General features: G+C 30.5%; 1 long non-coding RNA gene across 1 annotated transcript; it reads right to left on the minus strand.

The window, feature by feature from the left end:
- Positions 1 to 16,046: 16,046 nt before the first annotated feature.
- On the minus strand, positions 16,047 to 109,041 carry LOC147807766 (uncharacterized). The gene is made up of 3 exons (XR_015434572.1): positions 108,836 to 109,041; positions 19,830 to 19,920; positions 16,047 to 18,505 (listed from the first exon to the last, which is right to left on the minus strand). It is a non-coding gene; the product is annotated as an uncharacterized LOC147807766 (long non-coding RNA).
- Between the last annotated feature and the right edge of the window lie 12,855 nt (positions 109,042 to 121,896).

The following is a 121,896-nucleotide window of genomic DNA, read 5'->3' on the forward strand; positions in this document are numbered from 1 at the left end:
TGAAAAAACATTTAGAGTAATGGCAAAATGTCTTCATTTATAATCAGTTTCGAGCAAAGGGCATACACAATATATTGCTAAATATATAACTTAAGTTTGAAATTCTTTCGTGATCGCATTTTAGAAATTGAAATAATTGGTAAAACGAGAAACTATTACTCTTTACTAGACTTGATCCCAAGTTTACTAAAACTGTTTAATTTTTTAATTTTGCTTTTTGTGGTTAACACTGTCTCACAACAAGGACGTAATTTTTTAAAAGAGTTTTGTGGGGATTATTTCTTTACAACTACAAATATTGCTCACAACTAAACTCAGTCAATCGATTCTGCAATATAATTTTGAGATAAAAAAGAATCAGAAGTTGAAGCACTTGATCAACAGTATTTGTGGAGTATTTTATCAGATTTTAGTTTGCAGTTTCTCTGAAGTCACGAGGGTAAAGCTTCAAAATTCTGATTGGAACTGAAACATTTGGTCTGTAATTTTTGTAAATCATTTTAGCAGTTTTTAGCTCGCATTTTTTTTTAAAATTATTAATATAGAATTCAGTATGAAGAAAAAAAGTTTAAGATTTTGAAAAATGATTTTCTGTAACTTTTTTTCAGCAATTATGTTTCATTTGCTGATATTTTTTATTCAGATGCCTCAAGATTGGCACCGACTGATTTACTTTCTAGATAAACTAGTACCATTACATAGTTGGTATATTGTCTCTGGGAATCGAACGCTGTCCTTCACATTGCTAGGCAATGCTTTAACCACTATGCCATTATAGCTACACGTTTGAAAATTTTTTTGTTTTTTCCTCCCAATGAACAAGTGCAGTTTTTTTAATTGCTACATTTTTAGTAACTTGCTTATTGGTCGAAGAAATCTTGCATTTGAAATTTCGTTACCTTTCCGACTAGCTAGAATGCTCAAATTTTAAATATTTGGATCTCTTCTCAATGACAGTGAAATCTTCAAATATTTTCTGGCTGACACAAGCAAATTCATTTTTATTTTATCACCGACTCAAATTTTTAGCATTCGTATCAGCAAAAGGAATTTATAGTCAATAAGATTTTCGATCCAACCATTTTAAGATTAGGCAAAGCTTTAAAATTTAAGTTAATCTTACCGCGTTAAGTTAATCGCGAATATCGCGATCGCAACGCTTGAGTACGCCGTCTAGCGGGAGCCTGTAAATATCAGACATTAATTTAACACGTTTTCATTTAGTTCCATCAAAATCGTTGACAGAATCAGACGCCATTTTTTAGCAGCAAATAAGAAACAAAATTTCCCTAAGGAAAAGGCCGAAGAACTTGAAAAAAATCTCCAGAATATTAGCAAATCTTTCAGGAACAGAACACGCCAAACATATGAAGAAAAATTCCTCAATAATTTTTAATTTCTATTATCAACAAACTTGCAACTGATGACTTCCGATTTCGGATACTGTTACAGATGTGTGTATTAAGGTAAAATGCATTTCTTCTGTCTTCAATTCATTACGAATTAAAGTGAAGTCAACATTGCTTTCGTCATTCCAGTGAATAAATATGAATTCAGAATATACAGAATTGTAATAGTTATAGCATATTCTTCTTCGTTATAGAATAGTATATATTTCTGTATCTATATAATTCGGAAAACAACAATAAAAAATTATCCAAGTTACTTGAAATAGTGCCATTTGTGGTGATTCTTAATTAATTTTAATCGTTTTCTTGGTAAGTATTTTTTAGTTTTGAAAGAATAAGTTCAACTAGAATTCAGCTATTCTGTTTTTAGCTACATATTCAAATTCATATCAATTATAAAATTTTGCTGTGTAGTATGTTATCTAAAAGTAATGAAGGGATAAACTATGTATCTATTATTTGAGAATAAAGTTTTCAAACAAGGAACTTATCATTTTGGAATTCTCCGGGAATTATAAATCAGGTAAGTGCAATGATTTTTACAATAAAAAATTTGCTTGTAAATATTTTTTTTTTTCATTTGATGATGGTTCTCTACAGAATGGTTTTTTACGTCTGATTAAGAACTATACGAATAGTAAAAAAAGAAACAATATGAAAGTTTTTATTTCAATGTAAAGAATTCTTAAAATCGTTTTTTTATCCTAAGAATTCTTTATTTTCCGTTTTTTAGTTTATAATTTTTTGATAAAAATTTTTCTCAAAATACTTTTCTTGAAAAACTAAATGTTATAACATTATGTATTTATGTATACTTCTTGTATATTCCAATGTTTGAAGTAATATGATTCAGAAAAGTATGGAATAAAAATTCGGTACTTACGTATTAACGCCACCGCCGCTACAGATTTGGCGGTTTTTAAGTGCCGCCAATCTACACTTAAAATTTTTGCGACGATTCATAAAATAAAACACTTTATTTAAAATCAAAATAGTCAATCGGATTTCGTTGGAAAATGAACCGAGATAGAGAGTTTACCATAGATTCAAAACAATCATATCGCCATATGAACTCTGATAAATAAGATTCCAAATGAAATAACATTTCCAAAACGTACGTTTACCAAGATAAAGTTTCATGTTGTGGGAATTGGTACATTTTCGTTTTTTCGGTAAAATATTTCCCTCCTGAAAAAATAAAATTGCATATTGTTTTGTTTTTGGCAAATCCCAAAGACGAGTTTTCGTAGCACTAAAAATGGCGACAAAAAAGAATTGTTTTTTTTTTGTTTTTGTTTCGTCAGCATTCTTTATTTTACGTTTCTTAGTTTCTAAATAATGATTTTTATTGAAACTTGAAATTTTTTGACAAAAATTGCTGTCAAAAAACTTTGTTTACAAAATTAAATTTCATAAAATTATGAGGCTTATGTATACTTTTTGTTCATTTTAATTTTTGAAGTAATATGTTTCTTAAAACTATGGAATGTAAAGTTTAAATAAGCCTTTCATGTTATATCATTAAATTTAGTAAAACTATTTCTCGGGCATTAGGTTTTTTACTCTTATAAGAATATACATATTTTTTTCTGTTAATGTACAAATATTTTTCCGATGTGTTTTGGATATTCCTTCTCTAATAAAAAGAGATACCATTTTGTTTTCGTTTGCATAAGAAAGAATATCAAGCATTTTTCTTTTTTAAATTTAATTAGCCACAATAAAGAAGGAACGTTGCAATGCTACGTGCTACATTAACGACGTCTCTAGAGTAACTGAATGACTGTTCATATAGAAATCGCAGGTATTAGTCTCATACAACGACGCCCCCTATAGTTCGTTGCGATCGCGAATACTGGATGAAATTGTGAGTTTCAATCATTTAATTAACTGGTAAAATTGAATTTATATCGTCATATTATTGTCAATTAGAATATATTGTCAATAAAAATTCTAAATACTTTTTGACTAGTTAAAGTGTTTAAACTGTAACTGCGCTTTTGTTCTTGATGACAATGTGAGTTTAATGGTTTCTTGAGTGAGAGCTATAAGCAGAAGTTATAGCCATATTATTATAGTGATTATTGCAGTATTGTCCATGTGATGTATATATATAACCATATTTGTAGAAATTTTTGCATAGTAAAAAGTATCGTCTATATGAATTTTCACTACTATTCAATTAGCTAAAAGGATCAAATTTCAAAGAGAGTCCTATTATGTCCGATAACATTGCATGTTAAAATGGTTTCTCGACCACTACAAACAGAATTTTCGCTGCATTACCGACAAACAGAATTATCATAAATCGAAATTACATCCAGCTCAAATTGTAATTGCCCCTCTGTGCTTAACTGCAATGTAAGTTTTAATCATATCTTGAGAGACGCAAGCACAATTTACCTCCATATCGCCCCATAGGAATTACTGTTCCGGTCAGCTGAATCACTTGACCACTTTTCAACCATTGAAGTGACTCAAATGCGTGTTTCGAAATTCATCTATCGTCTTTTAATTTTAAAATACAGGGATTTTTACAAAAACTGAAAAAACCGTATTAATATTTAACATGATAAAACTACAGAAAAACAATATGAATTAATGGAAAAGCGTAAATCAAGAGAGTCTAAATTGAGCATTGTGTGATTCAAAATTCGCGTATCATAATAATATCGTATAAAATAAATCGAAATTAATAGGTGAATCTATAAATGCACTCTTTTTAGAAGTGGTCTATATACAATATACATTATCACAAATTTTTGAGGCTATTACGAAATTTCAAGTGGTAGTAAACTTATTCAATTTTACATCAATTTTGCAGCTACCAAGAAAAGGATTTAATGAAACTATGGAATTTCCGTAATAATAGGAGGCTTTATATTTAAGATATATTTGTATGTACAAGAAAAAATGGTGGTACGTAGGGTTTTATGATAACCAAACGGATGTTTTTTTCTGTTATTTATCACTTTAGTTTCAAAAAGGCTCAATGTTCTGGTTTTATGTCAGATTACGATATTTATATTATTAACCCTTTCCACTCGAGAGGTGACTGTCAGTTAGCACTGTCGCCTGTAAATTACCCACCACTCTAATTGTGACATTTTTTTCATCTTAATGTTTAGTTACCACTTCATTCAGTGATCTCCGGGTATTATAAGGTAAGTTTGTAAAAAATCTTTCAAAATATTAGTGGTTGCGTCCATTTTTTTTAACTGTTGAAACGACTTCGAGTGCATACATATATATTATTCAAAATAGAAGTATGGGGATTGGACAAAATAATGGAAGTTAATAATTTTTTTCTATTTTTAATACCAACAATTTTGAAATCATTCTATTATAGATTGCAAGATTTAGATTAGAATGGTTTTTTAAATGTAGTGGTTCTGAAAAAGGAAAGAATCTTTTTACTTCTACGCTCATTTTGGTGGACGCAAATCTTAAATGGGTCAAAAGGATGCCATTTCTTAAAGCATCAAGCATGAGCTTTCAGATTAGGTCAATAGCTTTGCCATGTGAAATCTTCCAAAATATTTGTTGTTAAAAGACAAATTGTTTACATAGTAGGTATAGGTACTTTATTTAGGTCGAACTAGAGCTGCGCAATGGGCTATCGACGACGGTCTGGGAAGCATCCCTGAGGATCATCCGAAGACATGCCATCACAATTTTGATCTTCTACAGAGCGAATGGTTCCTCCGCTTTGGTAACCCGACGATATGCGCCGCTGAAGAACAGTTTAATGTGGACCGATACTGCGTACCCTCGGTCCTTACGTAGGCTAATCAAAGTGATCACCCACCCGCTAACTGATCGCATCTTATGATGCCTGACTTGACTTCGGTGTTCTGCTGGGAAACCGTGTCTTTACGATCGGTTCACTGCGGGACGCATAGAGTTAGTTTATAAGTGTTTCTTTATTTTTGCCCGACCCTTACCTCGATAAAATAAATCCCAATAATGAAACACTTGTGACCCTACTATTTTTCTTTGTGTGAAAAAAAAAACTGTACATTTTTTCTTCATTGAAGAGGTTAATTGCTAACCACAAATATGAGAAATAATTGGTGGGAAAAAATTATATTTCAATAATTCTGATTCACCAGTTTTTCTTCTTTTATGCAAATAAACTGGGATAATTTTTGTGCTTGTAAAACCTGACTAAAAATAGTCAACAGCGTAGAGAATATCTAGAAAGGTATATGTTCCCTTAAGTTTTGTATCATTTATATTTCTTAAATTAAAGACATGGATGTGAATTCAAGTCATCAAGAATTCTTTTGAGCGGCAAATGGGTAGTATAAAATAATTTATAGAGCAAATTTGAGAAAGGGAGGCTGCTTTGTAGATTGTATTAAAGGGTCTCCTATTCGTGGACAGTTAATACTTTTAATGCTTCCCTTTACGGTTAGAAACTTGATGACTAAAAGGTTAAAGTTATTGATTTATCCCAGAATTCCAAAGAGGAACTCATTTAATCCTATTCTGTAAGTTAATCTATGGAGGAAACTTCGTATACACATTCAATTAATTCTTATCTACAGATTTTAACAAAGGGAAGACAGATTGTGTAAAATAGTAGAGATTTTTTTTCTCGTTGTTCTGATGTTTAAATAATGGCATTTGTTCTCTTTTGTATTAGGGTAATAAAAAAGTCGCATTAATTTTGGAATAAATTAATCACTCTACATTTTAAGGTTTAGTCATTACAAGTTTGTAACAACTTAATAAGAGTAACTACTTAATAGAAAAAGGAGAGTTTGTTTTCTTTATTTTTAATGCAGCTGGGACTTTAATTTGAAATTAATAGCTTATCGCAGAGCATACATTAGTGAAGGGAAAAAAAAGTATTACATCTATATTTAATTATTAAGAATGAAGTAGGGGAAATAGAAGTAGTTGCATTTATTTTTAACTATGTTTGTTATTAATTGTGTTGCTGTAGCTGAAAGTTTAAGAGCTACCTTCTTTGTTTTTTTAAAACAAGGAAAAGTGATAAGTTACAATCTTTTTATCAATAAATACCGTGTTTTGAAATTTGTGTTCATCGGGAAATACTCAATGTACTAATTTTATCCTTTATATAATACGTAAAAGCTATGCAAAGAAAAAAAAAAGAAAAAAAAAAACTTAGTCTAGCGGTTCTTAAATGGTGTACCGTGGAAAACTATGGATCCATAAAAGAGTTTAAGGGATTCCGAAAGTTAGGATTTTTTTAAATTTTTTTAAACCTGTTATTACATTTAGACCCAGTTAAAAATTCATAATTAATTTAATATTGTGGTCGTCTTTGAGAAATTATTTAAATAAAAATGCTTATGAAAATTAAATGGCAATATTTTTTTTAAAAAGAATAATATAATAATTTTTATGACAGTATGATGATTAAATTATGGAAAGGTTATGCATTTATTAAAAATTACTTTAACATAACTTTACCATATTACTACCATAATTTTTTTACTGTTATAACACAAATATTTGCAAGTTAAATCTCTGACAGCCAAAAAGTTTTCTTTAAAACTCAAGGGAAAACTAAAATTATAAGGCTCTTACATTTCTTATATACCTAACTCTACGAACACGCGTCAATTTGACGCATGAACAAATACATATAACAGCACTTATAGAGATGCCAAATAGCTCCGCACAGCAAATATATATTTTAAAGTGGTAGTTTATCAATTGTGGTTCTTGATTTAATAACTTCAATTCAGTAGATTTTATACACCACTATTTCTAAATAATTTGTAGGCTTATATAATTCACCACTTCATATTTGCAGAAGTTACTTAGTAGTTATTTACCGTTTTTTAAATTATTTTGGCTTGTCCGGAGCAGTTGGCATCTCTGCACTTAGAAAGCAATGTAATTACATACTATATGGAAAAAAATGAAAATATGAGATTTATATTTATGAAATATTCTAGTATTTTATTTTTCAATGCACAAACCAAGCAACTGAAACCTTCAAAATCTGATATCAATTGACATTCTGCGTTTGTTCTTTCTATTATTGCTTATCGGCAACAGTTGTTTATCGCTTGTTTCATTTGAGATAACGAAATCGGATAACGGATTGAAGTATTGTCGGTACATTCCTACTGATTATTGATGTGATGGTTGCATGTTTACACAAAAATTTTGTCTAAATTACGATCGCGTCAAATTGACTCATATCCGTAGAGATAGGTATACCACAAAGAGAACTTCAATATTTCAACACTTTTGAAGAAAATTGACTTCAATATATATTTACCTCGATCAACGGATAAAAGTCATTACAAGAGATAAAATAAAAGTGCAAACGGGTTTTGTAATTTCCCTTATAAAATTCGAAGAGAGTCAAAATGACGCGTCCCGTAAACCTAGTGTTAATGATGATTTGAACTCCACTTGATTTCTTTCCATGCAAGGAACAATCCTGAATGCAATTTCATGTTAACTAATAAGATATGGTCGACATAAATATTTTAATTCTCCCAAAAACAAGTTAGAAAGAAGAATCTCTTTTCCAGTTAAGGCACCAAGAGAAAGTTTTTCTTTTCATGTACGTCAACATAAGAATTACCCTCATACGTTTCAAACTAAGTCAGCATTTCCTACTGTTACCTAACCGTTTCAGCTTTGCAGTGCCGGCGGAAGACGTTGTAGCCCCCCGTACGCATGTAAACTACCTTTACATCTACAGAAACTGAAGAGAAATTTTAAGCTCTCTGATCGGATTTCTCGGCATCGCCTCATATTACATCTATTTGTAGCTTCTCCCTAATATTATTTCTCCGTTGCTTGTGCACAAAATGTAAATCAATCATTAGTCAGCTCCAATATATTTCTCATACTAATTTTAAGATGATAAATGTTAAAGTTTTGTACAAAAAACTGACATTTCAAGTTTGAAAAACAAAAGCTGTAGTACAGAAATTGCTCTATGTTTAAAATAACAAGCATAGCAGCAGAATGAAATAACCATACATCACGGAAGGCGTTGCCGAGAAATGCAATCAGCGTTCTCAAAATCTCTCTTTAGTTTCTGTAGATGTAAGGGTAGTTTACCTGCGCCCCGGACAATACTGAAAACGGCACTCTTAACTCAATTTCGGAAAAGGAAATCTTTGAATTTCTAATTCAAAGAAAATCTTTGAATTTTTTTTGCTGGTGTTATCAAAAAGCTGTAGAGAAATGAATTTTGATTTTAAATTACAATCTTTTCATCAGAGAATTATAAAATGCATATCAATCCTAAATGTTGATTCGGAAAACATGTAGTCAAGATAAATTACAATTAATGCACTCAAGGCTAAAATAGAAAACCGTTAGTTTAATTAATGAGAACGCCACCTCAAGTATCGTAAAATTAATATTTTAGAATTAAGTATTATTTTCAATGAGCTTAATCTTTTATTACTTACAAATATATAAGGATAAAGATAAAAATCTTTCTTTTTTCTTGCTTTAGAAGTCGCAAACAGTTTTATAGACACTTCAAAACCAGTTGTTTTCGCGGTCGATTTACATTATTGTTGTAATTTACATTCAATATGTCGTCATTTTGTTAAAAATTATTTTGAAAACGAAGCATTTTTTGTCGTCGACTGCCGCAAGCGAGTGGTGATTCTACTGCACACTCTGCTTTCCATTTTTAGTAAAACTTTTACTTAGAGAAACTTATATATGACTTTTATAAAAAAACTTGATTTTGTCGACTTTAAACTTCTCCTAAATAAAATATTTCTTCACATAGCATTCAATAGTTCCAATAAATAGAGTGTAGATGGATTATTCTGATTAAGGAATGATATTGACGAGTGTTCAGTAAATGAAAGCAATTAAGCCGAAAAATGTGGCCTTAGTAAATGAAATATGATTCATCGCTAAGTTTGTCATCCGAAATGGTTTGTAAATAGTAAAGGGAAGTAAAAATTTTAACATTTAGTGTGGTTGCTATTTTATTTATAGCAATAGCAACTTATCCACTCAAGGGCAAAAAACATTTTTCATTGCATAAAAATTATGCAAATTTTTAAAATAAAACCGATACCTATCTGGAAGCGGTAACAAGGAAAAATTTTATGTTAAAATCATAGTTGTAGATAAAAATGTTGAAGATCCAACAGAACAGAAAGAGTATGAAAAATATTCTATAGTAGGTTCCTTTGCAATAAAACTGAAAATTTTTCTCACTCTTAATATTCCAAAAAAAACCAACTTTTTCACACTTTTTTTTTGTAGTTTTATCTAGTGCAAAAATTGTTCTGACACATTCAGAGAAAAAAATATAGTTCTATAAGCTTTCGTTCTAACAGAAAAAATTCAGATTTGCTTTCTGCCATTTTTGAGAATGGCAAGAACTCGCCAAAATTTACATTTTACATGCCTGCAACCATTGATTTTAATGCTTTCCCTTCAACGAAGTGTTATCCTGGCTAGATGGAAATTTGAATTTCTTTCCGCATATAAAATATAAGGAAAAAAAACCAATAGTGAAAACAATTTTTTTATATTTTTATTACTTTTTTGCGATCATTTCCTTTTATTCCTTATGAAAATAAAAAGTTTAGTATAAAAATCAGATAAAATGATAACGCATGGACAAGCAAGCATAGAAAAGCAAGTATTATGACCACGTTTTCAATAAACAATTTTTTTCTCTATAAATAACAAGGAATTAATAATGTTATCGTCATTACATTTACCTGCTGCAAGCTATTTATTATTTTTACTTCCTATAATTAACATATCTGCCACTACCATTACGTTTTGCGATTTTGCTTTAAAGTTATTATTAAAATCTTACCCCTTAAAATGACATTATTTGTATTTTTTAAGTGCACTTAAAATGATGCCCTTTTCAAAATTGAAGCCATCTTTTCATAAATCAAAATTTTCATAAATTAAAATTGCTAATCGAAATTTTGTAATTAGTATACTTAAATCGCCTTTTAAATCTTTTGCATAATAAGATTTATATAATTTATTATAATTAATTAATTATTGAAGTCCAAGTCATTTATAGATTGCTGGATAATAGTATTACAAGTTTTCAAGATTATTTTTTATTTTATTTAAAATTTGCACTTCTGATTTGGTGGCCTATGAATTGCTGGATTATAGTACTAAATGTTTTTAAGATTATTTTCTATTTTATTTCGAAATTCGCATTTCATATTTGGTAAACTACAAAATGATTATTACATGATTGAACTCATTAAATTTGTTAGGACAACAGAACTATATTGATTTTGAATCACCATTAAAAGATTGGTAGTCGAGAAAAGTAAGACATGTTTCCGAAAAATATTAAGTTAATAAAGGACATCAATCTATTATACTTTCTTATTGATCATAAAAGCACATCTAATATTTGTCTCGAATTCAAAGATATTTAACTGTAATGTTCATTTATCATTCTTTCTCTGTATTTTCTTGTTATTATTAGGTTTTTAATTAAGTATGTTATTCCAAATTAGAGACTTTAAAGTATAAGTGGTGATTAAGTAATCATGATATTACTTAATTACGCATAATTTTATGACGGCATATAAACTTAGTAACGAATAAACAATATTTACTTTTATTATATGCTTGATGTAAAAATGTGACCAGTCAGCAAATGTAATTAAAAGAATAAATAGAAACTGTAAAACATAAATAGGAATTAACTTTTCGCACTATTACTAATTAATCTCTTGGGTGAAAAAATATTTCAGGAATATTCATAGTAACTAAAGAGGAATTAGAAAAACAAAATTGTTGATGAAATGGTGATCGGGAAAAATGATTAGTTTTAAATTTTCCCAATAGAATCAGAAACTAAAATCGTTAAACCAAATCTGTATCAAAATAATAAAATATTTTGGGATCTTTAAACTGTATACTTTTAATATTTTTTTCACAATCTGTTTATCACCAAGGAACAGAAAAAAACGTTTCCATATAGATCTATTTTCTTTATAAAATGAATTAGAGTGGTATTAAACAATCAGCACGTGGTATTAAATGTATTAAGCAATCGTAGTTAGCCTTCTTTTTGTTACCACTTTTTAAAAATCGCAGCCGTGGGGGCGATGAATTGGTAACTTTAGTGTGATGAGCAAACCAGAAACGAGTGGTATTACCAGGACGCCTTGGTCATCAAGTCATCGCTATAGCAGAGTCACTGTTAACTTTTCCTTTGATAACCTTTCCTTTTTCAGTCTCTTTTTTTTTAATAACAGTCGTTGAACAGCCGACCCAAATTTATGGGTTTACGACTACTAATGTTCAGCTCCGTAGTCTTGTAATGTTGAACCTAATCCAGAAGACAAGGGAACTCCTGGATCGAGTATTGGGAGAAATTTGCCTTCGTGGAGGACTTTTTGATGGAACTAATCCGCATTTGCGTAACATGGAGAGGAAAGCCACGAAAACCTCCCAAGGTTAGTCTGACGATAAGGGGACTCTAACATTGAATCCGTCTATCTCTGAGGATATTTTACGTCAGCACTTTGGTCGATGCAGGCTGGATGCGGAATTCGTATAGACCGGCTGTTGCTGGGATTCGAACCCAGTAGTATAACTAAGTATACAACTGGGTATCTTTAGTATAACTAAGCATTGGATTTTGCCAACTAAATTACAATGTAAAATTCAGTTAATTTTCTTCTGGCTAAGCAACATAATTTTTGTTGCAATATTTGATAGGCCAGCTATAGATATTTAAATTTAATTTCGACGCTATATCAAACATTTCGCTAAGCGGGAAAAATTATTGATCACACTTATGAATTTTAAGCATGTTTCCACGCTCTTAAACACGTATTTTATTTAGTGAATATCACAACAATGCACTTGACTTAAGTTACAAATTACCTTTGATTGCGGAAATATTCAACAACCTAATAAATGATTAGCATAGTTTTAATATCACGCCATTAACGGAAATTCAATTTGTGGAATGAACACCTTCGAAGCAGCTTTTCATAAATTTATTTTAATAAATATTTCCGATTTTCATCATCAGAATTTCCTCCTCAAAGGTTTTCAGACACGTAACATAAATTGAATTAATACCCTGTCACACAAGACTCTTAATGGTCGATTTCCGGTTGATGGCTTTTGATTCCAAAACTTCATACTCTTATTAAAGTTAATTACAAGATTTCTTTTGATTTAGGCTGTTTAGTAAATTGAAGTTTATAATTAGCTTTAATAACGATATTTAATGTTGGAATAGTAAAGTTTATATTGCTGGTTATAGAGAATCCATTTTCAATAATGTTTTTATAGATTTATGAACTTTTGTTAATCTAGAGAGAGAAGATGTTGAATTTAGAGAATGTCATGGTATATTAGGCGAGGATCATTTATTTAGAGAACCTCATTTAACATTTTTTGTCAGTTTTTTTTTTAAATTTTATTTAGCAAATGATGATTATTTTATAATCGCCTTTAATATAGCGAGTGAGTAAGTGAGTGAATGGAACGAGGAGAAAAAAAAGCAACAGATCAGTAGATAATCTGATAAGAGAATCATTGAATTGGAGAACTGGCTAAAAAATAAATGAGTGAATCAGAGAATATGTGAATCAGTTTGTAGATAAAGATGACTCAGTGAAAAGGTAAATTAATTAAAAATTTAAAAAATAAAATCAATGAAAAGTTTTTAAGCCCGTTGTTTTAGACGTGTCAGACAACGGCAGCAAGCTAAGTCTTTTTAACATATATTTTATATTGCAAGATAGCCGGCCAGGTGGCCGAGCGGTCAGCGTGCCTGACTGTGAAGCCAATGGTTGCGGGTTCGAATCCCGCTCAGGGCATGGATGTTTCTCTGTGTGTGTGTTCTCTATTGTGTAATGTGTGAATGTGGCCCATCCTATAAACGGGTATGTGGTTGTGTGGCGTGGGTAATGTTGCTCGCCTCCGTGATTTAGGTTCACAGGTGCCCATTGGGTAACGTTAGATGAGTAACACCTCCGGCATCTTCCTAGGCAAAGAACGAAAGTTCAGTGCCTGCCGTTAAAAAAAATATTGCAAGATATCTGAATAATTTAAGATATCTGAATATCTTCTGACAGTTAATTTCGAAATATTTAGCAGAGAGTTTCTTTTTTACTTCGATTTATGTATGTAATATGTATAAAAACAGGATATTAATTCACTTAAACTTATAAGTTTATTTAAAATAATCAACTCCTTATATCGCAGCACATTTGGCAGAAACAGTAAAAAAACAAAATTATTTTTTTTTTTTTTTTTTTTTTTTTTTTTTTTTTTTAAATTTAGCTGTATAATATAAAGTAATAGTTTAATCAGTTAGTGCATATGCTGTCTTCAAGATCTATATATCTATAGAGCATTTATGTAAAATTTCAACTGATTTGATGATATCACTCTAAAAAACAAGGGAAATTGCGATATATATATATATATATATATATATATATATATATATATATATATATATATATATATATATATATATATATATATATATATATATATATATAATAACCTCATTTTCAATCAAAAAATATAACTCCTAAGAACTAGATATGAGCGCCAACCGTATCAAATTTAAAAAAATTCACATCAAAACGGGTTTTGCTACATTTGTGGTCAAGAAATGATCACGTGGTGTGAAAGAATAATTCACACGGGAGAATTAGTCTCTTACTGTCATATTAACTCATTTGTTTAGGCATGTATATTATATGACACACGGACATATGCGTATTTACAAGGAGATTTTGCAGTTGATAAAAATGAAGAATTAAAGACTCCCTGTGATGCCAAGAGCTCTGATCTTTTCAAAAAGTTTAAATTAAGTGATAGAGAATTAAAAAATAAAGCTTACTGAATTTGATTTACATTTACTAACACTTAAAAGTCACACCATGGAATGGCTGGAACAAAAACAAAATAACATTTTATGCATGCGACTGAATTATTTCATGGGTCGTGATTGTCGAATTCACGTTCTAATTTTCTAAATGATTAACCATATATTAAAACATAAATTTTGCTATTATCTCTAGAAAAATTTGTTTACAAAGTAGAGCAATTTTTCATTTCTTGATTCCGTTACTAAAGATTGAAAAAAGAATTAGCAACTAAAAGCTAAGTAATGGCAGAATGAAACAAATTAGATCAGAAATTTTATTACAAATATTTTACATACACATGTGTTATCAAAAGCTTTAAAATAATCGTTATATTTTTATCAGTCACATACTCTTAAATATACTAATATTTAATCGATAAAATTTTAGCATGTGAAAGGGAATGAAAAAAGGGAAAAAAGAGAACCAAAGAAGCCACTTAAAATTTTTTTTAACCTTTCAGGGGTTGTGGGATAAAATTAGGAATGCAACAGTCCGAAAATTGTTTTTAAGTGATGGAAGAGGTAAGACATTTTTTTTAAAAAATTTTAAGGAAGGATTCACATATGGGTGTAAAACTTAAACAAGTGTAGTGTATGTTGCTCAAGACGAAGTTAAATTTAAACTATTTTCAGTTGCTTTGAGAAAACTTGATTAATAGTTCGTGATTTTTTTCCAGATCGTAGCAATTCTGTTGGAAAACTTTACCACTTGCTTTTGACAACAATAGAAACTTCTAATCCCCTATTAGATTTTATCGTCTAAATTGCGCGGTTTTTAATCAACCATTTGACATTTTGAAAAATATAGAATCAATGCAAATCTCATTTTACTTTAGCCGAGCAGGTGATGGTTTATTGCTTTTCCTGATTAAAATTTAGGGTTAAATTTTTTTTGTGTCCCGTAAATGGTTTTAAAGATGTACAGTGCGCGAAATAAAAGGAAGGACCACTCTGAATAACTTTTGATCTAATGATCAGATCTTCGCGTTCTAGGACTCAATCTTGAGAGAGTGACCTCAAATATGCTAATTAGTTAGAGCATGCAAAATTTTAAGTAAGGAAATCAGGCACAAAAACGCACTTTCTCTGAATAAATATACTTTCTTTAATCCGACGGATTCGAATTTCAGAATCCCAAAATATAGGGTGTAACTGCAATCTGGAAATATAGTTCCTATAGTTTAATTAGGGGAGCTGTTCAAAGCTTGGACCCTTTAATGTTAATTTTGTTTTCCATATCTCAAAAATTTTTTAAGCGAAATACAAAATTTTTACACTCAATTATGAAATTTCCTTATACAAAGATAATTTTGTGCAAAATATTACTTTTAGTAAATATTTATTATTTTTTCTTATTTAATTTATTAATGGTTGAAAGAATTCTGAATTGTAAGGTATACACTTTTTTGCATTATTTTGAAGAAAGTAATTTTATACGGCTAAATACAAAATTTGAGTGAAGTCGGTCGAATAGTTCCTGAGAAATCGAATTTTAAAAAATCCATACATTTGAAATTCTATTTCTCGGAAACAATTCGATCTATTTCGCTTAAATTTTTTATTTTGTCATGTAAAATTACTTTATTTAAAATTGTATACCTTAAAAAATTGTATACCTTACAATTCAAAATTCTTTTAACCGCTATTAAATAAAATAAGATAAAGTAATAAATATTTGCAATAATAAATATTATAAATGAAAAATAATAAATATTATATTCAGAAATTCGAATTCGTCGAAAAAATAGTATGTTTGTACAGAGAAAGTATTTTTTTGTCTGATTTCCTAACTTTAAATATTGTATGCACTAATAAATTTATATTTGAGATCACTTTCTCAAATCATTAAGATTGAGTCGCAAAACGTGAAGATCCGATTGTTAGATCAAAAGCTTTTCAGGATGTTCCATTTTTAGTTTTGCGCATGCGCATTGTATATATTTTTAGTAACTAAAATTTTGTGTTGAACATGAAAGAATGATGGCATTCTCTTTTTATCCGGAGTTTTTTCCCCAAACAAATAATCAATTGAATCAGTTTCTTTTGTTGTAAATATATAAATTTAGTTTATAAGGAATCAATGTTAATCATTAAAAAAAAATTTAAAACTGAAAGGTGGTTTATTTAAAATTAATTGAAGAATTTTGTAAATTTGAATTTTTTTGTAAATTATTTACGAATAATTTATAAAAGGCATCTAATCTGTTCTTGAATTACAATTTGCATTTCGAGCGATATGCTGAATGGTAGAAATCACATAAATCTCGGTGTGCTGCAGCGAAACGGCATTAACCGATTCATCTGTAGTAATAAATCGTTGATGAGGAGGAATGGAGATGGGAGGAAGAGGGGGTGCTCAGCACCAAAAAATCGAGAGGGGGTTCGTGTGACATGGACAATCAAGAAATGTTGAGTGGCATGGAGTACAATTAATGGATAATATAATCATAAACAATATAAAATAAAATAATCATGAAGATTATGATGATCGATATTATTAAGGAAGGTCTGGGTTAAATATAATATATACATAATGTCTTTACAACGCACGATAATCAACCCAAATTGAATAAAAATAAGATAAAAATATAATAGATATATACAATTGGAAAATAATCAATAAGAACGATATGCTGAAATCATTATTATTTTAATAGAATTTTTTTTTAAATATTTAAAGTGGTTGTTCATTTAATGCTTCTAACATTAGTTTTTTAATTCATAACTCTATTATGTTTTAAATCTTAGTAGCAGTTACGAAAGATAACGTTATTTAAATGCGAGTAAGACAACTGTTAATCATACTATGTTTAAGTTCATGTTTTTACTTAACACAAGCACTTTAAATATTGTAGAAAGTAAGAACTTTGCAACTTTGATAATAAAAATGAGATGTCCTTTTATTTTTCAGGGATTATACTGATTTTTTATCGATTATACAAAGGTCTAATTTGCGGAATAAATACGAGAATCCTTTATATGATTCTCAGACTTCAATTAGGGTTTTAGAGAAGAGAAAAAAAAAGCAGAATGTATCCAATTTAAGAAAAAAAAGCAGGGATTGAAATTTTATCATTTGTACATTTAAATAACTATAAAAATTAAAAATTGTAAAATTCGAAAACTTTTACCCTGAACTTTACAAACATTAATATTTTTTGCCTTTTTATACGATTAACAAACTGGGGCATTTTGTTTTTGGACCAAATACCTCAATTTTTCTTGTTTTATAAATTTTGTCGGCACATTTTCGGACCATTTTAAGAATTTATGATCTTTTCAAATTAATATTTTATGGGAATTTTTTTATGGTATGTGGGGATATTTTTATGGTACATTAATTTTACAATTCAGAAATTGAGTTTCCTTTATAGATTATATCCTACATTAGAAACTAAATAATAATGTTTAAAATTGTTGCACGGAATTATCTTTTATACTAATTATACATTAGTACACTATTTTGTAATTCCAGTTAAATAATTTTCGTTTAATAATTTACAATACTTAAAAACTATTAAGAAAATTTAAAAAAAGTATCATCCCCTGTTTAACTTACTACTTATGTTTTATTGTAAAATTATTTATTAATGCCCTCAAACTTGCTTATAGATTTTTTGAGACACAAGTTATTGTTAACATTGTATTGTGAACATTATGCATACAAAAATCACTTTAAATATTTTATTTTCGAAATAGTTTTTGTTTTCTACATGTATAAATCAAATAAACGGCTGCTCGAAATAGATTTTTTTTTTTACAAAATCTTTACTAACTATAAGCTAATATCGATAGTAACGCTAAAAATTTTACAATATTTTCAGGCAAAGTAAAATGGTACATACGTGTTTGTTAAGTAGAGAAATCACAGTTTCATTTCTGCGATCGTACAAAAAGCATGACTTGACATGATTTGATATATATGATAAAATAACAAATGAATTGCATTATATTTAAAAAAGAAAATATAAAATAGCAATTAAATTACAGTATTTCTAATGATGATAAAATAAGATAACAGATGAGTCTTAATGTACTTAATGATGAAGAAGAAAAAAACAACATATGAACGATAGTATAATTCGAGAGTACTGTACATTTTAAATGCAAAAAAGAAAAATGAAAACATCATTATGCACTGTGTGAAGTTCTGTAGGCAGTACCAACTCTGGAGGTTGTCGCCCGAGACGCTATTTCCTGTTCACCCACTTGTCTGATGGCCGAATGACTGTAAAAGCAATAAAATAATATTAATTGAGGCTTATTTTATGGAAAATATTTTGCAAAAATGCTTCAATACACTATTTTATTGTATATAATAATTAAGTGCTATATCTTGAATTAATTAATGACTTTCGCAAAAGATGTAAGAAGTGATAAGAACTCAATTCATATTTTATTTATTAAATTATTCAATCGTAACTACCACTTTGATATACATTATAAATTATTCACACTCAAACCGACTTTTTTTGTTAATGAAGTTTTTTTAAAGTTCTTTACGTTATTCATTACGAATATTTGTTAACTCTTCCCAACTTTTGTAAATATTTTTCCTTCGTGTAATTTTCGTTTCCCTACTTGTAAAGATGTCTTGAACTTTTCTATACATTCAATTATTTGTTACTTTTTGCCATGGCAAAGTGCCATTCTTTTTCTCTACCGTAACATGTACCATTATTTGTTGCATTTTATGTAATCTGTCTATTGTTTTTGCTTATGTTCTCATCACAGGATGAATGGGAAAAGGGCCATTATTGGCCTCAGGAGCGCAGCTAGACCAAACAGACCAGATCAAATCTTTGCAAGTCTTTTAATAGCAAACTAAAAAAGTTGCTAGTATTGATCAAATTTAATAGATTTTTGCTGATCTCCATTTTTTACACTTGAAGTTTGTCAGTGGCATCATTGCCATCGATAATAGTAAATATAGTGATGTGGATCAATCGATTATAAATAGTAGCTTACGAATTTCACATTAAGTTTCATAGATTCTTTTTGCATGCTTGAATCAAAATAAAACGGGGGGGGGGGAAGTATCTATGCGTTTTTTCAGAAAAAAAACATAGCATTTTTGAGACACTTTGCAGAATAAAAATCTGACCAAAGTTATAATGGTTACCATTAAAACTTTTTATATCTTGTTGTGAGTAAGTAAGTTTTTTATTACTTCAAAACGTTGTGTGAGTGACTACCCAGTATTAAAATTTTAACGGAATTTTATTCACATAAATCCAAGATTAAAAAAAACTATTAAAAAAGAGCTTCACCTGAGTTACAAAGTGTGACATTTTTGTCAATATGGTACGAAACATTGAAAATGTTTCCCTATTGACTTAAATACGCTTCCCTACTGAATTCAAGCTTAGCAATTCTTTAAAATAGTATGTATCAAGTGCGAATTCGAATCAAATGATCCATAATAACTTTTAAACTATTTGTCAATTTCTGATTTTGTAAAATGCAATGATCACATTCATATGAAGAGTTTAAAATAATTTAATTTGAATTCATGATATTCTGTATTTTAGAAGGATTGATAACTCACTCACCACATGAGGTATAGGGTAATCACGACGAATACAACAAATACAGATCCTACGCTGATCATGGCGTACATCCACAGACTTGGTTCATTGTCGTCTGAAAATATTAAGAAACTACATTAACATTCTGGGAAGAGCAAATATATAGCTAAATTGTTTAAAGCTCTTTATTTGTTATTTTCATTTTGAGCAGTGATCAGACAACTGACAAATTGGAATATTAAAAGTATTTTGAAGACTTCTTATTTATACTTCTTATTTTAACACGGACGACAATTGTTTTTGTTTGTTGAATTTGTTTTGAATATGGATAAATTAAGTAATATTTGATAAATTTAAATACCATACTTTTAATTCATTTTTATAATTATAGACTATAAATAGTTATAGTATATTATTTGTATTTTTCTCGATGAAGCTTAAATTAATTTTTGATAAATTTAGGGTTAATTATGAGTTGGCATTAAAAATGGTCACAATTACCCCACTTTCGTAAAAAAGGAGAAAATTTTGACAATATGGTTTTAGATTATAATATTTAATACAGACAGAAAATAATAAACTAAAGAGGTAAAAAGCACAATAGGCTTAGTTATAGACTATAAACCATTTTGCCTTACCGCAAAAATTTTCTGAATGAAATCACTTTGAATCAACTTGGGCCCAAACTGTTTTTCAAACATTTGTGTAGTCTTTTGGAGTTATTTGAATATTAACTCAATATATTTATTTAACAACTATTGAAAGGTGCGTGAAATAAAATACACACATTAAAATTGACAAAACATATTTTTTTAAAATTTTTACTGAGGATGATTTTTTTTAAAATGGTGCTGGTCATAATTACCCCCACTTGATCTTAAGAGATTTTTATGAGCTGTAAGGTAGAAGAATCGCAAAAAAATATTGCATTGTGTTCAGAGAATCACAATTTACTGACCACTCAGCTACAAAAATTTTTTTTAGCCTCGTGCAATTATTTCAATAAAAGGACAAAAAAAAAAAAAAAAACGCAAAAAGGCTCAGCTATAAGGCACAAATTAAACGTTAAAAGCCATTAACTATCACAACGCTTTTTTGTAAGTTTCTTCTAACACAATGGGCTCTTGAGCCACCAAAGAAAACTTATGGACACTCTATGGTAATAATTTATTCCGTCAAATGTTTGCTTATTTCTTTACGATTGTATCAAGAACAATGATTGAATTTATAGCATTAATGAATTAAATACTTTTCTGAATGATTAGTTCTAAAGTTAGAATTATTTACTTGATTTCAATGAAAATTTATGAATAAAGCTTATAATTTCGAATAATTATAAAAGCGAATAATTGCTTGAATTCGTTAGATTTATGAAATTTTTTCATACTGTGCATTTATGTAGAATTAAATGTTCTAATAGTTTAAAATATTTTATTTTAGATTTTAGCTACATTATACGTAAAAAGTGTATACGTCATATTTTATTTACTTCTGTTTATTTAATTCAGTCATAAATTGAATTCGAATATAAACAGATAAAAGAAAAAAATATGCATTATTAACACTTTTACTATAGTTTAAAAGGATTAATGGTGCTATCATCAGTATAACTATGTATTTTATGAAACATTGAAATAAATTTAAGAACAATAAAAATGGTAAGAAATTTAAATATTTAAAATTATTCATAATTTACTTTGCAAAATGTACTTTTGTCTTCATTAACACACAATATCCTTAAAGAATTAACTTCTAAAATTGAACAAATAACAAAATGATTACAAAGAAATCAATTAAAATTAATAAAATTCAATTAAAATAAATAAAAGAAAACGAACTGATCAATCTAGTAGTTAAGCTTTTTGCTCTAACATGGAAGCTAAAACCATTTAGTGTTGCTATTTTGCTAAGCATTAAGAAAGAAAGAAAGAAAGAAAAAAAAAACACACCGCCTTCTTATATGCTCTAACATTATAGTGGAAACTTTATATATATATATATGTAATACAAAAATTAAATACTTTTGTATTAATAAAAGAATGAAAACTCTTTCGTTTTCATAAAATGTCTTTGTTAAGGAATAAGCGTAGAGAGATTCTATTTTGGGAATTCAAGGCTGAAAACATACCATTGAAATATAAATAAATTTATATTTCAAGGGAAGAGTTATTTTTAGAATCGTTCCCTTTTTCACTTCCATATAAGGAAGCAGTAAATGATTTTCCTTAATGCGTAAGGTTACAAGGAATGTACGAAGTGTGCCTTTTTACCTCAAATCTGTGTTGGTATAAAACGTGAGAACGCATAGTTTTGCGTGTCCTTTTCATCATGATTTGATCCTGATAAGCTGTTCCGGAATTGTCAGAAGTCTTGTTCACTCCCCCTCCTTTTCAGGAGTGGGGACGTGAACTGTTATCAATACCAGCCCACCTTTAAATAAACCTGTTTAGAACGTCTGATGGCTTAAGACTGCATTATTTCAAGCTAAATACAACACTGATAACAGGGTTGTAGCCCTGTTATTACAAGACGCCAGGATAAATACTTGCGGAGGAAGTTTACCCATTTTTATCTCGCAGAAACTAAGCGTAACGTAGTCCGGCTGACTGCTAAGTTGAAAAATGCCCATCCCATCAGGGGAGAAAAAAAATCGGCAGTGAAAAAAACGTTGAAGGAAGGAAGGGCGATTTTCCACCCGTACTATACTTGTACCTCGTCGTGCCTGAAATGCTGATGTAGATGGAAGGAAGGACGATGGCTGGAGATTGTCTCCTGAAACTAGTGAAAGTATCCCATCCGATGACCCTATAATTCCACAGTGCCTCTAAGTTGGAAGAAAAATCATCCATGGTATTGATTCGACACCGAGTGATCCTACAAGTCTTACTACTCAAGTTGCGAAGAGAAAAAGAAAAATGATATATTTTGTGTCTCTCATCAACGAAAAGTAGATGAAGGTCAAAAGAAAAGTGTGACAAATGGAAAGGATTGACTGTAGATATATATATATATATATTTTCTCTCTCATTTTTTTTTCTTTCTCAATGTTATGAATAAATATTTTAGTAATATTAGATATGAGTAGTAATCTAAATATTTTATTTTGAATAATGGAATAGAGTATTATTAAGAGTTAGATTGTATTTCTTGTGTTTATATATTTTTTTTATATAAAATTATGATATAGTATTGTATTTATCATGCATCTAAAATGTTTTTAAAGGAAATAAATGTGATTCACACGTCAATTAAATTAGTGACGGCAAACAAAATTAAGTTATTATTTAAACTTTTGTTTCCAAATGATTTTTCTAGATTAAACCGTAACAAAATTCTAAATTTTTCTGAATTTTCTTTTGAACCTAACGATGAAGAATTTTCAAACAAACTTAAAGAAATTTGTAATTCTTTTACTTTTCCCCTTAAAATAGGCGAAATTGTTAACTCAGCTAAGTTTTTTATGCTTGATACTGATTTACCATATGCTTTAGTAGGGTTGTAGACTTGCAGGGATTTTTGTTTGTTTATTGACTGTGTCGGGCCAGTTGTTAATCTATTTGGTAAGAGACTGATCATTTCTGCTAATTCTAAGAGTGACAACTTATCTTTGCACATTAAACAGCAGAATTCTCAAAATGTTAAGGTTAAAAATGGTGAAAAAGATGTTTAAAAAAAAGTAAACATCGAAAAAAGAAAAGAATGATGTTTCAAAAAAATAAGCATCGAAAAAATGAATGTTAAGGATGTTTCAGTAAAAGTAAACATCAAAAAATAGAAAGAAAGAATGTCCAAAAAGTTCAAATGATTCGAAGATAGATCTAGGTAATGGATGCGTTCATTATCAGGTGAATATCGACGAAAAAATATGTAAAGGGTAACAATAACAAAGACAAAAAATAAAAGGAAAAATAGGAAATAGAAAGAATGACCAAGAAACTGATTACAAAAACAAAAATAAAAAGAAATTTAAGTAAGCAAAATTTTGAAAAAGTACATGTATCAAAGCTTAGGAAATATCACAAACCACAAATGTTAAATATTTTTGTGTGAAAAATTTTTTGAAAATTTTAGTTGAAAAGTTATATTTCATCAAGTAACAAATCATTTAACGACACAGAATCTTAAATTTTGAATAAATGACGCTTGTTGTCTAGTTCGTTTCCATAAAAATTTTGTATATTTTTGTGTGAAAAATTTTTTGAAAATTTTAGTAGATTAGTTTTATGAATATGTTAAATTTTTCTTTCTGTTTAATTGACTAAACAGATAATTTGCATAATCATGTTTTTCATATTTTTGTCATTGTAAAAAATTGTTTTTTTCTTCATCACATAATTGAAAAAATGTTGTTTGTAGTGGGGGAAAAAGGAACAGTCGTACCAACCTAAAAATTTTAAATTTAAAGTATTCTAATTTTTTTTTTTGGCTTACCAAAAATTTTTTTTGGGGGGGATGTTATACAAAAATTAAATACTTTTGTATTAATAAAAAAATTAAAACTCTTTCGTTTTCATAAAATGTCTTTGTTAAGGAATAAGCGTAGAGAGATTCTATTTTGGGAATTCAAGGCTGAAAACATACCATTGAAATATAAATAGATTTATATTTCAAGGGAAGAGTTATTTTTAGAATCGTTCCCTTTTTCACTTCCATATAAGGAAGCAGTAAATGATTTTCCTTAATGCGTAAGGTTACAAGGAGTGCCTTTTTACCTCAAATCTGTGTTGGTATAAAACGTAAGAACGCATAGTTTTGCGTGTCCTTTTCATCATGATTTGATCCTGATAAGCTGTTCCGGAATTGTCAGAAGTCTTGTCCACTCCCCCTCCTTTGCAGGAGTGGGGACGTGAACTGTTATCAATGCCAGCCTACCTTTAAATAAACCTGTTTAGAACGTCTGATGGCTTAAGACTGCATTATTTCAAGCTAAATACAACACTGATAACAGGGTTGTAGCCCTGTTATTACATATATGTATATATATATATATATATATATATATATATATATGCCTTAAAAGTGAAGATGAAATGTTAAGGATTAGGGCCGGCCTTCTAGTTTATTAATGATATTCATAATTTATCTCTAACCATAAACTGTTTTTGAGTTCTTTTTGGAGTGGCTTAAAGTTTTAACTTCTACTTCTGTTCTTTCATTTATAACACATGGCACGCTGGAAACTTTTGAAATAATTACCAAAAAATGAAATTTTACTACTATACATTAAAATTGAAAAGAACGTTTTCACTATAGCAAAATTTTTTTAAAAAGAATTTTTTTTACGCCTTTGTGGATTACGATATTATACAAATACATACATTTTAAACTTTTGAACTGAATACTTTAAATGGCTATTAAAAATAATGTGAACATTGTAGTATGCAATATTATTATATAACGACTAATAATCATGAAAAAATGTGGTAAAAAATATCAAGATATAAAAATTTTAAATTTGGCCGGAATGGCTTGGTTGGTAGGAAGCGGGCTCGTGTTTCGGAGAAAAGAAAGATTGTTTTCATCAAGTCAGTATCGAAGTGTTTCCATATTTCTGTAAAACCCCTGGATTTGTTTGGATGTATTTACATCGTCTATCCTTGTTAATAAAATTCATAAATCAATTGATAAAGCGTTACGCTTGGTACTACTTTATACAATTAAGAAAAATCTGTCATTGCAACGAAGAAGTTGTTCATATGCATTAATTAGGATTTGATATAAACTAAATTAAACACTATTGAGATTATTTCCACAAGACTGAGTTTAGACTAAAATAGATAAATTGTAATTTTACTAACTTTTTTTTATTAGTAACAACAGATTAAATATTTAATTTTATTACCTGTTCACTCTTTCCCCCCTTTTCTAAACTCACCTGCTGTTTAAGAAACTTCAGTCATTATTACTTTTTTTTATGGTAGATACTATTAACTCGACATCAGAACTTTATTAAATTTAATTTACAACTGTCTTAATTACTCTTATATAGAGCTGCGATAAGTGAATTTATCATTTCGATTCAATGAACTCCATGATGGGAGTAAGCGAAGATTTTCGCCTAGTGACAGCTTTATCAAATTACAGTTGACATCAATGGGAAATTGAAGACCTAGAGATAAATGATATCAAGGCTAAATAATAGTTTGAACAAAATTTAACTCATAGAAAACTCAGTAAAACGAATTCCAAAATTGAATACATCACGTATTTCTAAATAGTTGGTATATAAAAGAGATAAAATATTTACTTAATTAATAATTGGGCAGTTATTTTCTCTGATAACTAGTAATAGATAAAATAGTTTTCGTTTTAGTTATGTCTGGTTTAAATTTATGTTTTAGTTATGCTAAGATTATAAAAATATCTGCATTAGAATTATAAAATTTGTATAATATGTACAGAAATGTATTATAATAATGTAAATATTACATATACTGTTTAAAAGTTAATAATATACTGTTTAAAAGTTTATTTGTAATGATTTTTACCTTTATTACTTATAAGTAATTTTAAAAAGTATATATGAAATTCCTAGCAATATTCTTTGAAACTACAAAATTGTTTATTGCATACATTTATAAAATCAATCGTTATATCATTACCATTAAAAAGATATGTTAAGAAGAAGTCAGAAAGTCCAAAAAACGGCAGCTATGCAAATTTATGTTTGTGTTCCCCAGTAGCACTGTGACACAGTTCCGTTAAACACTTCAAAGCGGCGGAGAAATTGCGGGCACGAATCCCACCATGATGTATCTTTGAGCTGTCCTTCTCTAAATTGTGCTATCTGTTCTTCAACGTGACAAGGGCTTGTATACCGTTCTTATTATTGAGATTATATAGATTTGAGTTCTCCAGCAGCGCTGTGACACCTTTCCAGTAAACGCTTCACAGCGGTGCGGTGTGGAGGTTTATAGGTCGTTCTTAAATATAGAGTTCAGATTTAGGTCTTCTCAGCAACGCTGTGACTTCGTTCCGATAAACGTTTCACAACTGCGTGGAGGTTGCGGGAACGCATCCCGCAACACACTGGATGTATCTTTGTGCTATCCTTCTCTAAATTGTGCTATCTGTATTTCAACGTGACAATGGCTTATATACCGTTCTTATTATTAAGTACACAAACCTGCTAATGCATATGGAACAATAAATAAATAAACATATTTATGTTATCAAAGATTATAGTGAAAATTAATTTCTTGTAACTCTAAGATAAATTTCAAGAGTTTAATATTTTAATTATTAGACTTTATTCCTCATAAAAAAAATTAGCGGGAATGTAGGCGCTTAATTGGTTAATCTTCGAGTTATAAAAATTTGTTTCTAAAGTAATTTTTTTAAATCGAAAATAAGGAAATTATGTTATTTTAAGAGCTGTGATGGCTCCCGATCTCCTTCCAGTGAGGCGAACTGTGTTCGAATCCTAGCAATAGCTGGTTCAGCAATAGCCGCATCCGGCTCGCACCGACCACAGTGCTGACATAAAATATTCTCAGTGGTTGAGGGATCATGGGTTAGAGTTCCCTTGCTGTCAGGCTAACCGTGGGAGGTTTTCCTCTCCATGTAACGCAAATGCGGGTTAGTTCCATAAAAACGTCCTCTCTTAAGGCAAATTTCTCCCGATACTTGATACAGGAGTGTCCTTGTCTTCTGGATCGGGTTAAAAATTACAAGGCTACGGAGTTGATCATTAGTAGTCGTAAACCCAAAAAATCTAGAAATCGTTTTCATAATAAAACAAAAATAATAACAGACTATCGTTAGCATTGAATTAAAAATGATAATTTTTATTTAATTTATTCATGTCAATAAAAACGGTAATTTCAGTTATTTTCACCTGTTTATATTTTATTTTTATGACAACATCAAAGCAAATATGATTTATACTTATTGTTGAATCAAAAACAATCTTTCGCTTCATCAATATTCTAGCTAAAAAAAAAGCTGTCATATTAGAAAAATAAATCAATTTTTTAAACTTGAAAATCTAATTAATTCGGAGAAAAAAAAAATTCTTTGTTTAATAGCAGTTGTGAATTAATGTCTTTGCACCTGATTTTGTTAGAAGTACCACGAAACTTGTCTCTTAAAAATAACAAATGCTTCAACGAATGAAAAATTTCTTTATTAAAAAAAAAGGTATTTATTTTAAAGAAGAAATTGATTTAGAGTAGGATTAAGATTAAAAATAAACGTATTATGTTAAAATTCTTTTCAATTTTATTGCTAACCCTTTTGACTAAAAACTAATAATTTGAATTAGTTCCGATTTTTAAAATCTTTATAAATAATCCTATTTTGTAAAGATGTAAGTTTAAATTTTTTTAGAAAAAATATAAGATTAATTGGAATTTAATTAATGTTTTGAATTTAAGTTTTCGTCTGCACTACATAAACTGCTGTTTGTAGAAAATGCAACACCATGAAAGAATCATCAGAATCAAATGAAATTTAATGCAGAAACGACTTGTACTGATACAAATAAATGATGAAATTTTCAAAACAAAAGAAACAAATTAAGCGTCCGAAATCAGTATTTGGTGCAGCCACCACGCGCTGCAATAAATGCTGCTATACGACGTGGCATGGAGTCAAACAGATGTTGAATATCTGCTTGAGGAAGAGAATTCCATATCGCTTGTATGTGCAACCAAAGTTCGTCTTTGGAAACTGCAGGACGCGGATCACGAGTGAGACGCCGACCAACCATATCCCACACGTGCTCAATAGGCGACATATCCGGCGAATAAGCAGGCCAAGGAAGAAGTTGCATGCGTTGTGCTGAACAGAAGTCTCTAACAGTCCGCGCAACATGTGGGCGTGCATTATCCTGCTGAAAGATAGCTCCAGGGATGCCTTGAAGGAAAGGAACGACTTCGGGCTGTAGCACTTCACGGACGTATCTGTTGCTATTGAGATTACCCTCAATTCGTATCAAATTGGATCGTCCATGATACGAAATCGCACCCCAGACCATAACTCCGGGTGTTCGACCACTATGTCGTTCAATAATACACTCAGGAAGGCAGCGTTGACCGGCATAACGTCTAACACGAACACGGCCATCATGGGTCCACAAATTGAAGCGTGATTCATCTGAAAAGACAACTTGGTGCCAATCAGCTCGCCAGTCTCTGTGCTCAAGAGCCCACTGTCGACGCAGCCGTCGATGATCCGCCGTGAGGGGAATCCTGTATAATGGCACCCTTGCACGCAATCCACGGCGCAGCAGACGACGACGAATTGACGAAGCCGACAATTGTACACCTGTAGCAGTAGACCAATGTGCTGCCAGCTGCCTGGAGGAAGCTGTGCGATCATTCACCGCGATGCGGAGCAGGTGTCGATCATCGCGCTCTGACGTCACCTTCTGTCGTCCCGTGCCTGTTTTTCGAGTTGTTCGGTGCTCGTCGGTCCACTGCTTCCAAACTCGCATCACTGTGGAACTGTTCCGCTGCATACGAGCTGCTATTGCGCGATAGGAAAATCCTCCTTCTCGAAGGCCGATTATCCTCCCTCGTTCAAACTCCGTAAGTTGCTTGAATTTCTTATTCTTCCGTCGTGGAGGCATACTCAGGTCTCACTAAACGTTTGCCACTAACAAATAATCATAGACTATTTTCAACGTCCCGCTACAGCACTTTATTTATACGCTTTCAGCATCAATTCAGAGGGCGCTGCGCGCGCCACGCACGCGCGATGGCTCTGAAACTTTATTAATTTGCATAATATCCTATAATTGACATTTGCTGCGAATTTCATTTGATTCTGATGATTCCTTCATGGTGTTGCATTTTCTACAAACAGCAGTTTACATTATAAAAATAGAAATTACTAACGATTTAAAAAAAATAAAAAATAAAGCATACTATTTAGAGTTCAAATTTGTTTTGCCAGGATATTGGGACTTTTGTTAGTAGTACTATTTATTTTAAGATTTTTTTAGCGTTTTTTTTTAATTAATATATGTTAGCAATTGCTGAATTCATCAATGATTCTTATATAACTATTGTTTATTTAAGTTTATGTGTTTAAATGTCAACTGCTGCTTCATATAATGGATCACTTAGGTGTCAAATTATAACTTATATGTAGTTAATAAAATAACCACCAAACGTCTTGTATTCTCACGGACAATTTTTACTCAAAGGTAAAAACAGTTATATCATTTTTTAAGTTATTTCGATGAAACAGAAATTCACCGAAATATGTTAAAATATAAGTTGCGATGTTTCGTCCTTAACCCTTTCGCACCGGACGGGACCATAGAGTTGAAATACTGGGTAGAGAGAGTAGAATAACCCCCGACCCGTGGACAAGATAAAGTCACGTGACTGTAGCCCAAACTTGCCGTTCACTGAGACCGCTTCGATTCCCGTCCATTCGTTTAGCATTGCGATCGTCTGATGCAATTAACTGTCTGTCTTTTGAATTCAGAAATAAGAATGGTACAAAAGTCCTGAGCATTTTGCTGCACGGAGAAGTTTTCTAGGGACTGTCCGATAACTTTTTACAAGAAAGGGCGACATTTTTTTTCACTTTTTCTATTTTAAAATAGATTTTAAAATTTTTAAGATACTCAATCATGCTCTGATAATCATGTTTTATTTGCTTTAATAATCAATTACGTACGTTTTTGCTCACTTTTTTTGCATTTAACATAAGTTTTTATTGTTTCTTAAACTTTAAATTTATAATGTTTAAGTATATTTCAATATATATTCTATTTTTAGCTGAAATAGCTGCAAAGCTTTGTTGGCTTCCTTGGCGAGATACTTTAGCGCCAAGGAACAGTTGAGTAAACTTTCGGTTTTGTTTTTGTTCTCTTTAAATGTCGATATCATTTCTGTATATTCTAAAGATTTTGTATATCTTTACCTCTTGATTACTAAAACCCAATATTTATCTTGCTCTAAAATGTTTCCTTTAAATATAATATATATATTTAAATAAAAAATATGGTACATAAGAAGTTGTGTTTTTTAAATTACATAGGAATGCTTAAAAACCAAATTATTTGTATATTCTTATATGTTTGATGAATAATTAAATTCTATGAAATATTTTTAGTATTTAAATATAAAATAGTGTATAGTAGTTTTAGTGTTAATTTTTAATAAAATTATATAATTCTGTTACTATACATAAAATGAATACAAATTATGTACTATTTAGAAAATAAATTAAGGTATATTTAATATAATCATTAAGTACTTGTTTATCTTCTTTTTATTTAAAAATAGTTGCTTTATTGGAAATACTTTATTTTACTAGTATATTAAAGCGTAGAATTAGTTTGATTTAGTGCAACAAATTTAGAAAACATAACATAGAAGTGGATAAGTTGTATAGGAGTAAATTAGTGCAGTAAATTAGCGCATGTTATGCATTGGTATGAAATAAACTGCTCAGACGGCCAAGGCTAACAGCTGGCTGTGGTGCAAAGATTTAGCATCGTGAACCTTTCTTGTAAAATTTCAACTGTTTTTACCTTTATCTAGATTGTATATATTTAATTTGCAGCAGGCTAAAAGATATAGTTTTAAATGCATTTACTATTTTTAAGAAAATTACATTTTTTATGGATGGGCATTGTAATTTTGTCAATGTCCATAAAATGATTATGGTTCTTTTATTTGTAAAGTAAAATATTTTTAACTGCTACTTTTTAAGATACTGGTTTTCTGTATAAAAATTATTAAATATACATTGACCTATAATAGTTGCATAAATTTACCTCATAAAAAGTTGCATAAATTGCAATTTCTATCACAAATAAAAGTAAGATATTTTAAATATAAGTTCGTCATTAGTTTCAATCTACGTTTAGTACAAAGTAAAAATTCTAATTGCTTTCTCTTTTATTTAAGTATTTTTTGTTTAAATTTCGAAAGCTTTTCTACTAGTCTCTTTGTGTGTACAATTTAAACTTCCTAGTAATTTATGGAACTAGATTGTACATGAAATACAAAGTAAAATTTCTAATTAAACTCTTTTATTATTTTCTTTGATTAGTTTAATGCTTTTAATCTTATATTTTTCTCTATTCGGAGCTGAAAACTTTTATATTAGAATAAAAATTTTATTTCATATTTAGACAAATTGTTGAGTATTAAGCTAAAATGCAACAGCAGTTTATTTTTGAAAATATCTATTTTAAGTGTCAGGAAGAAAAGAAGTCAAAATTCTAAATTAATAATGTAAATAATCTTTATTGTATAAATAATTTAATGTATTCAATATATAAATAAAATTCTAAACGTAATTAAATTTAATCAAAAATATGTTTTCTAACTAATCTGTTCTACTAAAAACGGGTTTTATTTTCCCCGAAGCTATTTTTCCCGAAATTTGATATTACCTCTCGAGCAGTCTCTTGGTGAGCATAAATAAAAATGATAAAAGTGTTGCAACATTAACGTTATTTCTAAGCATCGAACTTTTTTCAGACAATCTGTTTAATTTTACAATTTGTTTTATCTAACAGTGATAAAACTTTTAAAACGTAAAGATTAAATTAATTTTCTAAACGAACTTGTGTTTCATTAAAAAAGAAGGGCAACAATTTCAAATTCACATTTTAAGCCCTGGTAGATTTAAAAAAAATCCTGATTTTTGTACCGAAGTTATTATTTTTTTTAAAAAAAATAACAATAGTTATTACAATATATATTAGTAATTTTTTTTTTTAAAATAGGTCTTTGCAATAAAAACATTTAAAAAAAAAATTTCTGAATATAGTAATAAATATAAGTGATGCAGAATATCGTTTTTTATTTTTATATAATGAATAAATTTTAAGGAATAGTGTTAAGGGTACAGACGAGAACTACTGAATTTTTTTAAATAAAGGCAGTACTTTAATTAAAAATTATTTGTTAAGAGAAAAAAAACTCCTCATGTTTTAAAAACCCATTTAATAATATTAAAGAAATATGATTAACGAAAATATTTTTTTTCTCTCTTTCAAATGCTCCGATTATTTGCGCATCGGTAATATCGAAATAAAGCTGTTTAAAAACTTAGTGCGCCAACATTTGTGATACTGCGCCAAGTATTGCACTCTTTCCATCACGTGATTGTAACTCTTTGCTTGCTATCTGTGGCGTGTCTTTTCGGAAGGAATAAAGCGGACTTGGTTCCTCTACCTACTATATCAACTCTATGGACGGGACATGTGCTGTCCCAGTCCATGGGTGAAAGCCCTTATATAGCAAGACGGAAAAGAGAAAAACCTGGTACGTAAAACATTTCATTCCAGCATTTTTTTCGAAAAAAATGAAATATCTGTAACTATCAAGATTTCTTTTATAATTCTGGCATATATATAAAACTGCTTCTTTTCCAAGATAAAGTAGATATTGTTGAAAAATTTAAAAAAAGAATAAGTAAACTCCTCCTTAAAACTATCGATAACTGAAATGGTTTTACTATCAGCCTTTCCTCTTTTCTGTCTCGCTTTCACCCCTGCTGATTTTTCGCCGTATTGAAAGGATTAAATCATTCATTTGCAATACATCTTTAAAACTAATGTGATATTCAAATAAGAAATCATCTACAATCAGCTTAAGCACTAATGCTATATCTTTCCCCCCTTTTTTTTCCATAAAAAAGACATTTTTAAGGATTGCATGGTGATGAGAGTATGCAATGTTACCCGAAAATGAGTTTTGTGTGAGTTCATATAATACGTGTGAGTTCATATAAAAGGCTAATTTTATGTAATATATTTCATATAAAAAGCTACCACTACACTTCAAATAAAAAGCTACTTTTTTCCGATTTTTCCGCGGTGAGGCTTTTAAAATAGTCCAATATTCTGAAAGCTTTAGTTTTTGGTTTGTCTAAAACTCTATGAAATATTTTTCAAAAAGCGTAGTAGTTGGCAGCCCTGGAGAGCAGCCTTTGAGAGAAAAAGCTTAATATGCATATAGCATTAGAGTGTCAACAAAATGGAATAAAAATTCAGCTCGTCTTGAAATTCGCAAATCTGCAAGAAATTAGATTTTTAGAAAGTTGACATTTAATAACTAATTACAAAAATTTTTACTTTTCATACAATTATATCAATGATTTATAAATAAAATCACTTTGAAATAGGGTCTTATGAATAATTGATAATAGTAGGATATATGATGTAATAGTACCGTCAAATGGAGTTAGTTTACCCACTGGGGTAACTTTAACGCGATTTTCCAAAAAACAACAACATTTGGGCAGCTGAAAACAGTTACTCCTTGATTTGCGAATGCTTTGTAAATAACCTACATTGCTTTTAAGATTGGGACAGAAGTGTTTCACTTTAATGATGGTTTATGTGTGAAAATAATTCATTTGTAAAGTGACTGTAAAGTAAGCAATTTGAGTACCTTAGCAACTTTAAACCGTGAAGCCCAGAGTAGTATTTGCTACGTTTTTTATTTCTATTTGTGTTATATATAATAACAAAAGTAAGGATATGAGTATGGAGTTTTTCTCTCTTACTTATTAAGTATTTTTTGGGGTAATGACACCCATACTTCATAAAAAAATTTTTTTTTTTTAGCCTTCTCTTACCATGTGCCGGGGATCAAAACGATGGACCCAACAATTGACCAGTGCGATATTGACCTAAGCAGAAAAATGGATGCTAACATTTCTACTAATAATTCAAGCAGTTATCAAAAAGAAAGAAAAATGGAAACGAAACAAGGCATTCAAATGGATGAAAGACCAAGATGATGGATGCAAGGTTAATTGCAAGCGTAAAACAGTGTGCTTGAGAAATTTTTGGTAAAAAATTTTTTTAAAGCATTTTCTGAACATTTTGTTAAACATTTGTGACTATGGTGGCTTGAATGTTACCTTCCTGAGAACCAAAAGAAGGAAAAATCAGTAACTTTTTTTGTTGTTGAGAAAGTGGAATAAACAATAAGAAAATTATTTTCAGAAACTACGGAAATTACATGGTAGTTAGAGAGTATTCTCATAGATATCAGATTTCCATACATGTAATTGATTGTTTTGACCCTGTTACATAATAATTTTTGAGAAAGAAGAATCGCATTTTATGAAATAATTTTTGATACAGTTTTAATTATTTAAGTGGGCCTTTGAAAGCACAGTTACGTACACAGAGTTCATAAAAAATCTGAAATTAAGCAAGGGAAAAAGAATAAATTGTAAAAAAAAATGTCTTAGTGATTTTTCCGAGGATTTATTGTTTACCTGATATCAAAAAACTGTATCATCTGCTGATTTGGGAGAGGAAAAAAAATTGCATCCTTTTCATTAGAAAAAAAATAACATTTGCTTTTTTGGGGTGTTTCTTTTTCCTAATCAAGTATTCGGTTTCTTTTCCTCGAAGATTAATGAACTGAAAGAAATTCCTTTTGAAACGCATTTTGCTGAAGGAGACGAAATGTTTGTTACTGGATAACGAAAATAAAACATAATTTAATTGATCCCGTTATGAATATAAATAAGTACAAATTTTACAAAGTACATTTTGTTTACAAAATTACGCCACGTGAATATTTTAGGGAGAATACCGCACTATGAGAATTTTGTTTGTAATTTTTAAAACACAAAATACAGACAAACTTACAAACTTTTACAAAATACAGACAAAATACTACAAACTTTTGCGTTTTTAACTTACTTTTATTAGTTGTTGTAAAATGTATGTTTTGCAGGGATGCCACGGGCGGCTAAAAATGCAAAAAGGGGTAGAAATTCTATTAATTTTCATTTATTTATCATCTTTTTAATTATTCAGTTGTAACTACCACTTTTACTATTTAAGATATTTATATTTAAAAAAAAATAAAAACAAATACGTCCAATAATAAACTGAAAAAACTAAACTAGAAAAAGTTGTTAATTTTAATATCTTTTAATAAAATTTTGAGTTTTATTAGTCAGTAGCTTAGAGTAGGAATCACTTTTTCCATTTTCAGTCGCCGTGACAACCCTGGCTTCGATATTTGATTTAATGAATGCGATTTAAAACTAATTCAACCACCAAGACATACAAAGAAATAAGCACATATATAAATGACCCATAATAATCACGCGATAAAGTTTTTAACCGTTTACCCACCGAACTCATATTTGGTAATAATGAGAAAAGTACCGTTACGAAAAATAAGAATATTTTATACATTTAGCAATTTACAGGCTTAAAAAAATACACTGAAACTAAAAACTGTACTATAGTTAATAACCGGATTCATGAGACCGAAAACAGGCCTTTTTCCATAAATCATTAAGATTTCAACAAAGAAATAATACAAAAAATATCCGGTTTATAAGAGAAAAGGCTGATAATAGTGAGTGAATACTCCGAAACCAGGGATGCCACCGGCTACTGAAATGGAAGAAGTGTTAGAGAGTCAATTAATTTACATTGATTTAATTAATCAACATAAACTACCGTTTGACAATTCAATTGATATCAATTTGACAATTTCTCCTCAATAGTTAGACAAATGTTTCTCTAAATCTATTCTCTAAAAGTAGAAATGGTAAATGTTGGATTTTAAATGCATTGCTTGATTTTTATAATAATCCGTATGAGTTATTTTAATTATATATTTCTTTCTGTCATTGTTATTATTTCAAATCACACTTTAACAAGCCAAACTCGTCAGCCATTGACTTTTTGCGAATTAGGTCAGGAAGATACGCCTTTAGTTTGACAAGAGGACACCGCAAGGGTGAAAGTATGTCTTTGCTCAGAACCCCACTGATAGATGGCAGCACCACTCTTTCGAAAGACCACTTCTTTAATTTAGACATAGATCAGAACGGGAAGGAAATTGTTTCGAGATTTCTGTACTCATGGTACTGCTCAGCAACCGACCACGGGACTTTTGATTCCACAGATTTTGCAAGCAAGTATATCGCATGAAATCGGTGGGTCTCACAGAAATTGTAGATAACCCCTTCCCCTCCGGACCGGAGTTGATTCTCTAACCGCTAAGCTACCACGACCCCAAAATTTCTTTTTAGCTAACAAGTAATTCGACTTAATACTTAAATTTTTTTTGTTGAATACTTTCTTAAATTTTACAAGATAAAAGAGATGAGACTTAAAATCCATGAAGTGGAACGAAAGTGTAACATTAATTATGAAAGAAATATAGAATTAAAATTTACTAGACTATTTTAGAAAGAAATTGAGCTTAACCCCTTGGGGACGGGTGATTCAGAAAAGCATTCGTACAAAATCAGAATTAAGTTGCAATTAAATAAAAAACGGTAACTTAAATGTAGTCGTTACTAATTTGACAGACTTACTTTGCTTTTATTTTAATTATTGTTAGTTTAATCATATATATAATCAATGTTAATTCAAAGTATAATTAAATAGTTTTATTTTGAACAAAGTAATGGTGAATTAAATAAATCAAACGATTATAACTCCGCCTACAAATAAACTGCTAAAGAAATACTTTGATTACCAGTTTTATCTTCTTACCCTGATTGATACGGTTTTTTGCTGTCACGTATTTGTGACAGTCGGCGCGAAAGGGTTAATACACTAAGAGTAAACATAGCAGTACAAAAGCCACAATCAATTAACGCGTCTTAATTTCTCGATGACGTTGATATTGGTGAGTTTGCCGCTAGTTCTCTTGTCAATTACAATATGTGCTCTAAGGTATAGCGTAAATTAGACTACATGCACATAACTGGAACAAGTGTCTTAATTTCGTGCGTAATGTAGCTACACAGTAGGGAGAACCATTGATTGATGCTGATTAAGGCACGCAGTTGGCATTTGTAGTATAGATAGAAAATATATAGTTCTACTTCTGATTTTGAGTTACAATTATTTAAATTTAAAACTCTCGCAAAATGTTGAATTTAAGTTATAAGAAAAATTTAATTTAGTTACACCATGCACCATAGTAGCCACAATAAAAAAAAGGGTGGGGGTTGAAATATTTTTTTATCAGTTTATTTGTGGGCGGGAAATACTACTTCATTTATTTACCATTGCTTATATCTATCTATATAAAACATAATCGAGTTTAGGCTATAACTAGAATAGTTGTGGTTCAGTGCTCAAAATATAAAACGGACCATCCAGGACAACTTTTGATTCAATAATTGGATCATCGCGTTCTTATCACAATCTTAATGGTTCGAGGGATGACCTCAAATATGCTAATTAATCATTATAGATGATAATTTAAATTACGAAATCAGACGCAAAAACATACTTTTTCGAATAAATATACCGTTTTTTCGACGAATTCGGAACAGAACTAGCTTAGAGAGACAAACCGATTGCAAATTTGAAATCAGCGACTTGAAAATTTCAGGAGATCCGTTAAAAAAAATCTTACACAACAGTAAACAAAACAGAAAAATTGTTTCCCGGTGTAATCATTAAAAAACATAAATTATGATGACTTAAAGGAATAAAACATTATGAAAAGTCAGTCCAGAATGGAAAGGCGCTTTTAGCAACATATGATGACATTTGTTGGTCATGGGTGCTACGCATTTCTCAATCTTCATGATGTGAATTAGACACATTTTTGCGTTGTTTAAAATTGTTTTAATCAAGCATATTGAAACAACAATTCAATATCAAACCATGCTTTTTTCTATTGATGGGAATTATTTTTCAGAAAATTCCTAACAAGTCGGTATTTTTCGTTTAGATATTCATGAAATACATTCGAATTCATTTCTGGAGAGCACTTTCTTCGATAACAAAAACACATTTATTTTCTTTTAAAAAGCATTGTACTTAATAAACAAATTATTAGGTTCAGTATTTTCTTTTTAAAAAAATAAACGTATTTTTGTTTATCCTACCGAAAAGCGAAATATAGATAGAGCTTCTAAAAAATAATATATTTTCTCAAACTAATGCCGTCCTTGTTTTGCTCTCGATGTTTTTCAAGAGAGAATTTATTGACTAGGGAATTCGCAAAGCATTTCAAAGACGATTCGAAGTAAATAAACGAAAATGAATTGCGAAAACATCTAATGAAGTTATGATATAATGTTATTTCGAACATGACAAGAATTCGAACGATATCTATACTTTTAAAAGCAAAAATTATTTTTTTAAGTTCAGTATTTGTTCGGAAAATGGTGTTTTTTAAAGATTACTAAGACAGATTGAACTGCTAATTAAAACCTTACATTAATAATTGTTGCTGATGCCAATATAAATATAGTGCTTTTTATGTATGGTGTCAAATACTCAAAATAATTTCGCAAGAATAAAATGTTTATTATAGCCACTATTTGCACTTTTTGAGGAATGCTTACTTTGTGGCACCAAACATTACAATATCATTGAATATTGAGACTATTTTTTAAATGTTGCAAATTTTAAGATACAATTATGTGTGCATGATTTTAGCCTAAATCATTTAAAATCAAGCATACTGTATCAAGTACGAAACATCAAAGTACACATTTTGCAACCGAAAACCAAGAGAATCGCATGTATAGTTAAAACTTGTGATTGGAAATAAAGTCGTGGCATTTAACCCATGTAAAACAATTGTGGCGAATGAGCAGGTTTTGTAGTGATCTAAAAAGTACCTTTATGACTAGAATGCAAAGCATTTATAAATGAACTAATCTGATATTTACAAGTGTTTTTTTATTTTTTATTATTACTTTATTTATTATAACTGTCGTTGAACAGCTGACCCAATTTTTTTGGGTTTACGACTACTAATGTTCAACTACGTAGCCTAGTAATTTTGAACCCAACCCAGAAGACAAGGAAGCTCCTTTATCAAATATTGGGGGACATTTGCCTTCGTGGAGGACTTTTTGATGGAACTAACCCGCATTTGCGTTACATGGAGAGGAAGACCACGAGAACCTCCCACGGTTAGCCTGACGGAAAGGGGACTCTAACCTATGATCCGTCTACCACTGAGGATATTTCACGTCAGCACTGTGGTCAGTGGAATTCGTATCCACCAGCCATCTCCGGGATCGAACCCCGGTTCACCTCATTGGAACGCGAACGCTCTATCCCCTGAGCCATTGCGGCTCATTTACAAGTGTTGACTTTTTTAGTTTTAAAATGTCGTAGTCGCCTTATTTTGGATCAAATTGTGGATGTTTCTATTATTAATTCGCATCAATGATCACTAAAGTATCTTATTTGAAAAAATAAATTCCAAGACTACTAGGATGCATGCATATCTGGGCTTCTATAGAAACGCAAAGTGGCTTATACCATGAAGTTGTTGTATCATCACGGTGGAACCAATAGAGTAACTGATAAATACAGAGAGAAAAAAAGAAGGGGGACGAATCCTGGTAAATATCGCCAAAATAAATTCTACAAGTAAAATTCTTAAGTTATATGTATGCGTATATATATGGATTAACTTTCGCTATTTATAAATTTCTACAAATAGCACTTTTTTCACGTTATTACAACAGCATATTTCTTATTAAGTCAGTAGGAAATCAAATAAGTGATAAGTAGATTGAAAAAAAAAACTTTATGATCTTATATTGCATATTTACTACATTCATTAAAAATAATCAATTAAATTAAATTAAAAATACTTCATAACTTTGGAATTCTCTTTGCTTAAAATAAGTTTCATATTCTTATTTTTAAAATAACACTTATTGAAAATCATTTGCTTTTTAAATTAATGCAATTAAATGTGACGTTGGGGGTGTGAGATAAAATTTGTGATTAAAGAAAAAATGTTCAGTTATTAGGTTTTGCTATTTTTGTATTATACTATTGAGTAAAAAATTCATAATTCAGCTTATTTATCCATTATATTTATTTATTATTGCCTTTCTTTTTAAAAGAGAATAATGTCTTTATTGTTTTTTAATGCTTTATAACACATTTTAATATTCATTTAGGATGCAAAAATCAAAAAACAATTATATTATAGAATTGACAATAAATACAATTTTTTTTCTTCTATTTTAATGATGCTGCTAAGAACAGACTACAACATAAATGACAGCTTTAAACGTCCTTCATGGATGCTGGCCATAAAATATAATTTTCGCAGTTGATTACTTTGCTATCAATTCTTTTTTTTTTTTATCTGGAATTGATCAATGATGGTCTTTTATATTAAAAAATAATAATATATCATCTGTCTTTATAGTTTTAGCTTATTTTTTTCTCTTATAAGAAATTTATTTGATTTAAACACTCACATGTTAATGTGAGTTTATTAATGATCACGAATATTTCTGTCAATTTATTTTCTTGCGCGGATAGAACAAAATATTCCATAGTACCAAGAAAAAACTTGATTCATCATCATGTTGGTAGGCTAACTGTGATTCTAAGATAGAATTCCAGATACTCTACCAACAAGGAGATTATAAGCTATGACCTTTTATATCATTAGACCATTAAAGATATAACTAGATTAAAAACTTCATTCGCTTCAAAAATACCCAAATTAGAAATAAACAGTCGACTTGCTAAAAGCGCTCAAAAATTGGCGCCCGTTTTCAAGACTTTCTAGACGCGAATAAGAAGAAACAGAAGTGATTTGAAATATAAAGCAGCAGCGCGTGAAAATTCATTTTATTCTGATTTGCTTTCTTGTTCTGTTTTTCATTTTTATTCTCTCTCGGCTACAGTGGTTTTTCTAGTTTTGCTTCTCTGTTTTATTTTTCGTTGGCAACTCTTTCATATTTCATATATTTCCTCTATTCAATATTATATTTCAAATCACTTTTGTTTCTTCTCATTCACGTCTAACAAGTTTTGAAAATGGGAGCCCATTTTTGAGTGCTTGAAACATGCCGACTCTTTATTTCAATTAGTATATTTTTGTATTAAATCAAGTAATTTATTATAGTTTGAATCAAGTATTTAATCAAATAATTTATTACCGTTTTAGTATCTTGTGATTATTTATTAAATTAAGCATTAAAAATAGAGATTTTACATAAGTGCCTTTGATGGAGGGAATCCGAAAGAATATACGAATGGATTAGCCATCAGAGGCAGATGCTATAAATTTGGGTTTAACGAAACTTAAGTCGCCAGAAGGAATAAATTGTCGATTTAAAAGAATAGCAATATTGAAATTTTAGCTCCATATTTTCTTTATTCAGGAGTATAATTTCAACAGCTTGCGTTAATTCTTCGCTTTCCGTTGAAGAATTCTAAAACTAGTTCTTCTTCGGCTCGTAAGAAAACTTCTTCTCTGTAACCTATAAAGAGAGTTAAGAATTGAAGAAGAATTTTCCCCGATCAATAAACTCTAAGAGAAAATGTTGACATCTTTCTCTCTCTTCCAAAATTAAGTAATGATGGATTGCTTCATTAATAAAAATTAATTGTAGATGCGATTGCTTCCTTTTGCAGGTGACAGTTGCAAGTACTGAGTTTAGGTACTACAAAGAACTTTTTTTTTCATAAAATCCTTGAGGATGTTTGTTTTTCAAGTAATTTTGTGTTTAATTTTTCCTTTGTAAATCAATCATTAACCATATTTCGTACTCATTTACTATTTTAATAAAGAATGACACCAAGCATACATTAATGCTCAATTTATTGTAATTGTACGTTGTAAATTACCTGTAAAAGCGAAAATAAAAAGTAGACTGGTATTTTAAAAAAAATCATTACTAAATTTTATTGAGAAGGAGAAAACTGTGACTGCCTCTTCTATAGCATGAAATATCATTTAGAATGGTAGAAATCACATAAATCTCGGTACGCTGCCGCGAAGCGGCATTAACCGATTCATCTGTAGTCATAAATCGATGATGAGGAGTAGTGAGGAGGAATGGAGATGGAAGGAAGAGGGGGTGCTTAGCACCAAAAAAAATCGAGAGGGGTGAAATACCATTTTATTTAAAAAATCAAAATTAGAGGAAACAGTCAAATTAAAAACTGGTAGTAAGTTTTGGTTAAGGGTGATCTGGTTGGTTGCCCTCCAACACTTGAGAATTTTGATAAAAATTATTCGGTAGTGAACTAAAGTCGAATCTTTTTTTTAAATACATTTTTATAATACTATTGCCAGAACTTAAGAACATGACAATAAGTTATTCTGAATTTTGATTTATCTGCTTAAATTATTTATTTATAGTGGTGTTCAAGTTATCCTCATTCTAATTTATTAAAATGTTAATACATTACTTTTGCTGCCACTCGGAAAAATATTTTCTGACACTTCAGAAATGTTTTGCAATAGCTTTGTATGCTTGCTTATGCCGTAAATACCAGATGACATAACAGCCAACTTTTCTTTTTCCAAAAGTGGTTTTTTGAAGTGGTAGTAAAACGTCAGTTGAGAAATCAGTTATTTATAAGTGCATTTTATATTTTTCTGAAGCTTAACATACCAACCATTTAATTTGCCTGCAGTTCAATACTTGTTTAATCTACTCATCTATAGAAGTAGTTAAAAACATTTTTAATTACATCTATAAACCCACAGACGAAATAAAAAAGAAACTTAACTATCACTTAGAACAGGGCTGTCCAACTGCAATGAGCCCACGGGCCAGAATTCCGGTCACTGATCACCTGGTGGGCCGCAGTTTGAAAAAGTTGATCAATAACCTCTAACCTCTTATACAATAACAATTAATAGTTGAATTATAAATTATAAAATAATGGAGCAAAAGAATTATAAAACAATTTGCTTACATTTTAATGCGAAAACTGAGGCCGATCAGCCTTCTTTACAAGGGCAGGAATATCAACATCGATGTTTGTCGTTGCCAGCCGAAGAGAGTCCAACAATGAACTGTCGGAAAGAGAGCTCCTGTGACGATTCTTGATAAACTTCATCGCCGAAAAAGCACTTTCGCATAAATATGTGCTCCCAAACATGGAAGTTATTTTCAGTCCTAAGTCACGCAGATTTGGAAACCGTTCAGTTGGAAGCAACTTGAAGAAATGGGGCCCCCTTTCGGTTCTTGTTTGAAAGAACGGGTCAGCTTAAAGATCACAGAGCTCTAATTGTAGGTTGGCCGGTTGTTCTTCAATGCCTGCTGTGACTGGATTATTAAACAGAGCCACGTCGTTTTTGATGCTCTCAAAATCAGAAAATCTCGTGTTGAATTCATCAATAATTGTTTGCAACTCAGGGCAATATTCAGAAAAATCCAGCACTTCCTCACACTCGGATGCCAAACAACTGCAGCTGGCGAAGTGAGATAAGTTATTTTTTCCCAAAGTTGCATGGAAAATTTTCAGCTTGCTTCTAAACCCATTAATGTGTGCCATTAGATCAGACACCAGTTGGCCTCTTCCTTGTAGTTTTAAGTTCACATCGTTGAGGTGGCCAGTAATATCAGTTAGAAATGCCAGGTGACGTGAAAAATCCATGCTCAAAAGTTCTTGTTCAAGGTTTTCTGATGGAAAAAACTGGTGAAGGAAAAGAGGGATTTCTTTTCTCAACTCGAAAAATCTCTTGAGGCAGTTTCCGGCACTAAGCCACCTAACTTGATTGTACATAAGCAGGTCTCCGTATTCTGCTTCAATTTCTTCCAAAAAGTTACGAAACTGCCGATGCATAAGAGCCCTGTTGCCACCTCTGATCATGTTGATGACTTTCACAACTTTTTTGAGGGTTTCAGTTTGCTTCACCGATTTCCCACATAAATCATGCTGATGAATGATGCAATGAAGTGCAGGGCATTTCATTCCATTTTCTCTCAAACATCCAATCAATCCTATCTTTGGTCCTACCATTGCCTTTGCACCGTCTGTAGCTAGGACGGAACACTTTTCAAAACCTCCGACACTGTTGACCGCTTTCATCACTGCTTCAAATATGTCCCTACCCTTTGTTGTGGAGTGAAGAGAACACATGGTAAGGAGCTCCTCTTTGATCTCAAAGTCTTCTTTAGCACTGCGAATGAAAATCAAGAGTTGACTAACGTCCGACAGGTCTGTACTCTCGTCGATACACAAGGAGAAATAGCAGCATTTTTCAATCTCATAGGACAATTTTTTTTGTATTTGGTCACCCATTTCGGCAACTCTTCGTTGGACGGTCTGATGAGAAGCTGGAACTGAATCAAAATGCTTAGCCATTTTGCTATCACCAAATGCTTTTGCCATTTCTACAGCACACTTTTTAACAACGACGCCATCAGTGTAAGGTTTTTTCGCTTTAGCAAGCTCAAGTGAAATTGCATACGAAGCATGCAAAGCATTGTACTATTCAGATTTTACTTGAGTAAACATCCCAGTCTGTTTTTGCAGTTTTGATTTCAGTTCTGAAACTATCAGAGATCTTGCTTCTCCTTGATATTTACTGTGGCTCCCTTCGTGAAGACTCGCGTAATGTCTTTTGACATTATATTCTTTACACACAGCCACAACTTGCATACAAATCAAGCACTGGAGTTTGTCTTTTCTATTCGTGATGAAATACTGGGTTTCCCAGCGGTCCTGGAACACTCGATTCTCACCCTCTATCTTCCGTTTCTTACTCATCGTTGGAAGATAAAATATTTACAATCAGCAATAAAATTAGTTTTCACACGTTCCCAAAAAAATATAGCTACGGTACAAGAGAGGTTTACTTCATATCCAAAACCTGCAAGCTTATCTGAGAACCTAACATTCGTCGCATCCAGTCAGATCAAGATCATCAATGGAAAGGAGCGGAAAGTTGACGAACGCGCTCTCAATTTCTTTTTCGAAATCAACAAACGCAGCAGCGTCAGTGAGGGGGGTCTTTATTTTTCAGGTTTTGCTTATCTGAAATGTTCCTCTCTTCCCTCCCCGCGTTGGAGACAGGGAGACCGCGTTGGTTCTTATTTCGCTTTCTTTCACTCGTATCGCTTAATTGTTCTTTTGTTTTGTTTTCTATTAGTTATTAACTGTTAATAAATTGTTTTTACAATGTTAATCTGAAATTTCTTGTTTTTTACTAGTTATTTATTGTTAGCTCGTTTTTACAGTTATTAATTCTTTTTTTTTTTTTTTGCATTAATTGTTAATTTTTTGTTGTTTGATTTAGTTAGATTAGATTAGATTAGATTTTTTTCTTCTTTTTTTGTTGCTAATTACTAAAGCATGGTTTTTTGTTAGTTTGTATTATTTTGTTACATATTAATCGATAGCTTTTTTTCTTTTGTAAGTTATTAATCTTTAGCTTGCTCAAATATATTTCAGCAAGCAAATATATTTCAGAAAAAAATTACTTTTATAGTAAAAAAAAAAACTTTTCTGAAAAAAAATTTGAATTTTTTATTTATAAAAAAAAAGAACAGTAAATATTAAAAAACATAGGTAAGATATTTTTCATTATCAATGATTTCTTGCTTATGTTGACTTTTTTTCCCTCACAAAACACCGAAGTGGGATAAATTAATACACATTAATCTACAAAAAAAAGTTGCATATAAATATATAAAACAAAGCATTTACATCATCTTTGCATTTTTTTTAACTTAAAATCTTAATTAAGCTTAAAATCTTAAGCAAAGAAAAATTTTTTTTTTGTTGTTTAAAATTAGTTTCGTTTTGTTAAAAAATCATAAGAACACAAAAAAAAGAACATTAAATATTATAAATCATAAGTATAATCTTTTTAATGATCAATGACCTCTGCTTGACCAAGAATGGTAGTCTCGGATGCTTCTTGATACCATAAAATTTCGAAAAAAGAAATATGTTGAATAAGAAGTTGGCGGGCCGCCAGTTGGACAGCCCTGACTTAGAATATAAAAATGAAGAAGAATTGACAACTATGAGGTAAAATATTTCTTATTTTCACTTACAATACTTGACCCTTTCGCGCCGACTGTCACAAATACGTGTCAGCATAAAACCGGTAACCTAAGTAGTTCTTTAGCAGTTTATTTGTGGGCGATGTTATAATTGTTTGATTTATATAATTCACCATTACTTTAGTTCAAAATAAAATTACTTAGTTATACTTTGAACTAATGTTGATTATATATATGATTAAACTAACAATAATTAAAGTCAAAGCAAAGTAAGTCTGTAAAATTAGTAACGACTACATTTAAGCTACCGTTTTTTATTTATTTGCATCCTGAATCTGATTTTGTACGAGTGCTTGTATGAATCACCCGTCCCCAAGAGGTTAAGGAGATGCTAACTTGTTCCGGACAGCGGATAAAAATATTCGAGTGGTAGTCTTTAATGTAGGATTCTTGGTCTAATAAAGTTCAACTTATAAGGTTTTTACCCGCTTAAGTTTTTATGATAAGCAATTTTGCCACCGCTAAGCAATAAGTTGCGACACAGCAAACTTTAATCGTGTCTTAGAAATTTAACTTAATATCGATAATACCAATTACAGTCCCTCAACAAACTTCTTACTTTCCGACGCATTCTATAAAATTCCTTTGTAAATAGTGAGAATCGTTTTCTGTTTTTCTCGATTTAATATTTAATTCTCAATAGACAAGTCGTCCCTCTGTGCACCCGCGAAGAACAATATGGGGGGAGGCGAGGCAGAGTAATGTTGTAGTCTACTCCAATATTAGACATTGATTATTTGCGAACTCGTATTTCCTTGTACTATTTCATTCGGATCCGCACTTGTAAATATTTGATCCGCTACTAGTAAATATTTCTTTTTCGTTCTTGTAAATATTATATATTTCGGAATTTTTTTGTTGTATATAATTTACATTATTGCACTGTACCATTATTGTATTGCATAATTCACATTTTTGTATATAATTCACTTAATTCATTCATTGTCTATGGCAGTGGTGCGCAAACTTATTTCGACTGCGACCCCTTTTGTAGAGAGAAAATTTTTGACGACCCCTAGAGATAAATGTTCACAAATACGATGTATATTTCTCGCATTTCTTTCGTTTCATCGAATAAAAAACATCATCATATTTGATTCATATTAATTTTATTTATAATTTTAAAAAAATACTTTTTGTCTAACACAAAAATCAGTAATTGCCCTTTAATGAGATGTATGTGGCTGCAAGTTTCTAATTATCTCATCGATGTTTGGATGTATGTTGCTAATTGCAATCATCTTCAGGGTTTAAACGCGAGCGGTATTTAGTTTTTATTGAAACTAGTTTGCTAAATCCAGTTTCACATAAATACGTTGATGCAAATTGTATTAACACCCTGATGGCATTCTGGCATAAAACGGGATATTGTTTTTCCACGGATAGCCAGAGAGAATACATTACACATTACGGTCAAAGAAAGAGTGGACAGCATGAAATTGCAATTAAACAGTGAGTGACGGCACTTCACTCTTTATATGTACAGTATGCAGCATGCAGGGATAATGCATTTCATAAAAATTTGGCGACCCCCACAGGCGTCGCGACCCCTAGTTTGCGCACCACTGGTCTATGGCATAAAACTTACTTGAAGAGGCAGGTGCCGTAAGGTAGACAACTCGAAATTTACTTTCACATTAAAGCATCACCGCTAAACCATGTCGAGCATTTTAAAAACGTGGCAAAATTAATTAGTTCTCTAGTTTTTTTAAAAATATTTTGTTGAATCCAAAAATATTATTAGATAAAAGTATGGCGTGCACTTTTCACATTTATATAAATAACAGATCTTTTTATGTACTCCGGTTTAAGTTCATGACTCATTTTTCAAAATGCTTTTCTCATGAGCAAACATAGTTATTCAATTCATTCAACTTAACTCAAAGAAGACGTTTATAAAGTTTCTTGAAATAGTTTATTTGCAATAAAGGAGAACTCAAGCTTAAGTGTTTTAGAAAAATGAAGAAGTAGATCCGATTTCTTTCCAACAACGACAAAAAAATCTTATGTAAACTGAGTTCATAAAAAGATGAATTTAAGCGGAAAAAGCAATTTATCCGATAAAATTTACTCAAGTTTCTTCCTCTAAACAGATTGTTGACTCGATATCAAGAAACTGTTTCATCAGCTAATTCTGGAAGTTCTTTTTAAGCAAAAAATTTTTTTTCTCCCTACGCAAGGAAAAGTAATCACGTTTCGTGTTTTTTTTACGTAATCAAGTATTCGGTTACTTTTTATCGATGAGATAAATAAAAACTTTCTCTTTTGATATACTTAGTTAAAGGATGCAAACTATTTTTTGATAAGATAAAATAAGTTTAGTAAAAAAGAATTATCTTTTAAATATAAAAAAAGTATGTTAAAAAATACATTTTTTTATCATATTGTGCAACAGCAAATTTGTCGTTGTATTGTCATGTTTTCAACATAAATTTCATATCAAGCATTATTAATATTTTTAATTTTATTTTGCGTAAAACGTAATTAGAAATTAACATTCAATTATTTTATAATGAAGAAAAACCGTTCTCAGTTCTGCGCCTTTAATTTGGAATAAAAATAAAAATCAGAAAAGTGATAACAGCAGAGAATAATCACGCATCTGGATCACGCATTGGGACAAACTAGCCTTCGTGAGGACTTTTTGAAAGAACTAACCAGCATTTGAGTTACATGGAGGGGAAAACAACGAAAACTTCTACAATTAGCCAGACCGCAAGGGGACTCTAACCCATGAACTGTCTACCACTGAGGATATTTTACGTCATCACTGTGGTTAGTGCGAGCCGGGAGCAGAATTCGTACCAACCAGCCAACGTTGGGATTCAAACCTGGGTCATCTCATTGTGAATCAAACGCTCTATCTCCTAGGCCACAGTGGATCATACCAAAAAATTTGCAATTGATTGTGTTCATTTGGGGGGAGTTTAAAGCAACAGGGACTAAAACTTTGCACAACTTTCAAGATCATTAACTGCCTTCGCCACTATTACACAACTATGAAATTTACTGGAAAAGAAGCTTTGAGTGTAGCAGCAAAATCAATTCACAGATCTATGGTTACTGATTAAACTTTAATATGACCCTAAAAGTTGAGGCCCATACCTGAGTAATTGAATACAGAAGTAATTATGAAAAAGCTGTTCATTAATTTCGAAATAGAGAAATGGATAAACGACATCAAGGATATTCCACTATAGCCAAGGGACAGGTCTGTGGCCACCTTTCGCCTCGCTACTGGCCACGACTGCCTTTCCAAATATCTATTCCGTATAAATATATTACCAAGCTCTATTTGCACACTGTGTAATATCCAATAAGAAATGGACATAAGCCACATTAGGCACTGCCCCGCACTAAACTCGGGACACTCGTGGGAGAAGTATTGGAGAGCCCGTCACAAATTGAACGATCTATAGACTCACTGTAGTTTCGTTTTTGTTGTATTGTTCATCTTTTCTTATGTTATTGTCTGTTTTTTTTAACTACAGTTGTCATGTAATCTGCCATTGGAAATAAAAAAAACAAAAAAATTCGAAATAGTGGTTTAGGCTCAATATGAATATCTGAAGTAAATACTCACAAATTGGATGTCTCTGGCCAAGTGTAGAAGAGCCTGGAGTTCAACTCTGCGGAAGGCAAGGGCCCACCCTGGGCTGTCAGGCCAATGAAGAAGAAGAAGTAAATACTCTTCCCCAAAGTACCTCTAGTTAAACTTTAGTCTCCATCTAGAATTTACTGAAGATGCAGAGAGAGCCTAAAACTGGGCTAAACTTATTCTTCTAATAAATGGGGCTAAAAACTTATTCTTTACTATCTCGGCAAATGAATCAATGTCCATGATATAATTTGTTACGCTGAATTGAATGAAATCACTCCCAAGTCTAATAGTTAAGCCGTAACTTGACTAAATATTCATTCGCTTCAAAAATATACAAATTGGAAATAACAGTCGACGCGTTTCAAGCACCCAAAAGAAAAAGGCGTACATTTTCAAGACTTGCCGAACGTTAACGGCAAATATTGATAATCTACTTTGTAAGTAAATGTCAGTTTCATTCACGTCTGGCAAGTCTTGAAAATGGGCGCCTGTTTCTGAGAGCTTGAAACACTCTGTCGACTGTTATTTCCAATTTGTATATACTATATTTTTTAAAGCGGATGAAGTTTTAAATCAACTAATATCTTACCACTTCAGCTTCCTGGGATTACTTATATAGTTAAGAAGCTATTTATAAATCTATGGAATTGTAGAAACAGAATAATAGAAAGAGAGAGAATTCTGAATCAAATATATTTATACGCCTGACATTGCTATCCAGACAAACGACGTATTTATTATAAGGTATTTTAAAATCAAGCGATTGGAACACTTTAGTTGTCTGATAATTTAACAGTTATAAGATAATTGTGTATGAAGATATATATAGCTATGTACTTTTTTACAATTGCATGCTTAAATCTTTTATAACTTTTAAAACTGAAGTGTTCCCATCGATTGCTTAAAAATTCCCTGGAATCAATGCCTTACTTATCTGGATAGCAATGTCAGAAGCATAAATATATATCAGCCAGAATTTGTTCTATCCCCCTGAATTTGAAACTGCCCTTTTAGGCCTACTTATAATGTTTATCTTTTTTGCGTAGGCCGATATTTGCCAGGATCTGCTCTTTCATTTTAATCTGTTATCCCTAATGTTCTATACTGAGGATAAATTGAATAGGATCAAAAAAGAGAACCTCTCTGGCGTAGGCTTTTGTCTGTTATAAAAGATTCAAGTAGATGGAAAAAAATATTGTTTGAAATGGAATTTGCTTCATTATAGCCTTGGATACAGAGCTTTGAAGAATGTTGAAAACATATATTCAGTACCGTCTTTACGCATGGGCATACCCAGGCAGTGCCGGGGGCCTCAAGCACTCAGGGGGCCCTTGAGAATCTTACTCTTTATAAATTGTATTAAAAAAATAAGAATAAAAACATTGTCTTATATATTCTTTGAAATAAATATATTCTATTGTATAAAGTGTGTATTTGGTTTTTTCTACAAATAGTGATTGATTATCATGCAAAACAATAATTTGAATAGTTTATCGCCAGGAAAACTTAAAAAGGCAACCGATATCTGTGTGAAAAAAATTTTTAAATTTAAAATGGTAGTAAATTATATACTTTCTTTTTATTTTTTGCATTTATAAATTTAATTTAAAATTATTTTGATCAGCACCTAATTTAAACAAATGAAACATATCTATATAAATGCTTGAAGAAATCACATAAGTGGTTTACTTCCCCCATTTCAGATTACTGCGAGATTCAATCTATTCGCCTCATCTAACTGTTTAACCAATTTTTACTAACCTTTATTTTACATAGTTATTTTACATAATAATAAATTCTTTGTTATTTAACCTATTAAACCCATGCTTTAATTTATCCTTTGATTTTTGTTTGCGTTGTCCTTGCTTTCTTCTCTTTTCACTTTCCATATTTCCAATTAGCTACTAACCACTAATCTAATTAATTACTACTGTTTAATTAAACCTATTGTATCAGCAAATACCACATTATTACCAAGGTGGCCTCGTTGTACTGGTACTCGTAGGTAATATTTCTTAGTTTCCGCAGCTTCTCCACTCAAGTGTTTTTAAGTTGCTACGTAATACAGAGTATATTTCTGCCTATAATTGCAAATCTATTTTCATTATGCTGCAGCTGGGAAAAATCGTCCAAGAGAAGGTAAAAAGTTGGTAGGTATACAATAAGAAGTAACACCAATCGTTAAAAATTTGAATATTTTGCAAGCTATTGCAATAAGCTTTACGTATCAAAGTTGCTGAGGAGCTCAAATTGTATGCTCAACTTTACAAATTCATTTACTATCATTTAATGGATGCTCTCATTAAATCGAATATTCCATTTAATAGATAAACTATCATAAAAAGGAAGTTCTTTTTTTCCTATCCTGTTAATTTAACAACTAAAAGAGAAGACTTTTTACAAAGGTTCAAAATTTGATAGGTAACTGTTTTTTTTAATTTATTTTTTCTAATTTCTTTGAGGCACAAAGATTCTTTCGGAATGGGCAAGACTACAACATAGGCTTTGAAATCCCTAATTGACGGTAACAAAGATTCATTTGTCCCTGAAAACAAATAAATCATTTTTTTTTATTAAAAGGAAATATCGCAATCAAAAACTAATTATTATTAAAATTATGAAGCCTTTCTTGTCATTGAAGAAATTCGTGGAAAAGTGCAACATTCAACAATCAACCGAGCAAATTCTTCATGCGTAAATAAATTCATTGTGTTTCTTTTTTTAAAAAAATTTTGCACTAATTTCGATATTAAATTACGAAATAAACGTTCATATAAATTCAAGTTTAATATAATAACCACACTGGAACTTTTTCCAAAAATATTTTGACAAATAGCTATACAAATGGTATAACTAAATATTAAAAACAACATAATATAGGCATCGCTTTAAAATATTTAATTAAAGATCTTTCACATTTACTTTTTATAGGAAGTTTATGTGAAAGGGTATTTTATATGAAAAAGAGTAATTCACCCGAAAAAATTCTTATTATCTGAAATGCTGGCATTCTATTTAAGAAAGCGTTACAATTTGAATGGTTGCGAAATATGTTGGTTAAATAGAGAAAGGAAAAAAAACTTCATAAAGAACAAATTTCCGGTAGCTTCTTAATCAAAAATCGAGTTTTCTTTTAACAAGGTAAATAAAAGACAACTCTCCGGATGTTGCTGGTGCGAAAGAAAAATTGAGCAACTCCGACACAGTTTAATTGGAAAGTTAATAAAAAGATACGCCCGACTAAAAAAAGGAAGATAAAAAATTTGTGGAGAACATTTTTTATGAATAAAGTCTCAGACGTTATTAAATTAGAGCATTATCAGCGACGTTTGCACTTTCCATGATAAATAAGTAAACATTGACCAAAAAAAAAACACTATTGAGGAAAAAGTATTATTACTTTTTTTATATGCTGAAATAATATATTGATACTAGTGGCTTGCTTCGCTCGCTACTAACTTAGGTACATTGCAAATGCACAAAATTCTAAGAATTCAAAACAATCATTCAAATCCATATAACAACTTCTTAAAAAAAATTACATCTTTTTAGTAAATACTAAGTCATTAAAATAAATTTGAATTCAAATAAATGACACGCAATTCATTAAACCTATCAGAAATGTGCTATAGTATAAAATCTTAAAGCGTAACAGCACGACTGAGACTCATTTTTCAATGAATAACTAATAACAATAATAAAACAAATAAATTTGTGATATAAATCAAAAATCGTCAAATAAATTCGTAATATATAAATTCGTGAAAAAAGCGTTTTCGAAAAAATACTAAAATAGAGATCTATCGACAAAGACTACTCACTTCTGCCTAGCTTAATAGTATGAGATTGCCGCAGCTGATAGGGTGAATTTCGGAAGAGATCACATTTGGTGAAAATGCTCTCTCTGGTAATTTCCGTTTCCGTTTTTAAAAACGCTATATGTTGAGCCACCTCTGCTAGATTTGGCATGTGACATTTTTAGCGGCAATAATTGGTCGATTTTCTAGCGTTGCCATTCGGGGAGTTGTAATGAGAAATTTTTTTTGTCGCCGCAAGGGAAATCTATATAAAGATTTGAAGGCCTTATTAAAATAGTGGTCCAACTACATCTTTAGTCGTTTTCATTCAGAGAGCCTTTAAGTCTAATCAGTGTATTGTCTGATTTGCAATACCTTCTGTTTTGAGCCTCGATGGCTCAGGGGATAGAGCGTTCGCCTTCTAATGAGGCGAACCGGGTTCGAATCCCTGTCGCTACGAACTCCGCATCCGACCACAGTGCTGACGTGAAATATCCTCCGTGGTAGACGGATCATGGCTTAGAGTCCCCTTGCCGCCAGGCTAACCGTGGGAGGTTCTCGTGGTCTTTCTCTCCATGTAACGCAAATGCGGGTTAGCTCCATCAAAAAAGTCCTCCACGAATGCAAATTTCTCCCAATACTCGATCCAGGAGTTCCCTTGTCTTCTGGATTGGGTTCAAAATTACAAGGCAACGGAGTTGAACATTAGTAGTCGTAAATCCATAAAATTGGGTCGGCTGTTCAGCGGCGGTTATAAAATAAAATAAAAACATCTTCTGTTTTGCCAGCAGAAATAAGTTAAAGGAGTGCTAGTTTTAAAATTACCTAGAAATGATTTGTTTAAACATGAAAGTAAGCGAACTCAGTTTTTCAATAATTGGGTATAATATGAAAAAAGCACAACTACTTCCACTTACTAGGAATAACATTTACCTTTTAGTTTAATTAATAAACTGAGTTTTAAATATGTTTACTAAATTCATAAACTTCGGTAAAACAACAATATAAATTATTTCCAAAGGAACTAGACTAATACAATTTCAACCTGGCGAGTAGCGACTTATAAACAAGACACTTCGTTTAATGCTTTTACTTGTTGCTAGAAATCAGGTTCGCAGAAAATGCTGTTTACTAGTTAAATTTAGTAGGAATAACACGATCTGTGACGTAGGCTATAGTATACCCAATTGGAGAAGGGAAACTATTTATCTTTTGCATTTTAGGGTCTTTTAACTGTTAAAAAAATGGTTGTAATCACTTTATGTTTAAAAAAATTACCCCTTATTTACTTATTTATTATAGAACACCTGGAGGATACTAAATAATGTGGTTATTAAATATTAGGATGCAAAAATTGTTAACTTTGAGAGTGCTAGTTAGAATTGGGTATACTATAGCCTACGTCACAGGTTGTGTTATTCCTACTAAATTTAACCCATGAATGGCATTTTCTGCGAGCCTAACTTCAAGCCACAAATAAACAAACGAAGTGTTTGATCGAAGTGTTTAAATAGCTGCTCGCCAGATTTTATTGCATTATAAAGAAAAGTAATTGATATTCGATTTTTGATTAATAATTGATTTATGTGGATAGTGGCATTTATGTGGATAGTGGCATAGAATTTAGCATTGCGTCATGGTAAATGTTATTCCTGCTAAGTGGAAGTAGTTGTGTTTTTTTTATATTATACCCAATTAGCTCTGGAGGGTTAAAATGGAAATCTTCATTTATACAAGTCAAAGTCAGAGGCTGAACTAGATCAGAGTCTCATTTATCATTCAATCAATTTCTGTTTGCACTATTATTATTGGACGATTCGTATTGCTATTCCAATACAAGCAAATCCCTATTGGTTGCATCTGTAACTGATTGATCATTGATGATGTAACTGATAGATCATCTCTACTTTTGCAAAGAATTCCATGCTTTTGCGAGTATTAGTTTAAGTAACTGCGTAAAGTGCATCTAGTGAGTTAAAAGCTATAAGCTACCTTATGGATATATGAACATAATGCTCCGGACTATATTCCTGGAAAAAGCTGGAAGCCGTAGTCAAGAGACTTATATGTTTTCTCGCCAGATATCATATTAGATGGACTCATAAACTTGCAAGTGCACCTTTGTTATTCATTTGTGTTTTTAATCACCTTTAAAATAAATATATGAGTATGTTTATTCGAATCACACTGTTACCCTGGATGCATATTTGCCCTGTCTTTTATTAAATTGTGACAACTGTTCTTATATGTGCCCTGTATTATCCTCGGCTTATAAGCCGTATTTTGTAATGAGCACCATTTATGAATGTCCATTTAAGAATGTAAACAAACAAATTAAATAAACATAACGCAGAGCTATAAGCGATAAGCAGAGAGCTCGCCGCACTTTACTATACTCAATAAACATAACTTTTGTGTTCGTTTGCCAGTCTAGTTAGCTAACGAATTGATCAAATGCCAACATGCATCGCTTCGTTCAGGAACTTGGTTTTTCTAGTTATAACAAAATTAAAAATGTATGATTCTTAGTTTTGTGAATCCCATAAAAAAAGTTATTTAGTTCATCACTACGTATCTATCTATATTATATAAAACGCTAATACGTACGTATGTATCAATAAAACCGATGATATTTCTTTTCTCGCGCTGGCAACAGTTTTAATTTTTAATTGATTGGATTCGGCGCGCAAGAGCACGTAGTGAGCAACCAGATAACAATAACCAGAGTGAGCATTATCAGGTTGTTCAATTCAGATTCATGCACTAAAAACATGACAATATTTAATTTAAACTCAATTAGGAATTAATTAATTGAAGTGAGAATGCTTTAACAGGCCGCTGTTGAATTGATATTTTTCTACTGGGAGCTACCTAAACGTCTAAAAAACGTTCAAGTGCTTGTATTGAATGCATTGAATTTTTTTATATTTCGCGTTTATTTATGCATTGAATTTTCACGCTTTAAAATGCAGAATATTAATGAAGCAATATTTGATAATTTATTTTGCTAATATGTTTCTCATTTAGCTAATGTTTTGATTTTTTCACCATGTACAATCTAAATAGCTAATATACTTTTTTAAAAGCCAATAAGAACATTGGTAGAATTCTTCTACATAAGTACAATACTATGTCTTTGATGATAAAATACTATGTCTTTGATGATAATATATTATGTCTTTGTGCTAGAACATTGTGTTCATTGGCGAGCGAGCGCAGCGAGCCATGGTTCACGGCGTGAACCACATAGGATTGCGTAGCAATTCTCGGGGGTTGGCGAGCGTTAGCGAGCAGGGGGCGGAGCCTCCTAGTAAATAATTAAAATCTTTGTGTAAAACACTACTTTGTTCTAGTCCCACCGGATTAAGGCTTTAAAGGTTTTTAGTAAATTTTTTTAAAAAAATCTGTAAAGTTCTGTTTTTTATTTTTTAACTTTATAAAACGGTTTGTAGGAAGCGGAGCAACTAGCAATCAGATAAAAAATGATAATAAAATTTTTTAAAGTTTGAAATACAATTTAATTTTTTGTACTTTTCGGTTAGCCAGGCTCAAAAAAATTCACCCTTTTTTTTTAACCTTTTTTTAAATTTTATTTCATTTTTATGTGTTTAAAAAGATAAATAAAATTAAAAAATTATTGGAAGAGGGCTAATTTTTTTCCGATTTTTCTTTTGCAACTGACTAATCGAAAAGTGCCCAATTTTACAAAGAAACAGTTTAATTGATGCATTTAATATTTATTTCTAAACGAATTCAAACATCTGCTTTTTTAATAAAAAGATGATCGACTTAAATCGAAAAATATTGATGCTGGGAATGTCTAGGGTTTTTAAGACATTTCGATCCCTTTCCGATTCAGTCCCGTTACTAATTTGATTTATACATTCCATTCAATTTCTTACTTTTCTATTACAGTGGTTATGGTCCTAAATATAATTTTTTTAATTTAATAAATTATTTATTGTGTCCAGAGACAAAAAATCAGGAATTTTAAATGATTATTAGGTATTTAAAAAGTATTAAGTGCAGGAATAAAGAAATTGAGTTTTGTTTTTAACTCGTTTTTTCCTCTTTCTATCAATGGCGTATCTGTGGGGGTGGTTAGGGTCAACCTCCCCCTTTAAACATATGACGTCAAAAAATTAATTTTCATTATTTATGTAGTTATGATAACTATTATATAATAATAAATTATGATTGTAAATTTTGGTTAGCAAGTAAATAAGGATTGTCGTGCTAAATACCTCCACGTGATGTAACTTGGTAACTTCTTTCAAATAATTCCTGTCTTGAAGGAAATTTTTGAAAAGAGACTAAATGTTGACATCCAAAAATTAATAAAATAGAAATAATGATCACTACAATTACAATGGAATACTTTGCATATTTAATAAAAGTTTTCAAATTTCAATATCTAAAAACAAAAATGGCAAGGAGAGGAACGTTAAATGGAGACGAAATGTCCTGCTCCTTTTTAACAACATGCTAAATATTTTCAAAATTATTCATCCAAATTAAGAAAATTTGAGAAAGAAAGCGATACAAATTACAAATAAAAATATTTTGCAAATTTATAAATATTTAAAACAATGAGGCTTTTCCCCCAGCTTGCTTCGCCCACCAACTCCCGCGATTGTTACAATCATGCTTTTTGTTATTTTTTCTGATAAACGGATTGTTTCATCTCTAAACTAAAAGATAATCAATTGGGTACTTGCACTTAACCACGTGATTGCGTCTACTCATGTGGTTGTGCATGGCTTCTTAACGTACTCTAAGGGTGCTTGTTAATATCTTTCCTGACTAATTTGCTGTTCCCGAAAGGGTTAAACCGCTATTACAATTTCATCTGCATTTTTTTTGAAAATTCCAACTTAACAGCTGGTTACAAAAAAATTCAATTAATATTTTTTCAAAGATATTAAATTCATACCCTTCTCAAACTAAGAGTTTCGGTAGAGTATTTTAATAAAAAATAATTTTAAAAAATTTTTCCACCACTACGTGCAGTTAATGTAAACAAATATATAAAAGAATAAGACTCATTTTCTTATTTACGTTTCATAGAATTTTTATTTGTTTTCAAAATTTATATTTAGAAAACTACCAGAGTAGACACTTTCTAGAAAAATTTATAAATATTGGGGGAAAAGATCACTTAGCTAATAACTTAAATGTCTAACTAACAAAAAAAAACTATCGCTGGATAGTAAGGATTTACATATATATCTATATATGTTTGAATTATTAATTTGCCCTTGTGGGTTAAAAATAAATTTAAGAAACTTTAAAAATCAATCACACTTAAATGTTGCTACTTGTAAGAAAACTTAGATTTAACGATTTCAAGTTGTCAGTTTCAATAATTTTTAACAAAAGTGAATGATCACAAAGACAGTCATTTAAAAGGCTGAAAATAGGCAATTGTTAGTGGCTCGTAAATAAGTGGGACATCCAATGAAAAGAATCAGTTCAATAACTGAATTGATTTGTTCGAATAATTTATGATTCGCTCTTAATGTCAGGAATTATTTATCGGATACCTCCGATTAGTTCCATACGACATTTAATGAAGCTTCTTTCGTAAATGATCGCTACCAATCACTAAGCGTCAGCCTAAAACACGTGATCTGTCATTAGTTTCATTATCTTTCCCCGTTGACAAATCGATTTCGATGTTTTTCCCCAATAAAGACCGTACGTGGCATTCCTTGAATGCAAGAAGTAATAATAAAAGATTAGCAGCCATTAGTGGGGTGTTCAAGCCCATTAACCCCATCCGAAAAGGATTTATTTAAATACCAAACGCTATGGAAACAGCTAAATTAAAAATTGCTTGTAAATTTTTAAAGAAGGAAAATCGGAATAAACTTTTTCGATCTAACTTTTCTAGCAAAAAACTCTCACCTGATACCTCTACTAAATACATAATCTATATTATATAAAACGCTAATACGTACGTATGTATCAATAAAACCGATAATATTTCTTTTCTCGCCCTGGCAACAGTTTTCATTTTTAATTGATTGGATTCGGCGCGCAAGAGCACGTAGTGAGCATCATATGGCTAATCGGGTGAATTCTCACCGAATTATCAAAAAAATTCTCACAAAATTATCTTCATCGAAGCCGATGCTTTACATCCGGCTTTCGGGACTATTTCATATTGTTTTACAACACATGGTTTTAGACCTCTGGTGGGAAAGACTTTAAAACAAAACTTACAAAAGTTACTTTTCTCAACAACTGAAATTTAGAATAGTGTGATTTAGATAACTGTTTGCAATTTCAAATTAATATGGAAATGCACAGGTTTAGAATTTCCTACAGTTAAAGTTTTCAGAGCTTCAGTGTTCAAAATAGTATACAAAAGCTAGACGTTAAGAACGTATCCCATGCGCGAGCAAAGCGAGCATCGGATTGCTTCGCAATCCGAAATGAACTGCGAAAGCAGTTCCGGGGGTTGGCGAGCGCCAGCGAGCAGGGGGCGAAGCCTCCTAGTATGTTTTATTTCATAACCGGTGCTGAACAACCGAGCCATTTTTTTGATTTATGACATCTTATGTTCAACTCCGTAGCCTTGTAATTTTGAACTGAACCCCGTAAACGAGGGAACTCCTAGAACAAGGAGAAGAAAGGCACGAAAACCTTCAATAGTTTGCCCGGGTAAGGAAATTCCTGCTCACGATCCGTAAGCCATTGAGGATATTTTTACATTAGCACCGTGATCGATGGAAACTGGGAGCGCAAAAATCGTACTGATGAGCCATAGCTGAGATTCAAACCAGGATCCCCTGTTTGGGAGCCACCAAGTCTTACACAAAATACATTGTTATTTATATCGAGTGGCATTTATCAATGCAATATATCTGTCTAGTGTTGCCTACTATTTCAGTGTTGAAATATAATTGTAGTCCCATATTTTTATCTCAAAATATGATAATTACGGAGCATAGTGGTATTAGAAATGCAATGATGTCAGCTAATTGTTTTCAAATCTTTTAAGCACTTAAAACTATAGTAACGAGCTTACTGGGCCTTCAGTTTTGTGTTAGGGTAGTTAAAATAATTTTTAACCCATTATTGCCCAGACATAAAACGAGGCGAGCCATATATACGTATGTTATAAAGAGTAATTATTATCTTGGAATAATTATTCTTTAATTTGAAATGTCTTTGTTAAAGAAATGCATTCTGAAGAGAACCTCATCGTTTATTTTATTAAAATTTGTTTTATTTTAATTACTAAATAAAAATGACATTGGTTTGGAGGAAAGAAAAAGCTTTTTATAAAGCATTTAGGTAAAAAAAAATATAAAAACACAATTTGTGCATATGAGAAGAGCAAATTAAGCTTAAAAGCTTAAAAGAAAATCGTTTTTAGTATGGGGTATGGTTTCCCCGTACGGCCAGCAGTGTTGAACACCTTTAAGGCATCGAGTCAATGAGGTTATCTATGAGAGGCTGTCCTTTCGTATGATTCCTTCCTCTAAAAGGAAATGATTCACCAAGTTGGCACAATGTGGCCTGCAATTGTCGTCCATTAGCATTAAGTCATCTTCAATAGCTGCAGCGTAGGGTACTACAATAGTTCTCAGGATCTAATCCCTATATTGGTGACCGGTCAGAGCTCCATTTCGAATGATATGGAGATTGGTTAACCCATCAACGGAGATGTCTGCATAGACCATCACTTCCCCGCCGTCAAATCTTACACTTTCGTGCTCGAACGCACGATTGTTTCAAGTGCCACGTTCCCTCCAGAAGAAAATACGCCTATTATCAGGATGAACAGAAAAACCGAACTCGCGTCAGAGAAAAGAATATTGCATCATTCATTTCTACTCCAGTTCATATGATCTGTTGTCCACTCCCTGCGGGAGCGACGGTGCCTTGCTGTTAATGTGATACACACCATTGATCGACGAGCATACAGATCTAAAGCATGAAAGCGGTTTCGGACAGTTTGTGTCGAAACTGTGGTGCCAGTAGCCGAGAGAAAATTTTGTTGAAGAAGAGTGGCCTTCATATTTTGATGTCTCCGAGCCGTTAGCGTTATATATATATATATATATATATATATATATATATATATATATATATATATATATATATATATATATATATATATATATATATATGTAATACAAAAATTAAATACTTTTGTATTAATAAAAGCATTAAAACTTCATTCCTTTTCATTAAATATCTTTAGTAAAGGATAAGGGTAGAAATTCTATTTTGGGACTTCAAGGCTAAAAACATGCCAATGAATAATAATTAGATTAATACTTCAAAAGAGAAGTTATTTTAAGATCTTTCACTTCCATATAAGGAAAGATTAAACGATTTGCTTTGAGTAATAAATAAATTTGATGAGGCGTAAGAATACAGAAAAAACCATATGGCTGGACTTTTTACTCTTTTTAATCATCCTATAAAATGCAGACCGCAAGATTTTGCGTGGCTTTTTGTTGTTTGTTTTGCTAACATAAGATCCGTCAGCTTAGACGGGATATCTGTTCCCCCTCTCCCGCTTTGGAGAGGGGTTAAACTGCTATTTCACCATCGCAACTTAATAAAAGAAGATTATGTACAACTGGACTCTTCAATCATGTTGCTCTCAATACTAATTTACTAAAAAATCATTAGAAGCCTCGCAGGATGTTTGCTTTGTGCAGGAAACCCCTTAAAAGAAAATTTTTGTGCAATGCTATTGCGAACTATACCTAAACTGAATGCTACTTCGTCGCCTTGGAAATCCCTGTTTCACCCTCTTTGTTTGAAGAGAAAAAGCTTCATTCAACCGGAAGAGATCGCCTAACGCCGCCCTGAAGGTCCTGAAGGATTCCTCACCCACCCGGGAGAAAAATTGCTTCATCGGTGAATTTACGGTACCAGAATGCTTCGATTTTGCCTGAGACTGTGACAGCCATGAAAACGTTTGTGTTTACAATGCCTGTTAGTGCCCTCAGAAACAATGAAGTGTGCGATTTATAGTGTTTTAGAAAAGTCCTAATCAAGTGTGCGAAAGTCCTAATCATGATGTTGTGAAGAAAAGGAAGAAAAAATTGTGTTGTGAGTCGGCACCGAGTGATAAAAAATAAATAAAAAAAAAAAAAAAAAGAAGAAAAGAAAAATGTGCGCGTTTGTTATATGTGCGCGTTTTTTATTCGAAAATTAGAGGAGCTTTTGCTCCTATGGAAAATTCCTTTATAGGAAAAAGATTTTTTTTTTTCCTCCTTCGAAGTGTGATAAAAGTGCTTATTTTTTTTTATTACAAAGATAAATCCCGTGCATATCTGCATTTTTTTTTCCTTTCTCCTTCATAATAATATGAAGTGCATTCTTGTGTTTATATTGTTTTTTTTTATTTTTATGATATATAGTTTTTTTGATATAGTGCATTTATACTGCTTTTAAAATGTTTTTAAAAGAAATAGATGTGGTTCAAACGTCAATTAAAGTAACAAAGGCAAACAAAATTAAGTTATTATTTAAACTTTTGTTTCCAAATGATTTGTCTAGATTAAACCGTAACAAAATTCTTAATTTTTCAGAATTTTCTTTTGAAACTAACACTAATGAATTTGCAACCAAACTGAAAGAAATTTGTGATACTTTTAATTTTTCGGATTTAATCAAAATTTCAGACATTCTAAATATTTCCAGTGAAGGAAATAAGGAGGAAATTGCCAAGCATATTTTAAATTGTTTATGTGATTTTAATTACCTAAAAAATTCAATTGTAAATGAAAATCCCTCCGAAGATGAGGAGGAAGCTATTCAGTTTAAAAGTAAACAAACTCAAACTGATTTTGAACCACATTTACCAACTAAAACTTGTGTAAATCAATTTACACAAGTTAATTTAAATTCTATATGTACAAAAAGTAGTGTTGATGAAGATATGGTGTCCGATAGTCAAAATTCTAGTAATAATATAAATAGGGAAAATGAAACAAAATTAATAGTTAGTTTTTCAGATATTGAAGCAGTTACCCCTATGTTTAATGGAAATCGCTATGATAACATAAATTCTTGGTTTGAAAATTTTGAAACTCATGCTAATTTATTTAAATTGTCTGATATGCAAAAATTTTTATTTGCAAAAAGATGCATGAAAGGTAACGCATTAACTTTAATTAGAAGTGAAACTCAGTTAAATTCATATGAAAAGTTAAAAAATCTTTTGCTTGAAGAATTTGGACTTAGTTGCAATAGTGCAGAAGTACATGCAATGTTGCAAAAAAGAAAACAAAGATATAATGAAACTCTTCAAGAATATTTCCTAAAAATGAGAGAAATAGCTACTCAAAGTGATATTGATGACTTAGCTCTAATCACTTACATAATTCAAGGAATACCAGACCAAACAAATAATAAAACAATTCTTTATGGAGCCAGTAACCTTTTTGAATTTAAACAAAAACTTAAACTTTATGAAAAAATTAAAAGTGACTTGGATAAAAATAAATTTCAAGCTAATAAGGGACCATATGTTAGGAAGTTAGAAAACCCGAAATATGACATTAAGTGCTTTAAGTGTAATGCACCAGGACATAAAGCCCCGGCTTGTCCTAAAAATAAAAATGTAACCCCGAATGTGACAAAACCCAAAATACATCATACTACACAGGAGAACCCATTGAATCAATGTAAATATTGCTCAAAGAAAGGACTTTTGAATCAATTTCACATGGGCTCCACGTGTGTAAACAACCCTAGTAATGTGGTTGATGTGAACGTTCAAAATATGACAAGTAATCAATAGCAATTACTCATATCCGGATATATAGTTGAAAATGAGTACGAAAATGGATATATAGTAGAAAATAGGTACCTAAATGGATATAAAGTGAAAAATGAATACGTAAAGGGACGTCCAAAACAAAATAAAAATGAAAAAGTAAAAGAGATATTATTGAATGTTGATACCGGGTCAACATTAAATGTAATACCAAAAGATTTGGTGTTAAAATTGAATATTCCTATTAAAAAATGTAAGGAATTAAAGGTTACCCAAACGAAAGGACAACTAACACTTAACAAAATTTGTGAGTTTCCCCTTAAATTAGGCAAAATTGTTAAGTCAGTTAAGTTTTTTGTAATTGATACTGATTTACCATATGCTTTACTTGGGTTGCAGGCTTGCAAAGAGTTTTGTTTGTTTATTGATTGTGTCGGGCCAGTTGTTACTCAATTTGGTAAGAGATTGATCACCTCTGCTAATTTTAACAGTGACAACTTATCTTTGCACATTAGACAGCACAATTCTCAAAATGTTAAGGGTAAAAATTTTGAAAAAATAAAAGTTGAAGATGTTTCAGTAAAAGTAAACATTGAAAAAAATAATGTAAAGGGTAACAAAAATAAAAGGAAAAGGACAAATAGGAAAAAGAAAAAATGTCCAAAAATTTCAAATGATTCGAAGATAGATCTAGGTAATGGGTGCACACATTATCAGGTTAATATCGACGAAAAAATAAAAAATGAAAGCAAAATAGAAAATGTGGACTTAAAAGAAATTTTAGAAAGTTATGATGATATTTTTGCAAAACATAAACACGACGTAGGAGAAATTCGAATGGAACCGCAAAGAGTCAGGTTAACCTCAGATTTACCTATATCTCTAAGGCCGTACAAAACATCCCCAAAACAACAACAGGAAATTGATTTACAAATAGAGGAATTGTTAAAAAATAACATTATAAAAGAAAGTTCATCCCCTTATGCTGCCCCAGTAACTTTAGTTTTTAAAAAAGATGAAAATAAAAAGAGTCGTTTATGTATCGACTATAGAAAACTAAATCAAATTACAAAAACAGACTCTGAACCGCTACCTTTAATACAAACTTTAATAGAAAAATTGTCTAATAGTAGTTATTATTCTAAAATAGATTTATCACAGGGATATCATCATGTTCGTATTCATCCTGATGACACTGAGAAATTAGCATTCGCTACTCACAATGGTCTATTTGAATACTTAAGATTACCTTTTGGCTGGAAGAATGCCCCGAGCATTTTTCAACGTACAGTTCGTAGAATTTTAAATAAACATAAAATTAAATTTGCTACAAACTACTTTGATGATATCATTATATTTTCTAATTCTTATGATGAACATTTAACCCATCTTAAAAAGATTTTTGATATTTGTAAACAAGAAAACTTAAAATTAAAACTTTCAAAATGTTCATTTTTGCAAAAACAAATAGAATTTTTAGGATATGAAATTAAAAATGGAATTGTATCACCCGATAACCATAATATTGAAGTGATTAAAAAATTAGTGCCCCCTAAAAATGTAAAATCATTACAAAGATTTCTCGGATCAATAAATGTTTACAATAAATTTATTGATAATTATGCGAGTATTCGACATCCTTTAAATAACTTGTTAAAGAAAGATGTAAAATGGGTGTGGTCAGAAAAATGTCAACAATCTTTTGAACTTTTAAAAAATGCTATTATTTGTAAACCAATTTTGAAAATTTTTAACCCTAATCATGAATGTCATCTTTTTGTTGATGCATCATTAGTTGGAATTGGATGTGTGCTAAAACAGACAGATGAATGTGGTGTATTGCATCCTGTAGCTTTTCATTCTCGTTCATTAAGGGACTATGAAAAAAACTATGCAATTACAGAACTTGAATGTCTTGCTATTGTAGATTCTTTAAATAAATTCCATCATTACCTTTTTGGACAAAAATTCACCATACATACAGACCATGCTGCTTTAGTTTGGCTAAGAAATGTTAAAAATTTAAAAGGAAGATTATTTAGATGGTCATTATTGTTAAGTATGTATGAATATGATATTAAATACACAAAAGGCTCTGTTAATTTTGAAGCAGATTGGCTGTCGAGAGATGCAACACATTCAATTGTCCAAAGTAATAGTAAAAATAATAATGTTCATGTTTCACATTTATTGAATTTGAGTGAAATAGTGGAAGCTCAAAGGAAAGATAACTTACAAGGTAAATTTGTTGATATCAATAATGTATTGTGTGTACGTAAGAAAAATTTTACTAAAATAGTTGTTCCATTTTCGTTAAGATTAAAACTTCTGCAAAGTGCTCATGATAAATTTAATCACCCAGGAGTACAGAAAATGATTAACTTAATAACCCCTGTTTTTTATTGGAACAACATAACTTCAGATATAACAAAATTTTGTAAACATTGTCATACGTGCCAATTAAATAAAAAACCGCGACAGAAAAGATTTGGATTATTACAATCCTTACCCCCTGTTAATCAGTCTTTTGACTTACTAGCAATAGATAGTGTTGGTGGATTGAATTACTATAATTCAACAAAAAAATATTTAACTTTAATTATTGACCACCTTACACGCTACATGTGGGCTTTTGCATCAAAATCCATTAGCTCAGAAACTTATACAAATTTTTTGCATCAAATTTTTCAAAGTCAAATCCCTAAATCCTTGTTAAGTGATCGAAACGCTGCTTTTACTTCTTCTCATTTTAAAAAGTTTTTGAAACATAATAAAATTCAACAATTATTGACAACTGCACATCATCCGCAGTCTAATGGCAAGGTTGAACGCCTTGGTCAAACAATAATTACCCGTTTAAAATGTAAAATTAATGAAAAACCTACTAAAACTCCCTGGCCTGTTTTGTTAAAAGATATAGTTAATACTTATAACTTAACTCCCCATTCTGTAACAAAATTTCCACCTACATACCTGATGCATGGTAGACTCCCCTACGAAAATCCCTTAAATGAAAAAGTCTATCCACCTGTTGAAGAAGCTAAGAAAATAGCAATTCAAAGAACTAGAGAATATCATGAAAGAAATAAAATTTATTATGATTCTAGATTTTTAGATATAGACTTTAAAAATGATGAATTAGTTCTGTTTGAAGAATTTACTTATCCTAATACGAGGAAGTTGTCACCTCCTTTTAGTGGACCGTATAAAATTCTTCAAAAAATTTCAGAAGTTAATTATAAAATAAATAAAAAGAATAATTTGAGTAAACAAAATTTTGAAATAGTACATGTTTCAAAGCTTAGGAAATATCACAAACCACAAATGTTGAAATTAAATCATGAATAATCGCCAACAGAAAATTTTTTACTTTCTTCAAGGGAAGAAGTAATCCCTATATTTTTGAGAGATCCGAATCGCGTTTTGTGGAGATGTTTACCTCAGCATCAGTTAGGAGTGAGGGCGAAGTTACATGAACTTTTTTTTTTCTCAACACAGTGAGAAAAAACTTATTAAACTATTTTTGTTTTATCCAGTCTGGATCTCTCAATTTTCACAGTGCTTCATGAAATTCTGTTTTCTTCCATTTTAACGGGGAATACAGAATTTCATCAAGTAAAAAACCCCATAAACCATACAGAATCTTAAATTCTGATTAAATGACACTTGTTGTCCAGGTCGTTTTGCATAAAAATTTTGTATATTTTTGTGTGAAAAATTTTGAAAAGTTTTTTAGAATAGTTATATTAAATGTTTAAATTTTTCTTTCTGTTTAGTTCACTAAATAGATAAATTGTATTATTATGTTTTTATTGTTGTTGCTGTAAATAATTTTTTTCACATATTGGAAAAAGGTTATTCATAGTAGGAAAGAGGACAGTCATATCAACATTAAGTTTATGTATTCATAGTATTCTAAAGTTTTTTTTTGGCTTACCAAAAATTTTTTTTGGGGGGGATGTAATACAAAAATTAAATACTTTTGTATTAATAAAAGCATTAAAACTTCATTCCTTTTCATTAAATATCTTTAGTAAAGGATAAGGGTAGAAATTCTATTTTGGGACTTCAAGGCTAAAAACATGCCAATGAATAATAATTAGATTAATACTTCAAAAGAGAAGTTATTTTAAGATCTTTCACTTCCATATAAGGAAAGATTAAACGATTTGCTTTGAGTAATAAATAAATTTGATGAGGCGTAAGAATACAGAAAAAACCATATGGCTGGACTTTTTACTCTTTTTAATCATCCTATAAAATGCAGACCGCAAGATTTTGCGTGGCTTTTTGTTGTTTGTTTTGCTAACATAAGATCCGTCAGCTTAGACGGGATATCTGTTCCCCCTCTCCCGCTTTGGAGAGGGGTTAAACTGCTATTTCACCATCGCAACTTAATAAAAGAAGATTATGCACAACTGGACTCTTCAATCATGTTGCTCTCAATACTAATTTACTAAAAAATCATTATATATATATATATATATATATATATATATATATATATATATATATATATATATATATATATATATATATATATATATATATATATATATATATATATATATATATATATATATATATATATAAAAGAAAAGAGAGATTATAACTCATATCCATATGAGAACTAAGCCAAGTGGAAATTCCTTTATGCTTCTTACAATTATAGCATTAAGAGATTTTAAGATCCGAGTATAAATATTTATATCTTTAATATTTTACGGTAGAGAAAACTGTCTTATTTCTGTAAAATAAATCTAATAATAAACTACTTTGGGCTTGTTTGAAGCAAATAAATAGCCTTTTATTGGAAAAAAACACTACACACAAATGCGTTAAAAGCAAGATTTAAAAAAAAATATTTTAACGAAAAATTATTTTCTTGCTACACTGCTGTTGATTAAAAATTTTACTTTTTTTGTGGAGAAAGCTAGTTTTGTATAATGAAATTAAAAAAAACTTTCTTTTATACTCACTCAAGAATTAAACAGTAAATCATTCTTTTACTTAAAAATGATTTCAAAACAATCATTTTAGCAAATGAAATCGGTTTTTCATAAGTAACCATGGATTGAAGCCAGTATCCAAACTATTTTTCAACCTATTTTTCGAAAAAGAAATATTTTGTCTTATAAAAAAAATCTTTGAAAAGAAACATGAAATTCTACTCTTCGAAACAGGAAGAGAACTTTTAAAATCGATGTAGAACGAGAATTTTATGTTAATGCTTGAAACATTATAATAAACCATCTTCTACGTTGAAATAAGAATATCTTCTCGCAATTTTCTTACATATTTCAAATGAGCTTTAGAAGTGTAGCTCTGAAAAAATAATTTGAAAGTATGACTTAAAAACATAAAATTCTTGACACGAGTTGCATTAAAATACGACGAATGATATAAATATTTTGAAGAGAAAAAATGTATAAAATAAAATATAAAGTTGAAGATATTAAAATATTTCGGATATTCAAAATAATTAGCAATTTATACGAATTTAAAATTTCGCATGTAAAATGAATTTTTTTTGTGGAATATTTGGAAGAAATTTAATTCAATAGAATCAGTAAAAAGAAGAAATATGTAAATTGAAATTTTCACTTTTTCTCTCAAGTTTGTTAGATAGAAAATCTCTTATTAGGAAATAACTAGAAATACTTTTAAAAAAATTCACCATTTTGATTGATTCATTTTTTAATTATAATTCACAAAATCGTGAAACTTACCAACTAAAATGTCTGAAAATGAGAATTCGTTCTTTTTTGTCTAAAATGTTGCTATTAAAATAATTATTGAGAATTTTTTATTTGTAAAAATTCTATTCAATAAGTGCCTAGCTTCTTTTTAAAAGAACGCTTCCTCCCCTCCGAAAAATAGAAACAGACGCGTTTCATTTGTAGGACACATTTTTTTAAACTATGTAACTAATACTTATTTTGCAGAAATTTATAAAAAATAGTTACAACAGAAACTGGTACAAAAAACATTTCATTCTAGCATATCCCCCCCCCCGAAAAAAATAAAATTACTGTAACTACCAAGATTTTTGCTTGCAATTATGGCATATACAAAATTGCTTCGCTTTAAAAACTTAAAAAATATAAAAATTATCTGGTAAATTTGAACCACATGAATTTTTTTAAAAATCAGATTTATCGAAAAAAATATTATTTATTCAGTAAGAAGTATATTATCTAAAATATTATGCATAAGATTGTAATAATAAACCATTTATACCATATCTGATTGATAATAAATGTTACATTCATAGAATCAAAGCAGAAGTTAATAAATTAAAAGCTGACATATTATTATTATTATCTCAAGAGTTTAAATGTAGATAAGAGAGTAACATTTAAATTATAATTTTTCATAATTCATTTTTATGATTTTCGTATTTTAGTGTGCTCACTGTAGTATCTAAAGTAATTTGCTGTTTTATTAGCAATATTTCAATTATACCCATTTAATTTTATACGCATTTATTTCAATACAAGTAATTTTAAAACTTATTAATTAAAACTTATTAATAAACTTATTATTATAAGGGGAATCTAACCTATGATCCATTTACCTATGATCCTATGATCTATGATGATAACCTATGATCTATGATGATATTTAACGTCAGCACTGTAGTTTGTGAGAGCCGGGTGTGGAATTCGTATCAACCAGCCATCACTGGGATTCGAAGCTGTGACACCACATTGAGGGAAGAGAGTGCTCTGTCTCCTGAGCAACAGAGATGCCAACTTGCTCCGGACAGCAAATAAATATTTTCGAGTGGTAGTTTCTTCATTGTTATTCTTGGTTTAATAAATTCAATTTATTAGATTTTTATCCACCACTATTTCTAAGTAAGTCAAGGGCTTATATAATTCGCCACTTCTTTCATGAAGTATGCAAAACCTCTTAGAAAAGAAGCGATATTAGTCAAATATTTGCAAATTTTAGTTCGAAGTTTTTAAAATTATTTTGGCTTGTCCGGAGCAGTTGGCACCTCTGGAGCAACCCCGGTCTGTTTTGTATTTGGTTCAAACTTAACACGTTCACGCCGGGGTGAGCCACCAGTGGGTCACGCTAGATTGTGTCATCTTGGCAGCGCACCGGAGTAAAAACTGGTAACAATAAATTTCATTTTTTAGTTTTTTTCCGGGAATAATAAAAATTCATAACTACCAATTGTTTTTAACGGATGCAATTTTTATATTGAATTGCTTCTTCGCCGTGATAAATTTCCTTACAGTGAATTGTTATTGTTGAGAATAGATTAACTCCTCCCGAATATTATCTAATATTGAAATAGTTCCTCTACCAGTATTTTCTCTTTTCCCGGCGTGAACGTGTTAATATATTTTTGCTACTGATTTCTTACCTTGAGTATGCTGAAGTTTGACAATACATAACCGACTACGGTTCTAGTTACATTTTACTCATTCAAATCTTAGCTGAATTATTTTATTCGCAAATGTGTCATCGCTGTTTTTTCATTTCTTCCTTTTTGTCATTTGATTTTATTTTAAAAGGCGTACTTTTTTTTAATGAAAGCTGCATTTTTAAAAATAAATAAAATATTTTTCATTATTTTTTTTCGTGGATTGATTCTTCAACTCGAGTTTAAAGTTTCTCTTTATGGATAAAGCTGTTCAATTCCTAAGTTCTGAGAAACCATTGAAAGCTAACAACAGATAGGGTTGTAAATCTTCGCACAGACGATATTTAAGGCGATTTCTAGTTTATGGGAATGGGTTGAAATTAATAGTCACTTAACTTAAGTGAACATACAACTATCAAAAGGGTTCTTCTATCTGCCACTGTGAGAAAAGGACTGTCTGCACTTCACGTTATCCCCCTCCTTTCAAATAAAACACTCCATGCATCGGGCAGAAGCTTTTATGCTCTTCAAGATAAACAGTAAGTTTGTTAGCCGGATACTAAGGGGCATTCAGGATTTTATTGCTTTTATACTTTTTACCCTATTTAGTAATGGCTCCTTTTCCACTTCTAGGTCAACTATCTTTTAGCTTAAACGCCGCTTTTATTTAATACAATATTGAAAATTGTTTTGGTTTGCTGCATATTTGTCAAATTAGAAGCGAGACATGCTGTTTACAAATTGGAGGAAAGGTCTTGGCAAAAGTTTCTACATTAAAAAAGTTTTTATCCTTAATATTATAATATTGAGATTTAGCGGTTTTCTTCTTTTTGAATTGTGAGCAAGTAGGATAAATGATGCCAGCTTAGATGTCTCTATTTTATTTTATATTTTATAAACCTCGTTGAACAGCTAACCCAATTTTTTAGGTTTACGACTGCTAATGTTCAACTCCGTAGCCTTGTAATTTTGAATCCAATCCAGAAGACAAGGAAACTCCTGGATCAGTACCCCCAGAGGTATTGATTTGCTATGGGAACATGGAGGACTTTGCGACTCGACAGATTTAACGTGCCTCAGTCATCATTTACAACACGGGGAGTCTTCGGCCAGCGGGGATCGAGCCCACGAACTCTCGGTAGATATCTCTATTGCCAATGAAGAAACAAACTAAAAATCAAAAATTACGAAAACTCCCTACAGCTAGTAGCTGAAATAATAATAATAATTATAATTTCGCCTGAAATTATATTAATCTTCCTTTAAAAAACAGGTGGTAGTGACGTGTCAATTAAATTTAAACAATTATTTGTTAGGAAGGACAAAAACAATAATTTGAAGGCAAAAGCTCTATCGAAGTATAATTGCATTTTGCGTTAATTTTATTTTAGGAATGATCGGTAAATAAAAAATATCTTAATTTATTTCTTCATCTCTATTTATAAAACTATTAATTCACTGATGAGCAATGTCTTTTTTAAAAGGATTTAATGTCTGCCATTTTTAATATAACTTACGATTTTTCGCTTTTACAATCGCAACAGCTAAACGATGCAAAAACAATTATACAATTAATTATAAAAAAAAATAATTATAAGCATGAATAAATATCTTGGATAATTTATTACCTCTTAAGAACAGGGCAAAACAAAAAAAAAACTATTCAATAAGGTTTTTAATAAGTTTTACGTCTTTAAAAAAATAAGTGATTTTCTTTTTATTCCTTATTATTAATGGGACCAAATTAATTGATTTTTGTTCTTAATTCCTAAAAAAAGATTAATATAAAGGGAAAAATCGTTCGTTGCTTAATGACTTATCTTCATTTACATTCACGTAAAATTTTCTCTTTTTTACAAAAATCTATTTAATTAAACTAATTACTCCTAAACTCTTCAAGGGTTCGTTTATATGTAAATACAGAAGGAACTTAATTTGCTTTCTCAACTGAATGAAAATGGAATTGCTCAATCGAAAAAGAAATAAAAATATGAAGCGACTCATGCAAAGATTTTGTAAACTATGCTTGAAAATATTAAACAACCAATTTTATTAGTTTATATTTTTAAGGAAATGTGAAAAAGTCAGAAAAACTAATGGTGCTTAAAGTTGATTAAATCTTCCATTATATTCGGTATTCCGGTTTTATTTTTTCATTAGTCAGTCCATCAATATATTTCCATCAACAGGAAAGGCTGCTTGCATTTTAAATATAAGACCATATTTGTTCCCTTTGGACTTTTGGAGGAATAAATCATGAGAAATTACGGTTCGTATTATTTTACTGGGTAATAGACGTAACTTGGCAAAGCTCCTCCATCGATGCATGAATAGTTTTTTTTTTACCCCGATGAACTTTCATTTTAATTACACCAGCGGGTGACCGAGCTCCGCTCGGAGAAAACAGGTATCGAAGCTAACTCGAAGATTTAAATTTTCAATTGTGATTTATCAAAACAATACATGCCATAAGAAAATTTGTGAAACCATTGGTGAAAAGATAACCGGTTAAAGTGCACCATTGTAAACTATCTAAACAAAGTTTGGAAAGGGAACTATTCTATACAGAGGTAAAGTTTGAAAAGTCATAGGAAATAAAATGTAATTGATAACAAAAAATTATACAATTAAAGACACTGTTCACAACGAATTCGTAAATTTGCTTCCGTTCATCCGCTTCTTGAAAATTCTTGTCCAGGAAAAGGCGTCGATGAGAGAGGTATTGTCGAGCATAAAAGACGATGTAAACTCCGCAGGAAGACGCGTCATCTTGGTGGTTGTAAGCGTTGCGAGGTTTCACGATGCATCCTTTCAGCTTTTCATTCGTAACAACGGTATTCAAAACGTGTCGCAGTATTTTTCTCAAAACAGCATCGATGGGCAGCGGGTTGTCGACTGGATCGCAGACTAATAGTTGACGTTCTCCATAGCTTGCTTCGTAAATTCCTAGCATCCAGTGCTCGCCTCTATCCATTTGAGCTCTCTTGTGAATGGGAATGAGTAGCATGTCGAATCCTTGTTGAACGCCGTATAGATAGTTGGAAGCCTTGTTCTGGTCGCTGATATCGTTGAGAAGAGCCATTCCTTCATAAGCGCCATCCGCTGTTGTAACGTAGAAGCGTGCGACAAATTCAGGGTGAAGTACGGCAACTTTGACGGTCGGGTAAGCTTGTTCGGCGTAATGGAGAAGCATTCTGACAATGACGGTATCTTCTAGTTGTCCATTTGCGGGTAGAATTGAGTTGATCGCTTGTCGTTCCAAAATTCCGGCTCCCTTAAGAATTTCATGTAGAGGTGCGTTCTGCATGTTGAAAATGTAGCTTGAAATCTGATGAATGTTGAAATGTCGGACTTTGTTGACGGTGATTTTAACACAAAAGTTAAACTTTTCTCCACTTTGATAAATGTAAACTAATGCGAACCTTACAATTAAATTATTAATTCCTTCGTATATTATTGGTTTAAATTGTCGAAAATTAATATTTCAATTGTAAGGTTCGCATTAGCATACATTTATAAGAGTGGAGAAAAGTATCTATAGCCATTATGGCGAACTAATAAAGTTTGAAAATATCCTATCTGTAACTCCGAACTGCTCGACCGTAGCGCTTCAAAACCGGCGCCAATCGATTCCTCGTGGCCAAAAACCCCAGACCAAGTTTACCGGAGTTTATTAATTCTGGGGCGATTTTCGACTTGGCAACCATTCCTCGTATTATAGTATAAGATATAGTTTACACCATATTGCATGTTCCTTCACTATTTTGTAACAAAAATGCATTTATACAAACATACCCCATACTTCAGTCGATAGTCGTATTATGGTTGATTTAAAGCTGGATTTACGCAAAATTTAAACGACGTTAAATCTTGACACCGCAAGTAAGTATTGCAGGTGAACACTGAGGAGGTCGTATGATGAATGTTTTTTTTTGTTTTGTTTTTGAAATTTAAAAGAGAGGGTTGAGTTGCTCAATATTTTGTTTGCAACTAAGATTTGCATAACACGGGGCTTTGGCATAGAAATACATAAGAACTTACCAAGCATCCATAGCTGGTGGGGATGCGATGGTTTCAATTCAATTGGATACTTGCAATTCGAGAAGCCTAACCGTGTGATTCAAATCAGTTTTAATTGGATACTTTTTAATTGGATACAAAATTACTTCGTTTTAACTTTCTTTTTCGAATAAGTAACTCATTTATTATTTCCTCTGATATAAATAATTTAGAAGATATGTAGTTCTGCTGCCGGGAAGCTAATTTACTATCTAGCGACCTTTAACGACTACCTCTCTTTTTTGAGAATTTTTCTTTTGGTTGCAGTGGTTCACAATTAAAATACGAGCTTTAATTTTTTAAATTTTTTTTACTTGAACTAAAAAGTCAAAAATCAAGATTTTTTTTTAACTTAAGAAAATGACCAATGGGAGACCGGATCGTTAAACGCAGCTGGATTGGAAAATCGCTACCGGCCATATAGCTCACGGAAAATTATAATCTAAAAGTAGTAGCGACTTTTATCTACATTTCGTCTATTGTTTTAATTACTAAAATATTTAGAATATTAAATATTAATTTACAAAAATAATACCCTCATTATTTTTTTATATACTTTTAGATTTATCTAACCATAACTTTTTAGAACTAAAAATTTCTGAATTTCGTTATACAAGTGTCTATTTACGCCGATTTATATGGAAGTTATAGGAAAAATAGTTCAATGCTGAAGTGTTAAAATAATTTACCAATAAAGGAAATCACGTTTCTAGAAAGTATTGCTTAAATTGATTCTGCTTACTTTAATCATATAGGCTTAACAAGTTTTCTTAATTAATGATTTAATTATGTTCCACTAAACTCCTAAATTCATCTACTACTTCGCGTAATGAGATTTTCCGCTGTTTAAATCACGCAAATTCCTTTTACTTTTGACCTGCTTTGATGGACAATTGTTCACTTTTGGAAGCTATTTCTTGTCTGAATCTTATTGATAACATATTTGGTTCATTCTTTTCTGTGGCATATTTCCAACTATCTGGGCTGCCAACTTTCATCGTTTTCGGGGAAATTTTCATCCAGTAGTGGCTAAGTTCATATTTTAATGCATGATTCTTTGGTGGGTAAATTTGATTTAAAGTTATTTTTCACACCACTACATGTACAGAAATGCCAATTCGCCTTGGACTGCGGATAAATATTTTCGAGTGATAGCTTTATTCTGTATGATTCTTGTTTTAACAAATTCGATTTTTTAGGGTATTTACTCACCACTACTTCTAAAAGGCTTATGAGATACGACACTTTGTAACAGTTAAGCCTGGGGTCTTTTCGGCCAAGCGGTATCATCCGCCAAACGCGTGGAGGTAGCGAGTTCGAATCCCGTTATTACTCTGGATGTATCTTCGTGCCTTAATTGTATGTATTGTGCTATCTGTCCTTAATTACATTTTTTAAAATGAGGTAAAAAATTTTATACCCTTCATTTAAAAATTTTTCGACTATCACTAAAATAAAATAATAAATATTTACTAAAAGTTATATTTTGAATAAAAGTATCTTTTTGGGTTGTAGGATTTTATAATTGTGTGCAATTTTTTTAATTCGCACAAAAAATTCTCGAGATGTGATGAAATACGCAAAATGTAAAATTAACCCTAAAGGGTCCAAACTTAGGATTGCTCTCCAGACTCAACAGTTTTGACTATATTTCCCATTCCTATATTTCCCTTTATTCAACTATTTCCCGGATTGCGGCTATTCTTTATATTTTGGGGGTCAGAAATCCGAATCCGTTGAAAAAAGGTATGTTTATTCAGAGAAAGTAAGTTTTGTGTCTGAATTTGTAACTTAAAATATCGACTGCCCCAGAAATTATTTAGCATAATTGAGATTCCCCCCCCCCTTAGGCCTTTAAGATTGAGTCCTAGAACGTGAGGATCCGATCTCTAAAACAAAAGTTATTTTTGGTGTTTCGTTTATTTATTTTTTTTGCGTCCTGTTTTTTCTAATTTTTCTATTTTTTCTAACAGGTGGTAATGTGACGAAATAAAAAGAAAGATAACAGCCCAAAATTTGAAGAATAATAGAATATTTTTCTGGGATACATTGCACGGTCACCAGATCTGAATCATTGAGACTTTTGGATGCGGAATTTTCTTAAAGATCGCTTTTATCAAGATGAATCTGTAGACCTTACTGCAAAACTGAGATACGCCACAAAAGTAGACGTTTATTATATTACATTAATATATATATATATATATATATATATATATATATATATATATATATATATATATATATATATATATATATATATTTTTAAATTGAGCAGCTTTCTGTTTCATCTCTAATTTTAAATGGACATATGAGAGCCGCGGTGGCCCAGGAACCTCCTCCATCAAGTTCACCTCCCATTTAGTGGCCCAGATTCGAATCCCAATGGTGGATGGCTAATATGAAATCTTTTCCCGGTTCGCACCTACCATATTGCTTATGTAAAATATTCTCAGTGGTAGACTGATAATGGGTTATGATCCCGTTGCTCTCGGGCTAACAGTGGGAGGTTTTCGTTGTTTCCCTCACCATTTAACGCAAATGTGGGCTTGTTTCATCAAACAGTTCCCGACGAAGGTTAGTTTGTCTCAATGCTTGATCCAGGAGTTCCCTTTTTCTGGATCGAGCTCAGAATTACAAGGCTACGGAGTTGGACTTTGATAGCCGTAAACTTAAATTGGGTTGAGTGTTCAAAGCTGATTATAAAATAATATAAAATTGTCATATGAATAGAATATTATACTTTGAATTAAATATATTTTTCGCCTTTAATTCATCAGATACTGCTTAAAACAAAGAAATTTTACTATAACTATTACAAATTTTAGGACCTATGAAAGACACTAAAAAAATAAAATTGACTTGCATTCCAAATTGTATTAAAGTAATTAGAAATTACTATCTCAAAGTCATTATCTACAAGATGGATAGGAAAAAAATATTTATGATGATAATAATACTTTTTAACCTCACGTGTTTTGATTTTTCTAATAATCATTAAAATTTTGTTTTCAGTCTTTTTTTTATTACGTTTTTAAACCTGGTGTTTATCTCTTAGTCATAAAACAAAAACATTTCGTAGATAACATAAAAACAATAAGTTTTATTATTCTCTACAAAATTTTCTCTATCTCAGGAAATAAAAACTGCATAGTTTTTGTTTAAATTACACCCCATTCGAAAGTCGATTCATAAATTAATTTTGAGAGGTAACATACTGAAGCGTTTTTAGTTAAGCGATATTTTTAACTTGAGGCTAAAGTTTTAACTTCAACGATTTTTACAATTTAGTTTTTCTTTCCAAAATTGATATATTTCAAACGAAATAGTTTTGGGATAAAAAAATTTTTTCCAGCGTTTCTGAAATTAGAAGTTTTTTCTTTTCTACCACGGATAAGTCCCATCTTCTGAAAGACAATCTCGCTGAAGGAAGATCCTAAGGAATGTCACAAGAATCAGCGATATTTTAACAAATTGATTACCTGTCAAGAGACTAAGAGTCTTTCCATTAATTTTGGAAAGAAACTTACAGGATGTTCTGTCCCCAATAAATATGTTCCATTTTACGAGGAAATGGAATGTATCTGCAGAAAGAATATAGAAGAGTATGTCCTGGAACCACAACGATTGATTTTTAGCTCAATTTTATCGCTGAGTACAATAATTCTAAAGTGAGTAGCGATTCATTCGACAACCCACAATTAGAACATTTTGTTATCGTGAACCTCTTAAAACTTTTGCGTTAGCCAAAATCTATACTTTTTGAAATACGTTTCCTAGTTGTAATGAAATTGAGATTACAGTAATAAATGGGAGATTAATTTCTTACAATTTTATGACCACCTAAGAGATCTATGATGGAATGAATACTTAGCCTTCATTATATAGGATTCCCATTAAAGTAAAAAATCACCCTCTTAATTTCTGAACGACTTCAGGTATCGTTGTAGTGTCTAAGTTTAGTGAAAGAGTTATGCACTACTTTATAGGATTCGCCATAACACCACCAGCTGAAAAATCGCAGTCAGTATTCTGATCTTAAAAAATGTGCACGATAGAAAAAAAAAACACAAAGCTATGTAACATTATTAAAGACAGGGACAGCCTGGCTGGTAGGACTTTGGACCATGTCCGACGGTTCGTGTGTGCATTCCCCGTTTGTACAAAATGGTGACTGGTGCAAGCCAAATCTGTCGGGGTCTCGAAGTCCTTCAAGTTCTCGTAACAAATCAATACCTCTGGGTGTACTGGATTGGAAATTGATCATTCTCTGGTTTAGGTCAAAATTACGATCTGTGGATGGATGGTGTATGAATTTGTCTTCCTCGTAAAACGGGATTTGACGTATGTGTGTTGTTTTCGGTCTTCCTTAGGAGTGTTTCCTAGAGCATAGCCAATAGCCAACTGTGCAGCTCTAGTGAGACGCAAATAAAAGTATCGTATCGTACATGACATCACCAACTTATTACAAATCGATACCTTGGGGACATAATGAAGCACTTTATCGGGCCGTTTTCCACTATAAACCCTTTGAATCCCAATATTTTTCAAAGCATCGCGTTTCAATTCCACTGTTTTGGTATTGTCGCTTCGGTCTCCCCATTTCGAAACGGAAGCTGTTTCGGTCCAACCATTTCAATCGCTTTAACGTTTTTTCCTTTGCTATTTCTGCTTTTATCTTTTAGATATTAAAATTTTAAGAAAGAAATACCAAAAACATTCCAATGTAATTGTATGAGATCCCTATTTCTATTTTATTAATTTTTGGCTGCTGATATTTAGCTTCTTTTCAAACATTATCTGTTTTTCAAGGTAGGAATTACTTGAAAAGATTTTTCAGATTGCACCACGTTGAGGTAGTCAGAAACCCTTATTTATACAGGGTGATTCTAAAAAGATGGGCAAAATTTTAGGAAGTGATAGTACACAACCAAGCAAACAATTTTTATCATAGAATGCATGGTCGAAAACAAAACACAAAACCGTTATAGGGCGTCAAAAGATACATTCTTATATGAGGCAAAAACACACAAAGAACGATGAAATTAAGTTATAAAAGTAAATTTAATGACATGTGATTACAATAAGTGCTCAAAACAATGGCCAGCATTGGCTATGCATGCAGTACAACGACAAAGAAAAGATTGGCGAAGATTCTGAAACACACCAGTCATATCGCGAACTTCCCCTGCAGCGGCCACAAGCTTGGCGACAAGTTTTTCTGCAGATTCAATGTGAGTCTCATACATAAGAGCATTCAGCTGTCTCCATAAAAAGAAATCGATACTTGAAAGATCTGGCGAGCACGGTGGCCAAGCTATAGGACCACCTCGCCCAATCCATTGGTTTGGAAAGGTTACGTCCAGATAGGTTCGCACTTCTCGTACATAATGAGATGGTGCTTCGTTCTGTTGGAAACAAATGCATAGACAAAATGCATATCAGCTTTTTCCTTATCAGAGAAGGGCAACATCTTCAGATGCGTTACTACCGCGATTGACAATGCACTCTCGAATCAGCAGCTTTTATGTATGAATCGTGACGAAAATTTGTATAAGAGCTCTTCTTCTTCCCATAACATGCAAATAATAACTCGCAGCGCGGTAACTCGCAACAGGAATGGAGTTTTCACGTTTGCATGAAACAACTTTCCAAATGAGGCAGCAACTTTGCGTTTTGTTTTCGACCATGTATTCTTTGATAAAAATTTTTTGCTTGGGTGTGTACTATCACTATCACTTCCTAAAATTTTGCCCATCTTTTTAGAATCACCCTGTATATGTTTACCAACTTTATAATCATAATACATTATTACATAATAACAAACACAATCATATAAATAATGGAAAACAAAAAGAAAGAATAGTTTTAATTAAAAAATAAAAAAGTTTTTTGTCAATTCATTAGAAAAGTAAGAGCAATACCTGGTAAATATTCTTAATAATTAAGATGCTTAATTCCACAGTTAATAATTTTTAAATACTTAATTGTATTTAAATACTCAATTCTAGTTTCTGTTTAGAATATCTGATTTTCTATCACTAGAAATAATAAATAAATAATTTAACAAATAAAATTATGCATTTATGACCTTTGAAACATAACCACTGTAATAAATAAAAAGTACGAAATTGGATGAATTGACTACATCAAAATAGACGCATCGAATTAGTAACGGAACCAAATTGGGAAGGGACCGAAATTTCATAGACTGCATTTTCTTATGCGGTATTAATGCTTATAAGTTAAAATAGTATAAGTTGACATAAACTACTAATTTTAATTATTAATAAATATGGAATAATTTCATAAATTCAACAATATAGTTTTTAAGCTTTGTCATTTTACCGACAAGTTAACATGAATCATCTTAATCTGGAAAATATTGCTACATTTCAGAGTATGTTTTCTTTTAATATATCCACTAAATGCTCTTATTTTATAACCGTTGTTGAACAGCCGACCCAATTTTGGATTTACGACTAATAATGTTCGCAGCCTTGTATTTTTTAAGCCAATCCAGAAGACAAGGGAACTCCTAATTCAAGTACTGGGAGAAATTTGTCTTTGCGGTTGATTTTTTTTGAATGGAGCTAACCTTCATTTGCGTTTCATGAAGAGGAAACCTTTTCACGGTTAGTCTGACGACAAGGAGACTCTAATCCATGATCCGTCTACCACTGAGGATATTTTACGCCAGCACTGCGGCTGGTGCGAGCCGGATGCGGAATTCGTATTTTCCAGCCATCGCTGGGATTCGAACCCGGTTCACCCCATAGGATGACAAACACTCTATCCCCTGAGCTACCACGGCTCCAAATGTTTTTATTTAGTAATGGAAGAGAAAACATATAAAAATAATTATGAAATTAATGAAAAAGGTAAATTTATTTGATCAAAATTTGGATACCTCGTGCAAAGCTAAAAAAAATGTTCCTTTTTACCACGTTTATATTAACTTGCCTTCGTGTATGTCTGTTCGGGTGGAATTTTGCAATCGATTTTAAACTAATTTTCCGACTAGCTGCAAACTTCAAATTTGTCACATAGTTTAGAATTGGATGACAATGCATGAAAATGAAGAAGAAGACATACAAAGTAAAATAAAATTAAAATTAAAGAGAAATTAGTATTTTCGCGATTGTCTTTTGTTGTCGATTCTATTGTTTCGAATTAGTGTCACATGTCAGTTGAAAAGTTTTGTGTACAGTGAATGAAAAAATTGAGATTTTGGAAGAAAGTGAAAAAAAAAATAGTATTTTTAAAAACAACGTTTTTGTAGAGGAGAATAATAATTAAAAAAAAAATTTGAAAAACGAGAAACGTGGGGCGCATAAAATACATAAGAGTACATATACACATACACATTTTCTTTCTCATGCACATGCACAGCCACATACACGTCCACATATACATCAACATGCACAAACATATTCCACATGCGCATACACATTCAGATACAATTACAATTACAGATATACATACGCATATTCTCATGAGTACACATACACACACTAATACAACATTACAGTTATGTATTTCATACGCGCCACGTTCTTCGTTTTTCAAATTTTTATTTTTTAATTACGAGGGTTGCTATTTATATTTCTGGCCTTGGCAACAGTAAGTGTTGCTAGGCGACCGCAGACGATTTTAATCGAAAGTTTGATATTTTTAAACATAAATTCAGCAGACGATTTACCATTATAGCTTCATTTGTGTTGTTGACAGTAAATTGAAAAGTTCTTCTCTTTCAAAAAATGGAATTGAATCGTGAACATTTTCGTGCCATTATTTTTCATAACTTTCGACGTGGATTGTCAAGACAAGAGTGTTTCGATGAACTTAATTCTTTATTCAGCGATAAAGCGCCATCCTACAGCACTGTAAAAAATTGGTATAATGAATTTAATCGTGGTCGATGTTCGATCCAGGACGAATCCCGTGCAGGTCGTTCAAAATCCGTTGTTGTGCCAGAAAAAATCGATGCTGCGCGTGAACTGATAAAGCAAGATCGTCATGTGACATACCGTGAGATAGAGGCGTCTTTGGACATTAGTATAACTAGCATCAATAAAATATTGCATAAACATTTGAGCGTACAAAAAATTTGTTCGCGTTGGATCCCGCATAATCTGACAAACGCTCAAAAAAAGGCTCGTGTCGATTGGTGCAAGGAAATGTTGGAAAAATACGTTCAAGGTACATCAAAGGCTGTGTATAACATCTACACAGGTGACGAATCATGGATTTATGCATATGAGCCGGAAACAAAACAGCAATCAACTGTATGGGTCTTCCAAGACGAGGCAAAACCAACAAAAGTTGTCCGAGGAAGAAGCACATCGAAACAAATGATTGCCTGTTTCTCCGGCATTAACGGTCATGTGGCAACAGTGGCGTTAGAGCAACGCAGGACGGTCAATTCTGAATGGTACACGACCATTTGTTTGCCAGAAGTCATCAGAGAAATTCGAAAAAAGCAGAAGAACAGGCGAATCATTCTTCATCATGACAATGCTAGCTCTCACACATCGACTCAAACAAAGACATTTCTGACGGAGTGAAAGATCGAACTGATGGGTCATCCGCCGTACAGCCCTGATTTGGCACCCAATGACTTCTTCTTATTCCCACACATCAAAAATAAATTACGTGGACAACGATTTTCGACCCCCGAAGAAGCGGTTGATGCATTCAAAACGCATGTTTTGGAGTTACCTCAATCGGACTGGAAAAAGTGCTTTGAAAATTGGTTCAAAAGCATGCAAAAGTGTATTGATCATCATGGAGAATATTTTGAAAAACAATAAAACCAATTTCGATCCTACATATTTGTTTTTTCATTATTAGGCCAGAAATATAAATAGCAACCCCCGTATTATTCTCCACTACAAAAACGTGGTTTTCAAAATTATAATTTTTTTTTTAAATTTTTTTTTTTACAATAAAACAGATATTATTAGAAATTCCCTTTTATACTGCCAAGAAATATTCTCTAATTTTATTATTAGATAAAATATTAGCATTTGTTCTCATGTCATAAAGCAGATTTTTCTGAAAATTCGAGAAGTCAAATACGATGTTTGCAGTCTTATTCATCCGGGGAAGTAGTTAAGTTTGAGACAAGTATTGGATATTTTCACTAAGTAATAGATGGATTTCTCTGGCACGAAACTCATCCATTACTTAGTTACAATAAAGCATTTTTTTTATTTATGTTGTCGGGACCAGGAGATTTTCTTTGCTTGAGCTTAGTTATGAGAAAGTGAAAATAAAATAAAAAGTCAGCAACCAACATAACTTGTTTTCTAATAGAGGGATATTCACCAACGAAGTGATAATCTTGATAGTTCAAAGGGATGACCTTAAATACGCTAACTAATTAGTGTTAACTATTAATTAGTGTTAACTATTAATTAGTGTTAACTATTAATTTAGTTATGATATCAGATACAAAAACATACTTTTTTTTCTACCGATTTAGATTTTTAACTATTAACCCTTGTCGCAAATACGTGCCAGCATGAAACCGTATCAATCAGGGTAAAAAGATGAAACTGGTAACCAAAGTAGTTCTTTAGCAATTTATTTGTGGGTGGGGTAGTAATAGTTTGCTTTATTTAGTTCCCCACTATTTAGTTCGAATTAAAAGTTGTATAGTTACACTTTTATCACACATGGATTGGATGTGTTAGATTTAAAGTGAGAGCAAAAATAAATCTGGCAAATTAGCTATGCCCAAACTTAAGCTACCACTTTTTAATTTCTACCATCCTGATGTTGATTCCTTACGAATACATTTATGACTCGCTTCTCCCGAAAGGATTAAAACATGGGGAGGGGGTGAGTCGCAAGAGTTCAGTCAGGAGAACCACCGAAAGTTTAAAATGTTAATTTCAATTTTTGCCATATCTCAGAAATTTTTTAAGCGAATCAGAAACTTTCTGTACGCAGTTACAAAATTCGTTTATTCAAAGATATTTCCATGTAAAAAATCATTTTTAACACTCTGCACTCAAATTTCAACATTTAGAGCAGTAGCTAATTTATAGGTGAGACTGATACCCGAGAATCATCGTTTGAGTTCAAACGGTTAATAATTATTTATTATTTCATATGATTTTACTTTATAGGGGTCATAGGGGTTAGAATTGCAAGGTATGTTAGTTTCGGCACCATTTTATCGTGTACAATTTTAAATAATAGAAATACAAAATCGAAATCTGCCGGATAGTTTCTTAAAATTGCAACAACAAAAAAAAAACTTAGTTTTAAACAGTCTGTTTCAACATTCTCAAAAACTATTCGACCGACTTCGTTCTAAGTTTGTATTCTGTAATTTAGAATTACACAATTTGATATGAAGCAAAAATTTGCATGCCTTACAATTCAAAGAGTTTTCGATCTATTTTTAAATAAAATTATAAAAAAATAATAAAATAATAAAAAATAATAAATAATTATTAAAATCTATTTTTACATGCAATCATGTTTGGATAAATGATTCAAAATACGAATCAAAATGCGAAATTAACATTAAAATGTCCAAACTTTCGACTGCTTCCCAGGCTCAACTTTTACAACATATCTTCCAGATTACGGCTACTGCCCACATTCTGAAAGTCAAAAAATATCTTAGTCCGTCAGAAAAAAAAGTGTACTTCAAGGAAAGTATATTTTTTGCGTATAGCACTAATTATTGAGGTCATTGTTGAGCCATTAAAATAGGCAGTTAATTAGAGAAAATACGATCATTTGAACGAAAGTTATTTAGGGGGTGATATCTTTTTCAGTTTGTGTTTTATATACAGTAAAAAAATTTCTCCTTGTATTGATTTAGGTGTTTTCTATGGTTTCGGAACTTGCCCCAGACTGATCAATCTTCTTTTTGAAGAGATTCAATTTCCGTCTTTCTTCCTTGCATTCTTTGCATTGCAGTCCTTTTTAATTGCTTTGTTGTATTTACGCATTTCTTGCCAAAACTGAGGGTTGTTTATTTTTTGATACCTATTTTTGTTAGACAATTTTGATGAGCTTTGAGCTGCTCCATATTAGTAAGAACTTTTGTATAATTTGAAAAGAACTGTCATATTGGTGGATTTCAACAAGGCTTCTTTTATGCGTAAGTTCTTGTAATACTACAGTGAAAACTGACATTGTTGATCATGTGTTAACACTAGGTTTACGGACTTTTCTTAAATACCTATTTCTACGAACACGCGTCAATTTGACGCATGAACGAATACATATAACAGCACTTACAGATAGGTATACCACAAAGAGAATTTCAATATTTCAACGCTTTTCAAGAAAATAGACTTCAATATATATTTATCTCGATCAATGCATAAAAGTCATTACAAGAAATAAAATAAAAATTCAAACGGGATTTGTAATTTCCCTTATAAAATTCGAAATGCGTCAAAATTCTAGTATTAAATAAGTCAATTTATCTAAGCATCTTATATGTTATTTTAACCCCTTCATAAGTTGATCGAAAAATATCTCTTTCGGAAATTTTCGAAACTATTATGTTACGTATTAACACGTTGACTGCCGTGTCACCCATATTTGGGTGACAGCAAAGTTTCTGATCGGGCCTCGTCACCCGTATTGGGATGAAGCCTTATTTGACTATTTGCGAAGGATATTCGTATGTATTTGAAAAGATATTTCACAGGAAGTAACAAAACTCTTGAATTCTTATAAAAGTAATACGAAAATGGTTTATTAAGATAGTTATTTAGAATGTAAAGCTTTAAAGCATTTTTAGCTTTTTTTTGGGAATAATAAAATATCCATAACTAACGAATTTTTTTAATAGATACAATTTATAAATTGAATTGCTTCTTTCCCAAGATAAAAATTAATAGCAGTGAATTGTCTATTAAGAATAGATTTACTCCTCCCGAAAATTATCTATAATTGAAATAGTTCCACTACTAGTGTTTTCTCTTTTCCGTCTCGCTTACCGGCCTGAATCACCAGCGATTTGCATTATTAAAATATCGGTGGGAGTTCCCAGCAAAATACGCTTCGTACAGCGATACTCGTAGCCTGAAGGAGACTTTACTGTAAACGCGGGGCAGCCAAGGTGTTAAAACATTTCCTAAATTAGTGAAATAGTATTAAAATCTCACTTACAGGAGTTGGACAAAAATATGGCAATACTAACTCGATGTTAACAATCCTTCTTTTAACAGTAAATATTTTGAAAAATATTACGAAACATATCTGCCGGCATAGTTTAAAAAATCACAAATAAAATTTAGAACAATCAAAATTTTTAAAAAGGGAGAATTTTGGTACTTTTTTGTACTAATATTTGATATTTCTTATCCATGTTAACAAATAATATGAAAAGAAGTTCGTGTAGCATTTGATCAATTTATAACCAAGATTTTTATTCTAAAAAAAAAGAAATTATTTTTGAAAAGTTTGTAGCGTAGTAGACTTGTTAAAAATTGAAAATGTTTTTTAATTGCTATCTCCTTAATTTTTCAGCATTTGTTTCCATCTAAAACTTGGAATATAAAGTATTTTGTACATGCACGGCAGACAGCATGACAAAAAATTAAATTTCTAGCGTCTACTATTATCTAAATTTGATTTACTGTGATTAAGACCACCACTGTATCTAAATGATTTAAACTTTGATATAAAAGGACTGACATATAACGGTCTGTGTGCAACAATAAATAAATAAACTGTTTTTCATAGCTGTGATAGGAATTCCATTAGAATAACTCCGTTATTTCCAAAGAAAATTCGATTCTACTTGATTGAGATAGTCAAAATTAATCGAATCTACAACCTTCTACAATGATACTGATACTTCTACTGATAATAGCATTTCTAAAGTGCTCCGATAAATTATGGAAATTATTGTGACAGGTGACCTAAATTCAAAGCACAGTATCTGGGGATACATAAATGATAATAAAAATGGTCTTCGTCTTATGAGCTCAATTGATAAATTTTCTCTAACTGTTATTGCACCAATCCATTTTACCTCATTATCCTATCCCTTTTAACTGCAGAACTGATATTTTAGACATTGAAATTACACGTTCTAAGCTACCCATGGCGGCGAGAACGTGGTCTATCTTCCGATTTACGATCTGTCAATGAAAGTTACTTTACAACTGGGCACCTGGGCCGCGCAGCGGCCCCTATCCCATTTATCATGAAATTACAAAAATGAGTTAAAAACATTTTGAATATAAGCAGTCGTTAGTAATTTACTTTACAATAATATTACCATGATTAGAGAAAATACAAACTTGAACAGAGATATTTACAGTAATTGCCATGAAAATATGTACAGAAAATGTAACCTTGATTAGAAAAAATCAATGAAAGTTAGGTTTCACATCATAAAATAAAACAACCAAATTTATATTAACGACTGGTAAACTTTGTCGCAATATAAAACTCCTTAACCTTTTGATGCCGACTGTCACAAATACGTGCCAGCATAAAACCGTTTCAACCAGGGTAAAAAGATAAAACTGGTAATCAAAGTAATTCTTCAGAAGTTTATTTGTAGGCGGGGTTATAATTGTTTGATTTACTTAATTCACCACTACTTATTTCGAATTAAAAATTGTATAGTTACATTTTTAACACACATGGTTTGGATATGTTGGATTTAAAGTGAAAGCAGAAATAAATCTGTCAAATTAGCTACGCCTAAACTTAGGCTACCGCTTTTTATTTTTTACCATCCTGATACTTATTCCTTAGGAACACATTCATGACTCGCCCGTCCCGAAGAACGATCCTAAGAACACTGAAGAGAGTGAAAAAATTACTTATTTCCTCGATTTCGTCTTATCTCGAAAACTTTTTAAGCGAATTGTAAAATTTTTGCACACAATCATGAAATTCATTTATCCAAATATAATTCCATAAAAATTAGCTTTTAATAAATATTTATTATTCTTTGTTATTTTATTTAAGAGTAGTAAAAAAATTTTGAATTGTAAAGTGTACAATTTTTTACTCAATTTTAAAGAATGCAATTTTACATAACTGAGTACAAAATTTAAGTGAAATAAGGCGAATTGTTCCCGAAAAATTGAGTTTTAAGGAAGCCGTATTTTTGAAATTCGATTTCTCAGGAACTATTCGACCGATTTTGCTCAAATTTTGTATTTCGCCATGCAAAATTAAGTTCTTTAAAATGAAATAAGAAATTCTATACCTTGTAGTTCGAAATTTTCTCGACCATTTTAAAATAAAATATTCAGAAATATTTACTAAAAGTTATATTTTGTATGGAATCATCTTTGGATGAATAAATTTTATAATTGTGTGCAAAAGTTTTAGAATTCGCTTAAAAGTTTTCGAGATATGGCGAAATACGTAAAAAATAAAATTAACATTAACGGGTTCAAACTTAGGATCGTTTTCCTGACCACTCTTTGGGGACCATGCTTCCCGGATTGCGGCTACCCCTACATTTTTGGGGTCACAAATCCAAATCCGACGAAAAATAATGTATGTTTATTCAGAGAAAAAACGTTTTTGTGTCTGATTTCGTAACTTAAAATATCGTCTGCATTAGTTAATTACCATATTTGAGGTCACCTCCTCAAACAATTAAGATTGAGCCCTAGTACGTCAAGATTCGATCATCAGATCAAAAGTTATTTAGGATGGACCGTTTTTATTTTGCGTATTGCACCCAACCATTCCTTTATCAGCAAATACGTTGGAAGATTTTACGTGGCAGAATTGTAGCATAATATGAAAAATTATGCATGAAGCTTTTAATAACGCTATTCTTTTTATCCATGCAAAAATCTGATCGACCAATTTAAGGGGAGAAATGCAATAATTATTTTTTAGCTTTAATGTCAGAGATGCCAACTGCTCCAGACATGCCAAAATATTTAAAAAAACGGTAATTAACTGCAAAGTAAATTTTGCAAAAAGTTAACTATTTATGTTTGCTTTTTAACTGGTATAGCATGACGCAAGTACTGTAAAGTGGTGAATAATATAAGCCTACGAATTATTTATAAATAGTGGTGGATAAAAATCTACTAAATTGAATTTATTAAACCAAGAATGACAATTGATAAACTACCACTTTAAAATATATATTTGCTGTCCGGAGCAAGTTGGCATCTCTGTAAATGTTAGTAATTTTAAAATCATAATCGTAGTTTTAAATCATCATAACAAGTGGTTGATTGCTGTAAATGCATTAGAATGTTTTTTTTAAAAATTATAGTGGTATTGAAAACGGAAAGAAGTTCTTAACTTCCTTTCTTCATATTGATTGATTCGAATTTCGCATGGGTAACACGGACACCGTTTCTAAGAGTTTCAAATGTGGTCTTTCAAATTGTGCTAACAGTTTTGCCACGTAAAATCTTCCACAACATTTACAGCTAAAATAAAATTTGTTTACATAAAGTTAGCGTAGAAGTGTTTCCATTATTTTGTCAAACTGTAAAAACTTTTATGATATTACTTTGTTGAAACAAATCAAGAATACTTCTCTCAATTTATTAGCTATATAAAGCTTCTAAAATCAGGCCTGCCAACTTCTACGCTTTCTGCAAAATATTTCATAGAGTGGTTGACGTTTAAAAAACCAAAGCTTTCAGTAATTTTGCCTACATATTAAAAACCTCACCACGAAAGAGCTGTAGCAAAGTAGCGTTGCGGATGAACTGTTTAATCATTTATGTTACGGACGGGGAGTGTCGATGAAGCTTCAAAGCAGTCTAGGGTTGCATTTTAAAGCTTTTATTATGACAAAAAACACTTAAATGGCAGTACAAAATAATTAGAGCTGGAACATCTTAATGAGCTCGCTCCCCGTAGCCGTTCAGTGAGAGAATGTAAGGGAGTCTGCTTACTTACAGGTGGCGCTAGGGTGGCGATGCAACACTCTGTCATCCTGACTTAGTCGGTCTCCGACTAATTGCTTCAAAGGTAAATATTAAACATTATTAAAGGTAATAAACATAAAATATTGATGACAGAAATATTTTGACAATTCAATTGAAATATAAAACAATAAATTTATGAAAATTTAAATCTTAACTAATACGTAATAAAAAGATATTTTCAAATATATAAATCCACAATTTTTTTTTTTCTCACTTCTGAAAAATACGATCAATATGAATATTTTGATCATTAAAATAGAAATTTGTCATTATATTCAGTTAAATATGTTCAATTAATTTTTGATTTATGCAATAAAATCCAAAATGAAAATAAATTTTTAAAAAAATCGAAAGTCTGTGTAAAAGTTCTTGCACAGTTAAAAAGTTCATATGAAAAAAAAAGGAAAAAAGTTTATGGATCTTCCCATGGTTTCATTAAGCCTGTTGATGTGGATGTGACAGTTGGTCCTTCTCCTATACCGATCTTGTGAACATCATATCTATCGTTGGGTCTAATTTTTGTCACTGTGTATGGACCGAAAAATTTTGGTCGAAGTTTCAAACCTGTTCCGAATTGGGTTCGTTTGATGGCAACTCTGTCGTGGAGCTTATACTTCGTTGCTGTCTTTCGTCTAGTATTATAATTGTGCTTGGTTTTTTCTTGCATCTCAAGTATATTGCTTTTTGCTTCTTTTCGCATTTGTTGTTGATTTTCAAGTAAAATATGTATGTGCTCTTCTTCGAGAATTTTCTTGATGTGCAGGTCTTCTTTATTTCTCATCTTAACTCCTGTTAAGAGCTCGAAGGGTGTAAACTTTGTTGTTGAAGAAACAGTGCTGTTGATTACACGTTGGACTGCTGGTACATGCTTGAACCATTTGCTGGGGTTGTCAAGGGATAACTTGGTGATGACTGAGATTATCGTAGCATGAAATTTTTCCACCTGTCCATTCCCACGAGGTTGACCTGTGGTGATTGTGATATGATCAATTTGTTCGTCTTCACAGTACTTTTTGAATTCTATTGAGGTGAATGCGGATCCTTTATCTGATATGATTCTTCTTGGATTTCCAAAAGTAATTTGTTGCAGTTGTAGTTTTTCCAAGGCATCTTTAGCTGATGTTGACTTGACTGGATAAATCCATAAGAATTTGGTGAAAGCATCAACGACGGTGTAAATGTATTTATAATTCTTATGTGTACTGGGTAAGGGACCAAGAAAATCTATGTGGTATATATCAAGAGGAATGTCTCCTTTTGGGATGGGATGTAAGAAACCTTCTTGTTTTCCTACTTTACGTGATGAGAGTATACATGGAATGCAATTGGAAATTACGTTTTCAACAGTCTTTCGCATGTTTGGAAAATAGAATTGTTGTTTTAGCAAATTTTCCGTTTTATTTATGCCAAAATGTCCTTTAGAATGTTCAAGTTGTACAATTTGTTTTTGCATGTCAAGTGGAACAACCAAAAGTTCTTGATCATTGACTATTTTGTAAAGCACATTGTTTTTTAATGTATAATCAGGTGCTGAAGAATTATTAATTAGTTGCTTTATACTTGCTGTAAACTCATCATTGATTTGTGCTTCTCTGATTTTCTGTGTTGTTTCGTTGTATTGTATTACCATAACTGGATAGCGGCTAAGAGCATCTACATGTTGCATTCGTTTACCTGGCCGATGAAGTATTTCGTAATCAAAATCTTCTAAGAAGAGTGCCCATCGTGCTATTTTGGGTGGTAGATCTTTTTTTGTCATTGTCTTTTGAAACGCCTGGCAATCTGTATATATTTGGAATTTTGTGCCTATTAGATAGTGTCTAAATTTTTTTAATGCTGTAACTATCGCTAAAACTTCTAATTCGTAGCTGGAATATTTCTCTTCTTGGGGAGAAGTTTTACGACTCATGTATTGTATGGGATGGAAATTGTTATCAGAGTCCTTTTGAAGGAGTATAGCACCAAATCCTTTAGCACTGGCATCACAGTGGAGTTGTAATGGAGCACCTTGCTGATAAAGATGTAAAACAGGTTCAGATGATAAAATTTGTTTCAGAGAAATGAAAGCTTGTTTCTGTGCAGGGCCAAAAATAAATTTGACTTTGTCTCGTAAAAGGTCGCTTAAAGGTCTTGCAATTAGTGCATAGTCTTTGATAAATTTTCTAAAGTATCCGGTTAGTCCTAAAAATGATTGAACATGTTGAGTTGTTTTGGGTTCTGGAAAGTTCATAACGGCGGTTGTCTTAGTTGCTGAAGGGCGAATGGTGTTTTGCTCAATAATATGTCCAAGAAAGGTTATCCTACGCTGTAGAAAATTGCACTTTTTGAAATTAAATTCTACACCATAACTAGAAGCTACTTCAAATACTTTTTTGAGTTTTACAATTCCTTCACTCTTATTTTTAGAAGGCACTATGATATCGTCCATATAAATTATAACAGTACCATCATTTAAAAGATCTTTAAAAATAATTTGAATGTATTTTTGGAATACTGAGGGAGAGTTACACAAGCCAAAAGGAACTTTGTTAAATTCGTATTGTCCAGTTGGTGTTACGAAGCTGGTAAATTTGCGACTGTCAGGTTCAATTGAAACATGGAAATAACCGTTCCTAAGGTCAAGGTTGGAAAATAACACTCCTCCTTGAAGTCTATCGAAAATGTCATCAATGAGTGGTAATGGGAATCTCTGTTTAATTGTTTTGGAATTAAGAGCGCGATAATCTACGCATATTCTTGTTGACTGATCTTTTTTCTTAACAAGAACCAAAGGTGCGGCGTAATCGGACGAACTTTCAGAAATAATTCCATCGGTAAGCCATTGGTCAATTTGGTTTTCAACGATAATTTTTTCTGTTTGGCCTAGCCTTCTTGGTCGTAACGCGATAGGTTTATCGTCAGAAAGAATTATTTTCATTTGTAAGTTGGTATCTTTAATTTTGTTTGGCTTATAAGATTTAATAAGTTGTTCAATTTCAGTACGCGTATCGGATTCTAAATGAGATAAATCAACATCGGTGTAAACTATATTTATATTAGATAAACAATAGTCTGTATTTTCAATAAACGCATTTTTAATCTCTTTATTTTCCGGATTAGAAGAATTAAAATCGTTTGTTTCTGTTTCGGCTGACGAAAAAATATCAGTTTCGGTTTGTTTGTTTACATCGGAAAGAGCACGGTGAACATTGGATGTGACGCAGCGATCACGTGTTTCGGTAGTATCCGCTTTCCTATTAGATGCAGACGTCATTGAATGAAACTCATTTATTTGTTTTTCAAATAAATTTTGAGTAGAAGTACTTTTGCATTCGCATAACAAATTTTCGGTTTCAGTTTGAAAAGGGAGTGGTTCATTATTATTCTCTATCTCAAAGAAAGACTGACCTTCGTCTAACTGTCGCGACTGTAATGCACCCTTGTCGGATCTATTTTTAGAAACTGGGGGAGAAAAATTATCGTTTTCTGTATTGGAAATGAAAGAATTTTGATTTTCTTTTTTAGACATTGAGTTTAATTCGAAAGTATTTTGTTGATCGTTTTTAGGCAAAGGAAATTTAGTTTTAGAATAAGGAGAAATCATGTTTTCTTTTGAAATTCGATCATATTCTTTTTTAGCTTCATTTAAATCATCCAAAATATTTGGGGGAATTATTAAATCACAATAAAGATTTTTACAAACAGCTGCCGTTACTGTTATGGGATTTTCACGAAAGCTTGGAAGCGCTAATTTTATTTTTGAAAGTTCAGCTTGTACTTCATTTCCGAAAGCACAAGTTAATTGAACAGTTCCGACACTTTTAGTTTTGGAGGTAATTAAGTGTTCTCGTACGCAAATAATATTGGCACCGGAATCAACTAACGATTGAACAACAAGTTTATCATTAACGAAAATTTTTTCATATTGTAATTCATGCTTAGACTCATTAAATATTTTAGCTTCGACTTTGCAAACAGGGTCTCGATTTGAGTTAAATCTACGATTTGATGTAGTTTCGTTTCTGTGAAAGCTTTCGCGCGGATTATTTCGTGATGGGTTTTCTGTAGAATTCCTCTCATATGAATTACGATTAGAGCTTTGAAATGAGTTATTTTTTTGCTTGTACTCGAACGGTTGTTGACGGTAGTGTTTTATTTCAGCAAAAGATTTCCGTTTCGAAACAAAGTATACATCGCATTCTTTCGCTAGTTCAGTTGGTTTAAACCAAGTTTCGTTTTGGCGTATCGCAATATGTTGTTGCGTTTCACGATCGAGGGTAGAAAACAATTTATCGGCTATCATTAATTCGCACAAGCTTTTATAATCATTAACGTTACGAAGGTTACAATAGTATTCAAAAGAGCTTGTCAATCTTGACGAAAATTGTACGTGTGATTCATTAGGTAATCGTTGAGCTCTTCGGAAATTAATTAAGCATTCCTGGGGTGTTGGCTGAAATTCTCGTAATATAATATTTTTAACTTTTTCGTAATCTTGGAGTTCGTTTTCCGAAATGTAAAGTAAAATACTATTCGCTTTTTCACCGAGAATATTTATTAATATTTCTGATTTGAATTCTGGCGGAACATTTTTGGTGGTAAACGCGCGTTCTAAAGAATGAAAGAATAAGTTAAAATTTTCGGGTTTAGTAGGAATCGGCATACTAAGTGTTTTAACTGATTTAATTAGACTTTCTAGATCTGAAGATGATGTTGTAATTATCGCGTTTGTGTTTTCGGAATTATTTTGATTTGAGCCGGAGTTAATTGATGCTAATTCGATTTCTTTTTCGATTTGGGCTAACTTGATTTTTTCTTTTTCGCATTGTTCTGCTTCTTTTCTTTCTTCGACGATTAAATAAATCATGTCTTTAACAAATTCTGGTTCATTTTTGAACGTATCAGTTTTTTCTATAAGTTCTTTTAAACAAATAATAGTAGCATTTTCTGGAATATCTATTCCTAATTCCTTGACGGTATTAACTAAATCTTCTTTTTTAGTATTTCGATACATATTTGATAATAAAAAGGATTGATCCTACCTTGTTTGAAGATATCGGTGTTTGTTGATATAAGAATTCACAACTGTTTCACTACGATGCTACGACTTTTATCGTTGTTGACGTTGAATGCCGTGACTTATGTAGAAGAGAAGTATCGATTTCTTAATTCGTTGAATGTTGATGTAGAGATTCCTTAATTGTGGACGGGAAATTGGTCACACAGGTGGTTGAATTGGCTTTGTTGTAGAACGTAGTTGTGGAAGATATTTCTTTAGACACTTAGGCGGGGAAATTGGCCTCTTGAGTTGTTGATTTTTCGCTGTAGAAGATATTTAGATCTGGAAATATATCAAAGGCGGTGGAATTGGCCTTTTGAAGTTGGACATTTGTCAGGCAATGGTTCGTTGTTTTCAAAGCGGGAAATTGGCTTTTCAGTGTAGGCGGGAGAATTGGCCTTTTGTAGTTGAATATTTTTCAGCAATAGTCCGATGTTTTCAAAGCAGGAAATTGGCTTTTCAGTATAGGCGGGAGAATTGGCCTTTTGTAGTTGAATATTTTTCAGCAATAGTTCGTTGTTTTCAAAGCGGGAAATTGGCTTTTCAGTTCAGGCGGGAAAATTGGCCTTTTGTAGTTGAATATTTTTCAGCGATAGTTCGTTGTTTTCAAAGCGGGAAATTGGCTTTTCAGTTCAGGCGGGAAAATTGGCCTGCGTAGATAAAATTGTTCGAAGATATTTTGAATTATGCGGCGGGGTTATTGGCCGACTTATGAAGTAGAGTTATTGCGCCATTTTGTTTGGGCGGCTATCGCTTTCAAATTTAAGCATCAGGTTCCGATGACCGGGTAGAGCCCCCATGTTACGGACGGGGAGTGTCGATGAAGCTTCAAAGCAGTCTAGGGTTGCATTTTAAAGCTTTTATTATGACAAAAAACACTTAAATGGCAGTACAAAATAATTAGAGCTGGAACATCTTAATGAGCTCGCTCCCCGTAGCCGTTCAGTGAGAGAATGTAAGGGAGTCTGCTTACTTACAGGTGGCGCTAGGGTGGCGATGCAACATTTATATGTAGTAGTTTGGAAAATAAGCGGTGCGTTGATAAGTGTGGAAATGAATAACAAATAATACATAAAAACACTAACTTAGCTACCACTAGAATAAAATTTTACGAAAAGCGTGGAAAGTTGACAGCCCTGAAACTTGTTTTGTAATCAAGAAATAGAAGTTTGTTAAAAAACATTAAGTAGGAGCAAACATTTATTACTATATCTCGGGTGGCTACAATTGCAAAAAGGGTTGACTAATGATAATTAAAATTTTATTATATGAAATTAAAATGTGCACCCTTTTATAGCAAAATTGTATCCGTTTAGAATATGAACACTATGAAATGTAAGTCATAGTGGTAGATACGATTGAATAATTAAACAGAAAATAATTAATAAAAATGAACTGAGTTCTACTACTTTTTATATAAATAGTCTCTGATTTTATTTATTGCGGGCAAACATTATGAAAGAGAATAATTTTCGAGTGATATAGTACAATTATAGGGAAAGAGTGGTAAGGCATTTGTACTTAGGAAAATTTTATAGTGCTTCAAAGAATAGTCCTAGTATTTAGATTTTATTAGGCACCTGGGCCGCGAAGCGACCCATATCCCATTCAAATACCTCTATACTTGATGATCAATATACATAAGCATATATTTTATTATTATATAGTGGTAAACTCGAAAACTATAAAGAAGCAATGAATGAGTTACTTGTCTTTTACTTTTTATAAAAATTCATGGGACCCGTTTACCCTTATAGGGTAAATTTGAATAAAAATACAATGTCCCTCTGTTTCAGAATAATACTAAGTAAAAAAATCTAGTGTTAATATTTTAATGCTGATTTTCATATTAATTATTTGTAACAATAAAATTTAGTTGCGTAAATTTAATCACATTAGAGAAAAATACGTTTTTATTACTATTTATTAATAACTTTCTTCTCAATAGTTATTAAGTGCTCTTTTATTTATTATAAAGAATTTCAATTTACTTGATATGGAAGGTTTCAACATCAATTCTCTTGTTAGAAAAGAATCTATTGTTTCATTGAAAAATTACTTGTCTAGTTGTGACAATAGGTTTGTATCGATCCAATTCGTTAAAAAGGCCAGCCACCAATGGGAATTGTTTTGTTAGTGTCTAAAAGAATTGGGGATTATAATGTTTAAGGTGATAAATGCCACTCTGATTTTACATGGCCAGCCCGTCTAGCCATGCAGTAAATAACTACAAACTAAATTTGCAAATATTAGACAGAATTTGCTAGTTTTTTAAACGCATGACATTTATGAAGAAAGTGGTGAATTATATAAACTTACGAATTGTTTAGAAATAGTGGTGGAAAAAATCTATTAAATGAAATTTATTAAAACAGGAATCACAATTAACCCTTTCGCGCCGACTGTCACAAATACGTGACAGCATAAAACCGTATCAATCAGGGAAAAAAGATAAAACTGGTAATCAAAATATTTCTTTGGCAGTTTATTTGTGGGCGGAGTTATAATTGTTTGATTTATTTAATTCACCATTACTTTGTTCAAAATAAAACTATTTAGTTATACTTTGAATTAACATTGATTATATATATGATTAAAGTAACAATGATTAAAGTAAAAGCAAAGTAAGTCTGTCAAATTAGCAACGACTACATTTAAGTTACCGTTTTTTATTTAATTACAACTTGATTCTGATTTTGTACGAATGCTTTTCTGAACCACCCGTCCCCAAGGGGTTAATAAACTAACACTTGAAAATATTTACTCGCTGTCCGGAGCAAGTTGGCATCTCTGTGTATATAAATAAAACTAGTTTTGTGTGCTCTATATTGCATCAATTTCTTCAAACCATTTCAGTAACAATAATAATATAAAAATATTAAAAATTCACTCGAATTATGTGTTTCTAATAATCTTGACTTCACCGGTCACCGGTGACATGACCCACGTGGCGCTACGAACAAACTCAGTGGCGGTCACCGGTGACCCCCATGGCATTCAACGTGTTAAAAGTAATAAATTATTATAACTAACACATCGCATGCAGGCAACGTATGCAATATATTCCAAAGAAATATACATAATTTGGTCGCTATAGATTATATAGCATATGTCATCTATAGCTATTATAGAGAATTTAATCTAAGCGTGTGGTTATAATTTAAAATATTTTTTCAGCAGCACAGTTTACTTAATTTAAAATTAAGTAAACTGTGCTGCTGAATAAATATTTTTTGAATCATTTATATTTGCTATAATAATGAATGAGTAACCTCTTTTAAAATCAGATCGAAAAAGAATTAATCTTGCTCCCACTTTTGAAACTTAGAATTGATCACACAGAAATTACGTGTAAACATTTTTTGTTACGTGACCCGCATACAATTTGTCAACTATAAAATTTTATACACTTTATAAATTGTTTGTATTAGATTATAATCTCTTAAAGTATCACCAATTGCATATTAAAATAGACGCACTCGCAATATAAATTTTTTAAATAAAATGAAATAAATAAAAGTTTCTCATTTTATTTAGAAATTTTATATTTTTAAAGTCCTATTACTCTATACACCTTAGAATAAATTTTATACTGGTTCCAATGAAATAACTTTATAAATGGACACATTTTTGGAGCAGGATTGTTTCAGAATTTTAGGTAAATTTGAAACTGAGATGATCAGCGTCCAGGGAAAATAAAAAAAAAAGATAAATAAAAGATGAAAAGGTAAAATTTAAAAAAAAAAAAAAGATAAAAAGTAAATTTTTTAAAGAAACATTCGAAAATTCACTTCACCTTTCCAAGTATTTAAATAAAAATGTTAGATAATCTTTGTCAGTGATTTTTATTCTCAAAATAATAAATTGACAAAGTAAAACTGTATTCAAATGCAGAAACTTTACTACCGTTTTCTTAGTTTTCCCGGGATATTGGCCAGTGTTTTTAAACTTAACTGGTCAATTTTTTTTTAAATAACTTCTAATGGGAAGGAAAAGTTGGATTGCATTGTGCAAGGACTAATAAAGTTTACTTGATGTAAATTTGAATATAAATATTTATTTCATAAAAAACTTTCCCTCTTTTTTCACATGCGCTTCAAATGAATAAAAACATGCTCCCATGTTAGAGACCACATATATACTTATCAAAATATGGAACAATATATCCTATGCTAAAATTAACTTTAAATAGTAAAGGGTTTCATCTCCAGATCGCTTCACTTCCTCACAAGCCCCCACGATCATTTTTTTTTTGTTTCTTACTAATAAACAGATCATTACATCAAAATTTAAAATGAAAATTCATATAAAAACCCAAAAATCTTTTAATGTATTCATACCTGCCAACTCTTCCGGATTTTCCGGCAGATTTTATTTTCATATTTAAAGTGGTAGCAATACTCAGTTTATTCCAATTAACTTTTTGAATTATAATGATAATTATAAATGAGTTTGACCACCACTACGTATAAATAATTACAATAAATATATAAAAGCAGAATAATCCTTGCCCAAGCGATTTTCAACGGGATCAAAATATAAATATATTTTTGAGTCAGATTGTTTTATGTTTATTGTTTTACAATCACTCTGAAAATCCATTCTCGGAAAGAGTGAAGTTGGCAGATATGTGTATTTACACAGATTTGATTCTGCGGATACTGATTCTATAGAATAGTTTCCGATTCTATTGGGATAAAATTTAAACTTCTATCTTTATGAAAATGGAAAAATAGTGACTTCATCCACAAGCTTGTTTTTTTTAACTGATATTTAATTTTTCATTTTTGCTTTCTATGAAAAAGTTTTTAAATATTTTCTGCTAAACATTTTATTTAGAAATCGTACGCGAATAGTTATTTCTTACTATTGCTTTGCAATCTGAAATAGTTACGACATTTTCCCAAGAATGATTAACCTAAGTAGTAATGTTGTTATTGTTGACGTATGCCTGTTTAGGCAGAGGGGTGCGATTGCTCTTGCTTTTCCAGTGGCGCCATCTATGGCCAAGAATTCGATTTCTGCCACACCAATACGCCACACCCGTTTATAGGTCGGATCCATTCCTTCATCCATAGATCGCAGTTTTGACCTGAATAAGAGAAATCCAATCCAGTACCTCTAGAGATTTGTTATGGGAACATGGATGACTTTGCGACTCGACAGATTTAACGTGCATCAGTCACCATTTTACTACATTTTATTAGAGTCTTCGGCCGGCTTGGTTCGAACCCACGAACTCTCGGACATGTGCCCAGCACCCTACGGACCAGGCCATCCTGGCCCAAGTAGTAATGTAAGAACAATTTGCTACTATTTTCTATCGGATATTTTCGTTTCAAGTTAAATTTTTATTAAAAATTAATATGAAACGTTAATTTTTGGTTTCTGTGAAAATTCGTTAAATGTTATTTGCTGATTTTATTTAGCAATCGTTCGAAAAGTTATTTCTTGCTGTTGTCGTATCCAAAAGTTATTTCTTAATATTCCCTTGCAATCTTAAATAGATACGAGCTTTACCCAATAATAATTGACCTAATTGGTAATGTATTGACAATTTATTACTATATTCTATCGGAAACTTTCGTTTCAAGTTTGAATATATATGCACAGAGTAAAAATAAGTCACCCTATGAAAGATGGATATGTGTATTCTGTAAAATTATGAATGAAGGATGAGTCTATAAACGGCTTTCTATCCTGACAGACTGACTTTTAAATTAATTTCCCTATTAATGATTTTTTTTTTTTTTTTTTTTTTTTTTTAATTATTATTATTTTTTTATTTATTTATTTATTATTATTTTTTTTTTTATTTTTTATTTTTTTAAGACTGCTAATTTATTCAATCCGTTAAACATTTTTATTATTATTTCAATTTTATTACCTTTTTACTAATTGTTTCTCATAGATGGCAGCACTAATATTTTACCTAAACATTTTTTTCTTCTTCTTCGATCAAATGTTTTTTTTAATTTTATTATATTCGATTCAAGCTATAAGCAATATTTTACATCTTCGCGATATTTGTTAACTGTTTTATTATAGTACTTTTAAACCTAAACCGCGTTTTAATTCACGCCGGTAAGTTTGATTTCCTTTTACATTTTTCTTTTATTTCATGATTTTTTTCAAAATAAGGTTTTTTGCGATATCGACACATATAAAGAATAATTTTTATCTTAGGATAATTATTCTTTATTCAGAAATATCGCATTATTTATGGCAATTAGATGTGTCTTGACAACGACTATTTGCTTATACCATTCTTGTTTCTCTACCATTTAGTTTTTTATTTTTATTTTATTCATGTTTTTCATGTTAATTTGTGTATATATATATATATATATATATATATATATATATATATATATATATATATATATATATATATATATAACTATATATATATATATAACTATATATATATATATATATATATATATATATATATATATATATATATATATATATATATATGTATATATATCAATCAAGCCCTTTGCATTAGTGTAAAAGAAGGCGTACACTTACGGGAACAGAACTTTCCGATAGACCTACCTAATATATGCTAAATATGACTATTTACGTTCAACAAAAGAGCTGTTGAACCCTTTCTTCTTTTTTAAAAAAAAAAAGAACATTGAACATAAATTAATTCATAGGATTTTAATTTAGAATTTTTCAGAATCGATTCAAAGAATTAATATTACATGAATCAGTGTTGTTATCTTATATATATATATATCCAGACGGAAAAGAGCAAAAATTTGTACGGAAGACAATTCATTATTCTAGCATTTTTTTTCGAGAAAAATAAAATTTCTGTAACTACCAAGAATTTTTTCAATGATAGCCTATTTATAAAAGTGTTTTTCTCTTTTGTAAAACCAAAAAGTCAATCTAGTAAAATCATTTTAAATAAAGCCAGATATGATTGAATTGTAAACCTATCACCTTGTGCGGTCTAAGAAAAGATTTTACATAGTGGTAGTAAAACAATTAAGTTAGGAAGGATTACCTAGAAACAAAACTATACGAAAGTCTATAAAAATGCTGTGAAGCTGTAGCATGTTTTGAAAATAATTTAAGAATGCTGAGAATCCATTACACATTTTGTAAACCATTAAAGAATACTGCGAAGCCATAACATATTATGTAAATAATTAAAGATTACAGTAAAGCATGGCTTCACAGTATTCTTAATCATTATTTAAAGGATTTTTTTAAATACCTTCCAATAAAATTTAATATCGTAGTGAGATATTATAAAAATAATAACTAAATTTTTCAGGTTTATTATTATGAAAAATTCCGAATTAATTAAACATAACGTTAAGGGAAATTTTTTAAAAAAAGGAGTAATTATGTAAAAATATTTTGTGATTATTCCTATTACTTAAAAGCATTCATAATAAATTAAACATCTTTTGATCTCAAGTCATCCGAATAAATCAAGTTTAATGAGTTTCAAAGTCATTAAAAGCTTTTCTATATACTTAGAAAAAAAGCTAAATATGATAAATTATTTCATAATTTGTCTAAATCTTTATCTTTCATTTCCTTTGTTTGAAACGAAACAAATAGGGTAATTCAAAGAGGGTTATTATTACTAAGGATATCAAAGTAAAATGATTTGAATGATAAGAATATGAATATTTTTTAAAGATTAGAATGAGAAATTTCCAGAATTTAACGAAACATTAAAGACATTATCTTATGTTCTCAAATTATTACAGTGAAGTCCTTAGATATTTTTGATAAAAAGTAAAATTATATAATTTTTAAAAATAAGTTTGCGTTTTTCTCGGTATTATTATAAAAAAAAAATTTAAGGACCATGAAGGCATGGCACAAGTTAATACTTATACTTATACCTGCTAACTTTTAATCTTTCCGAGGATTAGTCCAAATTTTAATCTTTCCAAGTGATCGTAAAATTTAAAGTCATATGTATTAGTTTGTAAGAGTTTAAATGTATCTTCGTAAGATTATATATATATATATATATATATATATATATATATATATATATATATATATATATATATATATATATATATATATATATATATATATATATATATATATATATATATATATATATATATATATAAAGAGAGAGAGATCGTTATAGGGACAAAAAGGAAAGAAAGAGAAAATAATGAAGAATATTAAGAAAATTAAAAAAATAATAAGTTTTATTTTCTTATTTGCTGCGCATAAGCTGCAAGTATATACTAGAACTCATAAAATAAGTTAAAAATATAGAGAAAACATGAAAAATTATTGCTATGAAAAGAGAAGCAGAGACATTATAAAAATAAAATCTTTAAAAAAAATGTTTACGAATTTTATTTAAAAGAATAAAAATTAAAAAGACGGAAAACAAAATAATGAAAAGATATAATCTCGTCATCAACTCACACGATTATATTCGCAAAAAAAGAGTGCTTTCTAATATTGCATTACTATAGTCAAAACAAAATACATCAATACAATAGAGTGAGGAGCACCCAAAAACTTTGAAACGTAAATAGAACATATTAAGTAAAAAATACGAAATAAAACATATCAAGCAAAAATTATAAAAGAAAAAGAAAGAAAAAAGAATAAAATACACAGATGTAATATATAAAACGAGTAGTGTATTCAAATGAACTTACACGTATCTTTATTTTTCGAAAATGATTTAAAATATTTTCGTAACAAGTTTGTCAGATTACAAAATATGAGAATAGAAGCGTAAATAGAGGATAGAGGAAACTATTCATGGCGCGTTCTTACTGAAGTACTGAAGCACGTTTGATTTGCTAGTTATCTTGGATTGGTCCAAACAGGATGTGAGCAAGGTAATAAGATTATATTGGATAATTCAAAGTTGAATAAGTTTTATTTTTAATTATAAAATTTAAGTGATTTTAGAGAAATTATTAATATTTATTTTTAAAAAAAATTCTTTATCAAATTTTTGAAGATTTTCAGCCATCGATTCGCACAAATCGGATTTGCACATGGTAAAAATATAAATTTAATAAAAAAGGAAATTTTTAATAAATTTAATAATAATACTAACATACAACTCAATGATTTTATACAGAACATAGTTACATTAGTTAGTTTATCTATTGTTTTTTTTTTTTTAAACAAATTTTGAAAGAGTTTGAAGATTTGTTGTTTGGATAAATAAACATCACAACATATTATTTAAATAATATTCATTTGATTAAAGTTGGTATTTAAATAAATGTTTTTTTTAAACATTAGAGTTCCAAGTAATTAGCTAATTTATATTAAAATTAAATCATTCTTTTATCGTATAAATCAACAATTTAGATATTTTCTTCTTTTTTAATATTTAAATTCAAAAATTGAAATTAACATTATCGTCATGATTATGAAGCGAGATTAATTCCTCGGAGTAAATATTATTTAACAAAATTGGATAATCTTGAAAACTAAAAATAATTAAATCATCAATAAATCTAAAAACAAATTTGATATTAAAGGTATAATTTTTTCATAACAGTGTAAAAATAAATAAACTTAAGTGATGAATAATTAGTTCCTTGTGGTATTGCATCAATTTGAACTAACATTTTTGTTGTTTAACTTCGATTACTAATTACTATTGTTTATTTTTATCCCATATAACTCTCTTACTTCATTTATCCTAGTTCGCTTGCCTTTTTCCTTGTGCATACTTCTTATAATTTATTAACTACCATCGGTATGTTTCTTTCGTCGCCTATGCTTAGATAAAGAGGCAGTCTGTATGTCTGTATGAAAATAGGCTAGTCTGTAATAGGCTAGTCTGTATGAAAATATGTCTCAGCAATTTTTTCTACTAAAAATCCGTTGCAATTTGAATATTTTATTTTATTTTCCTAAGCGATATAACCAAAGCATCGACGTCAATTTATACGAAGTATTTATACTAAGTGGTAATAAAATTATAATTAATGTAAAAATTAAAAAAAAAATCAAACTACTTCATAAACTTGTAAGAGTTTATCTGCCATATCATTGGATTTAATATACAATTATTTGAAAAAACGACTTTTTACGTCAGGTAAAGTAATTTTTGGAGAACTTTGATGATCAATATTTATATAGTAAAAGATAAATGTAGTTACCACTAAGAAAAAATTTCCATTAACGAACATTCAAGTTGGCAGCTTCGCCAAGGTATATAAGAAAATAAAAATAAAGATACTTTTTTTTTACAAAAATGCATATTGTTCACTCTTAAATTTCGTATTTATGTAACACACCATTTTATAATTTATCATTATTTATTCTCGGGATTACAGAAGTGAACCTCTTAGAGGATTGGCCTTCTTCAGAAAAAATTATATTCCCCGAAGTACACTTGTAGTATTGTACTTGTACCCCGAAGTACACTTTCGTGCAATGTTTAGACAATGTTTACTTAACATTAACCCACTTTAATTCAAGTTAAGAAACTGTTGTATTATTTTTATCGAAATATGCTAAAATTACATTCATTAAGACGAAAAAAAAGTTTCGTTTATGAAAATGATATTTATTTAAGAAATAAAATGACATGTATATGCACTCTTCGCTAAATAAATGGACAATCCATTTAGTTTGACTCTAGTTTTTTTTTTATGAAATTTGTTTTGTTTTTATTTTATATACAGAAACTTGCTTCTGTATTTCATAATAAAATCGTATGGTTAATCGTGAATGGAATAATCAGACATTTTCAAAAATAATTGAATTTTTCAATAACCGCTTCAAGTAAAGGAACTAGAGTAGTTTAAAAAAATTTTCAACAGAAAGTGTTTACTTAAATTGAATTACTAATATTTTTTGGATGTTTTTAGAACCCTTGACTATAGCAGAAAAATAAAATTAGTGAAAAATATTTATTGAAATGGTGAGTTTACGTTCCTTTGGTCGAAAGTAGGTTGAATACAAAAATGCTCAAGCACTTCGACAAATGCTATTATTTCTTGATTAAACGGAACGATAGTTATTTTAAAATGATCCAGTTTAGAATGAATCAGAGGTCTACTAATCCCAAAATCGTAAATGGCGCGTAATAATACTGTAAAATCTAACCTTATTCTTTAAAATAGAAAATATATGAATGTTGCCTGAATATTTTCCAACTAATAAGCTTCTAAATATTAAATATTTGTAAGGCTCTAGCAAAAATAGTTTTTTTGTTGACAAAGCAAACAATTACTTACAAAACGATAATACTTTACTTTAAAACTACTTTTAAAGTAAAGTATACTTTAAAACTAATAAAGAAACTGATTTTACTGAAAACATCTGAAAGCATGAACATTTCAAACTATAAGCTATTTCAATCGTAAGCTCTTAATTATTAAAAATTTGTAGACCCCTAGCAAAAAAAAATATTTTTTTTGTTGACAAAACGAACAATTATTTACAAAACGATAAACAAACTGTTATATTAAATAGCTATATTTTACCAAGTTAGTTTTTGAAATTATAATTACCAGGCTTTGGAGTGACTCGTAATTTACCAACTAGAATGAAATGATCTAGTTAGGAAAAAAAATCAGAGGACTGCAAATCCCGAAATCATAACTGGCGCGTAATAATAAAGTGAAATTTAATTTCATTTTTTTAAAATAGAAAATATCTGAAAGCCTGGATACTTTAAAATATTTAATTTTTGTAGACCGCATCAGAAATAGTTTTTGTTGTTGCAAAGAAACAATTATTTACAAAACGATAAACAAACATTTATATTAAATAACTATATCTTACCAGGGTAGTATTTGAAATTATAATTCTCAGGCGTTGGAGTAACTTGTAATTTACCAACTTGAATGTCATAAGAGTCATTCAGATAATCCATATCATATGTCATGGTTTAAAAGGACCGCGATTAAGTGACATGCTTTCTTGCCCCGCAGAGAAAATACCCCTCTTCTCGGCAGGCGTCCCTCTCTGTTCTCTTACAATCACTCACTGCTCTTGGTGCTCCCTTTTCGAAACTAATTCCCTCCAAATTTGACGCAGGCGTGCTCTGGCGCGCTAACAGTGCGAGTTTCTTTATTTCTCTTCCCTTCAGTTTTTCTTTCCCGCCAAATTGAGGGGTGCTTCGAAAGTTTTTGACATTCGTTTTGCATTCTTTACGGTTGGAATGCGAATAAATGTTTAATTAAATATGTCTGTTCGGCGTGAATTTCTTGTGAACGAAAAAGTTCAGTACAGAACGAGTTAAGTATTTAGCGCTGTTTGAAGCTCATAATCGGTGCTGTAAAGTCAGGAAGGAAAAGAGAAAAAAAACTGGTTGTAAAACTATTTCATTTCTAATTCGTTTTGGGAAGGCTAGAAGGTCCACGACTGCCTAATTTTGTTATAACACATATATTTGACTATTTTTTCACCCGGAGAAAAAAGCAAATAATGTTGTTTATTTTATTTTAAGTACAGTAAAATAATTATTATTTTATTTTCTAAACACTCATGACAGTCAAAGATGTCACATTAAAATATATGCCATAATTTTTAATGTAAGTCTTGGTAGTCACATAACTTTTGCTTTCCCTGAAACCAAGCTAAAAAGGGACGGCAGACTACTTTAACGGTATTCAGACTACTTTAACGCTATTCAGACTATTTTAACGGTATCCATTCTTTTAACAGAAACGCAGAAGGTTCTTTTATAAAGGAAAGAAGCAAGGCATTTACCCTTATAACTCAATGTTGGTGTTCTAGCTTAACACGTTCACGCCGGGTGTTGCGCTTGAAAGCGGGACAGAAAAGAGAAAATACTGGTAGAAGAACTATTTCAAAATTAGATAATATTTGGGAGGAGTTAATCTATTCTCAACAAGAACAATTCACTGTAAGGAAATTTTCACCGCGAAGAAGCAATTCAATATAAAAATTGCATCCGTTAAAAACAATTGGTAGTTATGGATTTTTATTATTCCCGGAAAATAAGCTAAAAAAATTTTTTTTTTGTTACCAGTTTTTACTCCGGTGCGCCGCCCGATGAGACAATCTAGCGTGACCCACCGGAGGGTCACCCAGGCGTCAACTTTCATAAAAGCATTCGTACAAAATCAGTATCAGGATGTACAGTCCGCAAAAAAAAAAACGAATCACCCTGAATAACTTTTGTTCTAATGATCGGATTTTCACGAACTAAGTGTCAATCTTAATGGTTCCTGGGGGTGACCTCAAATATGCTAAATAATTAGTGCTAACTATTAATTAAGTTACGAAATCAGACACAAAAACGTACTTTCTCTGAATAAACATGCATTTTTTTTTACATATTTGGATTTCTTATTTTCAAAATATAGGGGGTAGCCGCAATCTGGGAAATGTGGTCCCCATAGTTTGGTCAGGAGAGCGATTCAAAGTTCGTACCCCTTAATGTTAATTTCGCTTTTTGCGTTTTCAGTCATATTTTCAAAACTAATGAAGCAATTCCAAAAAAATTCCACCCACTCATAAAACTCATTTACCCAAAGCTAATTTCATGCAAAAAATTATTTTTAATAATTATTTATTATTTTTTATTATTTAATTAAAGTGGGGATGAAAAAATATTGAATTATAAGGTATGAATTTTTTTATACCATATTAATCTACATATTTTTCAATTGAAAAATCTCAAGTTTCAACTGTTTTTATTTATTAGAAGCTGAGAAAAATTAAAATTAATTATTTTTAAAAAAATAATTTGGCGACAATAAAGAAATAACTGATTGGGGCGATTAATATTAAAATGTGATAAACTTGGGAGGAACTTGATTTCGCGCGCGTAGCGTAAAATTTCATTCATATTTTTTTTGCTAATAATCGTTTGCTAATCTTTTTATTTTTATTTCTTTCACACTATGATATACGATGTTTCTTTTTTAGTCATTTAATAATTTATTTCCAATTTAGTAAAGAATTTTGAATAAAAAACACTTTATTCAACAAATGTCTATTTTTAAAAAAGCGTGCTTCTGATAAAATACACCAGATTGTGATTATTTAATGTGATTATTTTTTATTTTTCTTATTTTGTTTTTCAATAACTGATACAATTTCATTAATATACATACGTATGCATAGATTTGGAATAATAAATTTATCAATTTCTGGAATATATATTTCATAAATATTAATAAAAATACGTAGTCAACATTTTTAAACATCTCTCACAACATCGCAAGTTTCTCAACATCTTATAGGGTAAACTAAACAATGAAGGAACACATAAGCTTAGCTTGCCTTTAAAAAAATTCATAAAAATTTCAAAATTTGTAATTTTAGCTAAATGATGGTGTCGACATATTTGTTATTAAATGCAAATTATGTAAAAAAAAGTTAGATAACTTACATAATATTGTTTTAAGCTTTTGGTGGTTTAAATAATAAGTAGTAAGATGACCAAGTGAAGGAACAGTTCTTACCAGTGAATAAACACTAAATTTTCCAGTGAATGAACACTTGATTTTGAGAATGTTTGATGCTCGTTAGGAATCCATAGGCCACACAAATGTATAAAAAAAACAATATTTTTCTTGGAATTACGACATATAACCATAGTTAATGTAGAAAATATTACTTTTTTTTCAGTCATGGAATGGAAAGTAAAATATGTTTGAATACATAATTTTAAAAAAAATGTTTTTCATTTTTTTCTCACAGTTTAATAGTCCATTCTAAATTATGAATGTGCATCATTGTGTAATCCGATGATGTTTTTATTATTATTATAATTCGGTCATTTTTTTGTTTACTCTTTTCCCCATATTTTTTAAGCTTTTTTTTAAAAATCTTTTTAAGTATTTTTTTTTCTCTTCGTCATGAGTAATTTATTTCTTTTTCTTTTGATTTAACCTTCCTCTTTTTTCCAAATTTTGGGTCAATGTAAATGTATCTCCAAAATTTCTTTTGATTTTCCAGTTCCATTTCCAGAATTCCTCACTGGATAATAAATGAGAAAAAGGAGTTTCGAAGTTTGAGTAAAACCCATCTCTCATTGACTTATATCTAGTAGTTACTTATAAAACCAATTGTTTTTGCAACTAACAATGCCTCAAGAGGACTTATCTCAAAATCAGTTTTCAAGATACTTTCATTATTAATGTTAGTTGTCTCAGCTTCAGAGCCAAAATTTGATTATGCAATTGTTCTTTTTGAAATAAATTCTTCATTACTGAAGAAAGCACAGGCTATTGGATATTTGGGAGATTAAACTTTTCTGTCAATGTTCCTTTAAAAATTTGCAACATAACTTGCGAGATTTCCTTCTCAAGCTTCTGAAGAAATAGCGCATCGTTACTCTCAAAGCATGTGTTTTAATGATAAGTTGTCTTGCTCATTAACTCTTGGTGTCTGTTTTGCATGCATTTGTTACAGTCAACGTTTTCTACATCGAATGGAAAAATATCGCATTTCATAAAAGCATTTTAACTTCATCAGTTGATGCCTCAAATCTTATTTAAAAATGGATGTAAAATTTTCTAGACATATTGTTTTACAATTCTTTTGTTTTCAAGATCTAACGAGAGATTTCCATGAATAGTATAGAAAACTAAACCAGAAAATTTGTTTTGAGGAACAAAACTTGCTCAGTAACAAATTGATATAAGATTTATACTTATCCAGAAGAAGCAAAATATGGAATTTGATTGCATTTTTAATTGGCCATGGGTAGAAACATTTGCAATACATTTGTAAAATGTTGCTGCGGTCATCGTTTCATTTCATGAATAGCTTTTTCCAATGAAATATGTAGCAGGGACTGATTCTGTAATATCTCAACGAATTCTTCTGTAAGGAAAAACTACCAATGGAGGTACTTTTTCCTTCCTAGGTACTTTAGAATATAAATCCTTATAATTTTTAAGGCCGAAGATTTTTCCCGTTTAAGGGCAGTATTTAACTCTTGTTTCATTCGCATTGTAAATGCAATCACTTTATAAAAGGAAGCCCTCCTGAAGATTCTTCTGAAGTTCTTAAAACCAGTATTTCGAATATTATTCTCTAAGGGAAGTTTTGCCTTTTGAAATTATCTTCGCATTGCACTGAGTTATCGGTGGATATCACCTTAAAAAAAAACTTCATCCATTTTTCACCTAGATAATTGTCTTTAAATGGATTTTTCCTACCAGTTCCCGTTAGGACATTAAAGACGGCAATAAGATAATAATTTAGCTAATTATTGGCACAAAATCCTGCAAGGAAATTTTCCATTCAAGCTTTTATTATTATATTTAGTTGTTATATTTATTTAATAAACATAGTTTATTAAGGTGTCTAAGTTATGATGTAATAACTAATCACTACATTTATAAAGATAAATAATAAATAAATTATTATTATAATTCTTTAAATAAATTTAGCAATTAAATTTGTATATTTAAATGAAATTGTTATAGGAACTATTCATACAACATTTAACTGAATTTTAGGAGTCCTCTATTTCGCTGAACTACTAATTATCCATGTAAAATCATATTTCACACATACTATTCATTCACTGGGAAATCTATTCTCAGTGAAGGAACATGCCTGTTCCTTCACTGGTTAGAAGTTGTTTTTTTTATTTTTAACATAATTTTGATTTATAATATGACAAAAGGTACAAGAAAATTAAAAATTTCCTTTATTTTCATTAACTTGAAAAAATTCCAGTAAAGGAACACTTGTTTATTCATTGGTTTTTCATCGTTCGGTAATCTAGTTAATAAACACCCCCTAATCTCAGTACTTGCTTATGTTATGATGCTTAAAATAAATAAAACGTAACTTCAATGACCATATTTTGAATTCTTTTTTTCACAATGAGAAAAAAAACATTATTATATGCAATTAATTGTAGTTTAAACGGATAACAACAAACACTGACCTTATAATTTTGTCAAAGAAACAAGGCTTTGAACAGATACTAACAAATTCAAAAACTTTTTCCAGAGAAGACTCAAAGACCAGGTAACTAAATGCATTGTTAGATGACTTCCTATTGTTAGGTAGTAAGCTACTGTTACCAATCAGTCTAAATTAAAACGTTTAAAATCTTATTTCTAAGAAATATCTATGAAATGCTCCTTCATTTGTTGGTTTACCCTATATCATCCTAATCTTAAAAGAAATTTCTGGAAGTGTATCGCAGAACTATTTTACCAACTATTTAATTAAATTTTGACATTTTAAAAATCTTATTCTTTACCATTTTACGTTTATTATTTGATTAATATACTAAAAAATGTTTTTAGAACTTTAATTTACATTTTCTTTAATTTAGGTTTCCTTTTTAAATTATAGTCAAGTTTTTTTTTAAAGAATTATTGTCTGCTAGCTAAGAATAATACCTTGTTAAGAAATTAAAAACATTTAGCTGTTTAAAATTATTTAAGGCAAAACAGCTGATTATTTACTTAGCATACAATTTTTTTTTTGAAAAAAGAATATAAATTATTGATTGTCTTTTTTTTTGTTTCTTGTGACTTCAACTTAGATTATCTAAAATAGTGTTGATGTTTTATAAGTCACTACAAAGAGGATAAAGATACCGAACAGCTGTGGAATACGTAGCCAATTTTTTTAGTGTCTTAAAATATCTCAGTATCTTAAATGTCGTCCTACTATCTTGGTTGTGAAATTAAATTTTTAATTATCTGACCACGTGTGATTCACTAATTATTTCATTACATCTTTTACTCTTTATGATACCAACTAGATTTTTTTTCTGATAATATACTAATTTTAATTATTAATTATTATATTTAACGGTAATTTTGTTTAATTTTTTACTTTAGCATGATTTCCAAGATATTATTGTAGTATAATTTATTAACAGGAAAATGCCTTATTTTGTTAAGCAGGAAATACTAAAAATTGAAATTTGTAAGGATTCCGAAGCTGTGCCAATTTTAGAGTCATCTGATTTTTAAAAAAAGTGCTATAAAAAATACACAATTTTCGAACTTATTTTAATAAAAAAAATTTTAAAAAAAAAACGTGGCAAGTTGGCTAACATACTTTTTACAGAAACTGTGAAAACTAATTTTTCCTATATTTTGTCAAAAGAGGATAAGAATGATATTGCTCCAAGGGACCTACTCAATAATTTCGCTATTTCCAGAATGAAATCTGTTTGATCGAAACATATTATTCCTTGAAAATTAAAGCGAGGGAAAAATTAACTTTTATTATTTATCTAAGCTTATTCCATTTATTTAATGATAGCGGTATTAAGGTTAAGGATATGCGTTGGAAGCTCCGTTTATTATTATATTATAAATGCATTAAATCATGTAGCTTGAATAATTTATTTTAAGTAAATTATTTAATAATTTTAAGCAAATAAGGGTGTAAAATTAAACTCGATCGAAATACTCCGAAAGTATACCCTGAAATATATGTAGAATAAACTTTGGAATCGATATATAAAAAATACCTTTTCAAACAACTTCGAGTAGGACGGAAACGCTATTTTTAAAAAAGTTGTCCTGGTAACTATTTAATTTCGATACCTGGTACTAGGGGACATTCCATTTTCACATTCGACTTTTGAAATTTCAATTGTAAACGGAATTTTTTTATGATCTTAAATTAAAATGTTAAGGCTTGCAGCAAAAAAAAAATAATTTTTTTTTACTGCATTGATTTTTTTACAAAGTAGTGAATTATTATTTTTTCAATCTAAGAACCAGTGCCTATAACATATGTAAAACTTATTTTAATATCGAGTGAAATAATTTAATATGTTGTGTAACTAAATGGATAATCCCAAGAAACTGAATCGAAAATATAAAAACTTCATTGATTTAAAAGAAATAATAGATGATAATAAAAATAGACATGTTTTCAGCGTCCAATAATAAAAGTCACAAGTTATCCAAGCCTGACAAGTCTTGAGAATGGGCGATTATATTTGAAATCTCGAAACATGTCGACTTTTACTTCCCTCTTCATATGTTTTGAAGCCATTTGAGTTTTTATCGTCAATTATACTGCTTTACATTTGGATCTTGATCATTATTTTGATAAGGATTTTACACTCGTTAAAGTAAACATATGCATTTTAATATTTTATCAGGATTCATGTGGTCTTTAAAAACGTAAGAACATCAATATTGTAAAAGTTATATTTAACTTAAAAATTAACAATTTGACACCAGATATTTTGAGTTAATGAAATTAAATATTTTATCTTTTAAGTTTTTGTGCCCCCATTTCAGTATCTTAAGAGCTCTGTTTAAAAAGAGAGCATCAGATATATATAAGAAAACAAAAATAACCATAGTAGCAGTATTTGGTGGTAAATGTAGCTTATCGTAAATGAAGAATATGCTGTGCGACAATTTATGATAAATTTGCGAACGTATAAGTTTCAGAATGTATCGAAACATGAGGATGCTATTTGCTAATCATCTTTATCCAAAGAAAACGATGTAACCTAAATATCTAGTAGAATGAAGCGATTTTTTAAACAATGAATCCTACAATATGCAACATATTATTTCAATATCTTATTCTTAAACATAACATATTTCAATCTTTTTAAAATGCCACTAAACATTCAGCAATTCCTTGAGTTATAGAAAAAAGAAATATCGTAAATTATAGAAAACCTTGTGAATGTGCTTTAGAATTATTATACAATCTACATTTTGTTTTTCAAGCACTTTTTTTTTCTTCACACTTTCTTGCCTAGAAGACTCGATTAAAGCTGTAAAAATGATTATCCCTAAAATTTTGTATATAGCTATAATTATGTTCATTTGATTTTAGTATAAAATCCTCGAATAAATATAGTAAAAACAGAGTAATCTAAATAATATCAGATAAAAAGTTCATGTATGTAAATTCTAAAAACTATCATAAATAATTTATAAATCGATTCAAATTTTCTTTTCAAAGGAGATTAAAATAATTTTTTTTTTTTGCTTTTTGGACAGAAATCCCCTAAAAAAATTGTTTATTGCCAAGAAACTTCGAGATATTTTCTATTAACAATAAATTAAACCTCTCCGAGCAATTACTGAACATTATTTCAATTTTTTTACTATCAAAACTTGGTTGCGTAGCAACCTAGTAAAACTAAGCACTCCTCTTTTGAATTAGTCAATGGGTTATCTTAAAATATTTATTTGCGCAGGCGACTTTTTTTGGCGGTTTTCTGGACTATCGCCAAATATATAAACCTTTATTGCGGCCCAATTTACCACCCAATTTTTTTAAAATTTTGTCTACCCCCCCTAATCGAAGTGTCTAGATTCCAAATATGTAAAAAAAAATATATGTTTATTCAGAGAAATTACGTTTTTGTGTCTGATTTCGTAACTTAATTAATAGTTAGCACTAATTAATTAACATATTTGAGGTCACCCCCAGAAACCATTAAGATTGACACTTAGTTCGTGAAAATCCGATCATTAGAAAGAAAGTTATTCAGGGTGATTCGTTTTTTTTTTTGCGGACTGTACATAAATAAGAAACGGTAGCTTAAATGTAGGCGTCGCTAATTTGACACACTTTTTTGCTTTTATTTTACTTATTGTTAGTTTAATCTTATATATATATAATCAATGTACTTTACTTTACTTTTATTTACAAAAATTGGGCACCTGGGCCTCTTAGCGGCCTCTATCCCATACATCTAGAAATTTGCAGAAAATTTATAGTAATAACATTTTGAATTTAGCAGTCGATGTGGTAGCTAATAGAAAAACAAGCACTTTGCTTGAGTAAATATAACATTTGAATATCTGATTCATCAAATCTAAGTTGACATATATAAATATAAACATAATTTGACATATATATACGTAAGTTGACATAAATAAATATTAACATAAATTGATACATATTTCACTAATTAAATTTCAATATTTTAACTAGCACATATTTAATTATGACATACATTGAAGTTCATTCGAATACATTGTGGTAGCCATAAAAAAAAATCAAGCCGTTCGCCTGTGAAATAATAAAACAATGAAAAATTCAAAATGACAAATTGACGTTTTTACATAACATTAGAAATATTGATTGTAGACTTTAATTTAAAAAAAAAAGATATAACATGATTTGATATGTCCAATAATTGATTTTTGAAAAATGAAGAACATAATTGATGATATAATCAATGTCAGTTCAAAGTATAGCTAAATAATTTTATTTTGAACTAAAGTAATGGTGAATTAAATAAATCAAAAAATTACAACCCCACCCACAAATAAACTGCTAAGGAACTACTTTGGTTACCAGTTTTATCTTTTTACTCTGTTTGATACGGATATATGCTGGCACGTACTTGTTACAGCCAATCAAGTTGTACTCTTTAACGAAACGATACCCATAGTCAAAACAGCAAAATATCTTGGTCTGGTCATAAACAGCAAATTTAATTGGAAAGATCACGTCAAAACAGTTATCAACAAAGCACAAACAGCCTTCCACAGATTACAAATCCTTCTTCAGAACCCTAAAATGGAACTCAGACTTAAACGTTTACTTTACGTCTCGATGATCCGTCCCATCCTGATTTATGCATCTCCAGCTTGGTGCAACATCTCCACATCACTCCTTAAAAAACTCAAAATATGCCAGAATAAAATCCTCAGGAAAATAACAAAAGCAAGATGGTTTATCCGCAATAAAAACATACATCGCGACCTCAACATAGATTTTTTAGATCATCACATTGCAAAGCAAAACTTCAGATTTTTTGAAAAGACCATATAACGAAATTTTTACTTTCGAAAACTTAAGAGAAGACATAAACCTCAGGCCGATTGCAGCTCATTTTTTGTAGTGACATAATTTTAACTAAAATACAAAATATTTGATTTCCTTTTATTCCAATTACCAGAAAGAACCACCTTAAAAATTAAATACAAGATGAATGGGAAAAAGGCCGCTAACGGCCCCAGGCGCCCAGTTATATTTCGATGATGATGATGATTTGTTACAGCCGGCGCGAAAGGGTTGAAGAGACACAGCATATATGGCGCTAAAGGCATCTGCATACATTTTCAAACTTGTGATGAAAGTATCAGACAGTACTAAGTTGCACATCTGATATATGCATTTAAGCGTAAATGCCCTACCACTTTTTGCGTTCTTGTACGATGGAGCGTGTTTTTCCGCGGACAGAATTTTTCGGATGACCTAATATAGGTATTAAGAAACAACGTCAATGCCAATGCGTAATTGGATAAGGAGTACCTAGCCCAGGGGACCATCTACTCCTTCATCGAATAAATAAACTAAGTTGAGAATGGTAAGGGGCGAAATCAAAGAACATGTCATGAAAGTAATACACTAAAAAGGTTTTATCCAAAAAACAACTAGGTTAGGATATGAATTATATACAATATTTATATTAATAAAAACAGAAACTGAGAGTTACTGAGAATTTTTGAATAAAAAATTAATTGATAGAGACTGGTAATTTGTTATTTTATTCATGAAATTTATTTTGAAAACATGCTTTATTCGTGTTTACATATTAAAGATATTAATAACATCTGAGAGTCCTTTGAAATGATTTTTTCCCAATGGTAATTACCTAATGCAGAAATTTTTTTTTTTTATAAAAATGGAATTTTTAGAGGACTTAAAGAAAGATTTTCAATTGCCAATCTGGCGGTTTGCATATCAGTTTATATTACTTATATGTAATGGTGGGCTGATTTCTTACAAAATTTAATTTATTAAAATATTTATACGCTAGCTTTATAACTGCTGAGAAAAGTATCTGATTTACAGAAATTACGTACTACCTGGAGAGTATGCCTTAATGGGTTAATTTACAAGTTTCATTCTCATATGCTTCTCTCTTTCTTGTGTCCATTTGCCGCTCAAAATCAATGTGGCTTTTTATTTCATTGGGACACATCTTATTTTGTCAAATTTCTAGCACTTTTTAAGTAAATGAAAAAAAAAAACTTCACACGCAATTTTAAACATTGTTTTTCCAAAGACAACAATAGGGAACAAAAAAAATTGTTTTTTGCATTTATACAACTATTTGATCTTACAGAATTCCAGGAGCCTCTCTGACCGAGCTGTATCGAATCCCGCTGTCACCCTGGATGCATCTTCGTACTGTCTTTCTCTGCAATGTGCTATCTGTCCCTCTACTTGACAAAGGTTTATAATCCTTAATTGAGCACACGTGCCTGAAATCGTCTGTTGTTCCAATAAATAAATAAAATACAAAATTAGGATATCAAGATTTCACAACTGAAATCAGTCTTGTTCGGAAAGTTACAGATTTTTTTTGCAAAATGATATTTTCAGCTCAGTTTATTTTTTATATGAATATACAGGTTTATCTGAACGTATAGGTTTAGATATATACATATACACTTTTTTTAAAGTAGCACTTACTACAAAAAACTTCCTTTACGTATGGCACAATTAACTGAAATGTATTATCTCCTTCTTCCTAATACTTCCTATGTAGCAGAGAAGTGGGGACACTCAGTATTCACTGGAGTAAATTTCAAAAATATCTTGTTTCGTATATATTATTCAATAGCTTAAAATCTGTAGTCTATTCTAATATCCGTTCAAAAATTTCATGCAACAGAAGGCAGAGTAATAATACATAAAGAAATTTTAATAAATGGTTATTAATTTTATTTAATTCAACTATGATCAAAAAATGTTTGATTTGTAAGGCATACCGATTTTTTAGTTATGTAACTATGTTTCGTTTTTCAAAAACTATTTGACCAGATTTGTTAAAATTTTGTGTTTTATCATTTTTAATTATGTGATTCAAATTTTAATACTTAATTTAAATTGCCGAAACGTTTAGAATTGTATACCTTACAATTCAAAAAGTTTCAATCCTTTTTCAACTAACTAATGAAAAATATGGAGTATTTGTTTTTAAAAAATCAGACGAGTTTTATTATTGGGAGCAAAATTGAATTAAAAAGTTCCTGAGTAAGTAATTATTTTTAAGAAATGTGCAAAAAGAAAAAATAACATAGGGGCAAACTTTCTGCTGCTATTCTGACTAAATTATTGGTATAATATTTGTCAGCTTGTTGTTACACTTCATATTTCTAACTCAAATAATCAAATTTTTCAACAAAAAAAATGTATCTTTGTTCAACTTGTGCGTCAAATTTTGTGACATGAAATATTCTCTGCTCTAACTAATTAGCATATTTAAGTTTAATTCCTCGAACTGTATTTTAATTCATGAAAAACTGATCATAAGATCGAAAGTTACTTAGGTGTTCTATTTTTTTTGTATTTTGCACCTTGTGTATTAAAACTTTTTTAATCCTTAATCTCTCCGTATTACATTTCTGTCTCAAACACAAAAAGCATGCTTCAAGATAATTTTTCACAAAGTAATTTTGAAGCATGTTTTCGACAATTATTACCATCCTCTATTCTTAACCAGAGCTGCAAACTATTACAATTACGCGTTTTGCAACATATTTTATAGAGTGGTAGATAATTAAAATTTAATGCTCTAAGATTTTTTGTTAATGTCAATACTTTAAAAGCCTAACTACGCGAAAACAGGCAAATTAATTTTTAATTCCTTTACATGTAGAGGTGTGAAAAATAAATTTAAATTAGATTCACAAAATAAAGAATTATACATTAAAGCAAAATTTAGCTACCACTATAAAAATATTTCCCAGAAAGTTGTCAACTGTTTTGTTGAAAGTTGGCAACTCAGAAAGTTGTTAACACATATTACAATACCTTTTTGAGATGCTGCTGCGTGTTTTTGCAATTGAACTGCAATTCGTTGCTAACAAATTTGTCCACCTTTCAGGAAAATTTTATTCACAGCGAATTGATTGAATTAAAATTTTTATATATCTGAA

This window comes from Parasteatoda tepidariorum, chromosome 6 (assembly GCF_982258835.1).
Source record: "Parasteatoda tepidariorum strain Cologne lab strain chromosome 6, Ptep-v5.0, whole genome shotgun sequence".
Classification (NCBI taxonomy): Eukaryota; Metazoa; Arthropoda; class Arachnida; order Araneae; family Theridiidae; genus Parasteatoda; species Parasteatoda tepidariorum.